Here is a 144,179-nt window from a genome sequence, read left to right as displayed (position 1 = left end):
ACTAGACTCTTCCACCCAAAGATGTAACCAATCATAGGCCTAAAGGAAAGATCAAATATTCTATCATGAATGGAGCACTTGGGCAGTTTCCCAAAAACCTAACAGTTCAAATATTTTATGGTGTCAATTCATTAGCATATCATTTGTAACATTCCCAATACATAAAAACTGTAAAATAAATTCAATTTACAGATAACTTTAACACTATGCCTATTGTTTGCTTCATAACATACTCCTAATCAGTAGTTGAATACAGAGTATTCTATTTCTCTCTTCAGAATGTTCTCTCTTTATGCCTCCTGATTGATGAGTATTTTCCAACAGCAAGGATCTGTGGCTTGATGTAGAGAACAAACATATGGACACCAAGGGGGGAAAGTGGCGGGGGGGGGGGGCGGTGGTGGTGTGATGAATTGAGAGATTGGGATTGACGTGTATACACTAATATGTATAAAATAGATAACTAATAAGAAACTACTGTATCTAAAAATAAATTAAATTAAAAATTAAAAACAAAAGAATCTGTGGTGTCATGATTTTTAACAATTCTCTCAACCAAGGTCAAGATGTCCCTTTTGAGGGATTTTAAATCTAAAAAAATCTTTAGTAAGTTATTTTACTTTGACTTACAGAAATTACAAAAGTTTGAAACCTGCCTTTTCCCATCTGTCTCTGGGGCTTAACTCTTTTGAGTTCTACTGGCTCGGAAAAAGAAAAAGCATATAAAGTTTTTTGAAATTGAAAAAGCATCTGAAAGTAATCCTGGTACGGCAAACACAAAAGTTCAAACAAAAACTTGGTGAAGTACATACAGAAGGGATAAAATAGCTACTCAGGTGTAATCAATAAATTTAGGTACCTATTTTCCCCTTTAGAGAACCTGAAAAAAAATTTAGCAATTGAAGAAAAGCTAGAGATAGAGAGTATGCTCTGATGCTTAGATAATGAAAGGCAAATATAAACTTGTGAGATCCTACAAAAAAGAAGTTAAGCCACAAAGTGCAGGAAATAGATAATGAAAGAAATTTTTAAATGAGGAAAAATTAAACATAAGAGTTATAAGTTCCCTTCCAGAGAGTGGGGAAAAAAGAAAAACAGAAATGACACTTTTATGAAGTATACAGTCAACCAAAAGGAAAGAGTGTAAACCCAGGAAACAACAATCTCAATTTCACAAATGTCCATAAGATACATGGCAATATCATGTCTTGGGATTCTAATCACACAACATTCTTCAACTTCCTTTAAAAAGAACAATGTCAAAACATGTGAATTATGAAAATAATAGTGTTTAAGTTTCAGTACATGGTATACATACTTTATTATATGGCTAAAAACAGTTGCAACAGAAGAATTCAAAGGAAATAAAGTGTCATGTAAATTAATAACATCAGATAGACTTCTATACCAATTTAAAAGAAGAGCAGAATAGGACAATTTTTTAAAAACACAAATGAAATAAGCATCAACCTCAAAGTATTAAAAGCATTGATTTTTTCACATATTTAATGACAATAAAGAGAAAAAACTGCTCAATAAAGAAACTGCAATGTACTAAAAAATTCTGTTGAAGTATATTTTATCACTAAAACAGCAACTTTCTGCAAAAACCACAGGAGAGAACACAACTATCATTAACTTTAATTTCTTGCATTAATCCAAGATGAAATCAGATCAATTCACAAGTCTGTTGAAATAGCCCCTTACTATACATCATGACCTTGCATCATAACAGAGAATGCTGATACAACTTATCTTGGACTGGCCCTGAATTTTCAGAATTTAAAACAGGTCAAAGATATCATAAATGCTCAGTTGGGAGCAAATCAAGTTACAACTGAAGAAAAGAGAATCCTGAATGAAAAGCGACTGTTGAGAGAAAAATCTCTCTGAAGAAGAAATGATGAGTGTTCTGTTGATAAAACTGAGATCTATAAAAATGTGAAGAGAGTGAGGTAGAAGAGGCAGGAAGTAATGTCATAAAGCAAAATAGCACTGAATATAGCAGTTTTGGCTTACCTAAGAACAATCAAAAATAGCACCTAAAAATGTACTTAGGGACTTTCCCGGTGGTCAAGTGGTTACAACTCTGTGCTTCCACTGCAGCGGGCCCGGGTTCCATCTCTATTCAGGAAACTAAGATTCTGCACGCCGTGAAGTGCAGCCAAAAAAAAAAAAAAAATGTACTTAGATGTCACACCCATTCCCACTTCCTACCATGCTTGTGTGTTACCAATCAGAGAAACTACTCTCTACTTTTACAATAACATACAAAATATATAACAAGTGAGAAATATGTCTTATGAAAATTTCTTATTATAATAAGAATATATTCAACAATGAATAAACACTTGGCTCTATGAGGATAGTTATTGTTTAAAATTACATAAAGCCTAGCTTCCATCCTATCTACCACATGCAACAATGAAGAAAGAAAAAAGAGGGACTTCCCTGTTAGCACAGTGGTTAAGAATCCGCCTGCCAATGTAGGGGACACAGGTTCAAGCCCTGGTCCGGGAAGATACCACATGCCATGGAGCAACTAAGCCCGTACACCACAACTACTGAGCCTGCGCTCTAGAGCCGTGAGCAACAACTACTGAGCTCACGAGCCACAAACTCGGAAGCCTGAAGCCACCACAATGAGAAGCCCGTGCACCGCAACGAAAAGTACCCCCCGCTCGCCGCAACTAGAGAAAGCCCACGCGCAGCAACGAAGACCCAACGCAGCCAAAAATAACTAAATAAATTTTTTAAAAAATACAAAAGAGGGCTTCCCTGGTAGCACAGTGGTTTAGAGTCCGCCTGCCAATGCAGGGGACGCGGGTTCATGCCCCGGTCCGGGAAGATCCCATATGACGCGGAGCGGCTGGGCCCATGAGCCATGGCCGCTGAGCCTGCGCGTCCGGAGCCTGTGCTCCGCAACGGGAGAGGCCACAACAGTGAGAGACCCACGTACCGCAAAAAAAAAAAAAAAAAAAAAATACAAAAGAAGCAGCACAAATATTAAAAAGAAAGAAAGAGAAAAGATTCAGGATGATAGAGGACTGTGCTCTCTGCAGAATAAATCTAGGTTATACTTCAAAGTATTTGTTTTACTTATAGAAACAGTACAGACAGTAAGCTTAGCTAATTAAAAATATAATGTACATGTCATAACTTGTTTGGTTAGTTGTCTATAATATTTTAAAATATATATCTTAATACTAACAGTTTTAAGAGATTTTTTAAAAGATAAGCTGTTTCTCTAGATTAGTTCATGAAGTAAATTACATAATGCATATACTTTAGTAATATCCAAATATGTACTTGTTAATTAGAACTTTGTACTTTGCTAATTAGAACTTGTTGATTCCTTAAAAAATTTGACCCACTACAATCAATCCACTGGTAAAGAATAAGAGAAGAGGAAGGAGGGAGGGAGGAAAGAAGAGGAAGGAAGGAAGCCGGGAAGAAAATAAATTATTTCTCATAAAGTATGGTTTTCAATAATGTATCGGCAATTTTTGTAACTTTCTTTAAAGGTAATAACTTTTGTAAAAATCTCAGTCTGTTGGGTTTAGAAATCTTAAGTTCACCCTGCTTAGTTAAGTTATATCTAGAACATCAATGCCTTTCCTCCTCCTCCTTCCCAGATACCTTTTTAACCCTCTCTTTCTCTCTCCCTTTCCTCTCTCCCTTCCCTCTCTCCCTCTTCTCTCTGTCTCCGTCTCATACATACACACACACAAACTCACACACACAATGTGTTTAATTCAATTACTAGTTTAAAATAAGTCCAAAAGGGACACTAACTAGAGCACAATAAATGGTAGAAAGAATAAAAATACACCTCAAGCTAAATAAGTCAAAGAGACGTATCCTTTATTGGCTACATTCCCCCAAATCATTCTTGTTCCAAATAAACCAATTGTGTCAGGTCTGGACAGGTGTAGCTCCAAAATCTCAAGGAGAGTTTACTTCTCTCAGTGATATTATGGAGGAGAGGAGAAGGAAACAAGCCCAGTCTTAAATTCCAGCATACAAAGGGACATTTCTAGGTGTTTCAGAGGTTTTGTATATCATTGTCCTTCTCTACAGACAGCAGCTGGATAAAGAATCTCACTGATTATAAGTTTCCTCAATACACCTTCCAAATCCACAGGTAGGATTAAACATCATGCAGAGCTAGGTTGCACCTTAACCTTCACACTAAGCTTTAGTTTCAGACTGTAGCAACTCACATAAATGGTCAACATTTGGATCTATACTAGTCCACCACAGTAGAGTTCAAGGGTATTGGTACACATTTTAGTTTAAAACTCTTTTAAAAACTCCTTTATAGTTGATCTGGTCTTCTATAAAATGTCAAAAAACAAAAAACACCAGCTTCTCTAGGATCCTTAGGTGAACAGGGCTCACCTGGGGTAGATCTAGGCTAAAGTGAATCCCAAGGTGTGACCTATAATAAACTATACTTCAGGAACCTTCCAGAGCTTGATCAGTGGGGGTGGGGAGTGGGGTATTTACCTCACTTGCAGAATTTGCCAATCATGTTACTGGATAATGTATACATCTGGAAAAGCACAACAGTTACCAAAGCGGTGCTTTATCACAAAAGTGAAGTTTCCACTAGAGTAAACCCAAACATGAAAGCTATTTTTAATAAAAGATAAATAATAAATCTATAATTGCATTCACTACAAACAACTTTATCTTTTACAACTATGTAATTTGCTTGATAAATATTAAATCCATGAGGAAGAGCTGCACTGTACAGGTTTCTTTTTTAAAGACTGTGTAAAAGTAACCTTTAACAAGCTAAGAAAGCAAGCTAAAGAAAATCCCAAATCTGTGGTATCAAATTTACGCTGATTACAAATGGTGATTTATACCACCTGATTTAGGAAACCATAAATGTCTATAATTAAATACAACAGTCCTACTTGGTTTTCATTTAGTAAAATAATATTACTGAATGATGTACCACAGAAAAGACATCATTACAACAACTACATCCCAAGCAAAATTCTACTCTCAAATGGACTACAATTTAAACTGCAAATAGCAGAACCAAGAAAAAGGAGAAACATATATAGAAAGCCTCATAGCCCACCTTTCTTCTTGACTGGCATTCTTGGGTCTTTCCACTGACACAGGATTCAAGATCTCTTTTCAGGTCTCAACTTGATCCACCTGGATGGAGGCCAAGGGCCAGGTAACTGTTGCAAACCACTTCACTGTTTGAAATCCAGGCTGTCTTCTCTTTCAAATAAAGAAAAAATGATGTATTTTTTCCACCAACTTTGACAGTGCCCACGGAGTTTAAAGAAAAATAGCTTTTGAGTTTTTCAATGTTTATAAAACATTTATTCTGTTTAAAAAGAAAATTATTGTAAGCATAGAAAACATTATTAAAACTCCTCTTCAGGCAGCAGCATTTTTGGAGTTCGATGACTAACTCAATTAAGGCACAAACCAAATTTACACAGCTGTCTCATTACTCAATACATGATCTAATTCAAAGATGAACTGGTTGATGATAAAAAAACCCTCAATTCTTTAGAGAAAAATTTAAAACCCTCACCCCCCAAAAATACTTTTAAAAACCTCTTTGACTCTAGTCTCTAAAAAGGTGGGTGAGTTTGGACAGTTTTCTGGGGCAGAACAGACTGAAAGGCCCCTTTCTATTCACTGGACCAGAAGTTCCGGATCTCACCCCCTCAGTAAGACAGGATCCAGCTTGCTGTCACTTTCATTTTTTTTCTTCTGTGCTCTCCAAGCCCCTCAGGCTTGATCCTTAATGCCCCCTCTGATTCTGATCCTCCCACGTATTAACCGAGAGGATTGAAAAGAAGGAAAGCAATCCCCTGGCATGGAGACATTAAAGTGACAGTGCTACTCAATGGGCACTTGATGCAGGATGAGTTGGCGAAGATTTCTTCACACTGGAGTCATTCACATCATGCCGTCTCTTCGCATCCAAGCAGCTCCCTATCCGTCGAGGAAAAACACTGAGACTCTTCGAGACAAGTCAAACCTTCCCCCAAAGGTGTTTTCTGAGACGCTGTAGTAGTATTAGGCATGTGAGCATAAGCTGTGCAAACAGTTCGCGGTTTCCTAAACGAGAGAGTTCGGCCGCTTGGCTTCCACATCCACCCTTTTTCCCTCAGTCTCTCTCCAAACTACCCACCTTCCTTTTGCAGAAAAAACAAATCTCTCTGCTACCGCCGGCCACCCCTGCCCACACCCCGTTCTTATATAGAAGAGCACAGAAATGTCCTGCACCCTCCACGCGATGAAGTGTTTCCTCAGGCAGGAGAAACAGCAGCACTAGAAATTATATAACTCTCGATTTTGGCTTCTCTAAGACATGGAGACTGGAGGGTCGGGGGGTGCTGGTCTGGGAGATACTGCTGGGCACTGAACGCGCACAAAAGGGCGCCAGGCGTCCTCGCTGGGCCCCCCAACCCGAAACACCGGCTGGTAAGGGGGTCTTCTCGGGGAGGTGGGGGGCAAAATTCTCTCCAGTCTCTTTCCAAGCGAGGATAAAGGATAGAATATGAGGGGACTAAAGACTGAGAAGGGGAGTCTGACGGCTGTGAGGGGAGGAGGCTAGTCGGGGCTGCTCTGGCAGCCGGTTGGGGGCTCTAGGGAGGAGGTGCCCGAGAAGCCGGAGCCTTAACACACGGGCCATGCCAGAGGGGCAAGCACCCTGAAGGAATGAAAGGGGCTGGGCAGCTCGGCCCCAGCTAACGGAGGTGCCCTGAGGAGAGGAAAACGCGCAGCGACATCCCTGCGCTCGGACCGCCCCACGTTCCCCTCAGGAGGCGAGAAGAGGGAGCTACGATAACAAATTAAAGAGAAGGGAATACGGGCCTGGCAGGGGGGCGGGCCCATGGGAGTCTGGACCGCAGGGGGGCGGGCCCATGGGAGTCTGGACCTCCTGGAAGCCAATGAGCGGCTCCCGTTTCTGGACGCCGGGCCCAATCACAGCCAGGATGGAGGGCGCGGCTTTTGACTGGGTCGGGGCGGGCCAGGGATGAGGGCTAGAGGCGTGAGACCGCACCACTTCCCGCCCCGGGAGTTCTGGGTCCCCGCCCACCACTAGTCACGTGAGTCGCCAAAATGGCGGCGTTCGGGCGTGAGGCTGGAGCCGACAGGAGGGCTGCAGGTGTGGTGCCGGTGGGAGTTGGGGAAGCGTCCAAGGTAGGCGGAAACCCAGGGTGGTAGGGGCGGTGATTTCTGCAGCCTCAGGTGCTGCCGCACTCTTCTGAAATGATGCGCGTAAAAGGGATTTGAAGTCTAAAGAGAACAGCTCCCAAGTCCATGCAGGGCGCAATTAAATCCCTGGTTGCTATGAAAAGAGGTGGGGAGAAAGTAGGAGACCTAAAGGTTAGTCCTGTTTGATGTAGCCTGTTTTCTCTTCACTCGGGACGTTTGCATTTTAAATTTCCTGCCATTTTGTCCTGACCTCTGCCTGGGTTATGGGTTCTGAGGAGATGACTACATCTTGCTTATCCGGGGGGCTTTCAAATACCAGGTGAATGTCTGAGCAAATGATGAGTGAATGTTAAATAAAATTCTGAAGGTCAAGTGAAATAATACACATAAAAGCACTACAAAACCATAAAATATTACTGGTATAATCGTGGTGCCCAGTTGAGTGGCCTTGAACTAGTTACTCTTTAGATAAAATGTTAGTTATAGAGAAATTTTTACATTTCAGTACTTGTAAAAATTCTAGCAGGAAGTTATCAGTATATTTCTCTGCTTTAATAACTGCCTTACAAAAACTATGCACTCAATAAATATTTGCTGTCCTGTTTCAGTATTTTAGGATCATAATCCTGGATATCTGTGTTTCCTATATATTGAGGTGTAGATGAGGTAGGAGGTTGATACAAGGGATTGCCTGAAAGTTTTCTTTGTGAGGAATAAGGCACTTCAGTGAATTGGATGACAGCAAAACGAAAAGTTTTCCCAAGTTTCTGGTTAATTGTCATGTTACTGACATCTGCCTTCATGTACACCAGAGGGATTAGATATAGAATCTCCCTTATATATTGCTATCTTGTCTTTTCCATTTGCCATTTAGATGTCAGAGAGAGGCAAAAGATTCAATCTAGTCTTTGAAAAATTGTAATTTATAAAATATTTTACTTTTTTTTTCTGTCCTCAGATATTTTAAAGAAAAAGATAGAACTGGCTTGAGTAAGTTCTTCAATGATGCAGGGAAAGAAACTCGTCCATTATTACTCATTGTTTGATACCATATGAAGATTCAAAAGAGTCTGTACCTTCAGGATGTTGATACCATGGATGAATTGGCCTTTCATTAGTTAGGGTTAGGGTTGGAACATATCACTTATTCAGGAAGTGAATATTACAGTGATGTTCAACATGTGTCCATTGACTACCAGCATCAGAATCACTTGGTGTTATTAAAATGCAGATTTCTAGACTTTACTCCTGTTGAATCCAGATATCTCAATAGGGAGCTCGAGAGACTGCATTTCAGATAAACTCGTGATTCCTGTGCACATGAAAAGTTGAGAATCTTACTAAGTCTCTTTTATGTCTTTTATGCTTAACCCTTTCCGATTCTCTTGCCCAGGACTCCTAAAATTTGAGACTTATTAGTCTATGCCCTTGACCATAAATGTTGTTAAAATGGAGAATCATATAAATTGTGAAAGGCATAGATTTAATCTATTCATTGGCTAATCTGGAATTCCATAATGCCAGTATGGCAAAAGATGTAACAAATATTAAGACGTTTCACAGAAATCTGAGAGTCTTACCCAGAGCAAAATATTCAGAAGGGATCCTTTCTGAGGGTTCAGTTTTGTTTTGTTTTTTTCAACTACTGGTTTCTGTTAAGATGCTACTGGCCAAACCTCATGGTCCCTTGACATTAGCAACTGTCTATTCATACATCACACTTGGGACACAGGAACTTTCCAACCCTGGAGCCCAGTGCCATATGTCCAGGCTCCCTGATATACTGCATAGCAATTTCCAGCAAAGGCCCTACTTCTGCCTCAGTAGGGATCTGGATATATATACCTTATATAATCCAAGGTAACCATGATCCACTGCCTCTTCCTAGGCTGGAATGTGTCCCTCTTTCTGATGTTCTCTCTCGATATTCTCCAAGGCAATCCCTGTTCTCTCCTACCTCTCCAGGAAAGTCAACATAATCTCCAAAAGCTCAGGCTTTCATGAGACAGAGGATAAAGATAGTGGTCAACAAGTAGCTACTGTTTACTTTCAGCTCTGAAAAAGCTAGAGCATGGAGAACTACAAAGGGCCTGGCTACCTTCAGGGAAAACTGTAAAGAAAACAAAAAATATCTCAGTAAATTATCCTTCTACAACAAGTCCTCAGGCAAGTCAGCCTCTGAACCTTGTTGTCTCATCCATAAAGGTAGAGATGACCATTATCCAACCAATTTCTCAAAGTTGTTATGTGAATCAAAAAGCCATCATCTAGGGGCTTCCCTGGTGGCGCAGTGGTTGAGAGTCCGCCTGCCGATGCAGGGGACACGGGTTCGTGCTTCGGTCAGGGAGGATCCCACATGCCGCGGAGCGGCTGGGCCCGTGAGCCATGGCTGCTGAGCCTGCGCGTCCAGAGTCTGTGCTCTGCAACGGGCGAGGCCACACAGTGAGAGGCCCGCGTACCGCAAAAAAAAAAAAAAAAAAAAAAGCCATCATCTAACAGATAATAAGAGCTCACTAAATAGTGACTGAATCATTAACAAAGTGTGTGAAAGCAGATGACAGTACTTGACACTTTTACTAGAGTCTAAATGTTTTTTAATCTGAATCTGTAGAATTTATAAGATTTAATATTAACATCATGAGCTATTATGGTTCTGGATTTTTGTGTTTTTCAGGACATCAAGATGCCAACATACATATATGGTCAGTCCAGTCCTTCTCTAGGAGATGCAAAACTCAGAAAACCAATGCTCATCGAAATCATAGAAAAAAAATTTGAATATCTTAGAAAAGAAAAGTAAGAAACTCACCTAGACTGAAAGTCAATAACTTTATTTGCAGATCTTCTGTATTGCCATTGTTTCTAGGTATCTAAGATCCTGTTAACTTTATTGAGTTGGTTATAAAGAAAGCTTATTTTAAAAAAAGAACTGGAGGGAAACATGAGCAGATGAAAATAGTGGTTTGTTGGAATACTGAGACTGGATAATTTCTTTTCTCTCTTGAAATTGTTTTGTTTCTAAAATTGTTGAAATGTTATTTGTGCAATAAACATATTTTAATTAAAAGTAATTAGGAGAACACCATTTTGAGGGTTACTTATATTAATTATCAATTGTAATTAATTTCAGTTTAGAATTTATTACCTCAGTAACAGTGCTGAGCTCAGCAAAAGGGAATACAGATTCCATGATGTATATATAGTCTCACATTACCGTTCTGACTTTTAGGTTAATAGAGCTCAAGAATAAAATCAAAGGACGTTGATCTTAGACTTTAAACATTTCTGGATTTAGGTATGAGTCAGAAAAACTAGATCTTTCAAATTTCTTTGGATGAAGTTTTGGAAATCCTAGACAAATTATTTTAAATATCTGGACTACTTAAGAAATAGTTATTTTCTAGAAGGCCTAACCAAATGTAAAAAACTTTTTTCAAATGACCTTAAGCAAATTAATTCTTTTAGTAGAAAGAACAATATTCTTGGATTTAGATAGTTCATAAAATTTGGCTACATTGGAACATATTCATATTTATTTGTGGCCAAAATTTATTCTATCTTTAAAAGAGCTCCATCTTAGAACCACTCTATTCTCAGGAGGATAATTATATTGTTTTCTCATTAGAATGCAAGTTCTATGAGGGGTGGAATTTCTTTTCTTTTTTTTCTTTTTTTTTTCCACTTTATTCACTGCCCCACCCTCAGCACAAAGAAAATACCTTTCTTTGTATAGTATTGAGCATAGTAAATGCTCAAGAAAAATTTGATGTTGAGTAAATATGTAATAACAAACCCAGGAAAGGATATATCTATTAGAAGAATATTATGTTGAACTTAATTCTTCACTTTGTTTTTCCAATTAGGACTTTAAATATATATGGAACAGTGACCTTTGGAACAACAGCTGGTTTCTCTGGAATATTGGCAAACTTAATTTTCAGACATTGCTTCAAGGTTAAACATGATGCTTTGAAGACATATGCATCATTGACTACACTTCCATTTTTGTCTACCATAGTTTCTTATGAGCTTCTTGTAAGACATGCTTTGTATTCAGGTAAATTTAAATTCATTAACATATAATGTGTTTATATCTAAGTAAAATTACTCATTAACATATACTGTTGCTACTGCTGATAATAGTCCCTTACATTTGTGTATTTCTTTACCACTAACAAAGTACCTTCACATATATTGTCCTGTTTCATCCCCACAACAATCCTAATCAGCCAGGGCAAGTAGTATTGTGTCTTTTCTTTACAGGTAAGAAACTAAGCTGAGACATGTTCAAGTACACTAAGAAGCAGCATGATATAGTGGGAAAAAAGGAGGCTTTGGTATACTACATATTTCACTTAAGTTTTGTGACACTGGGCAAGTCATTTAATCTCTGAGACTCAGTTGTCTTATCTATGAATTAGGGCTAATAGTACTTACCTCACAGGATTGTTTTAAGAATTAAGATACTGTGTGTTGAATGTCTAACATAGTATCTGGCATATTATGGGCTTCTAATGTTATTTCCTACCTCCTCCCCTTACCTTAAGTTTCACAACTAGTAATTGATGGAACCTCTGACCCCTGTTCATCAGGTCCCTGCTTAAATACCTTTTCCCCAGGGAAACCTCTGATTCCCTCAGGTTAAGTTTCTAGATACATTCTCTATTCATTTTACCTTCAAAGCATATGCACACTTAAGATTATTTGTTTAAATATTTGTCTAATGTATTTCCTTCTTAGTAAACGGACCTGAAGGTCAGAGATTGGATCTCTTCTGTGTAATACTGTATCCCTAGCACATGCCTGACACATAGACAATATAAATGTACTACCCTAGAATCCAGATATCTGGTCTGCTAGTTTAATATACTTCACTATGAAATTACTTCTTCAACAGCCATATAAGTAAGAGGTAACTTATCTTTATGTGAAGTATAATAAAAGCATTTTTTAAATGTGATACATTTAGTCTACTGTACCATACATTGAATTTCTAATATTCTTTCTACTATTTTGCTATGCTTGAGGACAATGCAAATAACTACTGTATGAGGACCCAAGACTCTTAATAGTTCTTATCCTGAGTTTTAAAAGGAGATCAAATTTACTTTTGTTTTCCAGGTAATATAAGCCGGGAAAATTGTGTTCTGAGAAGTTCACTGATTGGCATAGTGTGTGGTGTTTTATATCCCATTGCTTTAGCTTTTTCTAAAAATGGACGCCTGGCAGTCAAGTAAGTCCATCTTTTTGTTCCGTTTCTTCCTTTCTTCCCTTTTTTTTTTTAAAAAATTTATTTATTTAATTTATTTATTTTTGGCTGCTTGGAGGTTTTCTCTAGTTGAGGCAAGCAGGGGCTACTCTTGGTTGCGGTGTGCGTATGGGCTTCTCATTGCGGTGGCTTCTCTTGTTGCAGAGCACTGGCTCTAGGCACACAGGCTTCAGTAGTTGTGGCACGCAGGCTCAGCAGTTGTGGCTCGTGGGCTCCAGAGCGCAGGCTCAGTAGTTGTGGTGCACGAGCTTGGTTGCTCCACAACATGTGGGACCTTCCAGGACCAGGGCTTGAACCTGTGTCCCCTGCATTGGCAGGTGGATTCTTAACCACTGCGCCACTAGGGAATCCCCCCTTTTTTTTTTTTAATATTAATAAATTCTCCTTATTCTTTAGCTGCCAATGACACATTTTCATCAAAATATCATAGTTTCATATTTCAAATAGCTAATTTTAACCTTTTTTGCTATCTACATGAAAGATCTAGAATAGAAATGATCAGTTTAGGAGACATCAACAAATTTTTTATAGAATTTACTTCCAGAGGAAGTAATTAATCCTTTTTCGTTTTTAGGTATCATACTGTTCCACTGCCACCAAAAGGAAGGGTTTTACGTTATTGGCTGCTGCTTTGTCAAACAGAGGTAAAAGCAATGTTGATTCCTCTTATACTTCAGACAGCCCTTGGAATATATCATGGTCAACAGCATTATGCAATATTTGAAAGTACACTTGAGAAAACTGTACATGAAGATTAACCAAAGAATGAATGGATACTAAATCAGTATAATGGACTTTTTTATGATGAGGACTTAGGCACTGCTGAAAGAGTTAAAAGTAATTCTGGATAGACAATTTGTTTCTTTTCCTTTTGCCTTGTGTATAGCAGGTGCTCAATAAATATTCAGTAATTAAATAAATATAGGTTTCGTCTCTGTTTTGTCATTGTCTGTGGAAATGGATTTGAGGCCTCAAGGTCTGATCATTTATGTATTATGTCTGATTCATTTATGTATGTATTCATTCACAAACATTTATTGAGCACCTGCTAGGTCTCAGACATTGTGTTACATATAGTAAGAAATCATCCTTATCCAGAAAGAACTCACAATTAGAAATGTGAACACATAGCATGAGAGGGTTTGAGAGATATACACATAATTCTTTGGGCACACTGTGGGTGTGGCTGTTAACTACTTGTGCAGAAGGGAAAGCTATGGGGAAAAAGTGACATTTGTCCTAGATTTTGAAAGGGAAGTTGAAAGTTCACAAGAAAGCAATATAGAAATAACATAACAGCCCATTCCTCTACTCTAAACTCGAATTCAGTACACTTCAGTACACTTACTAGCTCTTATCATTGACAAATTACCTTTACTGTGCTATTTAAAGAACATTTATTGAGTGCATTAATATAGGCACCAGGGGTACGAAAATTCAGTCACTGCCCTCAAGAAGCATAAAATCTAAAGAAAGAGATCACAGCATGCTTCTTTAAGTCTGCTAGAGCATTCTTGAGCTACATGTTTAGTTAGGGAAATAGGAGAGGAAATGAATGCTGTCTGATGGAAAGAATAAGACACAGAATGGAACCCCATAACTCATTCTCCTTGTCTTAATCACATTTATCTTGAGATTTAAAGATTTGGTCATCTGAGGCCCCAAGCAACACAAAACAGAAATGGAAGTCTTAACGAGGTGCTTTACAGCATCATATATAACAAAATGAAATACACACACTCTTTTACTAATAAAAAAAAAATGGTTAGTAAGCCGTCCAGCTTTGTATTCTCAGAATAATTCATGATACTTGAAACTCTGAGGAAAGGGCAGGCAATTGGGGGAAGAGAGGAAACCAAGTCAAATAGATAACAAGATCAATGGTATTAATATTAACTCAAACAATTATTATTATACAATTATACAAGTACATGAATACATTCTTATTGTGAGATATACAAATGATCCAGAAGTATATAGAGCGTGACTTGAAAGTCCCCCTTCACTCCCACTCCATCCTATTTCTACTCCATTCTCCAGAGGCAACCATCATCAAGTTAGCACATCTTTTTCCTTTTGTAACTTAAATATTTTTTTAATAAATGGTATTATCCATACATATACTGGAAATTAATTTTCCCTTCAATATATGTCTTGGAGATCTTTCCGACTCATTACGTGTAGGTCTAACATGTTCTTTTTGGTGACTGAAAAACATTCTTGGTGATTCTAGTATTCACATAGGTGATCCTTCCAATACCCTGGTCTCTCTATCCTACCACTTATTCCCATGGTCATACTTTAGACCTGTGCTGTCCAATATAGTAGTCATTTGCCATGTGTGGCTCCTGAGCATTTGAAATGTGAGTAGTCTAAATTGAGATATGTAGTAAGTATAAAATACACATTAAGTTTTAAAGATTTACTATGTAAAAAAGAATATAAAACATCTCAATAACCTTTTGATTACATGTTGAAATGTTACTCTTGGATATATTGGATTAAATAAAATACATTAAAATTAATTTTACCTGCTTTTTTTAAATCTGGCTACTATGAAATTTTAAGTTATATACACAGCACATATTTTTATTGGACTGTGTTGCCCTAGACCTTGTCATTATCAATAAATTGAAATTCTTCACATTCTCAATTGTAAAATCCCATATTCTGATCACTACCTCCTGTCCTTCCTGTTTATTCCTTCTCATACTGCAATCCGGCATTACTTCAGCTCTATCAGAATCTATAATCCATCAATCCCACTACCTTTTCACTGTCTCTCACCCCCCTCACATCCTTACCATCTCCAGCTTCAGTCACATCAATCTTTTTAAAGTTTGCCAATATCAAGAAAAAAAAAACATAAAAATGAATCTAGCTAAGGTTGATTTTGAAATAAAGATATTTGCCTCGTTTTGTGAATTTTCTGTTCATGTCTTTGGCGCATTTGATTTGTAGATCAAATAAATTCTCTATAAATTCTGGGTATTTTGTTTCTTCATATGCTGAGATAGTAATCTGAGAAATACAGCAAGGTTGATTTAGGTTCACCTCCCTTGCCACCTGAAAGCAGGAGAGATCTGTATCTTACTCCATGACTTCAATTTGCCTTTTTTACAATAGAAAAAGCAGGGAAGTCTACCAGTGTTTTCCACTGGCTTTGGAAGCAGTACTTGCCAAAGTGGCTGTAAGAGGCCTGAAAGGAGAAATTAGGGAAAACTTGATCTGGGCCTGAGCCCAAAGGTGAAGCTAGGTGAACCAGAGTGAAGAAAGGCAGCAAGTCACTAGAGGCAAGATAGTTCAGAGGTGTGAAGTACAGCCTGGAGCTCCACTATCAAAGTTCAAATCCTGGCCTTACTACTTACCAACGGGATAACTTTGAACAAGCTATTTCACCACTCTGCACCTCACTTTCCTCATCTGTAAACTGAGAAATAAAGATTGTACTTACCTCGAAGTGTTGTCAGCACTAAATGAGTTAATACATGTAAATCAAAACAGTGGCCAACTCACAGGGAGTCTGTATATGTTACTGCCATTACAAACAACCCAATCAAAAAATGGGCAGAAGACCTGAATAGACACTTCTCCAAAGAAGATACACAGATTGCCAAAAAACACATGAAAGGATGCTCAACATCACTAATCATTAGAGAAATACAAATCAAAACTACAATGAGGTATCACCTCACACCGGTCAGAATGGCCAGAAAGTCTACAAACAATAAATGCTGGAGAGGGTGTGGAGAAAAGGGAACCCTCCTTCACTGTTGGTGGGAATGTAAATTGAGAGAGCCACTGTGGAGAACAGTATGGAGGTTCCTTAAAAAACTAAAAATAGAGCTATCATATGACCCAGCAATCCCACTACTGGTCAAATACTCTGAGAAAACCATAATTCAAAAACAGTCATGTACCAAAATGTTCATTGCAGCACTATTTACAAAAGCCAGGACATGGTAGCAACCTAAGTGTCCATTGACAGATGAACGGATAAAGAAGATGTGGCACATATATACAATGGAATATTACTCAGCCATAAAAAGAGACAAAATTGAGTTATTTACAGTGAGGTGGATGGACCTAGAGTCTGTCATACAGAGTGAAGTAAGTTGGAAGGAGAAAAACAAATACTGTACACTAACACATATATATGGAATCTAAAAAAAATAAAGTAAAATGGTTCTGAAGAACCTAGGGGCAGGACAGGAATAAAGGTGCAGATGTGGAGAGTGGACTTAAGGACACGGGGAGGGGGAGGGGTGGGCTGGGACGAGGTGAAAGAGTGGCATGGACATATATACACTACCAAATGTAGAATGGATGGCTGGTGGGAAGCAGCTGCATAGCACAGGGAGATCAGCTCGGTGCCTTGTGACCACCTAGAGGGGTGGGAAAGGGAGGGTGAGAGGGAGACACAAGAGAGAGGGGCTATGGGGATATGTGTATACGTATGACTGATTCACTTTGTTATACAGCAGAAGCTAATGCACCATGGTAGAGCAATAATACTCCAATAAAGATATTAGAAAAAAGAAAGAAAATCCCAGTTTCTCCCTGACGAGCGAAGGGAAGCGTTTGGACCCAACAACTAATGCCGTAACATTTGACTTCCATCTGAGGAGTCGCCCCTCAAAACACCTAGCTCTGAAAGCCAGTAGGCTTGCAGCAACTCCATGAGACCCATTTGTAGGAGCACTGAATGTAGCTATCCTCAGGGCTCAGTGCAGAGGGAGCAGGCAAAAAATGCCAGTCAGTCTTCCAGTCTTCCCTGAATGGGGTCTATTTTTACACACTTTAAGAAATGCTGCTGAAGGTCAGAATTCTAATTTAACTTGCATCTAGGGGCTAACTGCAATCCTCCCCAGAGACCAGGGAAGCCAGAACACACCTTTCCACCTTCTCTCTTCAGGCTGCTCCAAGTCACCAGTATCTGCCTGGAAGGAGCTAATATACTCATCTGTACCCCAGCTTTTGCAGCTGCTTCACAAGGGGTGGGTCCCCAGATCTCCTGGCTCTGATAACCAATAGGCTCCCATTCACTAGCCCCACAGACAGTAGCAAACAAAAAAGCAATTCTTAAACTGGCTATACCCCCAGGGCTCAGCACAGAGTAAGCATGCACAAACCCCCATCTCTCAGTATTTCCCTAAAAGGGGTCTCTTTGCATACTTTAAAAGATGCTGCCTGAGGTCAGGCTTCTAATTTAGCATGCATCTAGAGGCTAACTGCAATCATCTCCAAACACTAGGGAAGACTGTGGACACCTCCCATACCCTCTCCTTTTGGTCTGCTCTGAGTCACAGTTATCTCTCTGGAACGACCTTGTACACAGTATCTGACACACCAGCTTTAGCAGCTGCCAGCTGAGAGAGAGCCAGGCAATCTGCACCCAGATTGCCTGGCTCTGAAAGCCAATGGGGCTTGCATTCAGGAGTGTCACAGGATTGCACTAAACTAATAACAAGTTCTTAATGAGCTCAAAAACACTCCACCCACGTTGGCTCTACACCCCAACCCAGTGCGGAGAGAACAGACAAAAACTCTGATCTGCCACTGGGACCGGGAGTGAAGAAATAGAGAGAGGTTTGTAAAAGGGTACAAAATTTCAGCTATAAGATGAATGGGTGTGAGGATCTAATGAAAACCATAGTGACTCTAGTTGATAACACTGTACTGTATAATTGAAACTTGCTAGGAGACTAAAACTTAAATGTTCTCAAACACAAAAAGATAAATGTGAAGTGACGGATGTGTTAATGAAATAGATGTATATGTACGTATATTAAATCACTGTGATGTACACTTTAAATATCTTACAATTGTATACATTAATTATACCTCAAAATAGCTGAAATTTTTTAAAACCCCAGATTCAAGAAGCTCAATGAACTCCAAGCAAAATAAATATGAGAAAAACTACTCCCACAGCACATCACAATCAAATTGTTTAAAATCAGTAATAAAGAGAAAATCTTAATAGGAAACAGAGAAATACCTAGAGAAATAATAAGAATGATAGCAGACTTCTCACTGGTAATAATGCTAGCCAGAAAACAGCACAGCAAAATCTTTAAAATACTAACATTTGAAAAAAGTCTACCTAGAATTCTATACCTAGCAGAAATATTTTTCAAAAACTAGGGCTGAAAAAGGAGGATGACATCAGCAAGATGGCAGAATAGGAAGCCATAGACCCTCCTTCTCCCATAGACACAGGAATTTAACAATACTACACAAACCATGTGCCTTTGTGAGAAATCCAGAAACCAGTTAAAAGAATCCTGCAAGGCATAACCCTCCCAGACTTCAGAAAATACTACAAAGCTACAGTAATCAAAACATCATGGGGGGCTTCCCTGGTGGCGCAGTGGTTGAGAGTCTGCCTGCCGATGCGGGGGACAGGGGTTTGTTCCCCGGTCCGGGAAGATCCCACATGCCGCGGAGCAGCTAGGCCCCTGAGCCATGGCCCCTGAGCCTGCGTGTCCGGAGCCTGTGCTCCGCAATGGGAGAGGCCACAGCAGTGAGAGGCCCGCATACCGAAGAAGAAAAAAAAAAACAGCATGGGTATTGGCACAAAAACAGACATATGGATCAATGGAACAGAATAGACAGCCTAAAAATAAACCCACCCACTTATGGTCAATTAATCTTCAACAAAGGAGACAAGACTATAAAATGGAGAAAAGACACTCTTCAGCAAGTGGTGTTGGAAAGGTTGGACAGCTGCATTTTTTTTTTTTTTTTTTGGGGCCGTGCCACGCGGCTTGCAGGATCTCAGTTCCCTAAGCAGGGATTGAATCCAGGTCCTAGCAGTGAAAGTGCCGAATCCTAACCACTAGGGAGCTCCCTGGACAGCCACATTTAAATCAATGAAGTTAGAACACACCCTCACACCACATACAAAAATAAGCTCAAAATGGCTTAAAGACAAATATAAGACATGACACCATAAAACTCCTAGAAGAGAACATAGGCAAAACATTGTCTGACATAAATCGTACCAATGTCTTCTTAGGTCAGTCTCCCAAGGCAATAGAAATGAAAGCAAAACTAAACAAATGGGACCTAATTAAACTTACAAGCTTTTGTACAGCAAAGGAAACCATAACCAAAATAAAATGAAAAGACAATCTACAGAATGGGAGAAAATATTTGCAAATGATGTGACCAACAGGACTTCATTTCCAAAATATACAAACAGCTCATACAATTCAATAACAAAACAACCCAACTGAAAAATGGGCAGAACACCTAAAAAGACATTTCTCCAAAGAAGACATACAGATGGGCAACAGACATATGAAAAGATGCTCAACATGGCTGATTATTAGAGAAATGCAAATCAAAACTACAATGAGGTACCACCTCACACTGGTCAGAATGGCTATCATTAAAAAGTCTACAAACAAGAAATGCTGGAGAGGGTGTGGAGAAAAGGGAACCCTCCTACATTGTTTGTGGGAATGTGAATTGGTGTAGCCACTGTGGAAAACAGTATGAAGGTTCCTCAAAAAACTAAAAATAGAGTTTCCATATGATCCAGCAATCTGACTCCTGGACATATATCCAGACAAAACTATAATTCAAAAAGATATATGCACCCCTATGTTCATAGCAGCACTATTCACAATAGCCAAGACATGAAAACAACCTAAACGTCCATTGATAGATGAATGGGTAAAGAAGATGTGGTACATATATACAGTGGACTACTACTTAGCCATAAAAACAGAATGAAATAATGCCATTTGCAGCAACATGGCTGGACCTAGAGATTATCATACTAAGTGAAGTTAGTCAGAGAAAGACAAATATCAAAGATATCACTTATATGTGGAATCTAAAATATGACACAAATGAACTTATCTACAAAACAGACACACAGACATAGAGAACAGACTGGTGGTTGCCAATGTGTGTGTGGGGTGGGGATGGATGGAATGAGAGTTTGGGATTAGCATATACAAACTATTATATATAGAATGGATAAGCAACAAGGTCCCACTGTATAGCACAGGGAACTATATTCAATATTCTGTGATAAACCATAATGGAAAAGAAAAAGAATGTGTGTGTGTATATACATATGTGTGTGTGTGTGTGTATGTGTGTGTGTATATATATATATATATACATACACACACATACATATGTATAAGTGAATCATTTTGCTATACAGCAGAAATGAACACAACATTGTAAATCAACTATACTTGAATAAAATAAGTTAAAAAAAAAAAAACGGATCCTGCACCCCAGGTGAGCACTAAGCCAACTGCCTCAAAGTCAGCAGGAAAATTCACAGCACTTTCTCTTGCCAGAACCCCTACTGTCCACACAGTGTGGCACCATTAGGAGGAAAACCTCAGTTCACATATTCTCCCTGGTGAGAGAAACAAGTAGAATGTATGTCCATTATTCTGACTTTTATGGGGGGCTGCCTGAGGGACCATTTTCTGTCTTACTTGAATCCAAGTACTGACAGGAATACAGAAGCCAGATTACGGGTATCTGAGAACAAAACCATCAACATTCACCAGAGTTTTCATTACCAGAGACACTAGGTAGAGTTCCAATACTGCAGCTTATTACAGTACCAAAGAGGCCACAGTATCAAAGAGACACTCCAGTGGGAGCTCTCAGGAAGAAATGGTAGACTTCTCTGGTGGTGCAGTGGTTAAGAATCCACCTGTCAATGCAGTGGACACGGATTCCAGCCCTGGTCCAGGAAGATCCCACATGCCGCAGAGCAACTAAGCCCGTGTGCCACAACTACTAAGCCTGTGCTCTAGAGCCCACGAGCCACAACTACTGAGCCTGTGTGCCACAACTACTGAAGCCCACGTACCTAGAGCCTGTGCTCCGCAACAAAAGAAGTCACCACAATGAGAAGCCCGTGCACCACAACAAAGAGTAGCCCCCACTCACCACAACTAGAGAAAGCGCGTGTGCAGCAACGAAGACCCAATGCAGCCAAAAATAAATAAATAAATAAATTTATTCTTAAAAAAAAGAAGAAGAACTGGCAAACCTCCTAAAGCCCAGAGAGGATGCATCCCTAGAAAAGATTTGAGCGGTCTCCAGAATCCCTAGCCAGGCTCAGTGGAGAAAGTTCTCCCTACACAATTGCAGATTAAAAAGTCTGGGGGTGATGGCTGATTCTTCAAATGCTAAAATCCCAAGAAAAAAATAATAAGCCATACAAAGAAACAAGAAAAATGACACATTTAAATGAAAAAATTAAATCTCCAGAAAGTAACCCTAATGAAACAGAAATATATTAATTAGCCAAAAAAAAATCAAAATTATTGCTATAAGGGTGCTCAATGAATTAAAAGAGAACATAGATAGACAACTAAAATGAAATCAGGAAAATTATGCATGAACCAAATGAGAATATCAACAAAGAGAAGGAAACTATGAAGAAGAACCAAACAGAAATTGTGGAACTTAAGAACACAATATCTGGATTGAAAAATTCACTAAAGGGACTCCACAGCAGACCTGAGCAGTCAGAAGAATGAATCCATGAACTTGACAGCAAGACTTTCAAAAGTACTGTTTGCAGAGGAGCAAAAAGAAAAAAAGAATGAAAGATGAAGGGGAGCCTAAGGCACTTTTTGGGTCATCATCAAATGGAACCATATATGCACCATGTGAATCCCAGCAGGAGAAGAAAGAAAGAAAGGAACAGAGATTCTATTTGAAGAAATAATGGCTGAAATCTTCCCAAATCTGAGGAGAGAAATGGACATACAAATTCAAGAAATTCAAGAAACTCCAGTTAGGGAAAATCTAAAGGGATCTACAACAAGAGATATTGTTTGAAGAGGTAATCTATTAGAAGACATGACCACTGGTTGACCTAAAAGCTGGACCAGGGCAAACAGAGGCTTCTCACCCCCTTCCCTGTCCTTAGAATGTATGTTCTGCCCATCATTCCCACAGTGGGAACCGTTTTCAAGGACACAGCCTTGAGAGAACAGTGTTGTTGAGACCATCAAGACAGTATACATGACTGAACCTAGTTAAGGCCTCTCTATAAACTTTTAAGATTCTGGCAGGTAGATGATGTGGAGATTACTCATCTTGCGGCCACCCAACACAAGCCTTGTATGTAAATTCCCTTGTTTATTAAAATTGCCACCTACCAAAATGAAGTGGTCTGCTTCATTCTTCAGTCTCTCCTTACCCTCTTTGTAGAGGGGCCAGTTTGTAAGCCAACAGACGTTATAATCAAATTGTCAAAAGTCACAGGCAAAGAATCTTGAAAGCAGCCAGGAAAATGCAAATTTTATGTACAAAGGAGCTACTAGTAGATTGTCAGCAGATTTCTCAGTAGAAACCTTCCCTGGAAGGGAGTAGGATAATATATTTAAAGTACTGAAACAAAAAAAATGCCAGCCAAGAATACTATATCTTGGAAAACTTTTCTTCAAAAACAAAGGAGAAATTAAAGAGTTTCCTACAAAAACAAAAGTTAAGGGAGTTCCTTACCACTAGATCTGCCCTACAAAATGCTGAAGGGACTCCTTCAAGTTGAAGCAAAAGGATTATAAACAACACAGAACCATACAAAAATATAAAACTCCCTGGTATAAGTAAATATTTAGACAAATATAGAATTCTGTAGTGTGATAATGTATGTGTGTAAATCACTTTACAATCTAATATAGAATTTAAGAAACAAAAACATAAAAAATTGTTACAAATTTATGTTAATGGATACACAATATAAAAGAGGTAATTGTATCATCAATAACATATATAGGCATACCTCATTTTACTGAGCTTTGCTTTATTGTGCTTTGCAGATACTGCATTTTTCACAAATTGAAGGTTTGTAGCAACCCAGCATCAGGCACCATTTTCCCAACAGTATTTGCTCTCTTCACGTCTCTGTGTCACATTTTGGTAATTCTTGCAATATTTCAAACCCTGCACCTGATAAAGATTACAACTCACTGAAGACTCAGATGATGGTTAGCATTTTTTAGCAATAATGTATTTTAAAATTAAGGCATGTACATTGTTTTTAAAGACATAATACTATTGCACACTTAATAGACTACAGTATAGTGTAAATGTAACTTTTATATGCACTGGGAAACCAAAAAATTCATGTGATTTGCTTTATTGTGGTATCTGCTTTATTACAGTGGTCTGGACTGAAGCCACAGTCTCCAAGGTATGCCTGTAATAAGAAAGGCAGAGATTTAAAGGAGTAGAGATTTTATAGGCAATTGAAGTTATTATCAGTTTAAAATAGACTGCTATACCTTTAAGATGTTTCATGTTATTGCAATGGTAATCACAAAGAAAATACCTATATAATTTACACAAAGGGAAATGAAAAGAGAATCAAGGTATGGAACATTCTCAAGATAGGTAACATGTTAGACCACAAAACAAGTCTTTTCACATTTAAGAAGACTGCAGTCATACAAAGTATCTTCTCTGGCTACAATGAAATGAAACTAGAAATAAACAGTAGAAGAAAAATAGAAAAATCCACAAATATGTGGAAATTAAACAATGCACTCTTTTTTCATGTTTGTTATTCAAATATATATATATATTACTCAAATGTATTCTGCTCTATATATTATATTAACTTTAATTTAAATGTTTCTTCAATAGGTACAACTAAAATCCCTCAAATTTCAGTCCAAATATATTTACTTTGTTTGTATAAACCAAATCCATCTTATTGTGTTTGAACCAATTCACATAAGTGTCGGTAGAGGCAGCCCACCATAGGCCCTCCTGCATGTCCTTGCTGAGTGTATCAAACTGCAAGCCTTACCTCTCTTCTGACGCTGCACCCTTTCTATGGCTAGTCACATAGGCAATTAATAACTAAAGTTCACCACAGATGCCTATAACAATAATAAAACATTCTTCACTTTTTTCTTCTTTGCACACAAAAAAATCCTATTTATTTAAATTTTTAATGTTAAAACACAAGGTTTTAATCATTTTGAAAGTATTTATATTTTGGTTTCTTTCTTTCATTAAGATATAATTGAGGATTTCCCTGGTGGCATAGTGGTTAAGAATCCACCTGCCAATGCAGGGGACACGGGTTCGAACCCTGGTCCGGGAAGATCCCACATGCCACGGAGCAACTAAGTCCGTATGCCCTACTGAAGCCTGCGCACCTAGAGCCCATGCTCCGCAACAAGAGAAGCCACCACAATGAGAAGGCTGCACACCATGACAAAGAGTAGCCCCCACTCAACGCAACCACAGAAAGCCCACGTGCAGCAAGGAAGACTCAATGCAACCAAAAATAAATAAATAAAATAAAATAAAATTTCAAAAAAAAGATATCTAGAAATCTCTAAAAAAAAGATATAATTGTTATTATCATTATCATCAGATTATCATACTAAGTAAAGTAAGTCAGAAAGAGAAAGACAAATATCATATGATATCACTTAGATGTGGAATCTGAAAAAATGATACAAATGAACTTATTTGCAAAACAGAAATAGACTGACAGACATAGAAAACAAACTTATGGTTACCAAAGGCGAAAGGAGGGGAAGGATAAATTAGGAATTTGGGATTAACAGACACACACTACTATATATATAATAGATAAACAACAAAGAGCTATTGTAGAGCACAGGGAACCATGTTCAATATCTTGTAATAACTTATAATGGAAAAGAATCTGAAAAGGAACATATATATATTTATTATATACATATAACTGAATCACTTTACTGTACACCTGAAACATTGTAAATCAACTATACTTCAATAAAAAAAAAACTTTTAGGGACTTCCCTGGCAGTCCAGTGGTTAAGACTTCACCTTCCATTGCAGAGGGTGCGGGTTCGATACCTAGTTGGGTAGCTAGGACCCCACATGCCTCGCGGCCAAAGAACCAAAACATAAAACAGAAGCAATGTTGTAACAAATTCAGTAAAGACTTTAAAAAATGGTCCAAATCAAAAAAATCTTTAAAAAAAAAAACTTTAAAAAAAAGACATAATTGAGGCTTCCCTGGTGGCACAGTGGTTGAGAACCTGCCTGTCAATGCAGGGGACACAGGTTCGAGCCCTGGTCTGGGAAGATCCCACATGCTGCAGAGCAACTGGGCCCATGAGGCACAACTACTGAGCCTGCGCATCTGGAGCCTGTGCTCCACAACAAGAGAGGCCGCAATAGTGAGAGGCCCGCGCACCATGATGAAGAGTGGCCCCCGCTTGCCACAACTAGAGAAAGCCCTCTCACAGAAACAAAGACCCAACACAGCCAAAAATAAATTAATTAATCAATTAATTTTTTAAAAAAAGACATAATTGACATATAACATAGTAATTTCAGGCACACAACATAATGATTTAATTATGTATACATTTCAAGATAATTACCACAATAAGTCTAGTTAACAACCATCACCACGTATATGTATAATTTTTTTTCTTGGGATGAGAACTTTCAAGATTTACTCTCTTAGCAACTTTCAAACATACAATACAGTATTATTAACTATATTCACCATGATACAAATTACATCCCAAGCAATTATTTATTTTATAACTCCCTTCACCATTTTCGCCACCCCAAACCCTCATCTCTGGCAATACCAATCTTGTTCTCTGTATCTATGAGTTTGGTTTGTTGGTGGTGGTGTTGGTGGTTTTTTGTTTTTTTAATTTATTTTTTTGGATGTGGACCATTTTTAAAATCTTTATTGAATTTGTTACAATATTGCTTCTGTTTCATGCTTGGTTTTTTGGCCATGAGGCATGTGGGGTCTCAGCTCCCCAGCCAGGGATCAAACCTGCACCTGCTGCATTGGAAGGCAAAGTGTTAACCACTGGACCACCAGGGAAGTCCCAAGTGGTGGTGGTTTTAGATTCCACATATAAATGAGGTATGTGGTATTTGTCTTTCTCTCTCTGGCTTATTTCACTTAGCATAATCCCCTCAAGGTCTGTCCCTGTTGTCACAGATGGCAAGATCTCCTTCTTTTTATGGCTGAATAGTATCCCATTCATCCCTTAATGGACACTTAAGTTGAGCCCATCTCTTGGCTATTATAAAATGCTGCAGTGAACACGGGGTGCATATTTCTTTTGAAGTTAGTGTTTTCACTTCAGATAAACACCCAGAAGTGGAATTGCTGGATCATACAGTAGCTTTATTTTTTAATTTTTTGAGGACTTCCATCCTGTTTTGCATAGTAGTTGCACCAATTTACATTCTGACCAACAGTGCACAAGGGATTCCTTTTTTCCACATCCTTGCCAACATTTGTTATTTCTTGTCTTTTTGATAATAGCCATTCTAACAGGTGTGAGGTGATAACTCATTGTGGTTTTGATTTACATTTCCCTGATGATTAATGATTCTCAGCACCTTTTCATATACCTGTTGGCCATTTATATACCCTCCTTGAAAAAGTGTCTATTCAGATCCTCTTCCCATTTTTTAATGAGATTTTGGGGGTTTTCTTGCTATTGAGTTGTACGAGTTTTTTATCTTTATATATTTTGGATGTTGACCACTTATCAAACACATGACCTGCAAATATATTCTCCCATTTGGTAGGTTGACTTTTCATTTTGTTGATGGTTTCCTTTGCTGTACAGAAGCTTTTTGGTTTGATGTACTCCCACTTGTTTATTTTTGATTTTCTTGCACTTGCTTTCGGTGTCAAATATAAAAAATCATCACTAAGACCAATGTCAAGGAAAGAATGTACTATTAAACAACAAATGGGTCAAAAAGAGAGCATTATAATTTAGAAAATTCTTATTTTATAAAAGAAATAAGGAATTTATTTATTTATTTACAAATACCTAGATCTTTTCTGGATCTGAAAACCCACAACATATCAAAACTTATGGGTGCAATGAAAGTAGAACCAAGAGGAAAGTTAATAGCAGTAAACACTTACATTAAAAGAGAAGGGTCTCAAATCAATAACCTAAACTTACACATCAAAGAACTAGAAAAAGAAGAACAAACTAAACCCAAAGTTAGTAGAAGGAAGGAAATAATAAAGATTAGAGAGTAAATAAATGAAAAAGAGAATAGAAAGACAATAGGAAAAAAAAATCAATGAAATCAGTAGGTTTTTTTTAAGATTTACAAAATTGACAAACTCTTAGCTAGACTAAAAAAAAAATAAGAAGACTCAAATAGCTAAAATTAGAAATGAAAATAGGGACTTTACAACTGATGTAACAGAAATAAAAAGGATTATAAGAGATTACTGTGAATTATTATATGCCAACAAATTGGATACCTTAGAAGGAATGGATAAATCCCTAAAAACATACAATCTTCCAAAACTGAAACATGAAGAAATAAAAAGTATGAATATACCTATAACTAGCAAGAAGATAGAAGCACTAATGAAAAAGCTCCCAACAAAGAAAAGCCCAGGACCAGATGCCTTCACCAGAGAATTGTACCAAACATTGAAAGAAGGATTAGCACCAATCCTCTTCAAACTCTTCTTAAGAACTGAAAATAGGGAACACTCCCAAACTCATTCTATGAGGCCAGCATTACCCTGATACCCAAACCAAACAAAAACACAAGAAAATAAAGCTAAAGACCAATATTCCTGATTAATAATGATGCAAAAATCCTAAACAAAATACTAGCAAACTGAATTCAACAGTACATTAAAAGAATCATACACTATGACCAAGTGGGATTTATACTTGGAATGCAAGGATGGTTCAATATACAAAAATCAATCAATGTAATACACCACATTAACAAAATCAAGGACAAAACCACACGATCATCTCAATCAATGCAGAAAAATTCAATATCATTTTATGACAAAAGTTACTCAACAAACTAGAAACAGAAAGAAACTACCTCAACATAACAAAAGCCACATATTAAAAGCCCATAGCTAATAACATATTCAATGGTAGAGGACTGAAAGCTTGTCCTCTAAGATGAAGAAGAAGGCAAGAATACACAATCCTGCCAATACTATTCAACAGAGTGTGGAAGTTCTAGCCAAAGTAATTTAGACATAAAAAAAAACCTAGAAAAGAAGAAGTAAAATTATCTCTGTTCACAGATGACATGATCTGATATGCAGAAAAAACTAAGAATCCCAGAAAAAATAATGTTACAACTAAAAACAATTTCAGCAAAGTTTCTGCATACAAAATCAACACACAAAAATTAGTCGTGTTTCTCTTCACTAACAATGACCAATCCAAAAAGGAAATTAAGAAAATAATTCCATTTACTACAGCACCAAAAAAAAAAAAAAAAGATACAATACTTAGGAATAAACTTAACAAAGGAGGTAAAAGACTCATACACTCAAAACTACAAAACACTACTAAAAATATCAAAGAAGATACAAATAAATGGAAAGACAGCCCATGCCTGTGGATTGAAAGACTCAATATTGTTAAAATGTTCATATGACCCAAAGCAATCTACATATTCAATGCAATCCCTATCAAAATCCCAACGGCAATTTTTGCAGAAATAGAAAAAAATCCTAAATTCATGTGGGACCTGACTTGCCAAAACATTCCTGAAAAAGAACAAAGCTGGAGGCCTCGTACTTTTTGATTTCAAAACATACTACAAAGGAACAGTAATTAATACAATGTGATACTGGCATAAAGATAGATATATTAACCAGTGGAACACAATAGATAGTCAAGAAATACATCCTTGAAAAATAGGCCAAGTGATTTTTGACAAGGGTGCCAAAACTACACAATGGGAAAAAGGCAGTCTCTTCAACATATGGTGTTTGGAAAAATAGATATATTTCCACATGCAAAAGAATAAAGTTGGGCCTTTTCCATACTCCATATCCAAAAACTCTTAAAAGAAGACATGGCAGAGAAACTTGAGGACACTGGAAAATGATTTCTTGACTATGACACCAAAAGCCCAGGCAACAAAATAAAAAACAGACATATGGGAGTACATGAAACTTAAAGACTTCTGTACATCAAAGGAAACAATCAACAAAATGAAAAGATAGCCTATGAAATGGGAGAAAGTAATTGCAAGTCATATATCTGACATGGGGTTACTTCTACAGGGCTTCCCTGGTGGCGCAGTGGTTGAGAGTCCGCCTGCCGATGCAGGGGACACAGGTTCATGCCCCAGTCCGGGAAGATCCCACATGTCGTGGAGCGGCTAGGCCCATGAGCCATGGCCGCTGAGCCTGCACGTCCAGAGCCTGTGCTCCTCAACAGGAGAGGCCACAACAGTAAGAGGGCTGCGTACTGCAAAAAAAAAAAAAAGAAAAAAAAAAGAAAAAGAAACTTCTACAACTCAACAACAACAAAATCCATTTAAAATACGGGAAAATGAATTGAACAGACATTTCTCTAAATATTATATGCAAATGGCCAATAAGCACATAAAAGGATGCTCAACATCACTAATCATTAGGGACATGCAAATCAAAACCACTTTGAAACATTCCCTCATACCCATCAGGTGGTCACTATCAAAAGAACAGAAAATAACAAGTGCTGGCAAGGATGTGGAGAACTTGGAACTCTTGTGCACTGTTGGTAGGAATGTAAAACGATGTATCCATTGTGGAAAACATTATGGAGGTTCCTCAAAAAAATAAAAATAGAAATACCATGATCCAGCAACCTCACTTCTAGGTGTATAGTATATAGCTCAATAGACTTCAAAGTAAGGTCTTGAAGATATATTTACACATGAATATCCATTACAACATTATTCACAATAACCAAGTGGCAGAAGCAACCCAAACATTCATCAAAAGATGAATGGATAGGGTTTCCCTGGTGGCACAGTGGTTGAGAGTCCGCCTGCCGATGCAGGGGACATGGGTTCGTGCCCCGGTTCGGGAAGATCCCACATGCCGTGGAGCGGCTAGGCCCATGAGCCATGGCCACTGAGCCTGCGCGTCCGGAGTCTGTGCTCCGCAAAGGGAGAGGCCACAACAGTGAGAGGCCCGCGTACCGCAAAAAAAAAAAAAAAAAAAAAAAAAGAAGGGAATCCTGTCACATCCTATAAAATGGATAAACCTAAATAAAATAAGCCAGTCACAAAAGAACAAATAATGTATGATTCCACTCACATAAAGTATATAAAGTAATAGAAATAGAAAGTAATAGTAATAGTAATAGTAAGTAGAAAGGTGGTTACCAAGGGCTGAGGGGAGTGAAGAGGAGTAATTAGTGTTCAGTGGGTATAGAGTTTCAGTGTTGCAAGATGAAAAGTTTCTAGAGACCTATTGCTTAACAATGTGACTATACTTAACATTACTAAACTATACACTTAAAGATGGTTAACATGGCAAATTTAATGTTGTGTGTTTTTTACCACAATTTTTAAAACTAGGACAAAATACCTTTTAGATTCCCAAAATGTGAAAGATTTCATCACCAGAAGATGTGCTTTCTAAGAGAATACTTTAGGTAGAATTATACCAGATGTAAATGAATCTATAAAAAGAACAAAAAACACCAGAGATGGAAAATATGTGGATAAATATAAATTTTCTTATTTTTAAAAGTTACTTCACAGACAAATGACTACTGATATCAAAAAATGATAACTATGTGATATGTGGTTTATAAAATATGTAGAAGTAAATGTATGACAACAATAGCATAAAGATTGAGAAGAAATGAAAGTACACTGTTGTAACATTCTCATACTATATGTAAAGTGGTATATTACTTGAAGATAGATTGTGACAAGTTAAAGACGTTGTCATGAGTTGAATTGTGCCCCTCCAAAATATATTTTCAAGTTCTAATCCCCAGTACCTGTGAATGTAGCCTTATTGGAAATAGTGTCTTTGCAGATGTAAGTTAAAATGAGGTATATTGGGTTAGGGTGAGCCCTTAACCAATGGTGTCCTTATAAGATAAGAGAAATTTGGGTACACAAACACACACAGTGGGGAAATGGCCATGTGAAGTCACAATGACACGGGAAGAAACGTCATACGAAAATATAAGCAGAGATTGGAGTGATGCTTCTACAGGTGAAGAGACACTAAGGATTGCCAGCAACCACCAGAAGCTAGGAGAGAAGCATGGAACAGATTGTCCTTCAGCACTTCCAGTAGGAACCAACTCTGCCAATACATTGATTTCAGACTTCTAGCCGCCAAAATAGTGAGTGAATATATTTGTTATTTTAAGCCACACAGTTTGTGGTACTTTCTTAGAGTAGCCTGAGGAAACTAATAGAGAGGTATACTGTATATGCTAAAGCAATCATTATAATTTTTAAAAAGAATTATAGCTAATTGGCCAACAAAGGAATAAAACAGAATAAGAAATATTCAGTTCGTTCAAAAAATAAAGGCAGAAGAAAGGGAAAGGGGAATGTAGAACAGGTGGAACACATAGAAATCAAATAGCAAGATGATAGATTTAAAACCCTAGAATATAAAAATCATATTAAATATAAATGGCTTAGACACCTCCTTCATTAAAAGTCAGAAACTGTCCATTTAGATTTTTAAAAATCCAATTATATACTGTATTTAAATATAAAGACACAAATAGGTTAAAAGTGAAAGAATGGGAAAAGCATTGTCCTGTTAACACTAATCAAAAGAAAGTTATTGGAGGGACTTCCCTGGCAGTCCAGTGGTTAAGATTGCACTTCCACTGCAGGGGGCACAGGTCCAGTCCCTGGTCAAGGAACTAAGATCCCACATGCCGCATGGTGCAGCCAAAAAAAAAAGAAGAAAGAAAAAATGTTATTGGAGTGGCTATATTAATATTATATAAAGCAACTTTACTCCAATAAAAGTTAATTTAAAAAATATTAAACAAAGTAAATTGCAAAGCAAAACATATCACCAATTATTAAGAAGCTTATTTCATAATGATACTGGGATCAATTCACCTTAAATGTTTATTCATATAATAACGAAGCTTCAAAATACAAGAAGCAAAAGCTGATAGAACTGAAAGGAGAAATAGAACAATTCCCATAAAAGAGAGTTCAATAAGCTTTTCTCAATAATTGATAGAACAAGTTGGTAGAAATTCAGAAAGAATAAAGAAGTCTTAAAAAATGCTATCAACCAACTTATGCTAATCTGTTTTCGAACACTTGGCATAACAGCAGCATATACATTATTTTCAATCACACGTGAAACATTTACCCAGATGGACAAGAGTCTGGGCTATAAATATCAATACATTTAAAAGGATTCAAATCATACAAAGTATATTCTCTGACCACAATGGAATATAATTAGAAATCAATAACAGAAAGATATTTGAAAAATTTAAACTATTAGCAATGTAACGCACTTCTTTTTTTTTAATAGATTTATTTACTTACTTTTTTTTATTTATTTATGGCTGTGTTGGGTCTTCATTGATGTGCATGGGCTTTCTGTAGTTGCGGCGAGCGGGGGCTACTCTTCGTTGTGGTGCATGTGCTTCTCATTGCAATGGCTTCTCTTGTTGCAGAGCACGGGCTCTAGGCATGTGGGCTTCAGTAGTTCTGGCACGTGGGCTCAGTAGTTGTGGCTCGTGGGCTCTAGAGCGCAGGCTCTGTAGTTGTGTCGCACAGGCTTAGCTGCTCCTCGGCATGTGGGATGTTCCCAGACCAGGGCTCGAACCCATGTTCCCTGCATTGGCAGGCGGATTCTTAACCACTGTGCCACCAGGGAAGCCTAGGAAAGTGACACACTTTTAAATAACCCACAGGTCAAAGAAAAAAGCAGAGAGAATTTTAAAGTATTTTGAACTGAACTAAAATAATGAACAATGTTTCAAAATCTGTGGGAAATAGTTAAAGCAGTACTTGGCAGGAAATTCATAGCGCTAAACTCATATATGGAGGAGAAAAAGATCTTACACCAATGACCTCAGCTTCCTCCTTAAGAAATTACAAAGAGGAACAACTTAAATCTCAGGTAGGAATAAGAAAGGAAAAAATACAGATCAGAGCAGAATACAATCAAACTGAACACAGAAAAAAGCAAAACAAAAAAAAATCAATTAAATATGAAACTAGTTGAGAAGATCAAAAAAAATTATAAACCATTAGCCAGATTGATCAGACATAAAAAAGAGAAGACACAGATGACCAATAACAAGAAAGAGAGATGTGGCCTCAATACAGATTCTGCAGACTTTAAAGAATAATAAAGGAAAGTTATGAGCAATTTAAGCCCATAAATTTGAGATGAAATTTGACATTTCATCTTGACATTTCAAAAGAACTGATTTTTTATAAAATCTCAACGTACAAAATTGTCTTTATTACTCCAGAATGGCATGCTACAGACACTGTACAGTATGCACATTTATTAACTTCAAAATTAGCTTCAAACCATTTAAAATTAAATTGGAATAAGAGTATAAAATGGAGTGTTAGGGGGGAAAAGATATTCTCACACATACACACACACACACGTTAGAATCTAAAAAGCTGGTTTTCCCAAACTTTCTCCTCATTTACCTCGGAAACTTTCCGATTGGGATGTACGCTGACTTTCCACCTCAGAATATGAGGACCTGTTTTTATTTTCTGGTTCCTTGACAAGCCACGATTTTGACATCTGATAAATCTCTCTCAGCGAAGGAGTGGGGGTAGCGGAGTCTTCTCCTGATCACCTCTTCTATGAAGTTTTCCCCGTTTATCTTTTTTTTTTTTTTTTTTTTTTTTGCGGTACACGGGCCTCTCACTGTTGTGGCCTCTCCCGTTGCGGAGCACAGGCTCCGGACGCGCACAGGCTCACGGGCCTAGCCGCTCTGCTGGATGTGGGATCCTCCCGGACCGGGGCACAAACACGTGTCCCCTGCATCGGCAGGCGGACTCCCAACCACTACGCCACCAGGGAAGCCCCCCCGCCCTTTATCTTGAATACCACTTTCTCCCTAGATAAAGCTCAATGATTTTCCAAGCAACCTTGGTAAGAGCTTTTATAGGATCCTCACAACTTTACAAAACAATTAGTGAGATTGTTTCCCCTCCTGCTTTATAAGTGAGGAAAGAGGCTGCGAAGGGGAGACCTGAAACAGAGGTCTCCAGAGGTTTGGTCCAAGACTTTGATTCTCAATTGTCCTGACTGAGGGAGCCACAAGACTCCTTTGCTCTCTAAACAGTTTTTCTTTCGTCTCATTCACCTAATCATCCTTTTATAAGCAATACTCTACAGGGGCCCACAGATCCTCAGAAAAAAACAAGCTCCTGCTTGCTCTTGAGGTGCTCAGATTATGGTGGCACAATCAACCAAATCGTAACATGGCACAAGGAGCTCAAGGTCCAAGGGAGAATATACTATCGATGGAGCAAAGAAATCTCAGGTACTTTTAGACTTTTTAACTGAGTACCTATCTCGTATGCCAAGGGTTGTGCAGTTTTTATATATCCCAAGTCAATACACGAAGTATAATGTACTGGCCAGGAAGTTTTAAGTAACATACCTAAGGTAGATTTTCAACGAATGGGGCAGGTTTAAGATCACTCAGTTTTCATCCGGAAATTTCACAATTTTCTGCAGTCTCTATCCTGAGGCGTGGATAGGCTGTAACCAGTACCCTCCGCGGTCTCCAAACCTCATTGCTGCGCGGCACAGCACCTCCCACTGCTAGAAGGCCCTTGAGCGCAACCTCGGTCCTGGAAGCCCAATCAGCGACCCGGCAGCGACCCAGTGCCCGCCTTGGGCCGTGTCACGTGGCAGCCAAAATGGCTGCGCCCGGGCGACTTGAGCGAAGGTTGGAGTGAGCACTCGCGTGGCTGATGGAGGCAGTGACTGCTGGGAGGAGAGCGTAAGGTACCGGCATTCCGGGTAAAAGGGTGCAGTAAAAGGCGAGTATCAAGAGAAGCACAGCGTGGTGACATGCTGTTCAACCGCAGCGTGGGAATGAGATCCCGGGACTGAGTCGCAAGTGGAGGAGGGGAATCGGTTCTACCGCACCGAATCGGTCCCTACACTTTCCACCCTAGAAAAAAAGACCTTATATTTAAATTAAGCCTACAGGGGGCAAAAATGAAAAGGCTGTGCTTGAATTTAATGCCGGGTTTACTGCCAATTTACAGGGTGACCTTGGCCTAATTTAATTTTCAGAGGCTCCACTTTCCTCATTTGTCTATCTCGGGAGCTATCTTGAAGATAGCTAGTGCAAAAGCCTTTTGAAATGTTTGTAATATTTAAACGTGGCATTGTCTTTGATAGGGATTTATTATTAACCGGGATGCAATGGCCTACTGCGGGCTGCCAGATCAGAACTTTTACCGAATTAAGGGTGACTTTTAATAGCGACACCTTAGAAATGGCTAGTTCACAGGACCAGGAACCTCACCAATATGCAGAGCACAGAACAGAAAACTAGTGATAGCATTAGGCTGGACTTTATGATGTAACAGTATTTCAGACATATACACTATACACTTTATATATACTGAATTTGATTACTTGTTTTTATCTCTCTCTCCACCACACCCCCAACCCCCCAACATAAAATTATTCAAAGTTCCTGTAAGGCAGAGATCTTAACGTTATTGTAACCAAGGCCCTCAAAAAGTTTGAGTCCGGGAAACCCAGACGTAAATTTCTAAGCCTGCATTGTACTACTTATGTTAACTTTAAGTTTAGGGATATGAAATTCAGTGTACTGAATATTTTCCAAGCCATCTAATGGCTACCCAGTAAATATTTGTTAAATTAGTGTTATAAATTAATCTTGTAGCAAATGAATAGTGAACCAAGAAAATTAAATTTCAGAGTCATGTTGTCTGTTCTTTCTGAACTTTTTGATTTTCGTAACTCTGCTACCCTGAAATCTTATTTAATGACCTAAATCTTCAGGCTAAGATTAATCATTCACCCATTCCCTTAATCTTTTATTCACCTCAACTAGCGCAGAGATCAACAAACTACCTGCCTGTGGGCCAGACGAAGCCTATCGCTTCTTTCTTTACGGCCAGCCAAAATGTTTTTTATATTTTTTAAGTTTTTTTTTTTTTAAGTATTCGACAAAAGACCATTATGTGACCCGCAAAGCCTAAGATGTTTACCATCTGGCCCTTTTAGAGAAGTTTGCTGACCTCTGCTCTAGGGTGTACCTAGATGTGAAATTGCTGAGTGTGTGTCTTCTACTTATTAAGTACCAAATCCTTTTCCAAAGTGGTTGTACCTGTGCTTCCACCAGCAGCACATGAGTTTCAGTTACCCCACATTCTTGCCAGTAATTGAAATTTAATTTCTATTTTCCTGATTATAGTGGTTAAGCGTATTTTCATATTTATTGTCTGACTTTTCTCTTTGTGAAGTGCCTGCTCAAACTTTTTGTCAGTTTTTCTATTGGGTTGGTTGCCTTTTTCTTATTGATTTGTACTATTCAATACTTTACATATTCTGGGTACCAACTACTCCTTTGTCAGTTACATTGCAAACATTTTCTCCCCAACTGGCTTATCTTTATGGTATCTGTAAATGAACACAAGGTCATTTTAATTGGTTACTATTAGTTTAATATTAGCTTTATGTGTTTTATGGTTAGTGCTGTTTGCAAATTTACAATATTTTTAAGGGTTACAAAGATATTCTGTATTTCCTATAAGCTTTATGTGTTGTCTTCCATGTTCTGGTTTCTATTACATAGAATTGTGGGGGTTTTTTGGGGGGTGTCTAATGCATTAATTTTTCAGATTATGAAATAAAGCTATGGCTGCTGCTTTTAAAATTAAATATTTATGGTCTTCCAAAGGCTTTTTATAAGCTCTTTTGCTGTTTTTCTATAGATACACATTATTGAAAAACGACATTTTAATTTAAGGCTCAAGATGGAAAATCATAAACCAGATGGTACTGTCAAGAAGAACTTAATTGAAATCATAACCAGAAAAATTAACCAACTTCCAGAAGCAGAAAGGTAAGATCCCTTCTTAATTAAAAAATTCTTTTATCAGGTGGACTTTCATCATTGATTCATCTCAAATTTATTTGGTTTGAATATAAACAAACATAGAATGTCAGAAGGAAATTGAGATTTTTTTTATTACGTTGATGAGAAAACCAAGGCTCAGAGAGATTAGCCATTTTCCTTTAAGTCAAGGCTAAAATTCATTTCTCCCAGTTTTTCCATCTGGCTTAGAGTACAGGCAGATGTATATATTTATGGACTAATTTAAATAACAAACCTTTAAACTGTCTTCTTTCTCAATTCATTTCTATCACTACACTTACCAGTCTAAGAGAGTGCCATGTAACACACATAACTAGACAAGGAATGTCAGAGAAATGGGATCATGGCTAAAAGATCTTTAAGATATTATTAAATTTATATAGGAAACATACTGATCTTTGAAGACAACGCTGAGTGAACTCCAGTACTCTCCCACAAAATGTTCTCCAGGCAGCCTCTCTAACATTCCATTTAAACTGAAAATCTGAGACCAAAAAGGATGAAGAAGAGTCAGCCTGGGGAAGAGGAAGGAATGGCATATGCCTAGGCCACAGAGAGCAACGAGTTTGTCATATCTGAGGAACCAGTGTTACTAAAGTACAAGGGAAGTGGGCATAAGGTTGAAGGAACAGGAGTTTTAAGCAGGGAATGATCCAGCTAACATTTCCAAAGAACATTACAGTTGCTTTTTGGAAAGTAGATTTAAGGTAGGCGAGAAAAGGAAGAAGACCAGTAGGAAAACTGGCATAGTAATCCTGGTGAGTGGTGGTGGCAGCTGAAGTGAAAAAAGGATAAATTTGAAATACATTTTGGAAGTATAATCTTATTGCACAAATTCCAATCTTGCTGACACCAGATCAACAAGGGAGAACCCATAAACCAAGAGCAGTAATAAGATGTATATCCAACCTCCCTTTCCCCCCACCACAAACACACAGTGTACATCGTTTTTGTTATTGTTTTCCAGAGGTAAACAGAAATTTTTTAAGCAAATAAAAGACATGTGCCCATGTTTCCAGGCCAGTAAGGTAGGGAAAGCCAGGAAGAATAGAGATGTGACAGCCTTGAAGAGAAGCAAGTAGGCTGTGTTACTGGGACTTTCACCAAATTAGAAATAATAATCAATGGGGAAGTAATCTGGAACTGCAAAGTAAGCTTTAATTTGGAATAAACTGCTTTTGAACAGTGGCACCTAAACAGGGCAGATGACAGCATCTCATCTTTGTTCACTATTTTTCCTCTGCTTCTATTTTATCTATCCTAGTTCTCCTAAGTTTGAATCCTCATTTCTTGCATTACCAATTTAGATATGTTTAATAGTTATTTGAAAAGTTCTTAAGTGTATGAAACTTTAGTATCAAACACTTCACTTTCTAATCTACAAAATAATTTCATGTGCCATCTATTTCATTGCCACTTGTTATTTCTGGTCTTATATTTCATGTGTTAGTTCATGTATCTAGTTACTTTATGGGTATTATCTTGCCAAAAAATCTTGAGTTCACGTTTCTAATTGTATAGGCACTTTTTGGGAACACTGACTGGCAATGGGGCTGCTAGATAGTAACAATTTTGTATTGAATTATTAACTGAACGATGTGACTTTAAGCCACAGGAAATTAAAATCTGGTTGGGAGACAGCAAACGTTGCTATTCAGATTCCAGTTACACTCCTTGTTATATTTAGGTACTTATTTATGTAATTTTTAATAATATTTAACATTAATATATCAACATATTACAATGTATATAATTATATATATATAATATTACAATGTATATAATATGTAATATATATGAGCATTTGTTCCTATGACTAAAAATGAAGATAATACATATTTCACAGTATTGTTATGAAGATAAAATAAAAATATTTTAGAGGAAGTGCTCGAGTTTCCCATTCCCTCAGCTCCCACAAGAATACACAGGTCTTTTCACATTCATGTGTTTTGTTGTTTGGTAGCTCTCTAGGCCCTCATCACAATTTAAATATTGTCTTATGTACCCTAAGTTTCTAAACTGCCTCCCTTGTACTAACATTACCATTTTAATACTTTTGTTATACTGGGTTGATCAAAATGTTTGTTCGCATTTTTCATGGAAAAATCCGAACGAACTTTTTGGCCAATCCAATATATAAAGTTTACGTATCTTTCATTCTCCAATAATAAACTATGAAAACACCGAAGATAATTTTTTGTGCCTTCATCACCAAGTCTGCGGCATGCAATAAGTGCTCAATGATTGAATTACAAGTACCATTGTGATTGCAAAGTGACAGGTAAGAAAAGTAGTACCTTACACAATGTAGAAAGCTCAATTAGGAATTCCTAGAAAACCTGTCTTGAGTGTTAACCATAGAAGTTAGAGGGGATATTGTGTGTGGCTAGTTTGGCTAATTAAGAGTAATGAGAAAATTAAGAGGTTGACGCCTGTGTTACAGGAAGCAAAGCAGATGGTAAAGAAGTTAAGTGATAGGCTGAAGGCTTTGAATTGGATACTTTCAATATTCAGCAGTTTTAGTTTTTTTCCCCAAAACTAAAGAATGCATAGAACATGCATTTTAAATCTCATACATGCCTTCCTTAAAAACCAGTTCTACCACTTACTATCCCAAAACATCAATTTATTCTTATTTCAGTGAGCTCTTATAAAAAGTACCTAGCATAGAGGATCCCTTAAATGTTAGTACTGCTCCACCCCCTAATCCTGACTCTAATGCTTCAAGGAAGAGTAAAAGGAAACATCAATTTCACCTTATTGAATGCCTTCTGTGTGCCAGGTGCTGTTGAAATATTTATATCTTTGTATCCACTGTCTTCAAGTTGTTTACAGGCTAGTTGGGAAGCCTGACAGGTAAATCTGTGATAAGCTAGTACCACCTTATAATGTGTTTTGCTACAGAAGTAAGTATTGGGTATTGTGGGAGCCTAGAGAGGCATCCAAGTCAGACTCTTCAGAAGCTCTTCCCTGCTATATACTTGGTGGGGGGATGGTGGAATTTCCATACCAATATTCTTTGCAAATTCCCACAATACATTTAGCGAAACTAAATGTATCACTGTATCCTTAAAGTGTTGACCAGATTCAAAGCCTTTCAGAATAAAAATCTATATGTAAAACAATGATTTTAAAAGGTTTTTGTTTTATGGAGCTATAAGATATAAATGTTGGATCCTGTTAATCCTAAAGTCCTGATAAGTTCTGTAACATATGCCAGAATTGTTGGAGAGCTAACACACGCAATACAGCCAAAAAGAGTTACTGTTTTTTCTCACCGACTCAGGAATCTGCTTGAAAATGGATCAACATATATTGGACTTAATGCTGCCCTCTGTGGCCTAATAGCAAATAGTCTCTTTCGACGCATCCTACATGTGACACAGGCTCCTGTAGCTGCTGGCTTACCAATGGCAGTGATCCCATTTTTGATGGCACACGTATCTTTCAAAGGTTTTGTAAGTTTACCTTTGAATACAGGTAAATTCTATTTCACTGTCACCAGCTAGTTTGCTTTGGTATATGTACATTATTTGCACCTTACATTAATCCTTAAATAATTGTAGCAATTGGCTATATGCTGTAATACAGTCACTGCTTGGATAAGACTGAACCTTGCTAGCCTCTCTATGTAAAGCAGCAATTAATTCAGATTAGCATGGTCTACCAAACAAGTAAAATATATACACAGTAATTCTAAATACTTTCCTTTGTCTAACTTCTCTCTCCTACAGTGTTTAGTAAGAAGTATTTGGAAACTTTATTTTTTTTTTAATGCTGACTGCCTTAATTTTTTAAAAATTATAGAATTTTCTTAAGGGGAAAAAATTTTTTATGGGAACAAGACTCTTTATCTTGTTCCCATAAAAATCACTAAATCTCTAAAAGCACTAAATGTGTATATGTGCAATAGTTATCAAATACATGGAGACTTGATTTCCTTTGGACAGTTCACCATATTTGCTCAGTACTCCAAGTACAGCTAAATCATGAAAGAATTTCTGATTAATAATTAAAAAAATTATTACCATAGGTGGTAGTAGGGAGGCAGTCCATTTAAATTCTCTTAAGTGCTACTTCAGATTTATTTAAATTAGATGAGTATTTGCTTGAATCCCCAAGATCAGTGTGAAAAGAATTTTTATGTGCAGGGAAACCTATTGCACAATAAACTGAACAGAATGAGTGAAAACATAGGTTAGTGTAGCTTTCTATTTTTAATACCTTGTACTAATCTGGAAATGAATAAACAATTTTATAAAAATGAAATCACACTGCATAATGTAAAAATGTAAGATAAATCAAACTTAAATTTCCCATGGGTTTAAAAATTTCTTAAAGACAAAAATATTAGCTCAGGTTTGTTAATACATGCACAAAAAGCTAGAAGCAGTGCAAACTGAGTATTATATTCAAGTTCAAAACAAATTAGGGAATTTTTCCTAAGATGGTTTTATCAGTTATTCCTGGCTGTTTTAGATTATCCATATGTGTAATTATACCTTTTAACATGCCTTGTAGACATGCATTTGCTGTATTACTGCCTGAAAATTGAGTATCTGTGATACATAAAAGGGGACCTTGCATTCTTTAAATGTTTGCTTGACTATCCATTTGCAGAACTAATTTATTTCCTAGGTGATTTACATTGTGAAACCTGTACCATAACACGAGGTGGACTGGTTGGTCTTGTTTTTGGTGGCCTGTACCCTGTTTTCTTGGCTATCCCTGTGAATGGTGGCCTAGCAGCCAGGTAGGATTGCTTTCCATAATTATCGAAAAACTTTAGTAATATATATAAATGATTGCCTAGAAAACGCAAACTTTAAAACAGCAAGTACATTTTCTATTTTTAAGGCAATGTTACCTGTTTGACTTGAAAGAGTTAACAAGACTTGTTTTTTCTGGGTAATCAAAGAATACTTCTCAAGAATTTGAAAACACTTCTAGAAATTCATCACACTACCTCTTGGGTGTGTAGTTCAGGTTCTTAGCTTTATATATTGAATACTAGCTACAAAGCTGCAAAAAGTACTGTGACTAGCATGAAAACTACATTATATGCATAATGTTCTTAGGGTTTGACTACTTCCTCTAAAAGAAAATTCCATCAGAAAATGTCTCGCTATAAGCCAAAATAATTCAGTTATTCTCTGATGAACTGTTGTACCAAGCAATCTATACTATATGAGCTTCCAGAGGTGAAACGCAGAAAAGGACAGTTTTTATGACTAATAGACATTGAAGAGAATAGCATTACCTCAGTCTTTACCTAAGCTAGTTTTAAGACTTCTGGAATTAATATGTATTGTACACAGATTTGCCACTTGATACAACTGTCTTTTCTAGTGAACTGTCTCAATGTTTTCTTACAGGTATAACTCAGCCCTGCTACCCGAGAAAGGAAACATCTTAAATTACTGGATTAGGATTTCTAAGCCTGTCTTTAGAAAGATGTTATTTCCCATTTTGCTCCAGACTGTGTTTGCAGCATACCTTGGGTCTAGACAATATAAACTACTTATAAAGGCTCTTCAGTTACCTGAACCTGACCTAGAAATTCAGTGATGGTTAAGCAAATCTGTACACAAAAATAAAACTGTAAAAATAACCTACATCTAAGTATGAATAAATAAGACTTGTAATTTATTACATGAGGTACAATTCTGGGATCTACAACAAAAGGCTGAATAAATTATTCAACACTACCCACTTAGCCAAGAGCCTACTTCTCTAGTGTTCCCAATACCGTCTCTCCCACATTGCTTGCTCTACTCCTTTACATTAGGCAGTTTGGTCTGTAACAGGGAAAAAACCACATAGCAGTTTTCACTGAAAACCTCAAAGAATCCAAACAGGAATGAAAATGGCAGGGGCCAGGGTGGGGAGTATCAATACACTACAGAAACATTACACTTCATTTTCTCAATTCACTGTTTCCATACGTATTATTCTTTCATAGAATCTTAGAACATATTTAAAAACATTCCTTACAGAGGGATCAATTCCCAGTATTCTTCACAGATGATTATTCAGGCTCAGCTTGAGCTGTCCTAATGATAGTTACCTACTTCAAAAGTCATCTTATTTATAACATTGGAAAGCTATACTCATAAGATTAAGGTAAATTCTATCTTTGAAGCTTTCATCTAGTGTGGTATAGTTCTTTAGAAGCACATAGACCTGAGTCATTTTTTTTGGCTGTATGATGCTAAGCAAGTTAACTGATTTCTCTGGCCCTCAGTTTCCTCATCAGTAACCTCACTCAAGATTGGTATCATATATGTAAGTTGACTTAACGTAGCACCTGTCATCAGGCACTCAAATTTGAGGTAGCCATATTCTTCCTATTGTTTCTGGTTTTGTTTTTTGAAATATCCTAGGTCTATTCCTCAATTCCTAAGATAGATCATTTAAATTTTTGAAATGATCTATTGTGTTTCCCTTCCTAAAAATTTTCATCTCAGTTCTTGAAACCATTTTCTCATGTAACAGCATCTAAATCAGCATTGGCCAACAAAACTTTCTGTGATGATGAGGAAATATTTTATATACGACTGATATGTTAGCACTAGCCGTACGTGGCTACTGAGGACCCAGAATTTGACTAGTGCACCTGAATAACTGAATCTTTTATTTTAATTAATTTAAATTGTTTAGCCACATGTGGATAATAGCCTCAGTATTACACAATGCAGAGCTAGACCAACACTTTCTTATGAAACAAGCCAGTCATACCAAACAATATTTGTGTCATCCAAGACCACATTCACAAGCATCTTAACTATTCTTTTCAAATATAGTGATATATCTGTTAAATAATCTTATGCTACTTAAAATTATATGAAAGGATTTAGCCTCTCACCTAAAAAAGGCAGCTCTGAGAGTGGGACAGGCTTTCAGTGGCCCTTAAAGAAAGCAGTACAGCCAAAGATGTAAAATTTAATTAATAAAATACAAGGGAATTCCCTGGCAGTCCAGTGATTAGGACTCCACACTTTCACTGCTGAGGGTGCAGGTTCAATCCCTGGTCGGGGAAGTAGAATCACGCAAGCCACGTGGCGAGGTCAAAAAAAAAACAAATTGAAACAGATTATAAAACAAAATTCCCTATCAAACTATGTTTGATAAAAAAAATGATCCCAATTATCAGACAAAAGAATCTGTATTTTACTGTGGATATTCTCTGGGTTATAAAGTTAAGGCTGATTTTTCTTTTCATTCTGATTCCTTTCTGGATAATCCCAGCTTTCTGAAATGAATATGCTTTACCTTTACAACTAGGAAAAACATATATAAAAGGCAAAAAAAAAACCCAAAAAACTTTATTTTACAAGCTAATACCACGATAAAGCTGTCTGACCCAAAATTATACATTTTATGTGTGCTGTCATTTTTATTTAAAGCAGAGTTCTACTTATCACAGTAAAAAAAAATTAAAATTCCTAACTTCAAAAATAAGAAACCCAAATTACTGAATTAGACTCCTTTAAAAAGAGAGAATGGTGTAATGAACTTAGATAATTCAAAACCCACTGATATTACTAAATGGATAATTTAGCGCAAATTGTTTCCTTACTTATCCTTAAACACTCCCACCGTACTTACTCCCTAGCATACCACCATCTATAAACATACAAAAATTTACAATGGTTTCTGCAACCAAAAACGATTTCTAACATCTGTCTTCTACCATATTTTTCTTAAATCATCTTCCCAGTTAGTAGAAATGGGCAACATAAGCCAAAGAACATGTTACTTTAAACCTGTTGCTACAAATGTACTTTACCAAAACTTTTGGTCAGGGGGCAAATTTGTGCGAGCCTGCTGTGATCTGCATTACAATTTAAGGGAACAGTCATTTTTAGCTAAGACCTGAAGAACACTGCCTCAGTCAGGAAAATAGTTTATTTCAGTTCTGTCACAGTAAACAAACTATTTAAACCTGTCTTTCAAAATTTATTCTGTGCAGTTATTTGGCTTTAAAAAAGAAGGTTCATGTTATACTATACTTAAATTAAGATATTAATTTGTAAACCCCAGACTATGGTACATTAGAAGCCAGAGGGGTTTGACCTCAGTGGGTAAAAAGGAAACAATTTTTTTTTTTTTGCGCTCACTGTTGTGGCCTCTCCCGTTGCGGAGCACAGGCTCCGGACGCGCAGGCTCAGCGGCCATGGCTCACGGGCCCAGCCGCTCCGCAGCATGTGGGATCCTCCTGGACTGGGGCACAAACCCGTGTCCCCTGCGTCGGCAGGCGGACTCTCAACCACTGTGCCACCAGGAAAGCCCAGGAAACAGAATTTGATGGCACATTTTAAACGAAGTTGGGCCACCAATAAAATTCAAATCTGTACATATTAACAGCTACACGAATGTTCAAAACGCCAAGTGACCAGATTTTTAAATTAGATTAACTGAAAATTGAGCAAAAGATGAATTTCAGCAAATTTTGGGTCAAGAAAACTACAAAAAATTGGGAATTCCCTGGCAGTCCAGTGGTTAGGACTCCACACTTTCACTGCAAAGGGCCCGGGTTCATTCCCTGGTTCAGGAAGTAAGATCCCACAAGCCACGTGGCATGGCCGAACAAAAACTACAAAAAATTATGAAAGTCCACTGTGACCCGGTTTCTTTTTAAAAAGTGGGAAAAACGGCTAACTAAGAAATCCTGAATGTACAAATTGGGGAAAGGTAAAAAACTAGGAATAAAAACACTATGAGTAACCAAAGCAATGAACAGGGCAACTTTCTTTTAACCTTTATCTTTAAAAAATATTTTTCCTCTAATATTACAGGATTTATTGAAAACGATAAAGAAATTTACTTTCTGAATAAAATTTAAATTATCTCCAGTTTAATTTTCCTGCACTTTAAAACTGCATGTAAATGACCACTTGCAGTCTAGGTCAGAGCTCTGAGCTCAGTCTGGTATTATAAGACAATAGGGAGTGACTGGCAGAGAGTATTGAGGTATTCAAGTTCAAACATGTAAAAAGTACTCTGCTGGCCAAACAAACACTTTACAAGTTTCTAATGGAGGACCTCCCCTGGCTTAAATGGTAACTACCTGGTTTCTCAACAAAAAACAGTACAGTAAAATATAAAAATATAACCATTTGGGAAGGTCTCAAAACTTTGTATTGATAGCCTGGGGAAAAAAACTAAACACTTGGAAATATTTTACTACCTATTCAACCTTAGTCATAAGATTGTTTAGCTTAAAGGCATACCTCCAAAATACTGAACTAGGTAATCACATACTTTAAAAGGTAATGACTCATTATCAGTGAATTATCCACTCTATTCTATCAAAGCAGTAGTTATAGTCACCAAATAGTGTTGATGCCTACCTGATTTTGGTTACAATACAACCAGCTGTACTGTTCATACTGTAGGAGCATCCATCAATCACATAAGCATAAGCCACTGGGAATGCGCTTTGCTGCCTGGCATCAGAGACACCGAATACACTTAAAAGAAACTGAATGGATTTAATAAATTTTTTGTACCACCATACAATAACCAAACTGTATAGTTATTATGATGAATCATTCTGGAAAGAAGATTAAGAGCCTATCTCCTACCCCCTCCCACTTCTATCATCTGCACACTTCCCAAATGAGTCAGTAAGATAAAATGACTCAGTCTAGACCAGGTGAAAGAATGTATTAACATAATCCAACAAAAATGAAATAAAACAACCAGAGTTTTGAGTGTTTTTTCACACTTGTAATGAACTGGAAAAATGTTTCAATTAAGTAAAACAACCATATTCCATGAAAAGAGCCACTCCCATCATCCAGAATACTAAAGCCCTTACATACTAGAGAAATTTTAATATAAAACAGTAGAAACTAGTATACCATTCATTAGAAACCTCAAAATATTTTTAATAAGTCCTCGGAGAAAGCTCAAGAAGCCAAAAACCTCAGAATCCACACATCTTGGCATTACCCTGAATCGCAATTAACTACCCACACATTTAATCATAATCAATTTTTCAAAGATATACAGACAAATCAATGCATCTATTTAAAAAGACTACTCTTTAAAGACTTTACATTAACTTTTATATTCTACTCAGCAACGTCTGTCTGTACTTCAGATTAGTTCTCATGTTCCAGGAAATAAATACAAACTCATTATATGCCTGTGATCACTGATGGCCTGTTTATGTAATTCTACTCCACTAAATCTAATTCCACAGAATGTGCGCTTGATTATGTAAAGAATCTAATATTCCTTGATGAAATACTATCATTCTCTTCTCCAATGGTTGCAATTTTTAAAAGGTATGCAAAGAACTGAGTATCACTCCCATGAAAGACAAAAATAAGTATAATTTTGTTCCAAAATTAACTTTGTCTCATGTATTTCTATTAAGTCTTTCAAGGATTCCAGAGAATCTTTTCATATCTCCATTTCTGGAAAGTGAAATCAGTATAGAAGTAATTTGGGACCTTGAAAATGGCATTCATTTTTTTCAGCAGATGCCAAATTTTTGACCGACATGGCTCCCACAATTACTTTGTTACCATCAGTCCAGTCAGTTAACAGGTTGTAGGAAAAGATTCGTTTTTGCAGACACTGCTAAGCTGTTTAAAGAGAAGAGAGAGAGATTAATTTAGTGATTATCAAATGCACAAATATTTAAAATATTTCGAACACTTTTTGTCGGATTATATCAGAGGTGTGACTACATTTTAACAAACGTGGACTTTTTAGTTAGGTTTGGTCAAGGAAGTGCAGAAACATTAAGTCAATATGATGTGTTAGTTCAATTAATGTATAAATTCCTGTCACCATCGGAAGACAAACATTAAAAGCTACATCTTTAGTACTTGCTGTATCATTTTGCCACAGAGGCACAATTAGGAAAAAAATATTAAAAAAAAAAAGATTCCCCAAACACTAAATTGCTTTCATCCATTACAGTAAACAGAGCCAAACCTGAAAATTTCTAAATCCATATTATATTCCAGAAATCTCCTTTATCCAACTACTAATCATTCAGAACACAATTTTCTAAAAATAGTAAGACAACAGTTTCATATTAATCATAACTTTTTTAATTAACAAGTAGTGAATAGGACACTTTAAGATATTGTTTACTACATACTGAAATAAACATATCTGTTGTAAATTCAGAAACCCAAACATTTACAGTAAAATATGTTTACACATAAATATGACCAAATTTATTTAAAGCCCCTGTTAGATAGGTCCTAAATACATGCAATACCATGTAAAAACAAGACCATGACGTTGATGCAAAAAATGACAAAATCACTAATTTACCAAAATTAGAAAAAAAAGAGAATGAGATGGAAACTAAGAAAAGACAGTTAAAACAGAAGCAACCTAACAAAGCAGCTTTTAAAATAGTCGATACTAATCTCCATTTTCAAAAGTTCTTAATCAAGTATTTCCAAAAACTGCCATTTATAAAATGACATTCTAAAAATCTATACTTGGAATGTCAAATCATCCCAATTCAGAGAGCTTTGACTACTGTTTCTCCCCAGCCCCAAACTTCAAATAATGCAGGAAAATCATTGACGTTAGGAAGAAAATATTCCAAGGGAATGGTATAATTTTTAGAAAAACGCACTTACTGCTTCCAGAACCTTTTAAAACCCACAGCATTAACAACAATCATTTTTCCTATTTTCATCCGTTATTTTCTAATGTCATGTTAGAGATGAATAAATTATTTGAGCCCATGACTGAAAGATCAACAAACCTGGTTTTATTATGACACCATATTTTTGTCATTGGTACTGCACAAAATTATATACAAAGAAATATATACAAAATGTTCAAGTATTAATTAACTTTCAATTCAAGGCTTCTGTTTCAAAAAGCTACATTAACATATTCCATAAAGATAGCACAAATTAGTCATTTCAAATAACTTTTCCAACTACTTTTGGTTTTTATATATATTTATATATATAATTCAGTAGGCACTAAAAATCCATGCAGCTGCATTGTGAGGGGCTTGCTCCTGCACTTAGGTATAAGCAGGTTCATCACTCCAGGTTGTGAGTTTGGCTACTATCCATTCATGCTCAAGTGCAGTAGATGATTTTACAAAATATGCTGTAATGCACTGGAAACCAGAGACCAAGTTAGGTCTCAAAAGTGTATTATCTAGCAACAAAACATTTACAGTTCTGCAAGAACAAGATTCCATTTTCATAACCAAATAACAACAAAATAAAACATTTTATATGTAAGATAACTTACATCTTTGGACTGCTGGAAAATACTTTTTAATTATGAACATTTTAAAATAAAAGCAGAAGCCCTGATATTACCTCTTTTTCCTCATTTCTTATACTACCTTTTAAAATAAAGCAGGAAATGTGGCCAGCAGCTGGTCCCGTCTCTTCTGCCCCAACAGCTGTATCCACTTTAGCACAAAGAAAAACAAGGATGCTAAATACGTATATACTTTATCAAACAGTGATGTTTCACAAAGAATTTCTTAATGTCTCTTACACTGAAAGACACTGTGACTCAATCTATACAACTGGACAATAGATAATAGAGTACTTCAAAGGAAGACTATGTCCCAACTTTGGAAAAAGTGTCAATCGTGTCATTAAGTCACTCAATTTTAAAACTTACTTTTAAATAGGACAAATACCCTTGAAATATGGAGAATAAGATTCTTTGTGAAGCCTCACTTTACACGTTTTCATTCACATTTCATAACCTTCAATATCTAATCATACATAAATTTAACCTAAAATTTTAATACAACAAAAATAAAGGTGTTCAACAATTTATTCATACTCAGTGATAGGGTAAATCACTGTGCTGGTCCTCAAAGAAACATTTCATTAACCATTCTTATTCTTCCTTTAAGTAACTAACACAGGAGTCTGATATGCATGTTAATTTCCAACTTCTCTAATGGTGAGATATAAAAATCTATTAATCTGAATAGATTGTATATCTATATCTATGAAAACTGAAAGGCATTCTTGAATATTTAAGAGATTTCTGTCATCTCCACAAAATAACTATCACATTTGTGTATGCCCCAAGTACTTATTGTCAACCTCTGAAAAGTTGCTCTAAAATTGGAATTCCAATTTGCACCTTGTACAACTCGGAACTTCCATTCAACTTCACCTGTGTCACTTTCTCCAAACTGTATCTCTATTAGCAGCTTTCAGTGTACAGTTGGAACCGATGTCATCCAAGGCCATGTCCACACTGGGGACAGAAGAGCTAGGTACACGCAAGTCTGAACAAGGGGACACATTAACAGCTATTTCAACCAGAAGAAGCAACTTGAATACAATATTGACCAGCACAAGTCTGTTTCCAGGGTGGACAGGGCCCAAATTAGATTCCCCTCCCACCTTCCAAAAAACAAAAGAAAAAAAAAATCACACACACACACACAAATTGAGATGTTGCCCATTAAAGTAGACTAAGCAGCAGAGCATGAGCGTTACGTGAAGAGATGGATCCTTACCAGGTTGTGAGGCGGGAACGACTGTTCTGTAACCCCTACAACGGAGCCTGGCAGGAAGGAAATCACCTAAAAAAGAAACTGTCAGAGAGATTTAATAGTGACATGTTATCATTAGGAGTTGGTTACAGTGTCACATTCATGCTTTTAGCTAAACACTTAAAGATTCAATATTACTTTTTTTTCCTCCTCTGAAATGTGTCCAGTGAAGATGTCCCACTAAGGTGTTTTACATGGTGTAAGGGAGTTGAAAGGGGTAAACGCGGATAAAGAGCAGATTACTTGACCCTACATTTTAAGAGAAGACGACGCCTTCCGGGCGCACGCCGAGCAGAACTCCACCGACACCTTATCCTTGTCCACATGAAGACACACTCCTCCGGCTGAGTCCTCCTCTTCCAGCAGGTCCTGCTGCTGCTTTCCCACGGGCAGAGCGTAGTCATGGTCACCGGCGGGCGAGTCTCTGAAGAGCGAGGTGGTCAGCCGCAGTCCCACGCCGCTCAGCCGGCTCAGCAAGCGAGCCAGTCCGGTCTCGTTGGCTAAGACGGCCCGTAGGTAGCGACTCTCCTCCTGCAGTGCTTGTACGCGCTTTCCCAGCTCCCGATTCTCGGCCCGCAGCTCCTGGTTCTCGGCTGCCAGACCCCGTACTCGACTCTCCAGCCCCATCACGTACTCCTTCTTCTTCAGCCGATTGAGACGGGCAGCAGCCGCCGCCGCCTTCCGGGGACTCTTTGTCGTCGCCTGGTTGTTGTCGTTGCCGCTGCTGCCGCCGCCTCCTCCCGGGGACTTTCTCCGCCTCTTTTCGCCGCCGCCACTGTCACTGCCGCTGCTGCAGCCTCCGATGCCGTTTAACAGCCTCTGCAGCAGGTCAGAAAAGCGCTGCATCTCGGCAGCCGCGGCCTCGTCGTCGTCGTCCCCTCTCCACAGGCCGCCGCTATCCGAGCCTCCGCCGGACGAGGAGAGAGGCCCGGGCGAGTTGAGCCCGGGCTCCAGATGCCAGTCTGGTTGCCGGGGGTCCAGCAGATCCGCCAGTTCCAGGCCGGACAGAAAGTCCATGTCCTCCGTCTCCTCCCCGGGGACGCTGGCGATAGCCTCCTCCTCCATCTCCTCGGGCGAGGGCGCGCGCGCGGCCACGATGCCACGGCCCCCCCTCCCGGCGTCCGACTCGCCCTCGTCGCCGCGCGGCTGTTTGCGGCCGGGAGACCCGGCCGCCGCCGTCCCCTCGTCCTCCGCTGCCGCCCGGGTCAAGTCCGGGGGCAGCGAGCAGGTCGCGACCGGCGCCGGGCTCTCGCTGCGGGGTGGGGAGTCGCTGCCCGAGGCCGCCAGCAGTTTGGTCAGGCTATGCCTCATGGGGCCCGACGGCGGGCCCACGTAGGCCCCGGCCCCTCAGACCGGGCCTCGCTGGTCCCAAGGACCCAGAGCGGGTAGCCGGGCAGCAGGCCAGAACGAAATGAAGAGGAAGGTCCGAGTCGCCTCCCGCCCCACTTGGCTGGTCGACCCCCCGCGCCGGGGCGGGGGGGGGGGGGTAAGCGGTGGAGGGAAGAGAGATGGAAGCGGCGAGGCCCAACGATGACTCGACCGCGCCACCCAGACAACGGCCTGGCCGGAAGTCAGTCGATCTCGTTCCAGCCCCTCCCACCGCATTTCGCGCTCCACCGGGCTCTAGTATCGCGAGAGTTCGAATGAGGTCTGGAGCTGGAGTAGCTCCAGATCTCCAGTGATGTCATAGTAACAGCGGCAAAAATAACAACAAACCTGGGAATTATTGAAAAAGTGGTCGGCCCTCACTTCTCAATACTCTGTATTCTGGCTTCCACCTCCAGTGAAGCCAGTATCGCTCAGAATTGATCATTTAGATACCTAATTTTTGAATAATCTTCGTTATCCTGGAACTTAAGACTGCTGATCAGATTCTTCTTGGAATTGCTCCTTTGCCCTTTCGCTATATCACAAGATCTTTTCACTCAAACACTTATAGAGTACTAGAAGAAAAAAGAGGTGAATAAGTCATTCATATGTAATTTAATTTTTCCAAGTTTTTATTATAAAAATTTCCAAATATACAGAATATGTGAAAGAATATTACAGTATCCACTCTAATTCAACAATAGTACCCAATACCCAGACTCAACAATTCAACAATTAACATTTTGCCATATATGCTTTATCTGTATGTAAGTGTTTGTAAAACATTTTTTTTTGCAGAATCATCCCAAAGTTGCAGACAAGACACACCACCCAAACATGCTGCAGTATGCACCTCTAAAGATAAGAACATTCTATTTCATAGTCATAATACTATTATCAGGTCTTGAGAAAATTAACAATCTTGCTAATATCTATTACCCATACCATATTCAAATTTGCTCAGCTTTCCTCAAAAATCATCTTTTATAGCAGATATGTTCTTTTGAACCAGGATCCAATCATGGCTCACTTATTGCATTCGACTGCTTTTTCCCCCATTTGTCAAACTAGAATAGTCCCTTCCACGTTTTAGTTTTTCTTAATATTGGCTTTCTGAAGAGACAAGGTCAGTTGTCTTGAAAAATGCACCACATTCTGGATTTGTCTGTTTCCTCATGGTGTTATTTTGTTCCTCTAGTCCCACAAGGTATTTCAAATTTGAAGCAGTTCACAAATACATTAGAATACAGTGAAACAACTCAAATTTTTACAGAGCAAGGCCAGTGAAAATACAGATGAAATAGGAAGATAAGGAGTTCTGAAAGGAGGAAAAGTTTGTATTATAATAGGATGGACATAAAATCTTACACAATTCCTGAAGTTGAGCTAACAATAGACTAAGCTTCCTGGTAACCCAAACAAATAAATAAACTTTCCTTTATTTGCTTATGAGTAAAGTATACATGAATTCCTCAACTACTTTTCCAGTTCTCATGTCTTAAAGAAACTTTTCTATGGGATACTGAATAAAGTAACAGATAGCCTCACCAATAGCTACCTTTATATGGCTGTTTCTTAGAACGATAGAAAGCAAGTTCCAGGAAAGCTAGACACTGATAGGTTCCAATTTTCCAGAACAGCACCTGGCACAGGAGAGGCTTCGATAAATATTTGTTGAATGAATGAATGAAGACGGTCTCCAACTTTTAGCTGAAGGCATTACACAAAGCTCAACCAAATGAAAACAATTCTTCAAGGGGCACAAATAAGCATAACATATGGTATCTAGAAGAAGAAATAAGTGGCCTCCATGTCCTTCTTAACCTTCCTATTAGGAAAGGTTTTGCTAAAGTAGAACAGCAAACAGTTTGAGATAATAAATATTCTGGCATATTTTGATCTACAGGTGTTTTGTGTGGCTGGTAATCCCATCGAACTGCATTTTCTCCTTGGGCAAAATCAAGATCATGGATTGATTTATCATTTTTTCCCTAAATTACAAGATTTTGGATTAAATATACATTGTTTAAGAGCCTCTCCAATTGGATTAAGAGGAAAGTAGGAAACTGAAAGAGAAGAAAGTTTTTACAACGTAGCCTCAGAAGACAAAAAAAGCAACTGAAGCAAGGGTAAAACTCCCAGAAAATGGCTTTCCCTCCCTTTCACCATTCCTCCCTTTTCTTCTCCTCATTCTTCTCATTCTCTCCTTCTTCAGAGTTGGTTTTTCTTTTTTCTGGTTATAATGATCATTGCAAAAGATTCAGATAGTGCAGAACTGTACAAATAAGTAGAAGGATATTACCCATAATCTACCTCAAAATAACTGTTATTAAAATTTTGGTGTATAATAGAGTTTTTCTATGTACAGACATAAAACAACACATTGTTTATTTTAGTTCTTTGAGCTCTACTCTTTTGTGAGAGTAGACATCTTTTGTGGACATCTTTCATACAACTAAATATAGGTCCACATGCTTATTTTTATTTTTATTTTTCTTGCGATACGCGGGCCTCTCACTGTTGTGGCCTTTCCCGTTGCGGAGCACAGGCTCCAGGCGCGCAGGCTCAGCGGCCATGGCTCACGGGCCCAGCCGCTCCGCGGCATGTGGGATCTTCCCGGACCGGGGCACGAACCCGTGTCCCCTGCATCAGCAGGCTTACCCTCAACCACTGCGCCACCAGGGAAGCCCCTGGCTAAGTTTTTATACATAGGCCCTTATTACATATGGGAAGGTATCCCTTCCCAGTAGTGGTCACGGTATGTAGTTCCTATGCACTCATGAGAGTGGATTTGTTCTTTTTAGAATGTGCCTATCCGAAAATTAAAAGTGATATCCTTTTTTGTGAATGTGCATTTCTTTGATTATTAGAAGGTTGAATGTTTTTCACATGACCAATTGATTTCTAATGTGAATAGCCTTTTTACCTCCTTAGCCCATTTTTCTCTGAGGTAGGAGAAAATGTTTTTCAGGGAAAATATCTGTCTTTTTCCTTCTTGATTTATATGAACTCTTTGCATTATAAGGAAAACATACCTTTGTCTCTTATATATTTTACAATTTTTCCCCCAGTTGATCATTTACTGGGGGAGGAAAGGGGTAAAAACTTCTTGTTTTGCTATAATTTTTAAATGGTCAATCTATCAAAATTTTCTTCCTGGTTTCTGGCTTTGATGTTAAGCCTAAAAAGGCTTTATTAGCCTAAATAATACTGATATTTACCTACATGTTTTAGAACTTCTTTAATTACTTCTATTTATAATTTACTAAGAGTTTTTAACAAGTGATTATTTCGTTTAGCTCCAAATGGAATTTATTCTAGTATAAAATGTGACATAGGAATATAATTTTTTCAAAAAGTTATTTGCCACAATATAATTTATTGAACAATTCATACTTGCCACACTGATTTCCCAACATGTATACCAGATATTAAATTCTTACATAAAGTTGTATCTATTTCTGGTCTTTTTCTTCTATTTCATTGATCAGTCTAACCATTCTGGAAGCAAAATCACTACATTTTTATGCAATTTTATAATATATTTTAATATGTCATAGGACAAGTCCTTTTTGGTTAGTCTTACTTTTCAGAATTTTTAATCTCTATTTGAATATTTATTCTTCCAGATAACTTTATAAAATTTTCCAAGTTCAAAAAAAAGCTGGAATTTTCATGAAAATTGCATTAAATTTATTTTTCCCAGTGACTTCATGCATTTTTTCCCTACTGGACTAAATTATGTCTTCTTTTATATTTTCTAAATGGTTATTGTTACTACATAGGAAAGCTATTTTTTTTGTTTAATTTTTAACTGACTTACCCACTCAACTTTCTTAATAGTTTTTATTTTTAGCTTATTCATTCAAATTTCCCTGGTAGACAATTATATCACCTTATTATATATAATGACAATTTTGGCTCCTTCTTTGCAATACTTATTTCGTCATCTTGACTTATAATGAAACAGCATTTCCAGATCGATATCAAATAATGCTGTTAATAACCAACTTACTTGTCTTATTCCTGACTTTAGCAGGAATGCCTCTAGTGTTAGTTGTTGCTTTGAGATGGGTATTTTTATTTGGTTAAGCTCAGTTGCAGGTAACAGAAACCAATTCAGCTATTTTAAGCAGAAAAAGATGTAATACAGAGAAGGTGTTTACAAAGTAATTGGAAGCACTGGAGGAGTGGGCATTAGGCTGGGTGATCAAGAATGCCTCTCAGTACAATGTGGCCAAACAGGCCTGATAGGTCACTGCTATCTCTGCCCCAGTTGGGAAAGTTGTAAATAGAAAGCTGGAATGTTAGCTTCAAGAGCACCGCTGCTGCCAAAACTCTCAACCTGTTGTATTAATTATCTATTGCTGCCTAAAAAGTTACCCCAAACCTAAAAACATCAATAAAACAACAATAAACATGTGCTTATTGTTGCAGCTTAAAATAACAATAAACATTTGTTATCTCTGGCAGTTTCTATCAGTCAGAAATCTGTAAGTGCCTTGGCTATACAGCTTAGCTCTGGAATTTTCATGGAATTCAGCCAGATTTTGGCCTGGGCTGGAGTCATCTGAAGGCTTGGCTAAAACTAGAGGATCCACTTCCAAGGTGGCTGACAGGTTGCTCCTGGGGGAAGCATCAAAAGAAAGAAAGGGGGCTTCCCTGGTGGCGCAGTGGTTGGGAGTCCGTCTGCCGATGCAGGGGACGCAGGTTCGTGTCCCGGTCTGGGAGGATCCCACGTGCCGCGGAGCGGCTGGGCCTGTGAGCCATGGCCGCTGGGCCTGCGCGTCCGGAGCCTGTGCTCCGCAACGGGAGAGGCCACAACAGTGAGAGGCCCATGTACCGCAAAAAAAAAAAAAAAAAAAAAGAAAGAAAGGAAGGACTAATTCGAAAAGATACATGCACCCCATTGTTCATAGCAGCATTATTTATGACAGGCAAGATATGGTAGCAACCTAAGTGTCCATCAACAGATGAATGGCTATATACATATATATATACGGATGGATATATAATATATACATATTTATGGCTGGTATATTACTCAGCCATAAAAAGAATGAAATTCTGCCATTTGCAACAATGTGGATGGACCTAGAGAGTATTATGCTTAGTGAAATAAGTCAGAGAAAGAAAAATACTGTATGTTATCAATCATATGTCGAATCTAAAAAAGTAAACCAAACTAATGTATATAACATAACAGAAACAGACTTACAGATACAGAAAACAAACTAGTTGTTACCAGTAGGGAGAGGGAAGGGGCAAGGGGCAAGATAGAGGTATGGGATTAAGAGATACAAACTACTATGTATTAAATAGATAAGCAGCAAGGATATATTGTACAGCACAGGGAATTACAGCCATTATTTTGTAATAACTTTAAATGGAGTAAAATCTGTAAAAATATTGAATCACTATGCTGTACATCTGAAACTAATATAATATTGTAAATCACCTATAATTGATAGATGATTGATAGATAGATAGATAGATAGATAGAACTAGTGAATGAATACTAGAATGAAAACCCAATGTCTTCAAGAATGTGCTTGGCAGCAAAAACAGCCAAAGCAGAGGGAAAGGATCCCTGCCTCATTTGCATCTTCCAAATATAACTGCAGAGGTGTCTGGCAAATATAATTTGTTTTTGTGTTTCTTTTGTTTTAGTTTTTCCATTTGTGCCATACAGGAAAGCACATTAAAAATGATGAATTGGGAGGCTTCCCTGGTGGCGCAGTGTTTGAGAATCTGCCTGCTAATGCAGGGGACACGGGTTCGAGCCCTGGTCTGGGAAGATCCCACATGCCGCGGAGCGACTGGGCCCGTGAGCCACAACTACTGAGCCTGCACGTCTGGAGCCTGTGCTCCGCAACAAGAGAGGCTGCGACAGTGAGAGGCCCGTGCACTACGATGAAGAGTGGCCCCCGCTCGCCGTAACTAGAGAAAGCCCTCGCACAGAAACGAAGATCCAACACAGCCAAAAATAAATAAATAAATTTATAAAAATTAAAAAAAAAATAAATAAAAATGATGAATTGGGAGATTGGGATTGACATATATACACTAATATGTATTTAAAAATGGATAACTAATAAGAACCTGCTGTATAAAAAAATAAATAAAATAAGATTCAAAAATTCAAAAAAAAAAGCACCCACATTAAAAGAGGGACTGAAATACATTATGAGTACCAATCTATCAAATCCTCCACAAAGACCATGACTTTATGGTACTTCATCACCAATACATACATTTATTGGCTTTCCTATAACAGAGAGTTGGCATAGAGATGGTAGGGAATGCAGCTGAATCAGGGTTGGGATTTTGCTGAATAGATACAGCAGAAGGATAAGAGTGCTACAGAGGCCGGAGTGCTCATTTTAATATAGTTTGCCTATGCACTCATGAAGTATAATCTGTAAAAGGTAGGAACTAAGACCATGAGAGGATTTTTGTGATTGGATGAACATTAAAGACTCAAAAGATTGACATTGTCTAGGGTACTATAGGATTATGTTTACAAGTGCTACATATTTGCATGGATTATGTTCAATTCTCAGTGTGCTAGCTGTATTTCCATTCCTTTCCTCTCAAAAGACCATTTCTGAATGTAAATGAATGAGAATTATAGTACTGTGGACTAATCTGGAATCTGATTTATTTTATTTTAAAATGACCAACATTTGTAACCAACTAAAATAGTAACAAATTACTGGTATGCCTCCCAACTAATCAACCCCACAGTTGCAGCCCCTGAAGTTGAGATTTGCTGCTCTGTTGGGGAAAGGGAGAGCAGGTGTAGAGGAAGTTTGGGCATTAGAGATTTGGAAGGGTAGGACCAGAGCTTTTCGTGTTCTGTTGGGAAGGACTCCACTTCTCAGGTGGGAAATGGTCTTATCTCTCACCCCAGGCACCCCAGAGCCAGACCTTGGCTGAGCTGCTCTTGCTTCCCATTGCCAGTTTCAAATCATTTCTCTTCCTCTCTCCTTCACAAACCTGAGCTCTTTATTAACTTTGATTTTTTAAATATTGAAAATCTGCAATCATACAGAGCTAGAGAAAAAAGTATGCTGAATCCCTTGTATGCTCCTCCAAATTTAAGAATTATTAAAATTTTGCCACACTTGCTTCATCCCCCTGCCTTTTTTTCCCCCTGAAATATTGGAAAATAAAAATCCTTGACATATGTCATTTTATCCCTACACACATCACTATACATTTTTAACAATAAGGTCATTATTTCTGTAACCACAATGTCATGATTGCAACTAGTCAAATTATTATGAATTTCTTGGTATCATCTAACCCCAGTCAATATTCATTTGTGTCAAAAATTTCCAGCTACAGATGGCTTGATTGAATAAGGACCCAAAGAATTCTAATACATTCCTTATATCTCTCAAACCTCTTTTAATCTAAGACAGCATTCCTCCACCCCTTTTCACCAATGCCATTTGATTTTCTGAAGAAGCCAGGTCAGTTGTCCTGTTCAATGTCCCATTATTCTATATTTGTCTGTTTGCTTTCTGGTACTGTTTTACTTTCCCCTCATCCCCATATTTCCTGTAAGCGGAAGTTAGTTCTCAGGGCTTAGTTAGCTTAAGGTTCAACATTTTTGGCCGGAATACTTCCAAGAAGGCGCTGCTCTTCATGGTGAGTCACCTCAGGAGGCATATAACATCTAGCTTTCCTGTTTTTAGTGATGCTAAGATTGATCAATGTTTTCAAATGGTGACAGTAAAATTCTCCATTAACCTTTCTCCTAATGGTTTCATCTAATGATGATCAGTGCCTGAATAAATTATTTCACTACTTTTATTACCTGGGATTCTTTTATTATCTGGGATTTTTCAGTGAAAAGCAACTTTATCTCACCACGTATGGGCCATTTCCCCTGTGAAATACAGGGGATAGGAAAAGTAGGATAAATGCTCACTCACTGAAAGCTTTAGCTCTCTGATTTCCTCTTCACCCAGTAAGATCTTATTTAAGGATACCCAGTAAGTGACATGATTTGAAACAAGGCAGTCTGATGCCAGTGCTCCCCTTCACTCACTGCACTAATACCTTGACTAGTTTGTTGATCACAGATTTGGGTTTCTAAAGGGCGTAGTGAAAGGATTTGAGTGGGGATAGGGCATGGGGAGGATTGAGCTAAGATTTCTGACAGGGATGGAGATAAATATGGATGTGAGCATAATTGGATTAATGTAGCCAGAGTCTCTTGTTAGAGTCTACTGTGAGTGCTTATTCTGCAGCCCTAGGTGGTGTGGCTATTGTGAAAGCAGTTTTCTTGCCAAGAACAGGAAGTGCTATGAAGGCTTCTGAGCTTCTTTTTAATGTTTTCCTCCTCTCTGCTCTTGGACAATTCTTATACATTATATAGGCTTTAACTTAAATGCCACTTCTAGGAAAAGCTTTCCCTAACCTCTTCTACCTTATGTTAAGAAACCCTGCTATGCACTCCCATGTCATCCTATCCTTTAGCATTTTCTTCTTACCCACTAGGATGCAGATTCAGCGAGGATACGGTCTCTGCGTTGCTCACATTGTGCCCAGCATTTAACATAGTGCCTAGACAATAATAGGCTCTCAATAAATATTTGTTACATTAATGAGATATATTAAATAAATTAGTTATTAATTAAAATTGAATATCAGAATGGCTTGGCCTGCCCTACCTCTACATCTTTTTTTGTCTGTTAGGGCAAAACCAAAAACCAACACCCAAAGCCTAAAAACTTGAATAGATGAGAAAATAGGCTTTCCAAAATCTAAAATTTAGGTCTCACACAGACGTGTGAAAATCCATGAGAAAAGTTAATACATTTAAATCTTTATACTTAGGAGAGAAATAGGAATCATAGGAGGCACTCCTTAGGGTAGAAAAAGATACTGTCATTAGCCGTATGTGGCTGAACATTAATGAAATCAGCAGCTTCCAGCTGAATGGCCTGACCCAGATCTGTCAGGCCATATTTGGCTCTATAGAAAATATGTCTTGTCTACTCAGTTCTTGGGGAAAGAAAAATCTGTAGGCTTTTTGAGTCATCTGCTCAGAAATACAGCTTATTGGGAAGCAATTATGCAGAAGATATTTTTTGTTTTTAATTTTAATATACATGTGCATATATATATATTTTTTTTGAGGGGGGGGGCGGCTGTGCCGTGCACCTTGTGGGATCTTAGTTCCCTGACCAGGGATTGAACCCAGGCCCTCGGCAGTGAAAGCACAGGGTTGTAAAAACTGGACTGCCAGGGAATTCCCAATTTTACTATATTTTTAAAGAGGTGATATATTCACATGGTTCAAGAGTCAAATGATACAAAATGGGATAAGTTGAGAAGTTTCCTTCACACTCCCATCCTTTACCAGCCCTGTCCCCACACTCATCTACACCACTAATAAACACTTTCTTTTTAGCATTTCTTTTTTCCAATATTTATTTATACAGATGGGAGTACATATGTTTACATTCTTATCCCCCCCATTCTCTCCCCCTTACACAAAGTAATATATGATAGATATTCTGCACCCTGTTTGTTTTTTTTAATAAATTTATTTACTTAATTTATTTATTTTTGACTGCGTTGGGTCTTTGAGCTGTGCGCAGGCTTTCTCTAGTTGTGCCAAGCAGGGGCTACTCATTGCGGTGGCTTCTCTTGTTGTGGAGCACGGGCTCTAGGCTCTTGGGCTGTAGAGCACAGGCTCAGTAGTTGTGGCACACGGGCTTAGTTGCTCTGCGGCATGTGGGATCTTCCCGGACCAGGGCTCGAACCTGTGTCCCCTACATTGGCAGGCGGATTCTTAACCACTGCACCACCAGGGAAGTCCCTGCACCCTGTTTTTTTCCCCTACATATATCCTGGAGATATTTCTATTATCAGTGTACAGAGAGCTTCCTTTTTCTTTCTTCCTTTTTCTTGCTTTTCTTTTTTTTTTTTTTTTTTTTTTTTTGCATTTGCAATGTATTCCAAGGTTTGGAGGGCCCACAGTTTATTTAATTGTTTCCATATTGATGGTATGTAGGGTATTTCCAATCTTTTGCTATTACAAACAATTCTGTAATGAATCATCTTAAACATGAAAGGGAAGATTATTTTACACCAGTGCAAATAAGAGTGGATTAGAAGCATTAAATAGGGAGAGTCTGACAAATAGCTAGGATAAGTCCCTTTGTTGAACTGAGGAGTGAGGGGGTTGGAGAAGGGGCATTGTAGTTAGTTGAATGTGTAATGAATGACCAGGGAGTTCTGTCCAAGGGGAAATTTTTTTCTTGGATTAGTTTTTGCCAAATGGGATAAACAGAAGGTTTGAAAAGAACAACATCAAGTAGCCCTAGGCCCTTACATTTAATAAGATGTTCTTAATGTTTGGAAAATAATATCCAGTTTGTCCTTAAGGAGATGGACAAATGATTAGAAAAGTCCATTATTGGCCACCTCCCAAAATTCCAACAACTTTTTTAAGAGGCTGAGATTGAAAGAAAAAAAGACTCCCTGCCTGATAAAGCCCTGTCAATCTAAGTAGATGTGGTACAGCAGACACTGTTGGTGGCCCACCCAACATCCATCTCCCTTCAACCTCACTGGCAAAGCCCTGCTTTTGTCAGGTAGCCCCATGTACTATATACCACAGAGATTGGCTTCATTCCTATCCTATCCAGGATCCAGGCAGATTCTGATTGGTCCAAGTCAGTCATGGTGGCAACATTGCCCATGAAGATGTTTGGTTGGGGTATTTGCATATGGCCCAATTTTGGCCAATAATAATGAAGACAAGTCATCTGGTCAGCTTTGGGGAGAGTAGTTAGGGTCGTGGCCCTTTTTCCTTTATTCATGTGCCAAGAGGTAGTATCTTAAATGTCTGCCCAGTTCTCTTCATCTTGTCATAGTGGGGAACAGAGAATCATTCCTGCCCCGACCAAGCCACCGCTACTCCACAGGTATCTGAGTCAATGAGGGCTGGATAGAACAGCAAGCACCCGCGCAGGTATTCCTTCAAACAATGTTCTTTAAAGGTCTAACTTCAATGTAGTGGAGTTGGGGAGAAATAGATTTTCTATCAATACTTTGTTCATTAGAAACAAATTAACTTCAGTTAATTTTCACTAAGTGAAACGGAGACAGTGTTGTGAAGACATCAGCCAGTCAGTTCATTTTTCCTGTAGTTCTCCTTCCTTTTCTAGCTCTCTTTGATTTTTTTTTGAACCAGATAAGTTCCTTCGAGGCACACTGAAGGGCTTACAGTGTAGGTAACACAAAAGATCACACTTAGCTACACAGCACTAGTCACACGTTATTTGGTTTTAGAATCTCTGTTCTATGGATTTTCATTTTAGGGTTACTGCTTGTGGATGCCACAGACAAATTCACTGGGGATCTAGGTCTGCTTTAGAAAGGTTTGTTGTTTTGTTTTTAAATTTCTCCTCAAGGGCAGTAATTTGGAGGTGGCTGATTTACATTTTGACAGTTTGTTCCAATGATAAGCATGGCTTTACAGATGAGCATACCACAATAACTAATCTAGTTGCCCATGCCCTAATCTGGTCTGGGTCACAGATTAAATACAAGATAAGCACTGAGAGTGGAATTACAAAGTGCTGTGGAGCACAGAGGGGGAAAAAAAACCCAACCAACCAACCAAACAAACAAAAAACGTTGCCCTTTTGTGACTGGTTAGAAGGTGGTTTGTATACTGGGAAAAAGCATGGGTTTTAGAGCCAGAAAGCAGGTCCAGCTACATAATTTGCTGTGCCCAGCATAAAATGAAAATGTGGAGCTCCTTGCCACACAATTATTAAGAACCTCAAGGCAGCAGCAGTAGAACCAAGTGCAGGGTCCCCGTGCAGGTGGCACGCCCATGAAGCCAGTCCTCCCAGAGGGGCTTGGGTTCAAATCTCACCCCTGCCACCCCAAAACCTGCTGGCTTCGGGCGAGTCACCCTCTCTCTGTGTGTCTCATTTTTATCTATGAAATAGTGATAACTGAACCTCCCTTGAAGAGTTGGTATGAGGGTGACATGAAAAGCACTTGACACATGATAGGTTCCCATTACTCTTACTTTCTTCCTTTGTGTTGTGGGCTCCTTTCCTCAGCTGTTCTCTAGGCATCCATTTTTAACCTTCTATTATCATTACCCACTTTCTTTTCAATATCTTTCAAAAGGGTATTAGAGTGAGCATTATGAAATGGCCCACATCTAATCATTTGTAACCTACAAAGTGGCAATTTTATATGGTTCAACCTAACACAAACTCCTTAGCATGACTGAACAGTATTGTCCTTAGACCCGGGCAACTGAGACCCTTTCTTTGCGCCCACGTTTTAGGGAGCATGCACCTTACCCATCCCCCATGCTCTTCCAGACGCACCCTTCCCTCCTAATGAAGAGCCCAGGTGGCAAGTCCTCTACTAGCCCACACTCCTGTACGAGGATCCTAGAATTCCCTGCTCAAATAGCCCTCAGGACCCGCTTGGCCTTTGCCTAGGAGCCTCTTCCTCCTCCTCGCAGGCTGGGCACAAAAGTTGAATGGGAGAGATCACCACCCCACCCGACAGCTGTTTGGGCGGAGCTTGCACGGGCCAGCGTGGGTGGAGGAGGGGGCGGGAAGAGATGCTGGCACGCATGCGCACCAGTCTCTTCGCTAATCCGCCCGAACCTGCATGGGAGGAGGAAGAGGGATGGTCTGTGGCTCCTGTTTGTGCACTTGCCAGTCTCCTCCCGCCTCTCTTCTCTTATTTCTATCTGTAGAGATGCTTCTCCGCACCTCCTCCCAACTACTTATGATTTCCAAGTATTCTGGACATTTTTTAAAACCTCTGTGACTTTCTACACGATGCTGTCTGAAATCTTTCTCCCTTTTCAACACCTGATAAAATTCTACTAGTTATTTAAGAACCAGCTTATATATCAACTTCTGTGTTAGTCATCCCGGGCAATCCTCTCTACCATCCCAACCCTTACCCTCAGGCTTTTAACTGGTGTGTGTGTGTGTGTGTGTGTGTTTTACCCGCTGTGATCTCATAACACCCCTTGTGAAAACACATTACACTGTATGTGACTGGTCTTTTGCCCCTGGGCTAGACTGTGTGGGAGCTCTTCCAGGGCAAAAAACATGCTTCTTCATGCTTATTCTCAGTGCCCACCCCCAGAACTTGGTACTCAGTAGACAGTCAATAAATCTTTCAGTGTGATGTTGTCATCAAAATCCCGGCTCCCCAGGGACCAACTGGCCCTGAGCAAATTGCTGAATCTCAATTTCCTCTTCTTTGAAACAGAAATGAACACTATTACCTTCTTCAGTGTTGCTAAGGATTAAATAAAACAATATATTGAAAGTGCTTCAGTTCAATGATAAATAGTATGGACTCAGTAAAGGGTAACCTTAATCAGCTCCTATATATTCTGATTCTTGGTAATGTGTAAGAGGAAGTAAATAGTCCTTTCATGCCAGCAAGGTGGATCCTTGGAATTTGTATTTAATACCACAATCTTAATAGAACTGTGAGAAAATAGGTTTTAAAAATTGCTTTAGGTAAGGCAAGTGATGCTTAAAATTGTTTATTAAAAAGGTACCAAGTAATATTTTTTAATAAATTCAAATCATTAGGTAACTCTTGGCACTCTTGGCACTAAATGGGTGAGAAAAATACTACACTGCAATCTATTTTGGGAAGTATTCATAATAATGCTTCTATGTCAACTAAATACAGGGAAATAAGGAAGCATAAAGTGTAGTTTTACATCTACCTCTTTAAGAACTTTGCATAAATATAATAACTATTATCTGTTTTTATCATTATACATTTAAGTATTCCTACAAAAATGAGGTAAGTATACATATATACATTCCATTTAGATGGGTTTTTTTATAAAATGAAAGAGTTGCAAGAAAGTATGTTAAGAGAAACACAATCACTATGTGTTGCTATAGGTATCATATCCAGTGTGCTATGATCTATTACCCCAAACTGGGGACTTTTGTCTATTAGCATATTGTGCAATATTAAATGAAACTACTGATATTTGCTTTTTTGTACCTCTAAATCCTGTTTTTATTAAGGAGAAAAAACAAGAAAATGGAATGTGATCTAAGCTTGCAGGAAAAATTAAAATGGGTTGATTTTACTTACTTGAATCTTATTGCTCATATAGACTGACTATAATAAAGTTTGCCTACTTTGGAAAAGAATTTAACTGACTATAATAAAGTTTGCCTACTTTGGAAAAGAATTAATGAGCTCAATTTTTGTTCTCCGAGCTAGTGCGACTAAAATAAAATAGAAAGGATACTGCCATAAAGCAGGTGAAGCAAGCAACTGTTTGGTCCGTTGCAAAATCAGACACTTTTCTGCAAGTTATCCATGCTATTAATATGCTATTAACTGTTATAGCTTACAGTCTCAACTACGGGAGATTACAAGCCTACCTATCTACAAGGGCTAATTATGCTAGTTTTTTTCTTTTCACAGTAACACATCCCATTGCACTTTTAAGATTCACTCAAGGGGACTTCTCTGGCGGCGCAGTGATTAAGAATCCGCCTGCCAATGCAGGAGACATGGGTTCGATCCCTGGTCCGGGAAGATTCCCACATGCCGTGGAGCAACTAAGCCCGTGTGCCACAACTACTGAGACTGCACTCTAGAGCCCTCGAGCCACAACTACGGAGCCTGCGTGCCTAGAGCCCGTACTCTGCAACAAGAGAAGCCATCACAATGAGAAGCCCACACACCGCAACAAAGAGTAGCCCCCGCTCACCACAGCTAGAGAAAGCCCGTGTGCAGCAATGAAGACCCAACACAGCCAAAAATAAATAAATTAAAAAAAAAAAAAGATTCACTCAAGTCCATAATGGCTGCTAATTTTAAAACTTAGGACACATGAAGATACCTGAGGTTGAGAATGAATGAGTTATGGGGGAGGTGGAGATACTGATAGCAAACTTAGGGAGATTTCAAAGGCACAGAAAGAAATTTGGTTAATCTCGTGTATTCTAGGTGGTAGGACTGAAAATTGGTGTTATCCTGACAATGGCAACAATGTCATAGCAAAGTAGTTTTTCTTTGAGTGGTCTCTTGTACTTAAAAGTAGAATAAATGGAATCCCATCTTTACTCTTGCCACAAGGCACAAATACTTGATTTCTAAATTGGAGACCAGAGGAACCAGAAGCTTCCTTATGGAAAGAGATGGCGGAGTTTGGCGTTGAGTTCTCTCTCCTTGCTTAAAAGATCCAGGCTGTGCTTTTTGAAGGCTTCTGACTGCAGCCTGAGTTCATCGTAGGCCTTCTGGATCCCATCTAGCCTGCGCTGGAGTTCCCGGACTCTCAAGTTACTGTCCACGGCCACTGCCTCTTGTTCAAACCGCTCTAGCGCACGCCTCCTGGCCACATCGGCTGTCTCCAACTTCTCCTCAAGCTGGCGGATCTCTGCTTGCTTGTTCTGAAGCACCTTGCCCCTCTCCATGGACAGCTGCAACAGCTCGTCTTTCTCACAAGTGACGGTCTGCAGCCTGGCCTGCAGCTCCTGGTTCAGCTGGCTGTGTGCCTCCTCGGCCTTGGCCATCTGCTCCATGGCCTGTTGGTGCTGCTGCTTGAGGCTCTGCAGCTGGTTGCGCAGCTGCTCTGTGTCCTTGGTGTGGGCGCAGGCCTGCTGGCTCTGGAACAGCTCCAGCAGTTCCTTCTCTCGGGCCTGGGCCTGGCAGGCCTCCTGAGCGCTCCTCTGTTTCAGAGACTCCAGCTCCTTGGTGAGGGCCTCACTCCGGGCAGTGAGCTGCAATACTTTGGCCTCCTGGTCCTTCAGAGCCTGGCTGAAGAGGTGGTCATTCTCCATCCTCAGCTTCTCATTCTCCTCTCTCAGCTTGATGTTCTGACTTTTGTGTTCGTCCTTGAAGCGGATCATCAACTCATGGTTGGCTGCCAGGGTCATAAAGCGTTCCTCCAGCCTCTGGGCCTGCTCGCTCTTGGCCTTCAGCTTCTCAGCATCCTGCATCCTCTTCTCCTCCAGCTCTGTGTTGAGCAGCTCCAGGATCCGGCAGCGCTCCAGGGCCTCGTCTGACCTCCGCTTCAGTATGCAGATGAGCTGGGACTGCTCCTGGATGCGGGAGTACAGCTTCGCCTTCTCACTCTTCTCCTCTTCGGACAGTCCCCGGAGGTTTGCCAAGGCTTCCCTCAGACCATCCAGTTCCTTAAACTCCATCTCCTCTTCCTGGTTTTCTAGATTTTTGTTTTGCTTATCTAAGGGTTCTTCAGAGGGTGGGGTGTCCATCCTGAGAGCCGTCTTTTCCTGAGGCATCAGCACTCTCCTCTACTATCGGCTGACTGCACGGCCTCCCCCTCCAGATTTCAAAAGCCGTGGTGTTGCTAGGGACTCCTGGCAATGTCTAGCAGTCGTTTTTTTCACCCAGTAAGGAGCCCTGTGATTGGTGGACAGGTCTTCAGAATGCTGTGAAGTAACCACAGGGGGACTCCGGTGAGTCCAGAACCAATCTGGTCAGGTTATACTTGCCTATCTAACCAGTCACAGCTCTCAGCCCAGTGTCTGGCCTGTACTGTACAGAGATGCCAAGCCCACCTGATTTCCAGCCAGCATCAGGGGAAGAAGCCTGACTCCACATAATTTCTTGTGGGAGTAAACAAATCAAGCAGTGGTGACATATTCCTCTTCCCTCTCCCGGCTTCAGTGGTCATGAGAATAAAGTCCTCTCTGTGGAAAGTGTTGGCTCCTTAAAAAATTTGCAATCTATAAATACAAAGTAGCAGTAGTACTCTGAGAGCGGTGATCCTAAATGGCTGTGAGTTTGTACCTGTAGTGTTTAACACACCTCTGAGAAACAGCAAACCCCAGAGAAATTTCTTTTGTTTCCTGAAGCATTGTCCCCAACTGGGAATACATTTTATTAGCTATTCAGCACTCCCTGTTTTACCCACTGGCACAATAGGGTTACAGAGAAAAGCTTAATGGACAATATGGACGTGATAAACATTAAAACAGAAAAAAGAATCAAATGAGGCTTACCTTATACACACCAAAGTCAATTCCAGATGGATTAAACAGTTAAATGTAAAGACTAAAATGAAAACAAAGTATTAAAAATGGAAACTAGAGGAAAACAAAGGTAAGTATTAAAGTTCTGGGTCAGGAAGGACTTTCTTAGCTTAAATATTATGTAAGAGATGAATAAGGTAACACTCAATTTGACTTAAACATCTAAAGTTATATATAATTTAAAAAATTATGTGACTCTGAGGTCTGGAGCCCCTTCTTTCTCAAGACCTGCCTGACGTTTTGGTTTTATTCCCTAGCCTAACACCAGCTATTGACGTTTCCCTAGCAGGCCCTGTCTGTAGGTGTTCCCTCTGCCTGGAATGCTTTTTTCCACTTTGTCCCTTGTCGCTCTAGTAATTTACCCAGCATTTTATACTTAGATAAGAATCACCTCCTCTGTGAAGCCTCTCCTAGCCGGTAAGTGTAGACGTGACCACTCACCTCTTTTAGTGCGGCCACTCTAGTCTATTTGTACTTCCAACAGAGCATTTGAAAGCCTTACTGCACTCATCATTTACTCCCCTGCCTTCCCCTGTTAAACTCTGAGATCCTTAGGGGCAGGAACTGTGTCTGTTTCATCCTTGATGACTAGACCAATGCCTTGGGGAGACTCAGATAAATATGTGTTGAATGGATGTTGAAGGCAAAAATCGAATAGAGAAAACTATCCACCATAAATATGACAGACAACAGATTTATATTTTTACAAAGAGCCTGTACAAATCAATAAAGCGTTAACATCTTAAAAGAGAAATAAACAATTGAATTCACAGATGAGGGGACAGAAATGGCCAAGAATTGAACCCTATCAGGGATCCAATAAATATAAGTTAACATTAGATATCATTTCATCTATCAAATTAGTCAAAAATTTTCCCCTTCTTTTAAGATGACCCAGATACCTGGTATTTAAGATACCTGGTATTATTATTTAAGATACCTGGTAAGGGTATAGTGAAATAGGTGCTCTCTTATACCATGGTAAAAGTCAATTGATGTATTGAGAACTTAAAACACCTTTATGCCTTTTGAATTAATGATTGTCCGTCTGGGGGAGATCTTTGCTGAAAGAAAGGCCTTTTTCTGAAAGAAAAAGTTTTGCTCCAAGTGTGGTTTATAACCGCTAAAAGTTGGAAACCAAAATGTCCAAAAAAGAGAAAATTTAAAGAAAATTATGATATTTTCATATAATAGAATATTATGTAGACATTAAACATTATCATGTTTATAGGTAATTTAATGGCATGGAAATACTTGTGTTTGAAAGATAATTGAAAAAAGCGAGATAAAAAAGTTAAAATTTAGAATGATCTTAATGATGTGAAAACTTAAGCACAGAGCAAAGAGTTAGCTATTCCTGCAATCCCTGTTAAGTCTGTGGTCAGACTTAATTTCTCAAGTCGTGATGATAAGGAAAAAGCCTTGGGTGTTATTATACATGGATGGATTTTTAAATGCTTCAGGTTTCACTTGGAGCAAAATAGATCTGAAAGAAGAGTTTGAGATTTTTGCTTTGGTCTCAAAGATCAGGATCTCCTGTCCCAAATCCTGAATCTGTCTATCAGGGAAAGCTTTCACCAGCAAAAGGCTCGGAAAATCTCCTGAACTAAAATTTTAATAACTTAAATTGTAGGTTATTTAGGGTTTATGAAAGTGAATTAAAAAATGTGAGTGAAACTTATTTTTAATTTCCCCCTCACATCTCTTCTTCACTTTTCCTTAAATTTCAAGCTTCGTATACTGAAATGGAACTTGAAAAGTTGAGGCAAGTGACTAGAAAATTAGAATAGTCCTCTTCATTTAAATAAAAGGGTCAGACATACATTGAAAATTTTATTTGCTGATTATCATATATGGTTGTCTGATGTAGTAAAGTGAATTCACAGAATATGTTTCCTAAGAAAAGAAAAGAAAAGAGGAAAAATACTCAAGATGTTAATAGCAGTTGTTTCTTGAGGATGAGCTTACGGATGCTTTCCCCTCTCTTTGTACCTAAGTCCCTTGCACATAATGGCTGCTCAATGAAATCTGTTGATTAAATACATTTTCTACATTAGGAATATTTTATATATCTCTTCTACCTTAAAATTATTTTAAATATTAAATTCATAGATCACTTGTCAAGGTTAAGAATCTCAAAAGATCCTAATCAGTATTCATTCACTGATTTATTCAACAAACATTTGTAATGTATGGTGCGGCGCTAGATGCTAAGTATACATTAATAAATTAGGTATATCACTCTTCTCAGAGAACTTTCAGTTTAGTAATAATGACTTTTGGCTCCTTTCTGCCATGGTTTTCTTTGTTATGCCATTTTCCCACCTACCTTTGACCCTGAAGGTATCCAGTATATATTCCAGAGGTCCAAGTCATGAGCCTTGGCCAATGTTCTCCCTAGTGGTGACCAACGAGTTCCCTCCACTTGTATTTGTTAAGTCTTTTAACATCTCCTTTTTAAAGCTGCTATTTACAGAGTTCTTCTATATGCCCTACATAGTACTAGGCATTTGTACATCTTCTCTCATTTAATTCTGACAATATTCTTGAAACATAGGCATTATTATCCACATTTTATAGTTGGCAGGGAACAAAGAAACTAATGCACAGAGAGGTTAAGTTGTCCCAAGTCACTCAGAGAGTAAGTGATAGAGACAGAATTCAAACCCAGATTTTTTGATACTGAACCCCATGGTCTTTAGTTCATCATTCATTCATTTGCTTAATCATTCATTTGTTCAATTCACATACTGAGAAACTGTTACGTCCAAGGTTTGCAGTCCCAGTTCTTAAGATAATTACCATCTAATGATGGAGACAAATAATAGAAAAACAGCAATTCAGTATGACGACTGCTAACATAATCATGGATCAATTGGACACATCACTCTTCTCAAAGAATAAAAATAGGGGCACAATGATCTGAAATCTGATCCCACATCCTGACTGAGGTGTTGAATGTGAAGAGTGAGAGTCTTCTTTTTGTAAGGCTGAAGAAGAACCAGTTCTTTAGGAACAAGTCAGCCAAAGAAGTGGAAGGAATGTTCTGTGATTGGATCAAATGTGTGGGAGCATTTGTTTTGTAAAACAAACTAGTGAAATTAGTGAATGAGCCTGCGGGGGAGTGGAGACAGGAGAGGAAATAGGAGAGCAATCCCAAAGGAGAATGGGGATTCTTCTTGGGACAAGAATTCTTCTTGGGACAACTTAATCTCTCTGTGCTTTAGTTTCTTTGTTCCCTGCCAACTATAAAATGTGGATAATAATGCCTATGTTTCAAAATATTGTCAGAATTAAATGAGAGAAGATGTACAAATGCCTAAGAGTGCAAGAGAAGGCAGATGTTCGGGGACTTTTTACTTAAATGGTGAGTATGGATGAGAGATGTACAAAGAAGTCCAAGCAAGTTCCCTGGACGTAAGCCTAGGCTAACAGTAATCATGCTTTGGTGGGCTCCTAGGCCATGTGAACAGGTTATGCAGTTCCCAGGATCCTCACCATCTACTTAAAAGCTGCAGCAGTCATGATGGTTGGGGAAATTTCGGCCTCCCTGGAAACAGTTAGCAGTGACTCTTTGGAATATTATTTTATTTTTTAAGTAATGGAATTTTGAAGCATTTTCACCAAAGCGGGAAACAAATTACATGGCTACCTAGCTCTTGATTTCTCCAGTGCCCATGTGTATGATACCCTATTCTTCTGAAAATGGATCACCTCTCCCTGGCCACAGGGCGGACACATAATCCACGCAGGGCCAAGCATAAGATCTTACCCTATCCATTCCTGGCTACCGTGAGTGGTCCAATAGGTGGGGGTGACCCAAGCCTGGCCAGTTTCTCCCAGAGCTCTCTCAAGCTGAATCCAGGAAAGAGAAGTGCCTTAGCTGAGAGCTTGTGATGCTGGAGCTGCCTGTCCCTGAGGAAGAGGAGAGACAGTATCTGAGTTCCTGGTTCCAGCCCACGAGTCCCCAAAGTAATCTAGTTCCTGTAGTGCTTCCTTAATTCTCTGGGCTAACAGTTTATTTCCAATAAATCCCCCTTTGGGGCTTATTTCTGGTTGGGTTTCTGGAAAAAGAAAAAGAGCCCTAAAACATGCAGTTCAAGGAAATGCCTCCAGTTTAAAAAAATAAAAAATTTCAGCAGGGACTTTGCCTAAAAATCCCACTGGATGAAAAGTCTGTCAACTTGAGTTCACCAAAGAATTCAGGTTGCCTACACTTTATAACGCATGAAAATCCCATTTAGCCTTCCTCTTGTAGCCAGGTGAGATTAAAGCTTTTATAGATTTTTTCGGAAAAACAATGTGACACAACATCCCCTTGGATGACCCGAGGCAGTTGGAAGTTCTGTGGGCAGATGCAAGGATGGTTCTATTGTCCCCTCTGGTGTCTTGGGGATCTGGGGATGGGGGAGGCGGGCATTCCTAGTCCTAGATGGGGAGATACTAGAACTCATCTCATTCATGCTTCATAGCTGGCTGGATGCTGGCAGATGGCTGAGCAGGTAACTGAAAAAAGGGCTGAGAAAGTAGCTTGTACTATGAAGTGGCAGGAGCTGGAACAGGATTTGCACTTCTGCTATGGCTCCAGCCGATCTTGGAGATGTGCCTCCTTTCACCTCATCTTGTCCCTCCCTGCAGCCAGAACAGGAAGAGGAAATACAGCTAGATTAACCACCCTCCTAAAAGACCTTGAGAGACAATGAGGGAAGGGCGTTGTTTTAGGTTAGTTGCTCTTACTGGCCAGTGGGTCGAAGGTTCTAGCATCTGTTTCGGGGAAAGGAGGCAAGCACTCCAGATGTTTTCAATGACATTCGTTAGATACCTGTTGTAAGATCTCACCCTCCCCTCACCACCCAGGCTTCCCCCAACCTATATTAAATCAGGGCTTGTTTTGAGATGGTGAGCTTGTGGGGTTCTAAGGGGGAGTAATGCTTTATGTATCAAATGACCCAAAAATGTCTTTGTGGAAAACTTTAAGAATAAATGTTAATGTATCTTCAAAGCTTTTCAACCACTTTTTTTTTTTTTTTTTTTTTAATTTTTGGCTTCATTGGGTCTTCATTGCTGCGCGCAGGTTTTTCTCTAGTTGCGGCGAGCAGGGGCTACTCTTCATTGCGGTGCGTGAGCTTCTCATTGCGGTGGCTTCTCTTGTTGTGGAGCACAGGCTCTAGGCACGCGGGCTTCAGTAGTTGTGGCACATGGGCTCAGTAGTTGTGGCTCGCGGGCTGTAGAGCACAGGCTCAGCAGTTGTGGTGCATGGGCTTAGTTGCTCCAAGGCATGTGGGATCTTCCCGGACCAGGACTCGAACCCAAGTCTCCTGCATTGGCAGGTGGATTCTTAACCACCGTGCCACCAGGGAAGTCCCTCAACTACTTTTTAAAAATAAAAGTTCTACTCTTAATAACACAGCTGAAGCTTCCCATTTAGAGGAAATGATGCCCAGAGTTGCAGTAAAGACTCTGGAGAAATATTAGCCCAAAAGTTCTTTAGCCTTGCTAGGGAATTTAGATTTTAGGGTTCTTAACATAAAGTATTTCATTTAAAACAAGAAGTAAGATTAATTTGACAATTAAATCATATAATAATTTATTCTAAGGGTTTTTACAAAATACTTTATGAAAATTATACAGACACAGGAAGTACAATATAATTTAACAATTTACATTCTAATTAAAACTTTGTTGCAAGGCATGTCTGAGACCACTCTCATGCTCTTTTCATATAGTAGAGTTATAAGAAAAACAGAATCTCATATATGCAAGGTTTGTTTTATATACGGCACTCTATTACAAAATACAGGCTTGAGACTCATCTTAGGAGAAAATTAAGCCCAAAACTAAATCCCACCTATGGCCAGTGGGTGGCACCAAAGCACATTTGGGACTTTAACACTGGGAAAAGGGAAAGTTTCTCAAGGCAAAAAATATACGCAGTAAATATAGTCTCATTGCCCTAACATGGAATTCCATTTTCAATAGAGATTACAGAGTAAATAGCTTTCTTATGAACAAATTCTTCATCATCACTGATATTCTGCCTTTTTTTCCCCTCGTAGGAGTATCTTTCAGTCACTCTTCTACAAACCAACATTTCTTCAGTTCATGCAAGGGTTTTCAATGATCAAGTGGCAGGCCCTTCTAACTGTAGCACAAAACTGTGGTTTGAAACACATGGTGGTGGGACTTCCCTGGTGGTCCAGTGGGTAAGACTCCACGCTTCCAGTACAGGGGGCGTGGGTTCGATCCCTGGTCGGGGAATTAAGATCCGACAAGTCTTGTGGCATGGCCAAAAAATGAAAGAAAAAAAAAAAAGAAAGAAACACATGATGGCAAATTGGAAAACTCTTTTCATTAACAACACTCCACATTTAATTATTTTTGGCAGCTTTTTCTTTGAAGCAGCAGCAATGGTTTGATTTTCTTAACTTTCTCAAACATCTTCTTTAATGTTGGAGTCACAAACACATTACATGTTTTGTTATCATTTAAGTCTCTTGGGCCTTGTAACCAAAGAAGTACATGCAGGTTGACTTTAACATGCTGTGTAGCATTTGTTATGGCAATAGATAGAAGGTGAGGATCTCTGTCTACATAGTAACATTTTTAAGATCAGATTCCACGTGTTTAGTAGTTTTCAGTGGAGGAGCCAGTGGACTTTGGGTTCACTTGGAAATTTTGGCAATCAACAGCATTCTAAGAGGCAGGGTTGCTTCAATCCAAGTGTTGGGGGAATTTACCATCTTTTCCCAGAGAGCAACTTCCTCTGAAGTAGAGTCCATCCAATCCACTTCAGTACCATAGCTTTTCCCTGGAAAAAAAGGGAAGCTTTGCATTTAGAAAGGAATAGCTCATTGGGAAAAAACTGAGTCATTCCCTAATTATAATCACCAATGGATCAGCTAGGAAGAGTTTTAACATCACCAGGAGGGCAGAGAAAGAACTGTTTAACCATCTGAGATATCCAATAATGGGACCCACCACAATTGGGATTATTCTCATTACTCTCAGAGTAATCATTTCTCTTCACATCCATATAAAAGTTAGATGAGAATCTGTCAGGTGCATAAGGGGATAGTAGGGAGGATTCCAGCATTGGGTTGGAAGTGACAGTAGGTGATCTCTAGGGAAGTGTGGTTACAGCTTTAGTGTCTAACAGACTCGATTTTGAATCCTGGCTCTGCCACTTATTAGCTCTGTTTCTTAATTTCTTGGAACATCAGTTTCTCTGGGGCTAACATTAGAAACAACTCATAGAACTGCTGTGAGGATTAAATGAAATAATGCAAATAAAGCACTTAGTACAGTGATCAGTGCTCCATAAATATTAGTTACTATTATTATGCAAAGCACACTTTTAGCCATGAAGGGCCATAAATGTTTTTTCAGGAAAGAGTAGTGATGAAGGCTTTTCTGGTTTCCCCCACAATAACTTAAGCTCTGTGTGGACAAACATTGCATCCCGTTAATCTTTGTATCCAGAGTCCTTGGCACACAGCCGGACATTCCTTCACTCATTCATTTCATTATACTTAACAGAAACAATATCTGTTTTCATTAGGAAGAAGCAAAACAACAAACCAACCAATCTCTAGTGTCTCCAGAAGCATTTGACTCATGGAGAATTAAAAATGTAACAAATGTTACCTGTTCCAAAGCCAATCCGAAGACCTCCCAAAAACTGGTTGGTTAATTTGTAATGGTCCCAGACAGTAAGCTCGACACAGGCTTCCGTCAGGTCCTCAGGCCTGAACCCATCATACACCATGGTGTGGTTGAAGACAGGGTTGGTGGTTTTCCCCACAGCTCTCGTCTTCTGGCGACTTTTCCTACTTGTATCTGGAAGGATGGTACTACGAAAGGAAACATTATTGTGAGAACATTTTAATAAGACAGTAAACTCATGCTTTCAGTGTGCTTCAGCTACTGGGGCGAGAGGAAATGGAAGAAAAAAAGAGTGTAGAGAGATGGTGATGGTGATGGCGATGGTGGGGCATCCTGCCGGAAAGACTCTCTGCACCAGGGTGGACCACACTTGCTTGGAATCCTGACTCTGCCACTTAGTGGCTGTGTAGTATAGGAAACTGACTTAACCTCTTAGACACTTGCTTCCTCATCTATAAAATGGGAATGGTGATGCCTACCTCAAAAGGTTAATATTAGAATTACATATTAAGCAAACAACTTAGTTCAGTACCTGCACTTAGTGTTTACTATGTAGCAATTGTTTGTGGATTCCTCTAAAATCTATTCCTGATTATCTGTGATAGCCTAAGAAATCAGTCTTGTACAGAACTGCAAAAGAAGAGAAACCTCTCCAATTTGCTAGATTTGACTTTGGGAATGAATTATATTACATATTTGCAATTATTTATATTTACTTTATGGTAATAAGTGAAATTAATTTAACCTACCATGTCTCTTGTGCAGACAAGAAGGGCCGGGACTAGTCTTGGAATGGGAGACTGACCTGAGCTGAAAAACTTATCAGTTGACATCTATGAAGAATATGTATAGGGAAAATCATAAATAAGGTCATATAAACTTAAATAGCTACAATTGGTCTTCTGGTAGAATCTATATAGATAAAATTAGTCAGAGAGAGTTAGGACAGCACAATAATATCTGTTTAGGTAAGATGCCAAGCATTTATATTACAACAGAGAAAAAGGTTGCAACTTAAAAACCCAAATTGTCTTAAACTCTTATGAGCTAATTATTAGTATGGGCCTATTTAGCAAATAACTTCCCAGATATTTAGAGACTGATGCAAAAGACCTTTTGCAAATGGGCCACAAAACAGATGCTCCACAAAGGATCCAAGAGTTGTGGCATCACCATTAGCCATTTCATAAACTCCTTAGTATTGAATATTGTCCTCATCAGCAGATGTACCTCCTAGAAGACATTACGTATCTGAGTATGTGATCTCCGGTTTCGATTGTATATATTCCCTCTTATCTTTATGATTTTAAAACTAAATGAAGTACTTCCCTGGTGGTGCAGTGGTTAAGAATCGCCTGCCAATGCAGGGGACACAGGACACAGGTTCAATCCCTGGTCCGGAAAGATCCCACATGCTGCAGAACAACTAAGCCTGTGCACCACAACTACTGAGCCTGTGCTCTAGAGCCCGCGAGCCACAACTACTGAGCCTGCGTGCCGCAACTACTGAGGCCCACGCGCCTGGAGTCCGTGCTCCGCAACAAGAGAAGCCACGGCAATGAGAAGCCCGCGCACCACAAAGAAGAGTAGCCCCCGCTCACGGCAACTAGAGAAAGCCCGCACGTAGCAGCGAAGACCCAATGCAGCCAAAAATAAATAAATAAATTTATTTAAAAAACCCCCAAAGCAAAAAACTAAATGAAGCCTTGGAGAGGGTTCATGTCAAAGATCCCTCTAGCTCAAGTCGCCACTGTCTCAAGTTATTTTATTTATACTACTAATGACGACTTTCAGCATCACAGATACAGAAAAGTAAAACCAAGCAGCAAAGGCCAGGCTATTGTAGAACTGAGGGTGGAGAGTTATCAATGCTGTTACCATTTAACAAAAGAATTTAGATGGCTGCCCCTTAGCAGTGGTAGATCAAGGCATTCCTTCACCCAGATGTGCACTTCTCCAGTTGTAGGAAGCTTTTTACCTGTAACAGAAAAAAGAGAGAGAAAATGAAATTCCACTGCCATTCCTCTCTTGGCAGTACTGCATCCAAAGATGCCAACCTAAAGATGGTCTGACATAGTAATGCTAGCTAGTGTTTGATCATATGATCCTAATTGATTATATCTGTTCTTAACTATATCTTTCATAGTCTGGCTGTACTGAGCTCAGATAGCTCTATGAAAATAATTTATTTGATTCCAAGTACAGAGTGTTACATCATTCTTTTTGGGTTTTGCTTGGCTCAATGAGATCAATTATAGATATTAGGTAGGTGAATCATCCATTTACAGTTATATTCAAAACTACTCAGTGAAATGCATATACCTTTCAAATATTAATACCAATATCAATCGGTGCTGATAGGAGGCATTTTAAACATATTTGAGTATAGAGTAAACGAAACAGGTACTGGTTAAGGTATAGTCACTCTTCTTGTTAAAAGTAGTTACAAATTTTGTAGGACTATTGTATAGACACACATAACAGCCAGTATTATGGACAGGGAATTACTGAGAAGTTGGCTTAGTCTGAAGTTGTTGTCTAGGTTGGGTGCACATGGATGGAGGAATACTACCATACATTTCTGGATGGGTGGGCCCAATCAGTCAACCAACCAGTATTTAATGAGCATCTATTATGTGCTCAGCCCTATGCTAGGAATGTCATTGGACATACAAGGAATACAGAAAATCTATGTCGCTGGGAGATGTTTACAGTTAAGCTAGAGAGAGAAAATCAATAAAAACTATAAAAATGTAATATAAGAATGAAATGCAAAGTTATTACTGTAATGTTCTAGAAGATGATGTGATCAGTGAGGGTAAAAACATTCAGGAAAAGCTTTAGGGAGGAGATGGGACTTCATCTAAGACTTGGATAGGCTACTGAAAGCACCTGAGTTTGCAACCCCTGATTTCAGTCCTAACATTCATATAGATTCTTAAGGAGGACAACTTGGGGAACTGTGTGGGAAATGAGAGGGGGGTTAGCACAGATTTCCTGACTCCTTAACTGAACAAGATTTCTCTTGCTCCTTAACTGTGCGGGAGAACTGAGGCCTTAACATCAAGGATGCAATTAAAAATTTTGAAGAAAAAGCTTTCTCCCCTAATGAGACCTTGAGAGTAGAGGACAAATGAGCTCTAATTTCTTAGGGGCTTCATATGAATTCTCCCAATTCCCACCTATGGGGGAAAAAAACACACCAGTTCCGTTTGTATCACAGCACTATACAGGAAAGGCCATTCACGCCGTGGAGATACAAACTTTTGGGAGAGTGAGGTAAAAGTTAAAACAAGGGCTGTAAGCTGGACTGAAAAAAAAAATGAGAATTTTTCTCATAGAAACAGAAAATAGAATGGTGGTTACCAGGAAGGGGAACCTGGAGGGAAGGGGAAGAAAGGAATTGTGGTTTAATGGGTATAGAGTTTCAGATATACAAGATGAAAAAGTCCAGAGATCTGCTTCTCAACATTGTAAATATACTTAACACTACTAATGGTACACTTAAAAACGGTTAAGAAAAATTTTATGTTATGTGTTTTTACCACAATAAAAAAAAAGAAAATTTTGTAGTTTACAACTGTGGATTGACTCATTCGGTCTATACGATTACTAAATTAGTAAGTTTATTTAGGGCTTCACCTTTGAAAAAATCATAGAACTCAAAGAAATCCTTGAAGAGGGGAGACATAAGGTTAAGGACATAAATCTGGACAGAAAAATCACTACATACCAGGCATTGGCTCTGGGACATACTGGAGAGCTAACTTCATTTCACCTCTGTTTTCTGCTTCAAAGGCAACTGGTGCTGTCTGGAAAATGAAGGAATGTCAGCAGGTATGAGACACAAACCATTTACCCTGTTTGTTGGTGCTCTGTTACGGGACCATATCTGCCTCATTTCTCGGATTAGGTATCACTCATGAGTGCCCTGGATTAAAATTTCCCTCCTCATCAGAGCCAGACTGTTGCTTTTATATTGTGTATCTTTGTGGGGTACCCCGAAAACATTTCAAGGCCTTTAGTTCAGAGAAATCAGAATGGCTTTCTTGGAGACAGGAGTGGTGTTCTGGGATGCTTTGGTTTTTATAAAAACACATACATTTTTTCAGTCATTCAGCCAGCACATAAAACAACTTATTTGTATTCTCTTTCTTTGAAGGCGTAAGAAGAGTCGGGGGCGGGGCGCAGGGCGGGGGGGAACAAATATTACATTTTCAAAGCTGCATTAACCTAATTATTTTAGACCAAACGAGGAGATGCCTGTAAGAATAACAAAGACTGAACAATAATTTTAAAACATATCTATTATAAGAGAGAGAGAGTTCTACTTTCAAATTCTGGTCTTAAGAGCCTTATTTCCAAAACATGGCTACATGTTAGAAACATAAGGGAAGTTAGTAAAAAATGAGATGCTTTTGACAACTTCTGAGGAATTCTCATCCAGCAAGTCATGGGTAGACCTAGAAATAAGTGCTTCAGGTGATTCTGATGTGATATTTTGGAACCGTTTCTTAAGTGGAACTGTTTTATTGTGTAGATAATAGTTTGTGTCAATAATAGTTTGTATTAATTGTATGTATCACTTGCAGCTATGATGGACTAGCTGGGATCACACCAACCCTCCCGATGAGGATAAAAAAAAAAAACTGGATTAAAAGAATATATTTGAAGGTGATGAAGAATTATTACGATAGACAGGACTCAAATGGACAAGATGTTGGAGCCTGACATTCTCTGCTTTCCACTTTAAGGCATTAGCTGATTTTCGAGTAGTGCCAACTGAGAGCACAACAAGCCTAGCAGAAAGAGACTAAGAAGCTGAGCAGGGCTTCTCACAGTGCTGGAGAGGCAAAAACTGGCCGGCTAAGGAGAGATGGTCTCAGAAAATACTCTAGACCAGTAGTTCTCAAAGTATGGTCTCCAGACCGGCAGCATCAGCAATGCCTGGGAATTTGTTAGAAATGCATATTCTTGGGTCAGATCTTACCAAAACAGAAATCCTCGGAACAGGGCCAGAAATCTATGTTTTAATAAGTCCTTCAGGTGAATTGGATACCTGCTAAAATTTGAGTACTACCTAGGTTTTCAGTTGCAACCCATGAAAGACCACAGTCTAGGAATATGGGCAAAGAAAAACTAGATCAGACCATGTGGAAGCTGAACCCCAGCTTCTAGTCAGTTCATTACCAGACTAGATTAAGGCGGTGTGTCCCTACTCTGTGTGTCAGATGCAAAAGTAAACCCTCTCAAATTATCCCTAGAATTTTTCATATGCAATGTCCAGCACGCAATAAAAAATGAACAGGCGTATCAGAACAAAGGACCAAATGACCAGACTAAGATAAAAAATTAGATAAGAGGGACTCACAAACGTTTAAGATATTGGAGTTTTCAGATACACACTTTAAATAACTTTGATTAATAAATTCATAAAGATAATGTGAAGATGGAGAATTTTAGCAGAGAAATGGAATCTATAAAAAAGAATGAAGTGAAAATGTAAATCTGAAAAGTATAATTGAGGACCTGTAGCTGGGTGTAACAGCAGATTAGACACAGCAGATAAGAAAATTATTAAACTAAAAGATAGGTTAGCAAAAAATAGCCAGCCCAAAGAATAGAGAGGAGAAAAAAAAAGAATAGAAAATATAGAAAAGAGCATAAGAAACATATGGGACAGAGTGAAAAGACATAATGATCCCAAACTATGGGTAAGCATTCTGAATGAAAACGCAATTATACAACAGCTCTCTCCTGTATCCTAGGCCCCAAACCAACAAACCAACAAACCAAACAAAAAGCTCTGCACTTACCTTCCGCTTTAGGGGGTACCACTTCAATTGTTTATTCTGTTTGTTATCCCAGTCCCAAGTTTCCAAATCAAGTTCCACTTCCCCTAGAAAACTATTGCGCTTAAATGTATCTCGATGCCAAACAGACAGGTTCAGTTTCTGTGTCTTTAAGATTTGCCTGTCGATTTTATACTGCAGTTCAAAGAAGGAAATTAAAGTGGTAAATAATATTATTTTATGCCAAAGTTATGACATAGAGATGAAGAAAAAAGTCATCTGTGTAGATCAGATTTTCTCATCTGTTAGGTTTCAAGTCTCAAGAATATTGCAAAGTCATCTTATTCTAAGTGTCTTGTTTCAAAGAGCTCAAATTCATCTTTCACAAAAGCTCATTTTTCTTTCCCCCTCTGGAAAAGCAAATGATGGCTCAAATATCATAGCTGGTAATAGCTCTCTAAAAACAAAAGCCAATTATTCAATTTTTACTGGATGTTTTTAGTTCTAACTAGATATAACATAAATCAAATTCAGTCTAAAAATACAAATGAAGTTTAATCCAATGGTCTGTTTTCTACCTAAGGACAAAGTATTTTTTTAATAGACTTTATTTTAATAGACTTTTTTTTTAGAATTCTAGATTCACACAAAATTGAAAGTACAGAAGATTTCCCATATGTCAACTGTCCCATATACATACAACCTCTCCCACCATTATCCTGCAAGGACAAGATATTTTTCAACCTGTTTTTTTTGGCATGCTAATAGTTTTAATCTAAAATGTAGTCAATCCTTGATTATATATAATCATGGAAGGGATAATAGTCTTTCTAATCTAAAAATAATCTCTATTTGGCTTTATGATATACTACTTGACTGTCCATTTTGGTTGTAGCAGACTTGCCTTTCTCTGAGTTTACCATTTAAACTAGCTGGCTTTTCCTGAGTATAGGGTTGAAGTAGCTGACCTAGAAATAGCTAGGGTTCTGAAGTATGTCGTAGTCAAGTCATAATTAAAAACTTGCTACAGAAAATTCACCCATGGATGACTGAGGGTTAATTTAATGTTGCTCCTTTTCTCAGAGGATAACCAAATACTTGGACAGAATTTTCAGAAAGAGGGAATGAATAATCCTTCTCATATTTGTAGTTTTAAATAATCTGTTACTCATGACTAAGGCAGCATAATAAAGTTTGAAGGAAAAAGGAATATGGGCATTTGAGCCAGGTATACTCTTCATTAATCTATCCATCCATCTATCCTTCCATCTATAAACATTTTTTAAGTACCTATACCAGACACTGTGCTAAGAGCCAGCATTTACTAAGTGTTTAATGCATACTAATTACTTCATACATATTGGTAGGTAGGTACTATTCTTATCTCCCTTTTGTAGATCTGAAGTGTAGATGGGTTAAATCATTTGCATAAGGGTATGCAGTTTACAAGCAACACAGAGTTGGTCCCTGCCCTCATGGAACTTAGAATTAAACCAGTAGTTAAAGTGCTGAATGTTAACACAGCCTATTGTAAAACAAGGAGACTGAGGCAGCAGACAGCAGGGAAACTTAGGGGTTAAGGACAGCTTCTCATAGGAAGAGGCATTTCAGGCTGTGGGAAGTAGTTATGGACAGAATGTGGGGAAGAATATCCCAGTCTGAAGGAACAGAAAGTCCCAGCGGTGTGGGAAAATGTAGTTCCTCCAAAGAACAGAAAGGAATCAGGGTGACCTGAAGAAAGACTATGAAAGTGGAATGATGAAGCTGGAGCTCAGGTTATCAAGGGAGTGGTATGCGTGTTAAGATGGGTGTACTTGACCCTAAGGATAATGGGAATCCTCAAATATTTTAAGCAAAGAAACAACATGATCAGAATTAGGCTTTTATAAGATTGTTTTGGCAGCAATGCTCAACTTTATCAGTTGTGTATCCTTGAGCAATTTCCTTTATTTCTCTAAGCTTCATTTGCCTCATCTGTGAGACGCAGATAATACTATCCCCCTGGCAGGGTATGGAGGACATGCATGAGATAACGCATACAACAGTCATGGTGTATCATCTCATACAAAGCAGATTCTCAGAAAATGGTTATTCATTTCCTTCTCTCTTGGTGACTGACTTCCTCTGTAGGGACACTACCCAAGATGACATGGCCTTTTAAATGCATAGGTCACCATTTAGGATTTTCCTAGATAGAGAGGTCATAGATACCCGCAGTATCTCATTATACACAGGATTCAACGTTTTCTTCACCACAAGCGTTTTCTTCTTGCCCATTTTGCCCTTGTCTGGTAACAGATAAGTCTTTACATATCTAAAAAGAGAATTGAACAGACAAGAAGGTCAGAGAAAATAAAAGTGATGTGTCTAACCTCCATTTTAAAAAATGCACTGGAAATTGATAGAAATAATTATTTCATGACACTAGGAAAAGCAGTACGTAATAAATGCTCTCACCAACACCTTTACGCTTAAGCTTTTAAAGTGATTTCAGTGGAATTGATAATTTTATATTGTTTTGAAGATTTTTAAGGGATATTTCCTGAATTCCTTTCTTCCTTTGACCTTAACTAATGTGGGGCAGGGGGAAGACGACAGACCTCTAACATGATGCTTAATTCTATTGGCTAGTTTCCTATTAAGAAAAGGCTTTGATGCTTGCAGAATTAAAAAAGTTTTTGTGACTGTCTTTTGGAAAAAAATAATCTGGTACATACCTATCAAGCCATATGAATGTTAAAAAAAAAGAAGAAAAAGAAAAAACAACAAAAAGGCTATTAAGCCCAGTTCCTTTTAGGATTGGGCTTATGCTAGCAAAATAATTAAGCATCAGACTTCTGCATAGGGATAAGTAGGGAATACCATTCAACTTTGTAACTAAACTGAAATGCAATTAAACCTGTGATTTCAAAGATGAGTTGGTAATTCCCCCTAAAGTTCTATAGAATATAATTTAAATATGGAAACTACCTTATTCTAGAATCTTAACTATTTCTGCACCGCAGAGCATTATAAAGTATGTCCCACGTGTCCCTAATCTTAGAGAAAGTTTGAAAGTGTATGGAGAGAGACTGGGGCTCAATCCATCATTCCTCATTTTGCTGCTGAATTTATGTAAACAGTCGCTTATCTTCTCTGTCCCTTGTTTCCTTATCTGTAAAAAGAAGGAATCAGGACAAAATGACCTCAAAGGTCCCTTCCAACTTGAAATGTTTTGTGCCTCTCTGATATTTTTATAATTTAGTAGGTTTGGCATATGAATCTATAAAGTAAACAGCATTTCCCCCCAACTTTTTTTCCCAAACGTTCCTTTTAATACAGCCACACACATACCCTCCCTTCAATTACTTTCTTTCCTTCCCAATTTCTATAAGATTAAGAGTAACTAAGAGAAAATAGTGACTCCAAAATGTACTTACGGGTCCGAACGCTGTTTTTTAATATCTGCTGCTGCTAAATCTTTACACTGGGCCACAAACACATGCAACTCCTTCAGTGAGTCCACATAGTCGATTGCAAACTGAATATTTCCCTTCACTTCCAGATTGCCAAAGTCTCCACTATAAACACTCATCACACTGCCGCTCACCTGAAAGCGTCGGAAACACGCAGTGTTTGTCTCTATCTCATTCTTGAACCCAACACAAGGATCATGGATGTAATCTTTGCTTGCCATTATTTCTCTAGTTTGCACATAAAAGCAGTTAATTTAATATGGCATCAAAAAAGCATACCAACACAGACAACCTGACATGATATACATGACATGATGACTAGTGTTTAACAAAAATTGCCTCTAAGAGACATAGATGAAAAGTGAAATGCAAAGTTTTTTAGATGCTGACTCATTTCAAAGCAGTGTGATTTTATGGTAGGGGGCATTCAGAGTTCCACTTTTAGGCATGCTTAGAGTTTAAAGTGTTAAAGAAAGAGGATGTGAGAAACCTCAGGCACACAAATCACAGTGACACATTGCTCTATCAAATTTCCAAGGCACTAAAAAGGAATTTTACTATGTTACCCATCCGCTGAATCTAAGAAAATGCTTACTGAGCCATACACTTTTAGAGGTCAGGAAGGGCAGAAAATGGATGATTGATGAAGGAAGTTTAAAGCCTTCCCAAGGCCATATATTTGATTGTCATCAGCAGAAATTCAATTTAAATAGATTTTTTTACAAAGAGTTTGAAAAATGCAAGGCTAGTAAGAATTTAAGCACAGATTTATCATTTGTTTAGCAGACCTGGTGAGATATGTGCATGTGTATATGTATCAGAGATATTTGGATAAGTGTCTGAGGACATATTTACATATATATTTCTACACACATCTTACATGCACACACAAAACTACCTCACTTTATGAAAGTTCTGTGTAAAGTCAAATTCTCTAAATCAAATCTGAGCAACTACACTTAGGGAGCTTTCCTTTGAAAACTCCATTCTGAATCCCTCTATGGGGCAAAGAATCGCCTCTCCTATTCTTCTATGTGAATCAGTACTTTCATTCATCAGAATAAAAGTCTTGCTAAAAGACAGGTACAATTCTATACCTGCACACAGTATATAAAAGCATATCAGATATAAGCATACTTTGTGATAGTTACCCCATTTGTTGCACAGAAAAATTTAGTGGTTCATTTTGTTGGTAATTTAGGTTTATTTTTTAAGTACTTACATCCAAAAAACCATATTTATTTATTTTGGATATGAATTCTCTTGTGATTAAAACAAGAGAAAAAGGAAGATTTGGCTAGCCAGAAGCCAACTGTGGGTTAGAGAAAAAGCTCTCATGCCCCTGGAATCTGAGAAATACAACAAAAGGCCCTTTTACAGTAGCAGGAGCATGGTGGAGCAAGGTTCGCAGAAGCAGAGGGATATTAACATGAAGCCTTTGTTTACATACAGAAGACAAGGACGTCATGCCAGAGGAGCTGCTAAGATTGGTTAAAGAGCTCGGGCTCTTCTTGTGTCTGCTGAGCTGGTAACTGCCTTCTGATGTTGTATCTGTTTCTCTGTCATCACTCTACAAAACATCATACAATATATACAAAATTTAAATTCAGAATGAGTCAAGATCAAAATCTGTTTAGATAAAGATAATATCTTGGTATCCCACTGATCTATGACATTTTCCAAGGTCAAAGTGCTAACTGCCAAGGAATGGTATTCAAGATGGGGTGGGTGGTCTGCCTTGGACCTCATCGTAGGAGGAGAGCAGTGGTTAGGTACTGAAATAACAAAGCGATTTGTTTCACCTACAAGGTGGCCCCAGGGTGCATTCTCTTAATATTATACATTTATATTGCTTGGAAAACTTTGTTGATACATATGAGAAATTAACTTTACCTAGACAATAAATGGTCTAACATTTACTATCAAATCTAAAATGTCATGCCTCATTCCTCTCGTTAACATAGGCTTAACTTCCCTAAAAATCAATAGTGTCTCGTTTTACTTGAGACACCATTAAACTAGGGGAAACAAATGCTAATCTGATCTGTGTTTCAAGTTTTTTATACATATGTATATATGTGTGTATATATAATTTTAAACCACCTCTTAGGTATTTCTATAGTGCTATTGTGCTTATCTTTTGTGTTGCTATAGGGAAGTATACTGATTTGTACATTCTGCCCACATTAGATTTTAACAAATTAAAAAAAAAATAGCAACAAGATACTTATTTTAAATATGTCCCAGGAAATATTTACCTGGGTCAAGAAAGAAAAGTGACAATAATAAATTTTATTATATTTAGATCTATAGTTTATTAGATGGTAGCTTTAAGAATTTATGCTTCAGAATGAGTTCCTTTTGGGGTTAGAGAGTTTATGGAGCAGTTCAGTGGCTCCTGGGGTTAGGGAAACACCTTTATGGAGGAGTGATTAGTTCATGCCAGCGTATTCCAGGGCCCATGCAATTACATGTCAATATAACAGATGCCAATCCTAACGCAGATTAAGAAAAGGGTTAAAAAATTATGATTTATATGGATGAGAAAAGAATCCTTCCTCAAGGGTGAAAAAAAATCCATACATTTTTCATGACTCTATTATCATACTCCCTTCCCACATGCTTACAGACCATTTCCCCCTATCATAGCCGTAATACATTCTACCTGGTACATCAGATCATTAGTGATTATTGGAAGGATAGGACCTTGTCTTGATGACCTGGAACACTGATTTTCATAAAGTTGGTACTCAACAAATGTGACTGACACTAAGCCTCAAAGGGACAGTGGACAAAGAAGCAATGTCTGATTTCATCCCACTTCCTTTAACATTCAGTCCAACCCCAGGTACTTTGAAAGGTAAAATGATGCAGCTTAATTTGGTATCTCTGAGGTACAAACTCAAACAATTTGGACTGTCTTTTGTGTGGAGCAAGTAAGGCAGCAGGTTAAAACTGAAGGGAGGAGAAAAATAAAAAATCAGGCCAATCAGGTATCATTGGCCTCTCAAATTATTAGATGGTTCATTCATATGACCAACCAAAACCAAAGCATATCTACAAAGGTATAAAACCATAGGAACTCCATGAGGTGCCTATGCTGGTTTCCAGCTAATGAGTTAGTTTCAAAGAATGAGTGATTCTTTCCAAAGGAACTGTAATGTGGGCTCTTAAGCAAATGCAGGGGCTGAATACTTGCAACTATAGTTCATCTAAGGCTCAAGAGTAGATAGAACGGTGCCCAGGCGGTGGAGGAGAAGGGATGTAATTTATATATTGTCCAGAGCTTTCCTTACATTCCATCTACTAAGAGAACACTTAAGGATGAAGCTTTTATTTCGCCATTAAAAATCAGACCAAAACTGCAAATGGGAATAGCTAACATTAAGGTACTCTGTGACAGCACTGTGCTATGTGTTTTCCCTGCACTATCTCACTGACCCCTCACAATCTAATGAGGTAGGTACTAGGAAAGCACTCAGGGAAGCTAAGGAAATTGTCCATAATCACGTAACAAATTAGTAGCATGGCCAGAACTGGGAGTGCCTAACCTCAAAGCTCAGGCTCCTCACTAGCTGGTGGCAAGAACATGGAATCTTAGTTAAGTCACAGGATCTGAGTTCAAATCCTAAATCTACTTTTTAGTAGCTGTTGGATTTGGGGAAAGTTATTTAACCTCTGTGAGGCTCTTTCTTCTTTTATAAAATGGAGAAATTTGTACCTACCACACTCTGTTTGTGAGAGTTAGACATCAGAGCGAATATCAAGTGCCTGGTACTTACTAGGTACCAAATGAATAACAGGTAATAGTCATGTTCTTACTTGAGACAGTAGGTATAGTAGTTAATAGCATGGGGGTCGGATCTGTACTCCAGTGCTGGTTTAACCCCTTTCTAGCTGAGTGAGGTTACCTTACCTCTCTTACTCTCAGTTTTCTCATCTGTAATATCTGGGGATAATGATGGTGCCCACCTCCCAGGGTTAATGGAGGATTAAATGAGATAATGTATGTAAAGTGCTTACCCCCAGTTGATATCCTTAAAGTTTGCTATGTCATTGTTACTTTACTATTTTAACATATGCTTTCAAGCTAGTCATGCTACCTAGACTTAGCTTTCACAAATCAACTGTACTCTAAAACTACAGAGGAGCTCATGCCAACATTTTTCTGCTGGATTTCTTATTTTGTACCCACTTTGAAACCAAAGTCACATTCCCAAATCTATGCACTTTGACTTCACCACCAATAAGAGTTACTGTATGAGTCAAATGAGATGTGCCTTGCCTTGTTCCAGGACTAACAACACTACCTCTATTGACATGCGAGGCGAAGGTCAGTCCTGCTGACCTCTTCGGTCTCTGCTATGGCTGAATACAGATACACCAACCTTGGCACAGCAAATCCACCTATTTGGTTCCATTTTTCGGACGGTACAAAAGACAAACTTGCCTCATCTTGGAGAAATGCTGGAACAGACTTGCTCATCCTTTTGAGTTTGTCAGGGTGGGAAAACTGATTATCAGGTTGTGAAGGCACTGTGGAAACTAAACAGTAGCATTTCCATTCAAAATTATCCTCACAGTTGTCAGACAAACATAAGGCATAAGTTGAAAACACACTTTTCTTTCGTCTATGAACAGAGATGTTTTTGTAAATTGGTTAAAGGAATAGTAGTTCACATGCACAGGACCATAAGGTAAGCAACATGCAGTTATAGAGAGAGAACTAAGCAAGGAGTTGAACCAAATAGAAAACAAAAATTTAAAAACCACTAGGTTTACTGGACTGCAGGACTGGTTAAAACCAATGTGGTTAAAACCAATGTGAATTGGTTTTAACTGATATTTTTTCACATTAGAGCTTTGAACCGCAAGATCTGTACTTTATTGGTTCATCTCCTTGAGATATATTACATTTTTAACATGCTGCAGGCTGAAAAACTATTTCATCAGATAGCAAGGATCTTTGCACACAATTCAATCATAAAAGTTTTCTGGCTATTGAGTGTCTAAAAGGAGGTTGGTTTCTTTAGTGATTGCTGGGATTACCTGTAAGAGTGTTTCGCCCTCAGAAAGTCGTGAAAGACTACAATTTCAAAACGAATTATTTTTTGAAAATGGAAATTATTTAGATACCTTTCAATTCAGAGAGTTTTCAATAGAGATATCCCAAGGCAAGTCTGAATGGTTCAATTTAAGATACTCTAAGAATTTACTATGAAAATGTAGCATATGGTTTCTTTCTGATACAGTAAGTACGTGTGTGGAAGTCACAATAAGATGATGAATTTGCTTCCTCGTTTGTGTAACTCTAGTTAGAAAACTTTCTTCTTCTTTGCCTAAGAATGACAATGTCTAAGCTTTTCTTATGGTGAATCAGAGCTTCTATATTGAATGGCTTAATATTTTTCAAGGCACTTAGAACAGTGTCTGGCACATATTAGGCCTTATGTAAATATTTGCTAAACAAATAAACATTATCTGATAGGAAATCTTTAAATTATCTTTTCAATGTGATATAAATATACTGACTTGACTTTCTCATTGAAAGAGATACTAGGAAAACAGATAAATAAAAATCAAATTGTATTTCTACATATAACTCAAAAGTCTCAAATTTAGTCCTGAGCATTAGCTAAGTTCATCTTTAGTTAAAAGAAATCTAATGAAGGAATACAGAAACTTGAACTACACATATTAAATATTTGCTCATTCACATAATAGTTCTCACCTAGCTTTAGGCTCACAAATGCATCAAAATACATTCATGGTGTCTCACAAGATGAGACCTACTTTAATTACTTCCCATTAAACAATAACACATGTGTGGGTGTATTCAGGTGACTTATACTGAAGCAGTATAAAAGTAGATCCCACAAGGGCACAATGTAGCCCAATGAGTATGTAAAAAGTATATATCTGTTACTCAAATGTAGTCAGTTTTACACTTATTGGGCTTTAGTTATTTGTGTTTTGATCATGCATTTCATTTTGTCTTGTGGTAAGAATACACTCTTTACTAGAGAAAAGGAATAACCCCAGCCCAGACGTTAAGAGTCATCTTGGAAAATATCACAAAAAAGAGAAATTAATTTACCCAGAATTTAGCACACGATTAGCCTATTTCCCTTGACCAATAACTAAGCTAATTAGGAGGTCACATATGAAGACACAGACATATAGGCATACATTGTCTATGCCTATGTTTTGTTTTCACTCCTCAAGTTAAATGTTGAACAAAACACAGAAAGATAAACTAGGATGCGCAAACTTAAGTATTCAGTTGCCAGTTCAAAAGCAACTGGAAAAGCCTCTTTACCCAACACCCCTGAGGGACAGAAGTCTTGTTTCCTCTGCAGCAGCCGGACAGAGAACACACACCAAGGGCTGAAGCCTGGATTGACTTCTTTCGTAGGTGGTTCTTAAGAATTTGTCAGGTCATGTGCCAAAGCTCAGCTCCTTCATCTCTGGCAGAAGAACCTCATGAGCAAAGTTTCAGATTTCGGATGAGATGTCACAGCTTTCAAGCACCAGCACTTCTCTACCTAATGGCTCCTTCCTTTGGCTGCTCTTCTCTTTAAGAATCATCAGCACATCCAAAGACTGTTGGGAAACTGTTATTAAAAATTATGTGGACTCCTGAGGGCAGGTGTGTGTATCATTATCTTCAACCCTCCAGTGCCTAGGATTATGAAACCACCTCAAACAGGGACGTCAAGAAGACACACATGCATATCTGCATGCTTTGCTAGCCTCCACAAACACCTTTTTAATGCACTATTTGTACTCAAGACAATAGTCACAGTTAAGAACAGCAGTCTTAAGATTGAACAGAAAATGGTAAATAATCATTATCTTTTCTTCATGGTGGATATTAATTAGTTGATGCATATTAGCTACCACATACAATATTATGTTGTGTACTAATTAATAACTTGACATTTGCATATAAAATAATCACCATAAGTCTAGCAATCATCTGTCCCCAAAGTTATTACGATATTATTGGCCATATTCCTTACGCTGTATATTACATCCCCACAGCTTTTTTATTTTATAACTTAACCTTTTAAGGTTAAGTTATAAAATAAACTTAACCTTTTCCCACCCACCATGCCCCCCAGCAACCATCCGTTTGTTCTCTATATCTTTGAGTTTGCGTTTTGTTTTGTTTTGTTTAGATTCCACATATAAGTGAGATCATATGGTATTTGTCTTTCTCTGACTTATTTCACTTAGCATAATACCCCCTAGATCCAACTATGTTGTCACACACATTTACGACTTGAGATTCAGATGTTCACTTGCTTCATATGAACTATACTAGAGTTTAGTTTTGAACCTCAGAGCTTAAACCCTGCGCATTATAAAATTTGCTCCTATAGATAATGTAGAGAGGCATATATGACCATACTACATACTAATCGTCAAAGTACAGTTCTTTCTTAGGTCCAGATACATTATAAATTGCTTCATGTCTATAGCCTTGCGTAAAGGCCATAAGAGATCCAGTACTCCAGACCATACTGCAACATAAAAGCCAAGTGATATTAGAAGGTGCCAACTTCATTTTAAGTAAAGATTCAAAAAGCAGAGAGACTGGCAAAAGTATAACAGTACTGAGCAATAACGTGTGTATATATAATACATATACATATGTATACATAAAAATTCTAAATATATATAACTATCCCTCAGTGGAATCATGAATTAATCTTTCAACACAGATAGTAGTAAAATATTTTTAATAAAACCCTTGTCAGAATGAAATAGTTTTGTAAGCTGCAAGAGTTTAGTATAATAATAAATGCTACATTAATGGGGTTAGTTATTTCAGCACATTTAACACCATGTAGAGCGGCAACATTTAGTCATTTGTGAGAAAGATCCTGCTACTCACTTCCTGGAATGCATTCATTTGTATCTGGTTCCTGATCTGCTTTTTGATCTACTCAGAAGAGCAACATTGAGAATAAATACCATTTTAACAGAAAGATGAAAGAGACACGAAAATAAAGCTCAAATGTCAGTTTCACTACTAAGACTGCAGAATACATCTGACAGTTTTTCAGCTTGCTTTCCTCCATTCCCCAGTGCAATTCTTCATTAGCCTCTTTGAGGTCTCCTGTTCAAGTAAATATCCAACATCCAGCACAGGAGATGTGCAGTGTCTTTCCTCTCACTCAATAAGCCACAGCATGGAAAATGGAACGAACACTGTACTAGGAGTGGTGAAGCTGAGATGCCCGTCCCCACCCTCCCACTGACTGACTAGCTACAAGAGCTTAGACAGATCACCTAATTTCTCTGAGCTTTTCTCTGTAAAATGAAGATAAAAATCACTGCCCCACCTACTTCAGTGAGGTGGTTGTAAACATAAAATGAGAACGACAAAACGATTACATAAAAGTAAGGAATGACCTTTGAAGAGCTCTGTTGCTGCATTTTACATGAGAAAGCTCAGTTAATATACATTTTTATCATTATAGTGCAGGCAACTTAGAAAACAAAATTCTAGCATACAAGTATAAATTATATTTATGTTTGCATAAATGCTGAACCATAAAAATCAGACTCATTTCCATCCCTCCCACCACTATTACCCTATTCATTTTATAACTGAACCAAGTAACACCTGATCCATTGACAAGCTGCAAGACCTCCTGGCTCCTAAAAATTCAGCATCAGTTAATTTCACCCTTGGTCTATACTTAGTTATTTACTTGAGAAGAGGCAGGATCCCCACTCTTGTTCTGGGACCCTTTCCTTTGACCTTAAATCTTTACCAGTTACACCTAGAGAGATCTAAATGCTGAGACTTGAGAATCAAATATAGGAATAACTTAACCCAGGAACCCACTCCACTCTCCCTGCCTTCACAAGGAGTTTTGCAAGTCAGAGTAGCAAAAATCTGTTCATACCCATAGAAATACAATTTCCTATTTTTAGAAACCCTCGCTTCCCAAGGGTCTCTGATGAGATCCTCACAACAGTATCACCAGCAGAAACCTTAAGAATACAAGCAGTATTAAATGCACCAAGTCAGAACCATTTTATAATAACTTAGGCACAATTCATCACATAGCAGCAAATGACGTTCTTCTATTTCTCTAACAGCTGCATCCCGGTGACTGCCCAAACCATCCCAGAACCTAATACACAGACAGACATGCAAATACATAAAGATATTTACCATCTTCAGCACTACGCACTAATTCTTCTGGCAGATTATCTACTTTTGCTTGATCTGTGCAGGAGAAATTAACAAATGGTTAAAACGACTGACCCTTGCCGAGAAAGAACAGTGAGATTGTCCCTGGAAGCCCCCGGAGTTGGAAGCAATTAGTCAAGATGCGGTGAGGGGTGCAACCAAGATGTCTTCCCCAAAATACTTTCCCTTTAGATTAGCTAGTTGAGCCAGTGCCATAGCGGGAGCTCCCATTTCAGCCCCGATGCAGCTTACATCAGCACACTGCTGCACACGGACTCCCAAGGGTTAGAGGGTTAGCTCAGAGCAAGCAATCGGCTGGCAGCAGGAGAAAGCACAAGGCTGCAACAGCCTCTTTATTCTTCTGGAAAGGGTAAGATGCTAGCCATGACTAACACCTTCTCAAACCCATGGTCATTAACAAATATTTCTGTGCGTGCATCATCATTTGTGTATGCCTCTGGGAGCCTTGCTTGGGAAGTCAACTGAAGAGATGTAACTGGGGACCAGCTGCTAAGTGGAATCTTGGCAGGCTCGTGTGAGAGTGGGTATCGGTATTTGGAAAGGAGCATGCAGGAATACCCGTCAGCTGATGGTGTTTTTTATTTTAACTCTGCGCATTCCTGAGTACTTTAGAGCTGCACCATGGAAATAGCCACATGCTTCTCAGGCAAGAGGTCTGCCAAATTGGACAATTGTTGCTGAGTTTTGGGGGTTTTTTTTCCCCTCAGGGCCCATCACTAACATCAGGAAGAACAATCAGGGCTGTCCAACAAAGGACTGGACTCGCCTTCTCTGGAAGCATTCAGGCGGATGTGGGGGGTTGGCCACCTGTTAAGGGGGCTTTAGAGGGAATTCCTGCACTGGGGGGAGTTTGGAATGGGTGACCTTCAAGGTCCCTTCCAACCCTGAGATTCCAAGATCTTTGGTAGGGTGAGGACTGCATTCCAAACTGGGACTCTATTGCCCCCAGAGCCCTGAAAATCTCTGAATTTTAAGAATTGTTTAGTGGCGTAGTTTTTTCTTTTTTAAAATCTGAGTTTTCAGTCTCAATTGCAGATGCGTAAAAATATTCTAAACATGACAATGGTCAATTTTAATCATATGAGTTTGGCAGTGGTTAACTTGCACTAAGTTTTCGCATGACCATCTATAATCCCAGGGGTGCATTTTAGCTTAAAAATATTAAGAACAAAACCCCAAGAAGTCACAATCTCTAAGTCCCTATATACATTATGCTGTATGTTAGTACTCTAGAAATCCTTCACCAGTTAAAGCAGCAGCCAGTGGGGAACAGTGTGCCTGAAGTGTTGCATGTCAGATAGCCTTTGGGCTTATAATTCCACTATCCAAAAGAAATGCATGAAAAGGGATAAAAGAGAAAGCAAAGTCCTTGAAGCCAGGGACTAATTCATCTCTATATCATGCAAAAATTCATCAGACATCCAACACTGTCATATGTAACATGGTCTCTTCATAAATGCTCTTGTTAATAGCCTGTTGATTTTGAGTCCCAGCTCTCCTGTATGATAGGAAGCAAACTACTTTACCTCTGTGAACTTCACTTTCCTCATCTGTAAAATGGGAGTAACAATTTGTCCCTCACAGGGTTGCCTATGCCAGTTAAATGGGAAAATGCATGTAAAACACTTAGCCAAGTCCTGGCACACAGTGTTCAATCAATGTTAGCTATTACCACTAGAACCACTAGCTACCACATTCTTTTAAAATTCACTGTACTTGAATAAACACTCAAACTGGGATTCTTCAAGGAAACCTAGTATTCTAGTAACCAAACCTCACGCGTTATTTTAAAAGCAAAGTTCCAGCCACTTTAGGCTGAGCCTCTTCAGCTCACTTGGGAAAAGTTATTCTCATCTGTTAACCCCCCTTTAGGGTTTTCAGTGCACAACAGCATGCAGTGAGGCCACAGAAGAGCACATACGCATTTTTAAGCTGAGATGGGGGCATGAACAGTGGGGCAAACTTTATTCTCACTTGATGAATCTGATGCAATATCTTCTAGACTTTTGGAAGGCATTTTCCTAGCAGCACTCCTTTCCAAAGTTTTCAAAACAGGACTGGGTTCTTCTTCTGAACCTGTTGCAAGACAAAACCGATGAATACTGCACAAAAGAAAAAAGAAAACAACCAAACTCTTAATAATCAATGGACACTGAAATGGTAGGTTGAAAGGAGGCATTATGCCATAAGCCTCTATACTTTTATTCACTCTATGAAGCACTCCAACAGAAGAAAATAAAATTTCTCCACTAAAGAATATTAGTATATTCTTTAAATAACTTTCCTGGTCAAGAAATATTTGTAAGCATAAATGATACAGAAACAAGATTAACAAGATTCCCACATTAATAGAAATGTGCTCTCTTAGTCTTTTACACCTCTATTTTAGGCACATGATTTGTTCTGTGCCAGACTTTGAATCTTTCCCCTTCACTTCTAGCTTTTGAAGACAGCCACAAAATAGTTTTAGGAGCATTAAAATAATTAGCTGAAAACCATAGAAGGCAGGATTCAGATGTTTTAACATCTGTGTATAATTGGGTACACAGATGGGTGAATTCTCCAGATCAACAAATGTAGGCTTTTTGGGTTTCATGAACTGGTGAAATTTCCAACAAAATGTTGGGTAATGACATGAGGTAGTCAACTTTTTATTTTACTAAGGCATTTGGGGGGGGGGAGGTCTCTATTATCTACTAATGCCTTTATTTTATAAAAGGAAAGGCATTTTAGGACCACAAGGGAAAAAAAAAAAGGAAGAAAAACCGCATAACCAGAAAATAAGAACAGTTCTTTAAAAACATCTAATTTTATAAAAGTTTTTCTCTAGATAGTCCTTAATTGCTCCATTTTGACAGTGGAAACTCCATCATGGATAAGCCCTGGTCTGAGTACTCTCATTCATCACTGTTGTAGTCTCAGTGACTAGAACAGTGGCTGGCAACAGGCACTTCGAAAATGTTTGCTAAATCAACGAATGATTCCATTAATGAGTCGATGAATTTGGGAACTACTTCTCTAGACAATACTTTCCTGAAATGCATCCCAGTTCTGCCCAATGTTAATAGGCATTCTCCAGTAAATGGATCCTAAGATGAATTAGATTTGGGACGCTCTGTGTTCAAACTTAAATGGTTTCTTACTGCAGACCTTCTTAGTGACTTTAATATGCTTTAGTGTACTAATCATGTGCACGATCTCCCAGCATTCCCTCCCCCTTTTTAAAGGAACATACTGAGGTATTGGTTGGTTAAGAGCTCAGCCACAAGTCAAACATGTTAGGCTGCTCATCAAAGTTATGGTGCCTTGTTGTCAGGTTCTTCCCTACTCTCACTCCACCCCCACCCATTTATTTAAAAAATAATAATTTAGGTTAGAAGATACAAAACTATGTACTATTTTATACCTCCTACTTGGCTTATAATTTTAAAATATCTTCTCTGGGCTCTGTCTGGGTGGTTATTTATATTGATTATTTCTTTTTTAGATAGGCTTTTTTGCTGTTCAATCAGTTACGCTGGTATACTTTAACACAGCCATATACATTAAGCAATAGTCTGTAAAGTAAGTGCAAATTTACAAGCCCTTCGCCTCCTATAGGTCAATTTGGCCCAGTAACTCATGGGGTAGCTTAGTAAAAGTGTACTTCAACAAGTTTAAGATGTTGCCTTAACACTCTTGCATATGTCTGGTTTGAGAGACTGGTATTTCATTTTCCTTTTCTCACCAGTTATAAATGTTAAAGGGGCTTCAGCTTGATTACTTAGGATTAAAGGTGGATTCTTTGGTCACTTTTCAATAATAGGCCCTACAGCTACTTGCAAAGGAGCCCAAACCTCACCAATCAGCCACTCAGTAAAGCTCATTTGTTCTCATTGAGACTGAAGGGAGCCAGAAAATGACAAATTCTATTAATTTTCTACTAAGGAAGGTGATCAACATTAGTCGTTGTGCAACTTTGGTTAAAATGTTCCAGCCAGAGAGCATCCTTTATCATTTCATCATTCTAATCAGCTAACTTCTAATCCCTATTTGTCCCTGGGTTTCTCTCCCAAAATAGCCAGGTTGCTCAGAATAGCAAACTGAGACAAGCCCTATCTTTTATAGCCTGGCTGAAACCAGAAGCCCAAGTCCACTTAGGTGAATATGATAATTGATTAAGATCTCCATCCACTTAGCTAAGGCTGGAGCCAAAGAAATGCAGCAGGCCAGGCAATGCCCTTATAGGTGGAATCAGGTGAGGTCATCAGACTGAGGCATACCCTAGAAGGGGAGGATCCTGCAGATAATTGCAAACAAGAGGGAGAGAGTGGCAACAGAAACACCACAGCCCAAGGTATCTCAGGGAAACTTCTAGCCTTGCACTTTGTTCCTGGTACTTAGCCACTAATGTGGTAAACTACTGTTCTTAAAAGGGAAATGTGTGACCAATATGGGAGTTTCTTGCCACAAATCTTACTAGAGACTCCTGTATGGACTGCCAATTAGGAAATTCTAATTAGCTCCAAGAGAAAAGCACACTTGGATGTTTTAGAGGTACTCTCTAAACCCCAAAAGTTCTTTAAAAAATATTTTTGAAACCTAAAAATTCTATCACTGATCAGTGAGAATAAAGTCAGATTCTGAAACACTGCCTGATGGGTAAAGCTATCTCTATGTAACTCATTTGATTAAAGAAGATAAAAGGAAATGTAGTTTTTTATTAAGAAAATCTAGGGAGAACTGAAGTACAAAGAAGAATTTAGTTCTATTTGGGATTGTCAAATTAATCCCAATTCTAAAAACTACACCATCCTTTATGTCAGCATTACATAAATCAACTCATTAACCAATCAGTTAAAAACTTCAAAATGCTCGCTGGAGGTATTTCTGCAGCTTTCTGCCTTAGAACTGATGTTTCCATCTGAAATATCAGAGTCAGAGAAACCTTCCTTTTCTTCCTTTTTCTCTTGTCTCTTATATGGTGATGCCAGAATCAATTCAACTTTACTTATTTTTGTAGAGTTTTCTTTGTCTGTCAGGAGAGGAATGGGTTGCCTATTTCTGGGCACGTTCATTGCTTCAGGAGCCTCTTTGAAACCAAGCTCCTGAAAAGCCCCTTCTCAAACTACTGCAACCTCACTTTCATAATTCCTGTCCTCTGGGGGTTTTATAGTTTCAGTGGTCCCTATTTCATGGTCCACAGAAAGTTGTGAGGTTCCAGGGATCTCAACCCCACTTTCAAAACCACAGAGATCTATTGGTAAATCAGCCAGCTTTGTCTCGTCCCAACACTTTATCACGTTGCCTGACTTGAGATTTGAAAACATTACTTTTAAGTTTCATTTCCGAGGCCTTTGAGGCTGTCCAGTAAAAAGAGGGCACTTTCCCCAAGAACCTGGCCTGCTTTGACTGTGAAGGCTCCTCCTCAGGAGTTTCTTCCTTCACTGACACTTGGAGCTGATAAGAAGGACCGTTAGATGATTCTTTAAGGAGTTTCTCAAAGCCAATCTCAAAAGCACTCCCAGTAATTGATGGAGCCTCAGGCTTTTCTACTGTTTCTTTTATTTCCTTAGGATGGAATTCAGAAGCAGCCTGCCTGGGCACCTCAGTACTACCTATTAACTTTGATGAATAAAGGGTCCCTGTATCACTGTCATATTTTGAGCAGGGGGTTTCAATTGTTTCCTTCAGTAGTTTTTCTAAGACAGCACTGAATTCAAGGAGCTCTGATTTAGGTTGAATAATTGTTTCCCTCACAGTTTCTGTCACTTCCCGAGATAACTCTTTGCCATCCTGAGCAACAGTAGAAGCAGATGAGCTAAGGGTTTGCTCTGATGGAGGCATTTGGGCAGCTAAATAAGATCCAACTTTATGAGTTTTATCAGGAACTACACTGAAGGAATACAAATCCTTTCTGTCTGGAACTATGCTGTCCATCGTAGTCTGTGATGGGATAACTCCCAGAGAATTTGAGGGGCTACCTTCTACCTGCACGCCTTCAGGAAATTCTGCTTTTACTCCTCCAGAAACTACTTCCCTCCCAACTGGATAAGTCAACAAAGCTTCTCTAAGTAGCTTTTGTAATACAGACTTTACATCATTCAGTGCAGGTTTGGGTAGAAGAAGAACTTTTTCTACAGTCTCAGAAATTCCCTTTGAGAAGGTAGTGCCTTATTCTGAGGAACAAGATGAGCATCCTTAGAAGAAGGCACACCTTGGGGAGTGTTGGCCACATCCCCAAAAGAACCCTTTCTGTGGTGATAGGAAGGTTGATCCAATGGGTAAGAACCTTCTGCAGCCATCTGAAACAAGTTCTCCGTGTTTAGCTGGCACTCACCGCTTTGAGCTTTCTGGGAGAGAGCTGAATTTCCCAAAGTTCCTGCCTCTGGAAAAGCAGCTAGTATCTCTCTCTGATAGGCTGATGTGTTCTGACTCCACTCTATCCCTTTTTCATAAACTCTACTCTCTTCAGACTCAGAGTCGATCCTAGTGGTTGCCGGTTCACATTTGGTTTGCGAGGAAGAGGGTGGAGGTCCAGTTGCTTCCTTCAGGAGTTTGTCTAGACTAGCAGTCAAAGTGTTCGAATTGACCTTTGGAGGAGCTACTGTTTTGTCTATATGCTCATTAATGATCTCCTTAGGTCTTTCGGCTTCTTCCTCGGTATCAGCAAAGTCTGTCTTTCGAGGCCATGTCCTATTTTCAGAAATACCTGGTTCGAGCGCTTGTTTTTTATGAACTTTTCCACCACAGGGCTGGATGACTGGTGACGAGGCTTCTGAAAGCAGCTTCTGTAAGCTGTCATTAAACGCGTCTCTGTAGTCTTTAGAGAAAACACTTGTTTTCACGAGGGATTCTTGAATCTCTTGAATCTCTCGGTCAGAGTAATCCTTTTCTTCCTTGAACACTGGAGTAACAAACCCTTCTGTATTTTTTCCCATGTTTTCCTTTGATGACTCATATCCTGGCAACTGATGAGTGGACTTTCTGGGTGGTCTCAATGGAAATGTGGTTTCATTTGGTAACACCTGGAGTGTGCCCTTTGAATTTAATTTCTCTATTTCCTCTCTTTCCGGAACTTTTTTCTGGCTTAGAAGCGTCTCTCTTTCATGGGTATTTTTTCCTGATGATTTAATGTCACTAAATTCTTCGCGTTTCTGGCTATTAAAAGGCACAGGATTTTTTTGGCTTGTGGTAGTATTCTTCTCAATATTATCTTGACTGTTTGGATTGGCTCCTAAGTCCCAAAACTTTCTCAAATTCTCAAATTGAGAGTGATTATAGACCTGTTCTGTATTGGGTTCATCCATTCTTTCTTTTAGGGATATAACTTTAAAGTTGCGATTCCATTCACCAATCAGAGATCTGTCTTTCTCCAAAGAGGTATGTATTTCACTCCCAACATTTGAAGGAAGTTGCAGTGGTGGAAAAGTAATGTCCTTTTCACAATGCAAACTGTCTGTCACTGGTAATCTTCTTATAGGCTCAGTTGTCTTACTCTGAAACAGAGACACTTTACCTGGTTGGCCAGCTGAAGGATCATTTTTGGATGGACCTGATATTTGGGGCCTGGTCTCTTTAGTTTTATTTGAGGAATAAAAATGGCAGAGATGGGCTGCTTGACCATCCTTATCTAGGACCACTTGTTTGGCAGTGACTTGATTATTATATTTACTACAGCCTGTAGATAAATTGTCCATGGACTTCACAGGCTGATATGCTTTAGCAGAAAGTCGTTCCTGACAAAATGAAGATGTCGGTTCTTTATGAGTTAAGTTAGCAGTAGCTTTCTCACCTTCCCAAAAGGATATTCTGTCACTCACTCTTCTGTATTTCTCTCTTTGCACTTGGTTTTGGGGAACCTCACCTGCTTCTTGTAGTTGGACCTTAGGCTCCTTCCAAGGAGATTTATTGTTGGTAGCCTCAGGGGGTGACTCAACAGTCTCTGATTCTGAAGAAGCTTTTAGGATGTAACTATCTCTTCCTTTGCTCTCTCTCTCTGCCTTCACGTTGTCTTTCAAACTCCATTGTTCGATAACTGTTGAAGAGTCAAAATTCACTTCTGACTTTCTTCTATTTTTTTCATAAACACAAAGCTTGGGCTCTTCTTCACCTAAACTGTCAACATCCTTAGTGTTGCATGGAACTTGGTCTTCTGCATGAGATCCTTTGCAAACACTGTAGGAGTAGTTATTGGTTGGAGGAAGTACCCCAATTCCTTCTCCTACGTTTTTTGAACCTTGGCTATAGTCCACAGTTTTACTCTCTTGATTTGGACTGGAGATTTCAAATGGTTGCAGTATGCCTGGACTTTCCTTGCCTTGTGGGGACAAATTAATAGATTTGGGTTTGATATTCACATTTTTGCCATTTCCAAAAGGCATATTTTCCTCTACCTGGAATGTTGAATCAGATCTCACAGGTGTCAATTGAACTTTGGTGGATAACAGAGCCTTTGAGTCATTTTCTTTTTGACTGGTATCACCTGTCACCAAGGCAACAGCAATCCGTGACTTTGAGTCTGTTTTTTCTTTGGGCTCTATTTCTTGGGAATATTCGAGAGATGATTTCTTGTCATCTGAATGAGAACTTCGGTTAAACCAGTCTAGGACTTTAGATATGGAATCATCGGTTGTCTTCCTTATCTCAGTGGCATGTGGACCAGAGCATGAGGACGTCTTAGCTTTTAGGGACTTGAGAAGAGGGGGCTTACCTTGCTGATGGTCTCTAGAACTGAGATCTGGCACCTGAGATGACTCAGGCTCAACGTGAGACAGTTCATCTGCAACATAGAAATGCTTTTCTAAATAAGAAAAGAGAATGTTTAAAGAATTATTATTCAATCACTCACATTACCTTTTAAAAAGGCACTTTGTATTTACATTTTCTACACCATTAGCTGTTTATATCAGCATTTATCTGGAGTTATAATGTAAACCATCCTAAATAAGATATTCTACCAAAGATGCCCTATAACAGTAAAGGAAGGTAAACGTAGGCCCCTGGAAGTATGGGATGTAAGCCGAATTGGGGAATTTCTTTCAAGTGTCTGTTTTATTCTAAAACATCAAGTAGATTTTGTATTCTGACCTGTGTTACATTTTAAACATTAATTTTTCTCAAAGCTTTGCATAAAATAGACACTCCAGGAAGATACATCATGTTGATTTTATGACGCCACCTATCTACTGGCCCACTCATAAACCCTAGAGAGGGCTTATACTCAAGTTCGAGAAACACAGACTTAGGAGATTTCAGAAGTTAGAAAAACAACGTTCAAGGAAGATTAAACAAGGAGCTCCCTCCAAAACATCAGAATGGCACAAGAAGGATATTAGCATCCAAGGGCCTTACTCCTGGTTTACTGAACCAGAATCTCTGAAGATGGGGCCCAGGAATCTTTCCTACCAGCTATCCCAGTAGTTGTTTTGCATACTTCAGTTTGAGGACCATGGTCTCAAGAGGCTCCCCCATGATCCCCTATTTCCCTTCTACAATCTGTAAGCTGGAGATAGTCTCTGTGAGACAAAGTAAAATGAGGACTGATGGAGAATGGGATTTCTACCTGTTCCCTGATGTTTGCCAACCAACGGCTAGGAGGCTAGGGAAGGACACTTAAATTCTTTCTAGTCTACCAAGAAAGTAGGGAGAAATTATACTCCAATAAAGATGTTAAAAAAAAAAAAAGAAAAAGTAGGGAGAGACCTTTCTGAGCCTTATTCACAGGGCACATGGCACATGTGGATGAGGGAACTCAGGCATTCTTTCCCTTTAGCTAAGACTAAAGGTGTCTCAGCATTTCTTGCTCTTCCTTATAAATGCTAAGCTACACAATACATGTTCTTGAAAATTACATGAGCTGAATTTTTATGACATTAGCTACATCTGAAATGCACCAGAGGAGATGTCAGTTAATAAAATTATCTCTTTGATTTTAATCATCAACTCTGGCTAAATGCTAAAACAACAAAGGCTTATACAATAATTGGCACATAGTGGATATTGGTTTCCTTTCATAACTACACATTATACTATTAAATATATGTCAGTAATGATAAAGTTCCTTTGAGAAATCTTTAAGAATTCTTTGTTAGTCTGTTTAACAGAAGACTAATAATGAAAAAAATGCTTGTACTACACTGTTAGTGAAAAAAAAAGCAGTCTGGACAGTATAAACATAATTTAAATTATATCCATGCCTGAAAATTATTGGAAGGTCCTACAATTAAACATTAGTGATAGTTAGTGCTGGGTGATATCACAGATGATAATTGTTTTGTTCTGTATGCATTTCTTCTTTTCAAATGTTTTTACACTTTTCAAATTAAAGTATATTACTTAAAAATAAGAAGAGTTTAAAATTTTGATGCCAGATAATGTTTTGTTTCCTTTGAGGAATTCTTTTGTTTTCTTCCAGTATAATATAATGAGTGTGATAATGACTGTCCTAAAGCTCAGAGCTCAAGTCAAACCCTTATAATTCACACAATTAGAGTTTACCATTCTTTTTTGGTCCTGATTTTCTTCTTATGCTCCATTATTTACTTGTATATATTTCTGTGGTAAGCAGGGGGGAAAGCAGGGCATTAATGAGTAAGCAGAACTTTGTATATAAGCTCTGAGACCAGAAGGCCTGTCTGTCAACCAAAATGGGGTTAGCTGATGACGGCTTCTCCCCAGACTTCACGGTGAGCTGAGATTGAGATTTAAAAATCAGAAAGCAAAAATAAATAGTTAATACAAAATTATAAAGGTAGTCTGTGGAAAAGCAGGTGCACTTTGAAAATCAGGAAAGGTTTACCATTTTTCTTCTATGGATTATAACAAAGGAAAATATTACCAAAGAAATTTTTTTCATCTTTTGGATAAACATTTAAGTAAGCATCACCCAATTATTTGCTAATGTTTATTCAAACTTTAGTAGTTTCCTTAAAATGAGTTCCTTTATATCTTGAAGAAGCTAATTTTTAATTTTTTTTAAAAAAATATTCTCTTCTGTTCAAATGATTTAAAATACCCAGGGAGAGGGGTGATGGAAATGCTTTGTCCTTTAAGAAGTGGATTGATTTGAATAAGTATGAAAGCGTACGGCTGAGCAAAAGTGACTCAGGGTCAACTTAATATCGACTAATAAGGGAGGAGGAGAGTAAATGAGTTAGAAACTTGACTGTTGCTACTATAAATTTTCCTGACTATAAAAATTATCATAGAGTTAGTTTAGGACTTAGTGAAGATGGGAGAGAGTACACAAAATGATTTTTCCCATTGCTTCTGTTTTAAAACATAAGAATTGTGAAGTAATCATATAGGCATAGGAAAGCAGTTTGAGGCATCCCCTGAGAGTTCTAAGACCTTCAAGAGAGGACTAGTCAGCTAGTTAGCAGGAAAAAGCAGTACTCTCATTGCCTCTCAGCTCACACCAGCTGAAGGAGAAAGTTCCTTCAGAGCATTTAAAGTCTAAGAACAAATGGATGGAGGCCCTGGGCAGGCCAAAGTATGAGGCTTTTTCATAGTAAGAATTTAAAGTCTAGTTTCCCATCCTTTGAGGCTAAGAAGGTGACGGTTCTCCTGAAATTAAAAGAGAAACCGAAGTTTGGTTAAATCATAATTGATAAATTTGCATTAGGTGAGTAATAATATATTTACTCTGTACAAAGGTATTAGCATATGTTTATTTCTCACTCTGTATATACACCTTGATTTAACTCAAAGTGCTATAATTTGTTTAGTTAAATTATTGATATGATTTTTTTTTTTTTTGGATTAAGCATAATGTGCCGGAAAGTGTGCTATCCTGGTTCTTTTAGTTATTGGTGATTGAGGAAAACATGCAAACCCATTAAGAGGCATAAACATTCCCCAGTGGCATCCGCTTGAATTTTAGCGGGAATACCTAGAAAGCAAAATGGGTTTCTACCAGGCTGGCTGGCTGGCCTGGCCATTCCAAGCCCACTGGCTCAGTTTTTAGAGCCTGGTAGTGACGAATCTCTTACCAGCAGGGCTTCTGGACAATTTTGATTCAAGCCTTGACAATTCTGATGAGTTAGCTTTGTGTTCATTGATGGTGTGTGAATTCTCAGTGGACTGTGCTCTTGTAGTTAAAACTTCTTTGGGAGAATGGTGCTCATTCATTGGAAAGGAACCAGAAGTCGTTGGCTGATGCGTTTCATTTTTTGATGTACTTGGGCTTGAGGCTGATGGCTGAAAAAGCGAAGGCTTTCTGTATTGGGAAGGCTTAGGATCATTGCAAAACTCATCTATGTCCCCTGCATCTTCTGTTCCATTCTTCAATCTGTCAGATTCTAAAACACTAAATTCTCCTACTTCCCGGCCATGGACTAGCCCCAGACTCTGTGGGAGTTCATCCTTCACTGCAGAGAATCTCACGTGCTTTAATGGCTCCAGTGAGTTTGAGGAGGAGTCATCTTCTAAAGAATGCTCCTTCTCAGAAATTCTCTCATGGATGGTTAGGCCAGGTGACACAATTTTGCTTTTGGGTTCAACGTCCTGAGGAAAACGAACAGTTTCTGAGTCTGTGCTACTGGAACTGGAATTGCGTTTCAGGATCCCTCTTGGAGCCCCTCTTGTGTTCAGGGAGTCTGTCCTTTGTCTAGGAAAAGACTGGTTATCATCTTGCTTTAAGTCATGCGATTTATAGATCATTTTCCTGGCTGTGGGGATTGGAGCCTTGATTTGGGATCCATTCTCAGGGCCTGGAAAAGTCTGCTTTGTTTTCTCTAACTTTTGGCTTGAAATATCCAGGATAGATGACTCTTCTTTGGACTCTGACAATTCACCTGAAAAGTAAAACATATTAGATGATATACCAAATGCAGAATAACTCTGTAATTTAAAACACCTATCATAAACTTAATCTACATTTAGCAAAAACACTAAGTATTAAAGACAATGAAGCATGAAGCATAAATACAGACCTAATTAAAAAGCCTTAAAAAATTCATGCATGAACATCATTAAATATAAGATTGGTGTGCTTTACATACATACATAGTTTGTGGTATTTTATACTCAATAAAAATTTTTTTTAAAAAAGAAACTTTAAAAATTCCTCAAGGAGGGTAAAGAAAAAACACAGAAGTCACTTAAAAAAATTCACGTATGGAAACCAGAAAAGGGAGCTCAATTTTTTAAAATCTCAATACCTAAAACAAAAATTAATTCTGTTAAAAAGTTAAAAAAAACAGGTAATGTTCCAGTGACTTCTTTTCTGTAAAGCATTTTATGCTATCTAAAGTGTATCCAATGGAGAAGAAAAATACACTAATATTAAAACAGGCTAATTGAAACTCCTAACTCTACTGTTTGTTAATTTTCTACCCCTTGTCCAATCTTTGATGCTTGTGGAATCTTCTTACAGTTGCTTTTGAAGAGATTAAATTGTCTAATGTTTCTTCTTAATGGTGAGAATGGTAAAATTCCCTAAGAGGCAGACTTCAATCAGTTAAGCAACAAATCTGATCAAATGCTCCTGGAAGACTGGGCTGATAATTACAGATTAGAGGATTGTAACATTGTCAAGTGGTCTTTTTATCTTGAGGCAAACTCTCCATTTTAAACAGAGAACTGTGTCTGTACCTGGTAGACATCCAATAAAGACTGTTAAATGAATGACTGAATGCCTCTGGTCAAAAAATTTCCCAGGTCACTGGGGGGGGACCCAAGACATGGAGGTCACACAAGTGTCAGCTCCAAGACTGGAATGCATGAACTTCCGGTTTCTAAAATTTCTGCTTCCTTCCCTCAGGCAGGAAACCAGTGGGCAAAGTAGAAGAAAACCATCAGGACTTTTCACTTTCTCTTGAAAGCTATTTTGGTTAAAGGAACTCTGAGAATTTCCCTTAGTCCATAGATAACAAAGATAAAAATATCTACCCCATAAAAATAATATTTACCCTCTTTTGAAGTCTGAAAGAAACCAGCCCTTCCATTTTTTGACTGCTCATTTTTGATTTGTTGAGATAAGTGATCTTCTGGCAGCATGGAGCTATTAAATGGATTCTTCCTTTGCTGGGGAAAAATATTGTTTATTAAACTCATTTTAAATGTCACAGCAGCAACTCAGTGTCAGCAAATGCTTATTATCTCCAATAGTTGGTAGTTTTATCCAGTAAATTCTATCTGGCATGTTTGAAAAATGATGGTCTTAATTAATCTGGTTAGCAAAGAATTACCATATATATGCCATACCAAAAAAAAAAAAAAAACACAGGACAAAATTGTATAAAGTATACTCAATTCCAGAGTCCTCCAAAGTTAAACCAGAACCAGGCATTCAAATCTAAATCTCACAGAAGTGAAATTTTTACAGATGTGAGAAAACATGGGCCTGAACATATCAAAGAGGTGGTCAACGTTGGGGTAAACCTGAGACTCTAATTAGGGCAGACTCCCGCCCGTGCTCTTCCTACTGTATGAGACTCACTGTGATAGATTAAAGCTGTACTAAATATAATTGTAACTGACCTTTCCTATAAGGATTTAAAAGACAAGGTATCTTGAAGTGGTTCATAGTCACTATCATGATCATCAATTCTAATGACAGAAAAGCGTATCAGTAAATAGAATATTTTTCAATTGAAGTATAGTTGATTTACAATGTTGTGTTAGTTTCAGGTGTAGAGCAGCGTGATTCAGTTATACATACATACATATACATATATTTCTTTATTCAGATTCTTTTCTCCTTTAGGTTATTACAAAATATTAAGTATAGTTCCTTGTGCTATACAGTAGGTCCTTGTTGGTTATCTATTTTATATATACTAGTGTGAATATGTTAACCCCTAACTCCTAATTTATCCCTCCCCCCCAGCATTTTTTTATTAATGTAAGACTGAATATCAATATTTGCTATCTGTTGTTTCATAAATTGACAATTCCCTCCCCCAAGCAGACCTCTAACAGAGATTCAGGAAGCCATGAATAGGAATAAGTTGGTTCCATGATATGGAACCAACAAGCCACATTCTTATGCTTCAAAGAAGCAGCCCCCAACAGCATTAGACTTTTCATTCTTTAGGACAAAAACTCTAGGTCTTCAGCAATGCAGTAACATGATATTCATAAAATTTTCCACCACAAGAGTGATTTCTTATATTAAACAGAAAAATTATCTATGTTTGGTAGGAAAAAAGTACTACGAAATTCTCTTTATTTCACGGTGCTTTGAAAAAATGAGAAAAATGGCACTCCTTCCCCGAATGAGATTTTCAAAGTCTGAGCTCAATCTACCTTGGCTGGAGATACAGCTGACTTCCTTGTGCTTTCCTGGGATGTATCAATCATGGTGGAAGCTGGATTTACCACGCTGGAACTGCAAAAGAAACAATTCAGCCAATAAAAACTTACCCTTTGAGGAAGCGTAAATCACGCCTCTGAAGCCAGAAGCTATTAAGGCAGGATAGGAGAGGAAGTTTGTAAAATCAAACTGCCAGGAAGGTAGAGGGAGTTGGAGCCTAGAGATGATTAAGCAGCGAAGCAAAGGCAATGGGAGAACAGAAATGAAAACAGGCATGAGACAAGACGAAAACCATCCATCAGAAGAAGCCTTGAAGTTTTTATCACGGTACCAGGCACACAGGAGGTTCACAGTTTAAATCTGTACAAATAAACTCACCTCAAAGTCAGGATCTAACATCAGATGCAGACTAGAACAGTGAGCGGTTGTTCTCAAGAAGGGAACATCCCTGCTGAAATAAGGCCCCAGAGCATTTTAGAGATTCCGTAGGCCAGGACCAGAAGGGCACTGCTTACTCTAACTCGGGTAGAAAATAGCTAAAGAAAAGACGCAGGTGAGACAAGTGATTGGGCAGTAGAACAGAAGAAACAGCAGATCTAAGAGATGCTGTGCCAGGAGGATGGTGGATTGGGGCAACTTACTGGGAACTTTCAACCCAACTCTACAGGCTGGCCAGGTGAGTTCTCGTTCGAATACAAGAGGAGTAAAGACAAGCAGAGCATCCAGAAGATGGTGGGAGGTCAGAAGCCTGGAGCTGGCTTAGAAGGGAGAGGAGAATTCTCTAGACCATGATTCCCTACCGGAGGGACAGGGCAGCCCTAGGGTGAGAGTGCAGGGAGGGTGAATGGAGAAAAGTGAGTTGAGCCAGCTCCCTCCTGAACAACTACTCCCTTGGCTGTTGAGTAAGAAGGGCAAAGAGGGTCATAGTGGCTCCCAAGAGGGAGGAAAACGACCCACTCAGACTTCCTGCTCCAGTGGCCCTGCCTCAGGCATAAGAGGGGAAGTCACTATTGGCTGAAAGCACCGTGCCTGGTTAAACTCCACCAGTTCTCCTAGTGGCATCACAGAGTCAAGGACTTGGAAGAAGTACCTCGGAAGGTGCTGGCTTTTTACCACGAAGCTAAAGAACTGGAGGGGGGGAGGGGAGCATTTTGCCCCAAGGCCACAGAGCCTTGCCCAAGATAGTTGTCACTAAAATTATGGACTAGATGTTCTTGCAAATTCATTTCCTTTCCTTCCCTCTGCACGTTGATTGCTACTTTTGTAGTCCCAAGAACAGGCTGAACACTTGAGGAAGCCATGCTCCCTTTTGTTGCCTTCCTCACTGTTCCAGAAAGGAATTACAGCAGATGAGGCAGCTGTATATGGAATACAGCCTGACCGCAGGGTTGTGAGAAAGGGGGAGGAAAGGGATGGGGAGGGGAAGGGCAGGGAACAAGAGGAGGAACTTATAATGGAGCCAGAATTAAGGCTAATAGAAAAACACATGGCAGGAGGCCTCTGTTCTTGAAACAGGTGAGCACAAACTTGAATCAAGTTATCTAGCGGCCAATGTGAGAAAAGAATCCTGGTCACTGATAGAACTCACAGTAAAAACAGCCAATAGCTCAGGACTAGAAAGTAATGTCTCTTGAGTGTCACTTTAAGAAGCCAGTGAGTGATATGAGGAAGCTTATAGCGGATGCCATGTTCAGTTTTCTCAGTGTTTTGTATCATCTCCTTTAGTAAATAAATCAGTCACACAATGAGAGGACCTGGGCCAAATGCTGATGGTTGGGGTCTCCATGGAACAGCCATCTTCTCCTGTCATCTTCCTCCTTTCTCCTTCCCACTCACCAAGAACAAAGGACAAGCAGAGTCTCTACATTCTCCTCCCTCTGCTCCCTGGAAATCCAGTTCCTGCGCCTCTAGCCACCAGGCCCACGACTGTCCACACTGCATATCATGTTGTCCCCTCCTGCCCAGAGATGAAACCAGTCTCTCTCTACTAAACTCTACTAAACTAAATCCATGCAGCTGTGGATTTCATGTCTGCTCTGCAACCTCATTCTGTGCATACATATCTTATCTCTCATAGTAAACTGGGAGATCCTTAAAGAGTATCTTGACCATTTTTCTATTCCCCACGATGCCTTGTACAGTGCCTGGTACACAACTGGTGAACGACTGAATAACTGAAGGCCAACTGAGCCAGTGCCAAGGAAGGCAGCAGCACACAGGTGCCATGGTTTTTAAAAATATCTATGTTGTTTGCCAAATTACAATGAGGCACATTATTTAAGTTTTAAACAAAATGTCTTTGTTCCTGCTATTCAGAAATCAAAAGAGAAGAAGAAATGAGGTATTCAGAGCACGCGATCAAACACCAGAAACATACAGTATTCACTGGGTTACCTTGTGGTTGGGATTGGCGGGAAATGGGATGAGGGTGAGATACTTGGTTAAGTACAGTTCACAAGTCTGCTTACTAGAAAAAAATAAAACAAGAGTCTTATGCCTCACACTGTCTCTGAAAATATAGTTACTTCCTCAATTAAGCTCCGGCTTTGCTTCTCTTGAGGAATGCATCAATGTTTTGTTTGCCTGTCTTTTAACTCACAACCATCAATACAGCAACCATCTTATTCTCAGTTGATCTTTGCAACATCCCTGTGAGGTATGTATCCTTCTCCCCATTTTACTAGCGAGAAAACGGAGGCTTGGAGAGCTTAAGTTAGTGAAAGAGCTAGGGATTTGCACCAGATGTGTCTGACCCTGACTCCAAAGACAATCATTGTAATGGCTGGGCTCTACTGCCTCTGATTTCTCACATGAGTAAAGCAGTGGTTTATGGCAAGAGGACTGGAGTGAAGTCTGGGCGATTTCTTCCTTCCCAGTTACTCTCACATCTGTCACTTCCTTTCCACCCCTACTGATTCCTCCTTTATTTCTGTCATCTGTACTAGCCTCATATCCGACCTCCTGACACCAAAGTTCCACTTCTCTAATCCATTCAGCATTCCACCTCTAAAATGGGATGGTCTAAAACAGAACTTTGATCATGTCCCTCTTCTGCTCGTTACCTTTCCTGGATCCTCAAGGCCTGTGGAATGAAGCTGAAGTCTGAACTCCTCAGGAAGGAATTGGAGACGCTCCACCATCTGCCCCACTGTACCCTCCCACTCCGCCTTCCTGTTGACCCTCATGCCAAACATGACTCACTGTCCCTCTTTGCTGTCTCCCCCAACCTATCCCCAGCCCTTCCCTCAAGCGTTTGCTCTACTCTCTTGACCCAAATCCTCACTATCACCTCCAAGCCCAGTCCAAATCTCACCTCCCTTGTGATGCTGGTCACCTATCAGCTCAGCTGGAAGTGGGTCTCCTTGTCTCAAGTCTTACTGCACATTTTATTGGTACCTTGGGATTGGGATTTGCTCTCTGCCTGGTACTATTTATTATCATGTGATCAGATATTCATATATGGAAGCATTATTTTTCCTAAGAGAATATAGTCTCTTTATAGCCAGATACTGTGTCTTTTGTTTCTTAGAATCCCTCTCAGAGGGATCAGATTTCTATTCGCAGGGTGTGTCCTGCATATATAAGATATTCAATACATTCCATGTGATGAGTTCTTAAAACTGTACAGCAAGCCAAGGTTCACACCTTGAGCTCTGTAATTTCTTCCCTCAGGTACCCTTCAAAAACTACCTGCAATACTAGATGTAGCACTTAGCCAAAATGGGTTTACTTTCGTAAGAAGATTATTAAAATATTAGACTACGAAACTACTGTTAGGGTTCCCCTCCTCAAAGTGTTTGCATTTTAATACAAGTCTTTGAAGACTTAACTAAAAAGAAGAATAACGTTAGGTACCGTGGTAGGGACATCTGGGGAAGAGGGAGGGCTTTATAGCAGTCTTAGAACTACACCACGTGGGCAGTGGGACAGTCCATCTGCTCCTATGCCTAGCCATAAAATGTTTCCAAGCACATGCAGCAACTTTTAAAGCTTTTGAACCTTAACTAGCCTTTCCCTCTAAAGCAGTTAAAAATGAATTCCCTGGAGGTCCAGTGGTTAGGACTCCGAGCTTCCACTGCAGGGGTCACGGGTGTGACCCCTGGTCGGGGAACTAAGATCCCACAAGCCTTGTGGCACGACCAAAAAATTAAAAAATAAATAAAGCAGTTACAAATAACACCAGACATACCCTCTTCTGAGGTATTTTTCAGCTTAAATATGAACTGTGTCTGGAATCAGAAGCAAATTTTGCAAGTGCTTTTTTTTCCCCCGTGTTTTTTGTGGTTGGTTTCTCCCTTTGGATTGTTGATTTCTCCCTTTCTCCTTGGCAGCCAATGCTGTGCCCATGCCCAGTACCCAGTGCTGTGCTAACATGTATTACGCTCAATGAGGCTTCAACACATCAACAAACACATGAAGAAATGGCTCAGGGATTGAGTGAAGCAAATTCAAAAATATGCTATGCCTTTTTTTTAAAACCCCAAACACTGGTCCTTTACCACTGTGTGTGCCAATACTACCATGCTGAAAATCAGTAACCAGAACTAGAGCTGGGATCACTTGTACTTTTCTTTGCCACTCGAAAGGGAACCTCATTCTCTGCTGCTCTGTTCATCAAACCTCTCTCTGCTTCCCCGTGCTACAGATGCAAACAAAGATGAGTTCCAAAATAACGCAGGTAGCTTCCCATGCTTGAATACACACTGAATACCCACAGTGTTTTAACTATTCACAGGCAGAAGCCCACAGAATTGTACCCACAACGGAAGAAGGACTCTTGCCTCAGAGTTTATTAGAAAAAACTCCTTCAGAAGCTCCAATATCCAGTCACTGCTGGCTTACACTCCCCAACTCCTGACTCCTGGCTAACAAAATATTGACAGGTATTGAGTCATTCTATTGAAGTTCACTTAGTCTAAAAGTACAGGCCCCAAAATATACTTAACACACCCAGTTCCCAAATGTTAAAGTATAGGTGAAAAACATGCTGGAACCTGATACTGAGTAAAGCAGTAGTTTCTGACACGGAAAGGAGGAATTAAACAACAGCTCCTTCTACAGTTCTGGGTGATTACCACCCGTGCCACGTAATGAGCAAGGCGTGCTGGATACATCTAACATTTTTATTCCTGCCTTCTCAACCTACCTCATCTATGTTATAATAACATAATTATGAGGCCACCTGCAAATTGCCAATTTTCTTTCTTCCTGAGAAATGCCAAGTGGTTCCCATACCTCATTTCATTCAGTCTCATAACATCCTGGTGAGGCAGCTTAGTTCTGATGTACATACAGATGAAACCCGAAAGACTCTTCTGAGGTCACGTGAGAAATGTAGCAAACGATGGAGATGCAAATGTGGACACTATATGCTCTAAGGGCAGTGACACCTCGGTCCCTTAGGTCCTTTGAGATGAAATGAGTTCCTGGGAGAAGGACAGGAAGTCTGACCCAGATAAAAGAGTACAATGAGCTAAGTTTGTGTCTGACACCCTCAAATCTTCTCTTGTCCACCTCTTCCCTCAGTCAGTCAGCGCTCTGGTGTCCCCACCAAACCCAGCTCTTAGGAGCTGCTCTCAGTTCCTTGAAGGGGAATCTAAATGCCTGTGTTCTCACTCCCAGAGTTTCTAATATTTAAGGTGTCCTCTTGCTGTATGGAAGGAAGGCAGGCCTTCATCCCATTAGGGAAGTTGCAGGCAGCTGGAACATGGGGAGGCACAAGGAGAAAGAGGTAACGTGTTCTCACATCCTTTCCTGAGCTCCCTGAAATACCTGTATGTATGTGAGAGCCCACACTTCCATTCATTGAGCAACTACTATGCGCTATGAACTATGTGTTAGGAATTCTACATGTACTAGCTAATTAGAGTCTCAACAATCCTGCTAGCAAACTATTTCATTCCCATTTTACAGCCAAGGAAACAACGGCCCAGGAAGTTAAGTCACTTCTAGTGCAAGGTCACAGAGTCAATTCACAGCTACCGTTAAGGTGTTTCAGCCTCTAGCCGACATGGCCTCTACAGATATAACAGAACATTACAAATCATCCTAGAGGGGAAATAGTGCCACCTACCACCCAGGAAAACAAAGCAAGTCCTCTCCAAAAGGGAAATGGATAAATAATGGGAAACACTAGAATCAGTATTCCATCATCCATGTGACATAACTTTACTTATATTTGACTCTGAAATGCCTGTTGGTGCCTACAGTATAGACCCTCTCCCTCACCTGTAAATTATGTTGGAAACATCCCTATTCCCCAGGTGCCTCAGCCTTGGATCCTGGATCACTGGCTGTCCCACCAGCAAATTCATTGACTTCATTCCAGTTGGAGATTCTGAATTGAGTTGTCTTCACTGAGGAAGTAGAGATAAAATGCAACTGCTCTCCCACCAAAGGGTAACAACTATACCGCCAAGGGACAGACACCAATGGGAAGATCCTTAAATACCTAAAAGCAAATCATCATGGTTCCAAAAGGTCTGTGACAACGAAACCCCATAATCAGCTATATCACAGGAACCATGTACTGTACAAATGCACGTTTTGATTGGCCAGATGATAAAAATGTATGGAAAACACAAAAAATCAAGACTGAAATATTGAGGACAATCTGCATCCTTAAGAGACGTCTACTGAGTGCCTACCATGTGCCAGGTATTCTACATACATTACCACTAATTCTCACCATAACCTTTCCTATATAGTATGATTCCTATCTATAGTTAGGAAAAGAGATTCAGAGAGATTAAATGACTTGCCCATGGTCAAATGGCTAATAAGTGGCATAGTCAGGATGTGAATTCATGTCTGCCTGGTTCCTGTGCTTGAGCTTCTTCTGTTACAATTTGATCATCATTCATCTCTTTCCTGAAATGACTTATTCCCCTACATTCATTTTGGAGTATCTCTTCACTGACTCTATGGAGATATCCTTAGCACAAATAAAAAAACAGCTCTTGTGGGTGCTGGAAGAAATCACCACTTAACATTTTAGTTTTATTTACTATGCAGATCTGTTAGAAATTCTGGAAGCTGAGAAAGAGTACTGCACAGGCTTTGTCCACATCAGGGCCCAGAATTCTCTCGTACATGCCCCCTTCCCATGCCCGTGAGACCTGTCTGTCATTTGCACTCACACAGCAGGACCAAGCCACGAATCCCACGTGCAGCAGCGCTCCCCATGAGCTCAGTCTTACCTTGGGTTTGCAGGTGCTACGTCTTCTTCTGGCTCTTCTACAACACCGGTTAGCTCTGGGGGGAGGAGAGCATCTTTGTTGACATTATTCACCCAGCTTTCCTTTGCCCTGTTTGCTCTGTCCTTACTCTGCTCAGCTGAAACAGGAAACGATAAAGACAAGAAGGTTATCTATCTCTTACCTCCACGACCTACAACTCTCATATCAGCTCTTATCACTGAAGGCTGGAACCTGAACGTCAGGCCTCCTCTGAGTGCCCAGGCAGTCACTAATGAATCTGAGCACTTGGGATCAGAATTGCATCTGCAAGAGAAGTCAAAACACAAAGACCTGGGCTTCCCTGGTGGCGCAGTGGTTGAGAGTCCGCCTGCCGATGCAGGGGACACGGGTTCGTGCCCCGGTCTGGGAAGATCTCACATGCCGCGGTGCGGCTGGGCCCCGTGAGCCATGGCCGCTGAGCCTGTGCGTCTGGAGCCTGTGCTCCACAACGGGAGAGGCCACAACAGTGAGAGGCCTGCGTACCGCAAAGAAACAAACAAAAAAACACAAAGACCTGTATACAAGACCTAGTTATATTACTAAGTGGCTCTGAGGCAGAGGGAATGTTTTTTGAGCTCTATGAGCCTAATATTCCTCTTCTTAAAAAGAAGACATTTGTGAAAATTAAAAGAAATCACGCAGGACTTCCCTGGTGACGCAGTGGTTAAGAATCCACCTGCCAATGCAGGGGACACGGGTTCGAGCCCTGGTCCAGGAAGATCCCACGTGCCGCGGAGCAACTAAGCCTATGCACCACAGCTACTGAGCCCGCGTGCCACACTACTGAGCCCACGTGCCATAATTACTGAAGCCCACGCGCCTAGAGCCCATGCTCCACAATGAAGAAGAGCCCCCGCTCGCCACAACTAGAGAAAGCCTGCGCTCAGCAACGAAGACCCAACGCAGCCAAAAATAAATAAATAAATAAATAAAATTAAAATAAAAGAAATCACGTAATTTTAAAAAAACTACATCTGCGAGAGAAGTCAGTAGATTCCCATGTTGTTACCTCCCTACAAGTACCGTCTCCAGAGAGCATGGGTGCACCTTTAAATGTGCAGAGATGACTAAAGCAAAATTCCGACTGCCCTAGGTGATTCTGACCTGAACTGGGGTCAGGACCAAATGTGTACGGCCAGGGGACGCTCAGGGCAGGGAGTCCTCACTGGGACAGACACACCATCATTACCAAGTATTTACTGAACAGCTACAATGGGCCCAACTTGAGGCTGGGTTCTGGGACACAAAGGGGAACAAATGCTTCTATTCTGGAATGTCCCTCTCCATGGCCTCCTCCTCCCCCAATCTCTACACATCCAAATTCTATATCTTTCTTAATAGTCAGCTCAGATGCCAGGGCCCCCTTAAAACCTCTGTGACCCCTCTTCAGGAAATAACCTCTTTTGCCTCTGAACACCCAGAACTCTTTACCTGAACCTCTTAGATAATTAGCATCAACTGAGTGATGACTGAGTGCCAGGCATAGTGCTGAGTCCTTTGCATGCATTATCCTATGAGGAGGTAACTATTTTCCAAGTTTACAGATTTGGAAATTGAGGATCAAAGGGTTCAAGAAACTTGCCTAAGGCCACAGAGCCAGTAAGTGCCAGGAATACTTTCATCGGTGTTAAGAAGATGAAGCAACATAAGGGCTCCCAATTTCCAAATACTCACATCCACAGGTCTCTTTACACATAAGTCTATTTTCTTCAGCTGCAAAACGGAGTCCACAGTACTAACTTGCACCCTTCAAGATTTCTGAAGGTCTGGGTGGTTTTGGAAATCAAGAGGGCTGTGAGCAATACATAGCACATCATAAGAGGTCAGCCCTCATCTGTAAGGAGCGTGGCTCTGAGTCCGAAACACTGAAATCCAGGAGCTGTCATTTGCCAACTATATGACCTTGGGCAAGTTACTTCCCTTCTCTGAACTTCACATACCCCACATATAGAATGCGGATAATAAGACCTACCTTACAAGATTACTACTGCAATTAGAAATAATAGGGACTAAATGCCTATCATATATTAGATACTGAAGAGGTGACAGCTATTTTCCTTACTGAGTACAGGCTAGAACTAGACAATGGCTGTTCTTAGGGATAAAGGTTTATACTGGCTAGTGCAGAGTTAATTAGAGAGAAGACACTCGGTTAATATTTGATGAACTCAACAGAATTCTAAAGAAGCCCTCAAAATGCTGTCTTTACAGTCCCTTAAATGATATACTTGGTTTTTAAAGAAGTACCAGGTGTCAAGGTCATTGAACAGGGAGGCTAATCTCTTCCTGTCACCCTACTCAGGAGAAAAGGTTCCGAATTTTCAGAATTAAAAGCCAAAGAAAACACAATGATGGGGACTTCCGGGAAAATGGCGGAAGAGTAAGACGCGGAGATCACCTTCCTCCCCACAGATACACCAGAAATACATCTACGCGTGGAACAACTCCTACGGAGCACCTACTGAACGCTGGCAGAAGACCTCAGACCTCCCAAAAGGCAAGGAACCCCCCACGTACCTGGTTAGGGCAAAAGAAAAAACTAAACAGAGACAAAAGGATAGGGACGGGTCCTGCACCAGCGGGAGAGAGCTGTGAAGGAGGAAAAGTGTCCACACACTAAGAAGCCCCTTCGCGGGTGGAGACTTCGGGAGGCGGAGTGGGGGAGCTTGGGAGCCGCGGAGGAGAGCACAGCAACACGGGTGCGGAGGGCAAAGCGGCCAGATTCCAGTGCAGAGGATCGGGCCGACCGGAACTCACCAGCCGAGAGGCTTGTCTGCTCGCCCGCCGGGGCGGGCGGGACTGGGAGCTGAGGCTCCGGCTTTTGTCGGAGCGCCAGGAGAGGACTGAGGTTGGCGGCGTGAACACAGCCTGCAGGGCGTTGGTGCACCGCGGCTGGCCGGGAGAGAGTCCGGGGGGGAGCCTGGACCTGCCGAAGAGGCAAGAGACTTTTGCGTCCCTCTTTGTTTCCTGGTGCGCGAGGAGAGGGGATTGAGAGCGCTGCTTGGGAGAGCTCCAGGGACGGGCGCGAGCCGCGGCTGGAGGTGCGGAGCCCAGAGACGGACATGGGACGCTAAGGCCGCTGCGGCCGCCGCTGGGAGGTCTGTGTGCGAGCACAGGTCACTAGCCACGCACCCTTCCGGGGAGCCTGTGCAGCCCGCCGCTGCCGGGGTCCCGGGATCCGGGGACAACTCCCCCGGGAGAACGCACGGCGCGCCTCAGGCTGCAACGTCACGCCGGCCTCTGCCGCCGCAGGCCCTCCCCACACTCCGTGACCCTCCCTACCCCCCGGCATGAGTGAGCCAGAGCCTCCGAATCAGCGGCTCCTTTAACCCCGTCCTGTCTGAGCAAAGAACAGACGCCCTCCGGCGACCTACACGCACAGGCGGGGCCAAATCCAAAGCTGAGCCCCTGGGAACTGTGAGAACAAAGAAGAGAAAGGGAAATCTCTCCCAGCAGCCTCAGGAGCAGCGGATTAAAGCTCCACAATCAACTTGATGTACCCTGCATCTGTGGAATACCTGAAAAGACAACGAATCATCCCAAATTAAGGAGCCCTGTGGATGAAAGGCTCTTGGTGCTGCAGCCAGGAGTCAGTGCTGTGCCTCTGAGGTGGGAGAGCCAACTTCAGGACACTGGTCCACAAGAGGCCTCCCAGCTGCACATAATATCAAACAGCAAAAATCGCCGAGAGATCTCCATCTCAACGCCAGCACCCAGCTTCACTCAACGACCAGCAAGCTACAGTGCTGGACATCCTATGCCAAACAACTAGCAAGACAGGAACACAACCCCACCCATTAGCAGAGAGGCTGCCCAAAATCATAATAAGTCTACAGACACCCCAAAACACACCACCAGACGTGGACCTGCCCGCCAGAAAGACAAGATCCAGCCTTATCCACCAGAACACAGGCACTAGTACCCTCCACCAGGAAGCCTACACAACCCACTGAACCAACCTTAGCCACTGGGGACAGACACAAAAAACAACAGGAACTACGAACCTTCAGCCTGCAAAAAAGGAGACCCCAAACACAGTAAGATAAGCAAAATGAAAAGACAGAAAAACACACAGCAGATGAAGGAGCAAGATAAAAAGCCACCAGACCTAACAAATGAAGAGGAAATAGGCAGTCTACCTGAAAAAGAATTCAGAATAATGATAGTAAGGTTGATCCGAAATCTCGGAGATAGAATGGACAATAGAATGGACAAAATGCAAGAATCAGTTAACAAGGACCTAGAAGAACTAAAGATGAAACAAGCAACGATGAACAACACAATAAGTGAAATTAAAAGTACTCTAGATGGTATCAATAGCAGAATAACTGAGGCAGAAGAATGGATAAGTGACCTGGAACATAAAATAGTGGAAATAACTACTGCAGAGCAGAACAAAGAAAAAAGAATGAAAAGAACTGAGGACAGTCTCAGAGACCTCTGGGACAACATTAAACGCACCAACATTCGAATTATAGGGGTTCCAGAAGAAGAAGAGAAAAAGAAAGGGACTGAGAAAATATTTGAAGAGATTATAGTTGAAAACTTCCCTAATATGGGAAAGGAAATAGTTAATCAAGTCCAGGAAGCACTGAGAGTCCCATACAGGATAAATCCAAGGAGAAATACGCCAAGACACATATTAATCACACTGTCAAAAATTAAATACAAAGAAAACATATTAAAAGCATCAAGGGAAAAACAACAAATAACACACAAGGGAATCCCCATAAGGTTAACAGCTGATCTTTCAGCAGAAACTCTGCAAGCCAGAAGGGAGTGGCAGGACATATTGAAAGTGTTGAAGGAGAAAAACCTGCAACCAAGATTACTCTACCCAGCAAGGATCTCATTCAGATTTGATGGAGAAATTAAAACCTTTAGAGACAAGCAAAAGCTGAGAGAGTTCAGCACCACCAAACCAGCTCTACAACAACTGCTAAAGGAACTTCTCTAGGCAAGAAACACAAAAGAAGGAAAAGACCTACAATAACAAACCCAAAACAATTAAGAAAATGGGAATGGGAACACACATATCGATAATTACCTTAAATGTAAATGGACTAAATGCTCCCACCAAAAGACACAGATTGGCTGAATGGATACAAAAACAAGACGCATATATTTGCTGTCTACAAGAGACCCACTTCAGACCTAGAGACACATACAGACTGAAAGTAAGGGGATGGAAAAAGGTATTTCATGCAAATGGAAACCAAAAGAAAGCTGGAGTAGCAATTCTCATATCAGACAAAATAGACTTTAAAACAAAGACTATTAGAAGAGACAAAGAAGGACACTACATAATGATCAAGGGATCGATCCAAGAGGAAGATATAACAATTGTAAATATTTATGCACCCAACATAGGTGCACCTCAATACATAAGGCAAATACTGACAACCATAAAAGGGGAAATCGACAGTAACACATTCATAGTAGGGGACTTTAACACGCCACTTTCACCAATGGACAGATCATCCAAAATGAAAATAAATAAGGAAACACAAGCTTTAAATGATACATTAAACGAGATGGAGTTAATTGATATTTATAGGACATTCCATCCAAAAACAACAGAATACACATTTTTCTCAAGTGCTCATGGAACATTCTCCAGGATAGATCATATCTTGGGTCACAAATCAAGCCTTGGTAAATTTAAGAAAATCGAAATTGTATCAAGTATCTTTTCCGACCACAACGCTATGAGACTCGATATCAATTACAGGAGAAGATCTGTAAAAAATACAAACACATGGAGGCTAAACAATACACTACTTAATAACGAAGTGATCACTGAAGAAATCAAAGAGGAAATCAAAAAATACCTAGAAACAAATGACAATGGAGACACGACGACTCAAAATCTATGGGATGCAGCAAAAGCAGTTCTAAGAGGGAAGTTTATAGCAATACAATCTTACCTTAAGAAACAGGAAACATCTCGAATAAACAACCTAACCTTGCACCTAAAGCAATTAGAGAAAGAAGAACAAAAAAACCCCAAAGTTAGCAGGAGGAAAGAAATCATAAAAATCAGATCAGAAATAAATGAAAAAGAAATGAAGGAAACGATAGCAAAGATCAATAAAACTAAAAGCTGGTTCTTTGAAAGGATAAACAAAATTGATAAACCATTAGCCAGACTCATCAAGAAAAAGAGGGAGATGACTCAAATCAATAGAATTAGAAATGAAAAAGGAGAAGTAACAACTGACACTGCAGAAATACAAAAGATCATGAGAGATTACTACAAGCAACTCTATGCCAATAAAATGGACAACCTGGAAGAAATGGACATATTCTTAGAAAGGCACAACCTGCCAAGACTGAATCAGGAAGAAACAGAAAATATGAACAGACCAATCACAAGCACTGAAATTGAAACTGTGATTAAAAATCTTCCAACAAGCAAAAGCCCAGGACCAGATGGCTTCACAGGTGAATTCTATCAAACATTTAGAGAAGAGCTATCACCTATCCTTCTCAGACTCTTCCAAAATATAGCAGAGGGAGGAACACTCCCCAACTCATTCTACGAGGCCACCATCACCCTGATACCAAAACCAGACAAGGATGTCACAAAGAAAGAAAACTACAGGCCAATATCACTGATGAACATAGATGCAAAGATCCTCAACAAAATACTAGCAAACAGAATCCAACAGCACATTAAACAGATCATACACCATGATCAAGTGGGGTTTATTCCAGGAATGCAAGGATTCTTCAATATACGCAAATCAATCAACGTGATACACCATATTAACAAATTGAAGGAGAAAAACCATATGATCACCTCAATAGATGCAGGAAAAGCTTTTGACAAAATTCAACACCCATTTATGATAAAAACCCTGCAGAAAGTAGGCATAGAGGGAACTTTCCTCAACATAATAAAGGCCATATATGACAAACCCACAGCCAACATCGTCCTCAATGGTGAAAAACTGAAAGCATTTCCACTAAGATCAGGAACAAGACAAGGTTGCCCACTCTCACCACTCTTATTCAACATAGTTTTGGAAGTTTTAGCCACAGCAATCAGAGAAGAAAAGGAAGTAAAAGGAATCCAAATCGGAAAAGAAGAAGTAAAGCTGTCACTGTTTGCAGATGACATGATGCTATACATAGAGAATCCTAAAGATGCTACCAGAAAACTACTAGAGCTAATCAATGAATTTGGTAAAGTGGCAGGATACAAAATTAATGCACAGAAATCTCTGGCATTCCTATACACTAAGGATGAAAAATCTGAAAGTGAAATCAAGAAAACACTCCCATTTACCATTGCAACAAAAAGAATAAAATACCTAGGAATAAACCTACCTAAGGAGACAAAAGACCTGTATGTAGAAAATTATAAGACACTGATGAAAGAAATTAAAGATGATACAAATAGATGGAGAGATATACCATGTTCTTGGATTGGAAGAATCAACATTGTGAAAATGACTCTACTACCCAAAGCAATCTACAGATTCAATGCAATCCCTATCAAACTACCACTGGCATTTTTCACAGAACTAGAACAAAAAATTTCACAATTTGTATGGAAACACAAAAGACCCCGAATAGCCAAAGCAATCTTGAGAACGAAAAATGGAGCTGGAGGAATCAGGCTTCCTGACTTCAGACTATACTACAAAGCTACAGTAATCAAGACAGTATGGTACTGGCACAAAAACAGACATATAGATCAATGGAACAGGATAGAAAGCCCAGAGATAAACCCACGCACATATGGTCACCTTATCTTTGACAAAGGAGGCAGAAATGTACGGTGGAGAAAGGACAGCCTCTTCAATAAGTGGTGCTGGGAAAACTGGACAGCTACATGTAAAAGTATGAGATTAGATCACTCCCTAACACCATACACAAAAATAAGCTCAAAATGGATTAAAGACCTAAATGTAAGGCCAGAAACTATCAAACTCTTAGAGGAAAACATAGGCAGAACACTCTATGACATAAATCACAGCAAGGTCCTTTTTGACCCACCTCCTAGAGAAATGGAAATAAAAACAAAAGTAAACAAATGGGACCTAATGAAACTTAAAAGCTTTTGCGCAGCAAAGGAAACCATAAAGAAGACCAAAAGACAACCCTCAGAATGGGAGAAAATATTTGCAAATGAAGCAACGGACAAAGGATTAATCTCCAAAATTTATAAGCAGCTCATGCAGCTTAATAACAAAAGAACAAACAACCCAATCCAAAAATGGGCAGAAGACCTAAATAGACATTTCTCCAAAGAAGATATACAGAGTGCCAACAAACACATGAAAGAATGCTCAACATCACTAATCATTAGAGAAATGCAAATCAAAACTACAATGAGATATCATCTCACACCAGTCAGAATGGCCATCATCAAAAAATCTAGAAACAATAAATGCTGGAGAGGGTGTGGAGAAAGGGGAACCCTCTTACACTGTTGGTGGGAATGTAAATTGATACAGCCACTGTGGAGAACAGTATGGAGATTCCTTAAAAAGCTACAAATAGAACTACCATATGACCCAGCAATCCCACTACTGGGCATATACCCTGAGAAAACCATAATTCAAAAAGAGTCATGTACCAAAATGTTCGTTGCAGCTCTGTTTACGGTGGCCCGGAGATGGGAACAACCTAAGTGTCCATCGTCGGATGAATGGATAAAGAAGATGTGGCACATATATACAATGGAATATTACTCAGCCATAAAAAGAGACGAAATTGAGCTATTTGTAATGAGGTGGATAGACCTAGAGTCTGTCATACAGAGTGAAGTAAGTCAGAGAGAGAGAGACAAATACCGTATGCTAACACATATATATGGAATTTAAGAAAAAAAAAATGTCATGAAAAACCTAGGGGTGAAACAGGAATAAAGACACAGACTTACTAGAGAATGGACTTGAGGTTATGGGGAGGGGGAAGGGTAAACGGTGACAAAGCGATAAAGAGGCATGGACATATATACACTACCAAACGTAAGGTAGATAGCTAGTGGGAAGCAGCCGCATAGCACAGGGACATCAGCTCGGTGCTTTGTGACCGCCTGGAGGGGTGGGATAGGGAGGGTGGGAGGGAGGGAGACACAAGCGGGAAGAGATATGGGAACATATGTATATATATAACTGATTCATTTTGTTGTGAAGCTGAAACTAACATACCATTGTAAAGCAATTATACTCCAATAAAGATGTTTAAAAATAAAAAATAAAATAAAATAAAAAAAAAAAAGCCAAAGAAAGAGGAGGTGGTAGATCCCTTATAACCCCCAATTGTCTAGGCTACTCCAATTCAACATGGCATCTAAGGGGCTTCCCTCCTCCTTCTTCACCACAATAAGTCACTTAGCCCTGCCCTCATCCATCCAAACCCAGGGCAAGGAGATTACGACCTAGAGGACTATGCATGGTGCAAAGCACACCCCTAAATGACTGACACCCTTCCTCTCTCCCAAGGACACCTTCTCCCAAGGACAAATGCTGGCTCTAAAAGTACTAGCCCAATCGATTCACCTGCTCCCTGGTGCCTCTTCTTTCTCATGGACGCTCTGATGATATCTGCTCCGTGGATTTTCTCTCTGTGCCTTTTTGCCTTGGCTTCATAAAACCATTGGCCACTCATATTCTTCAGCTGCTGGTCATCCTTAATTTTTTCAGGCAAATGTCTACAAAAGAAAAAAAAAAGCTTTACTTTGCTAAGAACCCACAGTAAATAAATGAGTTTATTATGACACTGCATAAAGAAATCTGTAAACATACAGCCAGAATGAAGTTCTCAATATCTTACAAGATCCCACAAACCTCCCAGATGACTAAAATGTATGCTTTGACTGAAAGGTCAGAGAAGCCGAGGCCAACACTTTTTAAAAATTCAAAGATTTAAGCCATGATCCCCAGATGATGCCTGAAATTTCTCAAAAGCAAATTCACTCTTTGGCTGCAGGCTTGCTGTTCACTGTTCACATGTAAATACCGCAGAGAAAGATGACATATTAAGCTTCCCTAAGCTTTGGTTTCTTCATCTTTAAAAAGGGGTTAATAATAGTAACCCACCTGACGGGGTCGCTATGAGGATTAAATTAGCTAATGCGTGCAGACCACCTCTGCACATGCCTGGCACCTAATAAACACTCACTGAATAACTGGCTCATCAGTTCTTGCCATTTCACTGAAATGAGCTTATCAGAGACTTTCCTGGAAGCTTGTAGGGGACAGTGCATGAGGTCCCTGGTTCTTAATGTTATGAATGAATTGAATTCAACAAGAAATGAATTCAACAAGACTGGCTGGGATCAGGAAAGATAATATTTATATGGGGTGGGGAGTGGAGGCAGACATAAATTCCATTTGTGCAGATACTGCATTTAAGTGTTCCATGTCATTCATGCTCATTGAAAAGTTAAAACCTAAAGAACAAGCCAAGTGCCACCCTCCTAAAATCTCCCTCATTTACAGTGAGGGGAAAACACTGTTCTACATGACAAGTCCTATAATCTCTGCATCTCTCTATCCACGTCAATAAAATGAGAATCAAAAAACCTATCTTTTCTTTTTGATAGAGCTGTACTTACAATAAAGTGGAATAAAAGCCTTAAGGGGACTTTGAACTCTTGGAGGGTAATGTGTCACAAAAATCCAAGAGGGTTTTATGATTGTCATTCGAGCCAATATGCACACTTCCTAAAGTAGCCAGTCTAAGTGTTTTAGCCAGAGAACGTGTATGGCAGCCACACCCAAGGTGGTGGCAGGGCTGTGTGTGAGGGTTGCACGCAGGCCTACCTGGGAACGGGGAAGGCAGGAGGGGCAGTTACCTGGGTTCTGGCAAGTACGTTTTCTCTCTCCCAAGTGTGCCTGGAGAGATCTTTCCAGCCAGAGTCCCACTCTCTGCTGGAAACTCCTCTCCTCCCCCAGTTACCTAGAAAGAAGTGACCCTACGCCAAACATGTCCAATCACAACCCTTGGACACACCTTGCTGTGACAGTCCATCATCAAATCCAGACAGGGACAGTGTCTTCATTTCATGGTTCTGAATCACCAGAGGGGTCATGGTTCTTATAAAATGTTTCTAATGGTTTCCCATTGCCTAAATTTTTTTTTTTACTTTTACTGGAGTATAGTTGATTTAAAATGTTGTGTTAGTTTCTACTGTACAGCAAAGTGATTCAGTTATAGATACACATATATCCCACATAGGTTATACAGAGTATTGAGTAGAGTTCCCTGTGCCATACAGTAGGTTCTCATTAGTTATATCTTTTATATACAGTAGTGTGTATATTTACAATAGCCAGGACATGGAAGCAACCTAAATACCCATCAGCAGAGGAATGGATAAAGAAGATGTGGTACATACATGCAATGGAATATTACTCAGCCATAAAAAGAACGAAATAGTGTCATTTGCAGCAACATGGATGGACCTAGAGATTGTCATACTGAGTGAAGTAAGTCAGACAGAGATAAACAAATATCATATGATATCACTTATATGTGGAACCACTGCCTAGCTTTTCAGCACAGCAAAAAACCCACCCTGAGCTGCTGGTGGAGCTTTTTGCCTTCTCTTCCCAAAAGGACCACATTCAAGTTCAATTCCAGAAAAGAGAAGCCCTTCCAGCTCTCCTTGACTAGACAGTGAGTCCCTAGGGGCAGGGCCTGTACTCAATATAGCTTTTCTTGGTGTCTGGAAAACAGTGGGTGTTTATTCAGCGCTTTTGGAGTGAAGGGATATCATATGAGGTCCCTGACCACCTGGCTTCAGGATACCTGTTCAGATTCATTTCCCAGCACTTGCTCCCATGCTCCCCCATGTGCCAGCACACTAGACCTCTTACTGATCTCCACACTGCTCTTACATGACCTCTGTAGACATTAAGGGCAGGAAGGTGTGGCAGGAAGACTATGGGCTTTGATGTCTCCCCAAATTAGGTCCAAGTCCCCGTTGTGACCCTTCCTAAATGTGATCTTTGGCAGGTTACTGAACCCCTCTAAGCTTCAGTCTCCTTGTTTATAAAGATAGGGGAAAATAAGACCTACTCTGCAGGACTTCCGGGATGATTAAATGCGGTATTTACCTGAAAGTACCTAACAGTGCCCAGATCCTGGTGAGAGAGCAATAAACGTGAATTCTCTCCAGATGTCTTTCCCTCACTTCTCTGCCCAGCACGTGGCCCCTCATCCCTCAGATCTAGGTAGCACCTCCCCAGGGAAGCCTTCCCTGATCCTTGAGGGCACTGTGTGGCTTGCCCTTCTCCGTGCTCCCACAGCTCCTCCACGACAGCACTCACCACACTGTGTTCCAATGATCTATTTGCACATCTGTCTTACACACTAATCCGTGAACTCTGCAAACTCCCTGAAGGCAAGGACTACCTCATAAACACCTTTGTAACACGAGCATCCAGCACGGAGCCTGGCACAGAGCTGATACCCAGAAACTGTTGAGTGAATAAATCAGTTAACAAATAAATGCTCAGCAGCCAACCTAGTCTGAGTAAAGACAAGAGACAAGAGAGAACCTGTCGCTGCTGGGGTTAAGTGAACCACGCTCCATCACAATGGCAGTGCCTCCTCCTAATGAGGCAGGCCACCTCATCTCTTGGTGGATTAGGGAAAAGCATGATGAAATACGGCATCAGCCACCATCGTGTTGAAGAAGACCACAAACCCTCATAGCATAACAACTCCCAATTTCTCTTCATGAGATTATTTATTCACTTATCTTTGTTGTTCACCGGAAAGGCACTTTGTAAGGGTCCTTATGCAACTCTTGATCTGCTTCTGCCTAACTGACTGTCTGCAAGCCTCTGATTCCATGAAGCTTTCAGTGCACAGTAAGCCCGCACCATGTGAGGCGGGCTCATTGAAGCACATGGCCCTTCATAGTAAAGCCGTTACAGTAAAGAATTGAGGTTGGGTTTCTGGCTCATTTCTTTTCAAGTGGCAAAAGAATAGGAAATTCTTTCAAATTCAGTAAGTGCTATTTATATATCTCCTATCATGATAATCACTACTAGGGTAAATCAATCTCTTTTTCTAGCTTAGTCATTTGGAATATTTTACAGATGAACCCATATGTATGACATCAAAGCCCAAGTTTTATGAAGGTGTAGATTAAAAAAAGAAATCCCGCCATCTAGGTGGTGCTGTCAAAACCTTCTCTGGGGCTTCCCTGGTGGCGCAGTGGTTGAGAGTCCACCTGCCGATGCAGGGGACGCGGGTTCGTGCCCCGGTCCGGAAAGATCCCACGTGCCGCGGAGTGGCTGGGCCCATGAGCCATGGCCGCTGAGCCTGCGCGTCCGGAGCCTGTGCTCCCCAACGGGAGAGGCCACAACGGTGAGAGGCCCATGTACCACAAAAAAAAAAAAAAAAAAATTCTTCTCTGTACCTGGAGACTATTATGCTTAGTGAAATAAGTCAGACAGAGAAAGATAAATTCTGTATGATATCACTTACATGTGGAATCTAAAAAAATAATACAAATGAATGTACATGCAAAACACAAATAGACTCACAGGCATAGAAAACCAACCGGTGGTTACTAAAGGAGAGAGGGAATGGGGGAGGGGCAAATTAGGGGTACGGGACTAAGAAATATAAAGTACTATGTATAAAATAGATAAGCAACAAGGATATATTGTACAGCAAGGGAATTATAGCCATTATTTTGTAATAACTTTTAATGGAGTATAATCTATAAAAATACTGAATCACAATGCAGTACTAATATAATATGAAACATAATATTGTAAATCAACTATACTTTGATAAAAAAATTAAAATAAAATCTTCTCTACCAGCCCATATTGATCTCTCAATTTTCTTGAACTCTAATTGTACCAACCAAATTAGCACTTGATTCTCTCGTTGTTGTACCATTTAGTTGAAGTGGGAAAAAGGTAAGTTTCTTGACACTCACACTTTTTATACCTTACCATCCTCTCCACACGTGCATGTTGTACTTAGTAGAGAGCTAAGGATAGAGAAGATGCTCAATAAACACCCATGGGCTGCCACTGGGCAGAAGTGAAGGCAGAAGAACACTCAACCCAGAGAAGACACTGTCCAGTTGGTCCTCCAGGCAGAACATGCTGGTCACACCCCATTCTTTCAGCTAATACATACAAAGCATGTGTTCGGTACTGGGCCTCACGCGTGGCACTTAACATGCATCATCTCATTTAATCCTTACAATTTCACCATGATGTACAAAGAATTCAGTCAACTGCAAAAGATGGCCATCTTGCTTTCTCTGTATGGTAAAGGCCATATCTGTTCATTTTTTCGTTCAACAGTTCATTAATTCCCTATCATATACCAGGCATATGCTTGGAATTGTACATAAAAAAGTTAGTCCACAGCCCTAACTGCTAACATCAACTCCTGCGGTGCAGAGAGAGTGTGAACACTTTCAGAGGAAAGCCAGAAGAGCAGTGGCGCCCTTCATCCTGCATTCAACATTTTTCCTGCTTGTACTCACGTAGCACACCCCAGCTTCTAGCTATTCATCATGATGAGGCAAAGGCCTAACATCATAGACAGGACCAGGTCGATATTATCTGCTCAGCTATGCATAATAAGAATCAGCAGACTGGCCAGAGAGGTTGATTGATCCATTCCCAGATTTTTTTTTAACCTTTCAGTATATTCTGGGCAAGATGGTTAGACTACAAGATTTGAAAGTACTCTTAGATGTCTGTTTTGAATGAGAGAATGTTTGTTTTGAATGGACCTTAGATAGTTACAAATGGCCTCACTTTATAGATGAAATGAGGCCCAGAGAGTTTAAGAGGTTTGCCCAAGGTCACACAGAGCGGGGACCGGAAGCCAGCCTGACTCCTAGCCAACGTTCTTTCCACTGCCCCATCATCCTGCCTGAGAGAGCCAAACATGATTTTGATTTCTAAGATGGCTATCACACTTCACTCTTTCTACAAAGGCATTCAACCTTTGATAGAGAATCTGAAAACAAACGCGTGAAAATGAAATAAATTGCAAAAGTTCTTTACAGCGGAAAACAAGAAGAAACATGCATCACTTGTGCTGTGGACACACCACAGATCCCCACAATCTGCTGCGAGGCAGCACAGTGTGTGGGAAGCACAGGCTTTGCAGTTGCATAAGCAAGGTTTCAATCTTACAGGGCACTTAACCTCCTCCACTCTATTTCCTCCCCCTTGTTGAGTGGGTTCAGCTACACTGCTGTGCGGATGAAAGGGGAAAACGTGAAGCTCTGTGTACAGTGTCAATCCTGGACAAATGTTGGTTCCTTTCCCCTTTGCTTTCACAGAAAATGCCATCAGAGGTCCTAGAAAGCAGTTCTTCAATGACAACTGCCTTTGTTTAAAAGAAAGTAGGTCTTAAGGCAGCAGCTGAGGATCATAAGATGTGGTCATGGGCTTCCCTGGTGGTGCATTGGTTGGGAGTCTGCCTGCCGATGCAGGGGACGCGCGTTCGTGGCCCAGTCCGGGAAGATCCCACATGCCACGGAGCGGCTGGGCCCGTGAGCCATGGCCGCTGAGCCTGCGCGTCCGGAGCCTGTGCTCCGCAACGGGAGAGGCCACAACAGTGAGAGGCCCGCGTACCACACACACACAAAAAAAGATGCGGTCGTGGTTGAGATGGTGTCTACTGCAAGAACGCCCATCACCCTAGATGTGGTTGTGTGTTTATGGGATGGGGGATGTGGTGCTGGCAGTGTACAGACACACAGCAGCAATGATTTCCTGCTGGCAGTGTGATGCAAAGCACAGGAAATACCACCTCCAGAGTGTGTCACTTTCAAACCCTAAGAGACTAAAGTTACATCTATGTATGTATGGTGGTGTTTCTTTAAAAAAGGAGGACAGAGAGGGAGGAGGCAGCGGGGAGCGAGAAAAAGAATCCATCCTGATGTCTGCTTCACTGCTGGTTTGTGAAATGTCTCCAGCTGGTAGTTAGGAAAGCAAGCTGGGTAGTGAGGCATGGTAATAACTGGGCCTAGCACTGTGGTACAGGTAGGGAGGCAGCATGAAAGACAGTGACCTGGAATTGCTTTCTTCTAACAGAACCCCCGAGATGCCACAGTAGATATTCCCTTGGGTTCAAATCCACATTCTACTATTAACAGGTTGAGTGATTTGGGAACTGGACGCTTCCCTTGTTTGACACTCATTTTCTCATCCATGAAATCAGGATGGGAGGTAGCATAAAGGATAAATCATCTCCAAAGTGCCCTGAAAGAGCTTGGATGTGAACAAGTCAAAGCACTGGATAAATCAGGAATGGCAAACAGATTTCAATTTAAATCCAGCTCTCATCAACAGCCATATTGTAAAGGACTCTGAGGCAGTGTCTGGTCTTAGTGGGCAGCAGTGCTATGATCCATGAGCAATGTCCTCACGGCTACAGGAGGGTTCTACTCCAAAGCCCATAATGAATTAGCATTTGAAATAGCAGTCTGAATTTTAGTGGCAGATTTGCCTTTCTAATGATGTTTTCCTTAGGCTAATATCAGAATTATCTAATTTATGTTTCTAAAGCCATATACTAACTTGGAGGAGGACTGGGGCATTGTAAAATCAGGTTAGGGAAACAACGTTGAGATTTTAAATTTGCGATTGATAATCCATTAAATGGTTAAATGGTAAATTCCTTGAGCACTGGGACCATGTTTCAATTACCCTAAAATTCCTTCCATTTGTTCAGAGAAGCTCCCTAGACTTAATGAGTACTCAAATAAATTTCACTGTATTAAATAGTTGAGAGTTTTAGGAGTAATTTCCTTCTAAGGAATCAGACCGCTGACCAGAGAATTCTGTCCTTTTTTAGAGGCATAGGTGGAGTGGTGAATGAGGGAATTAAAATGTATCAATCACCTACTATGTGCTAAGAAGATTAAGAATTATCTTACTTAATCTTGACTGTAATTCTTTGAGTTTGGTACTAGGGTCATTCCCAGTCTCTGAGTTGAGGCTCAGAGAGGTCAAGTAACTTGCTGAATGAACCATAGTTGATCAGTGGTGAGGACAGGATTCAAACTCACAAAGTTTTGACTCAAGGTCCACGCTAGGGCCCTTACTGTTCTTCTGAAAAAGCAATACCAGTGTGCAACATGGGGCAGAAGGAAAAGCAGTAGACCAAGAGCTTTTCTTATCATGGCTTTGGCACTGACTAGCTGTGTGACCCTGGGAAAGTCACTTCCCCTCTCTGGGCTTTTCCTTCATTATCTGTAAAGTGACTGATATGGACCCCAAAAATCTTTCCAGAGCTGTCAGGCTATCACTCTGATGGAAGAGCTAGAGACAAACAGCTGCGGGATGGTGACGGGGCTGAAAAGCAAAAGCCCATAGAATAGCATTTTCAGAGACCAGAAACCTAGTCATGGTTCTACCAGCCCAGGAGCAGACAGCCTCAGAACCAACCCAGGTTCCGTCAGTCCTAAAACCAAGGGTGTCAGAGTTCCATTCCTTTTGTGTGGAGCAGGTTACGGGTTGGGCCTCTGTCAGTGTCCACAGGCTATGGGCCTCATGCCCATCTGTGCCCCCCGCACACAGTCACTCAGTCCTGGACCTGCCTGTGGCCAAGTCCACATGAGCTGCTTGGTGACTAATTAGGAAGGCCCCCAGAATGGTAGCAGTAAACAGGACTTGACTCACACCAGATTTTCACCACCCCAAGCCTTCTTCCTATCAGTTTACAAAAGCAAGAAACAAGGGCAGCACCAGCAGCAGCTTCCGAAGCATCCTCAGAAACAGTGCATGGAAGGAGAATCTGCGAAGTCCCTGCTACAAACGGACTCACAGCATTCCTGTTGTGGCTGCAGACTGGCTGGTGCTAGTGGCTACACACACACCCCTTACTAGGCTCAGTTCCAGGCAGAACTTTGAATTTTTTATTTTTTATTTTTTTTGCGGTACACGGGCCTCTCACCGTTGTGGCCTCTCCTGTTGCGGAGCACAGGCTCCGGACGTGCAGGCTCAGCGGCCATGGCTCACGGGCCCAGCCTCTCCGCAGCATGTGGGATCCTCCCCAACTGGGGCATGAACCCGCGTCCCCTACAACGGCAGGTGGACTCTCAACCACTGCGCCACCAGGGAAGCCCAGAACTTTGAATTTTTAAGTATATTTTCAGCAATTACTGTAGATGCCTGAGAAACACCTCCACTCATCTCATACAGAATCAGAGAACTACAGGGAAGACCCAGCAGCCTGGAATCTCTGGGGTCAAGTAAATACAGAAGGGAGGGAGAATGAATCTCTCTTCGTAACCTGGCTAGATAGAGGAAACAGAATTACAGACCACACGTAAGGTCTTGTAAGTGGGAGGAATCAAAGATCGCAGCTCACCAGGATTCAGAGTCCCCACATCCTGAGGCAGGAAGAGGGACAGGACCCGGTGCAATCCCAGCTCCACTGCTTTCTTTCCCATCCTCTCCATCTTATCTTCCGAGAGACTAAAGGAATTCCCATTTCCCACTATGCTTGAAAAATCAACTAATATTTTCTCTGTGCTGCCCCCTCCCCTTCTTTCTAAAATAGGTCTAACGGTCTTCCCAGGATGTCCTGTCTGCTATAGTTTTCTTAGGGAGGGGAGGTGGAGTTAGTGAATGAGTACCTGAGGGCCAGGATTTAGTTCTCACTTCTGACACCTACGGACTACATGAGCTTGGGTGAGTCACCTGACCTGTCTCAAGGTCAATTTCCTCACACATCAAGTGGGTGTAATTACATCCCACCCTGCACCCCCAACTGCACGAGTGTTGTGAGCTCAGAAGAAATAAAAGTCATGTAAGCTCCTTGCAATCTGTTAAGCACTATCGATATATGAATTCTTGTTAGTAGCCATAGTTAGACACTCTGGAGTGCTTGAAGTGAATTTCAGCATGTTCTTTTATAAAGCACCCATGTTCAAATTAGGGTCAAAATATGGATAACGAAATATGGGCACAAATAACTCCATTATTCATGATCCTGCTATCCTAAGAAGAACAGGGCTTATGTTCCTTTTGGATAACTCCTAGGTTGGGGATCATGCAGTTAATATGACTAACTCACATTCAGGAAACCTTTCGCTGCCTTCAAGGCCCCAGATCACAAAGGCAATAGATGGCAGGGCTTGGCCTCAAGCCCACTTCTTCAGCATTCTGACCTCACGCTCCTCCAGCCCCGCAAGTGAGTGAAAGTGGTGGGAATGCTGATGTGGAACATTTGGGTTCCTCCCAAAGTGAATAGCGTGTCAAAGTTGCCACTCCTTCTTATGGAACACAAATGAAAAATTGGCTCAGTCAGAACTAATTTCAATTGCTGTTGAAACCAATTCAAACATTTCTGAAGATGGGCAAAAATATGAGCTACTTCTCAATTTATTTTCTTCTGAAAACTTTAGAAATTAAAAATTTTTTCTAATTTCATACATGATCCATTTTTTAAGTAGATTCAGTTAAAAAAGTCGATATATATGTGTGTGTTTATATATATATATATATAGAGAGAGAGAGAGAGAGAGAGAGAGAGAGAGGTAGATGTATATATGTGTTTGTATACATTATTTCATTTTTAATCCAGTGTTTAATAATTTAAAGGAGTTTAGTTAGGTTTTTAATCAAAACTATTTCTGGCAGGAGTCCTATGGGATAAATTAAGAGATACGGGGCTTCCCTGGTGGCGCAGCAGTTGAGAGTCCGCCTGCTGATGCAGGGGACGCGGGTTCGTGCCCCGGTTCGGGAAGATTCCACATGCCGCGGAGCGGCTGGGCCCGTGAGCCATGGCCGCGGAGCCTGTGCGTCCGGAGCCTGTGCTCCACAACGGGAGAGGCCACAACAGTGAGAGGCCCATGTACCGGAAAAAAAAAAAAAAAAAAAAAAAAAGAGATACGGAGGAGAAAGTTCTGTCCAGGAAATAAACCTAAAATTGGAATCCGTTAAGTCAGGCTCCAAGTCAGAACTACCACTTAAGGTTGAGGAAAGAAAAGTGTCCCATCTTCTTACAGACTGCCCATCCTCCCATGCCCGAGGACCCGTTCGGCCTCTTACCTGACTCTCTCCTCTTCAGCCCTCTTCAGGGCAGCATCCCGCTGCAGAACCTTCATGATGGCCTCCTGCTCTTCCTCTGTCAGGAAGCTTAAGTCGATCATTTTGAAACGTGTACACAAAAATGACAGAAACAAATATGACTTAAAATTCTCAAAGCTAAACAACAGTTACTGTAGCCCAGATGATCAGAAGATGCAAAAATGAAATGAAACGATATCTTGTTCAGTTCTTCAGCAAAAGTCTTCTATTGGCTGGGTAAAAGTTTTAGGTGGCTGATAGCAAAATCCTCAGCGCCCTTTCCCTCGAGGAAGCAGTGGTCTGTGGGATGATGTCAAGAAGAGGCTCTTGGGATGCTGCATTCCTTGCCAGACAGGTCACTTGTACCTACAGCGGCATTCCTGCTCACGCCCCCTCTCCTGGACCAGTCTGAGCACAGTTTATTCTCCTTCCGTCCAACGTCAACTTGATGAGAGGCAACAGCATCTGAGCATCACCTACCTGCAGAATCGTGAGACAGTAAACACCACACAGTGAGAGGCAGTTCCTATAAGCATTGCTCATTATTTTAAGATTTAAAGCATGTCTGGGGGTAGAAAACTGACCATGTGAGATGGTGTCTGAGATCAGGGAAACCAGTTCTGCCAGCTTCTTGAGCAAATAGAAAATGGGTCATGAAATATGCTTCAACTCAATTCCGGACCGCCAAGATGGAGAGTTCACAAAAACGCCTGTCAATGTTTAACCATCCACAGAGGGAAGAGATGGTTGCAAAAATGCTCACTTCTTCTTGCATAGGGACATTCCACTAGAGTATATCTGTGCTCCGTAATGACAAGAGAATTAGTATTGGGTAGAGGTAATCTGCACAACAATGGGAATTGTTATTCTCCACTTAGTCCCACCTCTAACTTTTGCTCAACCTGGAGCAACTCACCTAGCTTGTCTCCCTTCATTTCCAAGGAGAAAGAACGCTTACTGGTGTTGTGTATATAATCTGGGGGAATGGAAGAGGCAGAATTTCAAAACTCCTCAACATTCAAAGTGAGCATTTTTGCGTAGAACCATGGGCAAGAATCCTATTTTCTTTGAGGCATTTTAAATCCATGAGCAGTGAGAAGATGAGACCTACAGAATGCCACAGCCAGGTGGAACTTCAGAGATACTCCAGGATCGGGGCCCTTTAACAAGCACAGTACTGCATATACAGTAGACACTAAAAAACATGGGTTTAGTAAATTTTAAAGCAGCCCTACTTAAGAAAATACAGTGTGTACACTAGTAATTTTTATGAATAAATTCTTTGCTCTTTGGCAAAACAGAATTACTAAGAAGTACTCGCACCACTACTTGCTAACGACAAACCATTAGGCAAGTTACCTAACCACTCTGAGGCTCAGTTTCTCATTAGGACATCCTTCACAGGTTGTCAGGATTAAATGAAATAATGAATATAAAAGAGCGCATAGCTTGCATCCTGTACCAAAAATAGCTAAAAATATATTCTAGCTTCCTTTCTGAGTTCACACTTTTGTCCCATCCAGCTGAATAAGAGTGTACTGGTTACATAATTTCCTTTTCTCTTTTGTATCTTTCTGATCTCCCCCATGAAGCTTGGACTGCGTAGGCAGGTACTCAGGTGACCTTTATTTTATCTTCCTGTAGCTCTTTGCATATTGCCCACAGTGACGACTCAAATAAATATTAAGACAACACTTCACACTTATTTTTTTTAATTTGCACGCACTTGCATATGTTACTGCCTGCTTGTTTGTCTTGAAAAATAACTCATCCTTCAAGATGAAAGTCACCACCTCTAGGAAGACTTCCCTCACTCCCATAGCCAGAGTTAAATGCTGTAGTAGATTCAATTATTACTAACTCTTCACTTCCTCCCTGAAACAGAACTATACAATCATGTTGCCACTACAGTAAGCAGAGTATTCATCCCTATCTTTCTGGAGGTGGGATTGGCCTGTGACTTACTTTGGTCAATGGAACGTTATAAATGTGATGCAAGCATAGTCTGTGGATATGCTTGTGTGGTTTGGCTTGGCTTCTTGTACTCTGGCCATAGACCTCAAGAAGAGCTTGCCCCAGGTAGCCACTGCCTCTTCAGTCAGGGTCTCAGAAAAAGAGATACAAGAACAGACCAGAACCTCATCCACCTGAAGCAGGGTCACCTTAGCTGGTCTGTAGGTATTGAAGCAAGAAGTAAATATTTTTTGTTGGAAGCCACTGAGGTTTGGGGTTGTTATACAACGAACACTTTTGTAGCAGGAACTTGACTAACACAAAAATTTTCTCCTCCACCTACGTATCTCCACTGTTATAATTATCTGTCTGCTCTCCATCTCTCCCATCTGACTGTGAGTCTCTCAATGTGAAGAAATAAGTGAATGAGTTGGGACTTCCCTGGTGGCGCAGTGGTTAAGAATCCGCCTGCCAATGCAGGGTACACGGGTTCGAGCCCTAGTCTGGAAGATCCCACATGCCATGGAGCAACTAAGCCTGTGCACCACACTACTGAGCCTGCACTCTAGAGCTCACAAGCCACAACTACTGAGCCCGGATGCCATAACTACTGAAGGCTACGCACCTAGAGCCCATGCTCCGCAACAAGAGAAGCCACAATAATGAGAAACCTGTGCACTGCAACAGAGTAGGCCCTGCTCACTGCAACAGAGTAGGCCCTGCTCACTGCAACTAGAGAGAGCCCATGCTCAGCAATGAAGACCCAACGCAGCCAAAAATAAATATATAAATTAATTAATTTAAAAAAAGAAAAGAAATAAGTGAATGAGTAAATGAATTAGTGAACCTAATCCAAATAGACAACTTCACTACGGGATGGCTATCTCAATTCTTTCATGCACAGTAGCTTCCTTTCATGTGCAGTAACTTCCTTAGATCTCAAAGGCTGGCAAGGAAATAGATTCAGGCCACATTCTTGGAACTATGTCCTTCGTGAGGCATCACACTGCCTCCCAGGTTCAATGGGAGATTGTTTTTAAGTTCAGTGAGTCGAGGACAGGAAGAGAACAAAGGAGAAAAACAACTTAAATTTTCCAGCAGTGGTAATTGGCAGGGGGGCTAAAGGGAGAAATGCTGGTTTCCACACCTTCAAATAGAACTATAAGCTAACAAGTGCTTCTGTGTAAAAGCTTCTAGGGTTAAGTTTTTCCTAAAACTAGGCTATTTGGTGAGGCAAAGGGCAATGTCCTTATTTTACAAAGAAGTGAAGGGCTCGAACCCTTGACTCCTAATTGGGTAGTGGGGAGTTACTACCCAGCCAGATCGTGGGAAAGCTCTCAGATGGCAATCAAGCCTCTTCAGTACCAGGTGACCCCCAACTCCCAATATTCTGGATGATATCTATCATGAGAGCTAGTCAATTTCATTCATTCATTCAACAAACATTTATAGAGAGCCTATTATGTGCCTGACACTGTTCTAAGCCCTGGAGATACATTAATGAATAAGACATTAAAAACTTCCTGTCCTTGTAGAGTGTATATGTCAGTTGGAGGGGATAATGATCAAACTAAATAATAAAAACATAAATAAAAAATAAAAACAATTATGTAACTTTTGGGAAGGTGATAAGAGCTCTGGAGGAAAACAAAGCTGGAAAGGGAATAATAAGGTGAGGGGCATTAGAGTTTTACAGAGAGTGGCTAGGGTAGGTCTCATTGAGAAGATGGTATTTGAGCAAAAACTTGCCAGAGATGAGGGAACGAGCCACGCAGGTATCAGAGGGTCCTGAGGTGGGAGTGTATTTGACATGTTCAACAAACTTCAAGGGAGCCAGTGCTGGAAGGCCAGTGTGCCAGGAGGAGAAAAGGATGGAGCGGGCCAGAAAGGAAATAGGTCAGACTGTATCGGGCTTTGCAAGGACTGTAAGATTTCTGCAGCAGCAATAAGGGAGGGCAGAAAAAAAAGAAGGTAATAGGGCTTCCCTGGTGGCGCAGTGGTTGAGAGTCCGCCTGCCGATGCAGGGGACACAGGTTCGTGCCCCGGTCCGGGAAGATCCCACATGCCGCGGAGTGGCTGGGCCCGTGAGCCATGGCCACTGAGCCTGCGCGTCCGGAGCCTGTGCTACGCAACGGGAGAGGCCACAGCAGTGAGAGGCCCGCGTACCGCAAAAAAAAAAAAAAAAAAGAAGGTAATAAATATTTACTGGGCACCTCCTAACGCCTGGCACTGTACATATATCATCTCATTGGATCCTCACAAAGATCTGAGGGAGGTATTTTGTTACCTTTGTTTTTTAAATGAGGACCACGAGGCCCAGGGAGGTGTTTGCCACCAAGCTTGTGTGTGGCGGGGCTGGCATTTGCCAGTGGCTTTGTTAGAATAGGTCACTCCGATATTGACATCTCATTTAATTCTCCCCTGCACACAGATCCTCAAACTGGGGAAGCAGAAAAACGCTCTTCTGTCTGGCTGTGGACCTTCTCTGCTTAAGCATAAAAGAATCACTGGCCCAGAGCTGGCTGTCAGCATGGAGGCAACCTCAGTGCAAAAATTCGGGAGGGATGAATCTTGGCAACAGGGATGCCTGACGTGTTTACAGAAGGAGTAGCTCCCGGGATGAGCAAACAGTTCTCCTTAGGTTCAGCCCTCCCTCCCGTCCTCCTCATGCTACTGAATATGAATACGACAAAGCCATATTCCCAGGCTTGAAACCCTTCACCAACTTCCCACTGTCCACTGGCTAAGGCTCAAAGTCCTTACTGTGGCCTGTAGGGCTCTCCGTGAACTCACACCTGCTTTCTTCTCCAAGCTCTTTCCCTGCCCCACTGAACTTTTTCAGCTCCTTTTGCCTTCAGGCCTTTTCATATGCTTGTCCTGGCTCCTAGAATACCCTTTCCTGAGAAAATACCTCTCGGGTCTCAGGCGAGATGTCACTTACTGCACAGAAGCCTTCCCCATCCTCCCAAGGCCAGGTTAGGTGCCCCTCTGGGGTGCTCCATGGGCACCTAACTTCCTCACTCAGGATACTCACCACACCATCTCGAATCCCATCTACTCACATCTGTCCTCCACTAGTTTATGCGCAAGGCCAGGGCCTCTACGTGCTTTGTATGCCCACCCATCACCTGCCACTGTGGCACCCATCTACGTACGAGGCACTCAGGTATTTCATACGTGAACACGGGTGGAAGGGGACTGAGCTTCCACTTCCGCCTTAACGTGAACCTGGCTCTAGGGTCCATCATTGAAAAAGCAGGTCCATGTTATTCACTGGGTTCCAGCTCCAGGTCCTTCACCATGACTGTCTGGTTTAAATAAATTACCTGACTTCTCCAAGCCTCAGTTTCCTCACCTGTATGATGGGTCTCTTCACTCCTACCTTCCCTTCCTTATGGAAATACTGTGAGGCTCTGGCGAGAAGGAAGAAAGTGTCGAGGACAAGTAAGGAATGGGCAGCAATAGGAACAGCGGCTAAAAGGGAAATGTGAGGGTTCCAAATGCAAAGTGTGCTTAATTCAAATGTTCCTTGCCTCCTTTTGAAATGCATAGAAATACCGGATGACTATGTTGTATAACAGGAACTATCATAGTATTGTAGGCCAATTATACTTGAAAAACAAACAAACTCACAGAAAAAGAGATTTATGGTTACCAGAGGTGGGGATTGGGAGAGGGGCAATTGGAGGAAGGCAGCCAAAAGGTACAAACTTCCAGTTACAAGATAAATAAATACTAAGGAGGTAATGTGCAACCTGACAATTATAATTAACACTGCTGGGTGTTAAATATGCAAGTTGCTAAGAGAGTGAATCCTAAGAGTTCTCATCACAAGGAAAAACACTTTTTCTATTTCTTTAATTTTGTCTCTACATGAGGTGATGGATGTTCACTAAACTTACTGTGATAATCACTTCATGGTGTATTTAAGTCAAATTGTTACGCTGTACACCTTCAACTTATACAGTACTGTATGTCAATTGTATTTCACTGAAACTGGAAGAAAACAAACAAAATATTTTGCATGTGTCAGCCCTGCTATGCCACATCTGTAAAAGCCTATACTCTTCTCTTTGTCACCTGTCCAAAAGGCCTCAAACAGTTGGTGTTTGCTTTTGACAGCAGCAAAGAGAAGAGCTAGGCTTGCAGGCCTAATCTCCAACATTCTGCCAACCAAACCCAGGTTAAAATCTGATTAACAGCAGCATTCGTTCCCCCAACTCTCTCTGCACCTTCTCCTTTCCCAGAT

The 144,179-nt window shown here is 39.8% G+C and overlaps 5 protein-coding genes across 9 annotated transcripts; 2 read left to right on the top strand and 3 right to left on the bottom strand.

Moving 5' to 3' along the window:
• The first annotated feature begins 7,099 nt into the window (after nt 1-7,099).
• Nucleotides 7,100-15,448, top strand: TMEM126B (transmembrane protein 126B). Its single transcript, XM_082660804.1, has 5 exons — nt 7,100-7,188; nt 9,878-9,999; nt 11,067-11,260; nt 12,325-12,436; nt 13,047-15,448. Exons 1-5 carry the CDS (start codon nt 7,108-7,110, stop codon nt 13,228-13,230), a joined length of 693 nt encoding a protein of 230 aa, XP_082516930.1. The 5' UTR covers nt 7,100-7,107; the 3' UTR covers nt 13,231-15,448.
• Nucleotides 15,449-35,125: 19,677 nt separating this feature from the next.
• On the top strand, nt 35,126-43,082 carry TMEM126A (transmembrane protein 126A). 4 transcript variants are annotated; one of them, XM_082661084.1, is made up of 5 exons: nt 35,126-35,240; nt 37,246-37,341; nt 40,661-40,854; nt 42,013-42,127; nt 42,750-43,082. In XM_082661084.1, the coding sequence occupies exons 2-5, from the start codon at nt 37,253-37,255 to the stop codon at nt 42,940-42,942; spliced, it is 591 nt and encodes a 196-aa protein (XP_082517210.1). In that variant the 5' UTR covers nt 35,126-35,240; nt 37,246-37,252; the 3' UTR covers nt 42,943-43,082. The 4 variants fall into 4 exon arrangements, with proteins under 4 accessions (XP_082517210.1, XP_082517208.1, XP_082517207.1 ...); XM_082661082.1 differs by having other exon boundaries at nt 35,127-35,275; XM_082661081.1 differs by having other exon boundaries at nt 35,127-35,275; nt 37,211-37,341.
• A 4,007-nt stretch (nt 43,083-47,089) lies between these two features.
• Nucleotides 47,090-52,409, bottom strand: CREBZF (CREB/ATF bZIP transcription factor). Of its 2 annotated transcripts, XM_082659843.1 has the most exons (4): nt 51,159-52,409; nt 50,870-50,947; nt 49,724-49,792; nt 47,090-47,972 (listed from the first exon to the last, which is right to left on the bottom strand). In XM_082659843.1, exons 1-2 carry the CDS (start codon nt 52,214-52,216, stop codon nt 50,932-50,934), a joined length of 1,074 nt encoding a protein of 357 aa, XP_082515969.1. In that variant the 5' UTR covers nt 52,217-52,409; the 3' UTR covers nt 47,090-47,972; nt 49,724-49,792; nt 50,870-50,931. The 2 variants fall into 2 exon arrangements, with proteins under 2 accessions (XP_082515969.1, XP_082515970.1); XM_082659844.1 differs by having other exon boundaries at nt 50,870-52,409.
• A 15,049-nt stretch (nt 52,410-67,458) lies between these two features.
• CCDC89 (coiled-coil domain containing 89) lies at nt 67,459-68,574 on the bottom strand (the record flags this gene model as incomplete). The annotated part of the gene is made up of 1 exon (XM_082659194.1): nt 67,459-68,574. One exon carries the CDS (start codon nt 68,572-68,574, stop codon nt 67,459-67,461), a length of 1,116 nt encoding a protein of 371 aa, XP_082515320.1.
• A 6,271-nt stretch (nt 68,575-74,845) lies between these two features.
• Nucleotides 74,846-138,094, bottom strand: SYTL2 (synaptotagmin like 2). Its single transcript, XM_082661247.1, is given in 22 exon segments — nt 74,846-76,135; nt 76,972-77,177; nt 78,868-78,967; nt 80,723-80,801; nt 82,806-82,976; nt 84,993-85,095; nt 86,201-86,370; nt 87,687-87,806; nt 90,687-90,781; nt 94,137-94,184; nt 95,430-95,483; nt 97,443-97,538; nt 100,321-100,570; nt 100,574-100,724; nt 100,726-101,599; nt 101,602-104,229; nt 107,441-108,244; nt 109,361-109,475; nt 110,700-110,781; nt 117,906-118,041; nt 127,460-127,611; nt 137,960-138,094. Coding segments are annotated over 22 exon segments (6,681 nt in total). The 5' UTR covers nt 138,061-138,094; the 3' UTR covers nt 74,846-75,989.
• Between the last annotated feature and the right edge of the window lie 6,085 nt (nt 138,095-144,179).

Source organism: Grampus griseus, assembly GCF_964374135.1.
Source record: "Grampus griseus genome assembly, chromosome: 8".
In the NCBI taxonomy this organism is placed as follows: Eukaryota; Metazoa; Chordata; class Mammalia; order Artiodactyla; family Delphinidae; genus Grampus; species Grampus griseus.
This window is presented reverse-complemented; position numbering and strand designations above follow the sequence as displayed.

Bases quoted from the DNA above. Each gene is read 5' to 3' on its own strand.
- TMEM126A (XM_082661084.1), top strand. From the start codon at position 37,253: ATGGAAAATCATAAACCAGATGGTACTGTCAAGAAGAACTTAATTGAA. The intron at 40,855-42,012 runs GTAAATTCTATT...TTTATTTCCTAG, and splicing joins AAGTTTACCTTTGAATACAG to GTGATTTACATTGTGAAACC. The intron at 42,128-42,749 runs GTAGGATTGCTT...GTTTTCTTACAG, and splicing joins AATGGTGGCCTAGCAGCCAG to GTATAACTCAGCCCTGCTAC.
- TMEM126B (XM_082660804.1), top strand. From the start codon at position 7,108: ATGGCGGCGTTCGGGCGTGAGGCTGGAGCCGACAGGAGGGCTGCAGGT. The intron at 7,189-9,877 runs GTAGGCGGAAAC...TGTGTTTTTCAG, and splicing joins GAGTTGGGGAAGCGTCCAAG to GACATCAAGATGCCAACATA. The intron at 12,437-13,046 runs GTAAGTCCATCT...TTTCGTTTTTAG, and splicing joins AATGGACGCCTGGCAGTCAA to GTATCATACTGTTCCACTGC.
- CREBZF (XM_082659843.1), bottom strand. From the start codon at position 52,216: ATGAGGCATAGCCTGACCAAACTGCTGGCGGCCTCGGGCAGCGACTCC.